Source organism: Crinia signifera, chromosome 2 (assembly GCF_055691185.1).
Source record: "Crinia signifera chromosome 2, ASM5569118v1, whole genome shotgun sequence".
NCBI lineage: Eukaryota > Metazoa > Chordata > Amphibia > Anura > Myobatrachidae > Crinia > Crinia signifera.
In genome coordinates this window covers 331622578-331766756 of record NC_139218.1, presented here as the reverse complement: position 1 = coordinate 331766756, position 144179 = coordinate 331622578, and the positions used below count along the sequence as shown (strand labels likewise).

At 47.3% G+C, this 144179-nt stretch overlaps 2 long non-coding RNA genes across 2 annotated transcripts; both read left to right on the top strand.

Annotated features, from left to right (window-relative positions):
- The first annotated feature begins 26862 nt into the window (after window positions 1-26862).
- On the top strand, window positions 26863-58065 carry LOC146059121 (uncharacterized). Its single transcript, XR_014470159.1, has 2 exons — window positions 26863-27067; window positions 57882-58065. It is a non-coding gene; the product is annotated as an uncharacterized LOC146059121 (long non-coding RNA).
- Window positions 58066-66057: 7992 nt separating this feature from the next.
- LOC146059120 (uncharacterized) lies at window positions 66058-123941 on the top strand. The gene is made up of 4 exons (XR_014470158.1): window positions 66058-66259; window positions 69322-69434; window positions 82626-82896; window positions 123758-123941. It is a non-coding gene; the product is annotated as an uncharacterized LOC146059120 (long non-coding RNA).
- The last annotated feature ends 20238 nt before the right edge of the window (window positions 123942-144179 follow it).

Here is a 144179-nt window from a genome sequence, read left to right as displayed (position 1 = left end):
ATTATACCCCACGGCGTAATGCTCATTACACATTATGCAACACACCAAGAGTCTAGTTTGATCCACAGCACCAGCAACGCATCAGCTGCTAGATGATGAGGGGGGGGGACGCACAGCACCAGCCTGACTATTAGGGGTGGGGAGATTAATACTGCATCTGGGTGCCTAATTGGGTATGGGGAGGGTACCTGAGCGGGTATGGGAAGGGGGGGACACAGTCGCCGGGTCAGGGTGCCAGATGGGAGGGGGGGGTGCGGAGCGCAGCGCAGATAACTTGCCTTTTGCGAGCCTGAGCAGATGCCGGGTGCCTGAGCGGATCATGCCTCGAAGGTAGGAGAGCTGGGGAGAAGGAGGCCTGCTGCTGGGTGCCTAAGCAGGGGGCTAGTTTCCATCATCTTCCGGATGGTGGGAGCTAGCTGCTACCACCCGGCCGGTGCCTGACTGCAGGGCACAGCGGCCAGGTGCCTCAGCGTGGAAGGGGAGGACTAATACAGCCGCCGGGTCCGGGTGTCTGTAGGACAGGCTGGGGTGTGCGGAGAGAACTTGCCTGCTGTGTGGCTGAGCAGGGAAGCCGCAGGGGGAGAGCACATCAGCAGCACTCCTCTCCAGCGTCCGGTCTCACACGCTGCACTCGGTAGGGAGAAGGTACATGCTGCACTTTGGAGGGAAAGAGGCGCACGGCTGATGTGCCAGCCTGGATTTATGCTACTCCTGCTGGACGGTGCAGCAAGCATCCCGGGTCTAGCGCTCCCCATAGAATCTGCCAGCACTGGCTCCTCCACTCCTCCTCCTGTTATGCCACTGTGCCGACACCCGGCGCCCACTCAGCCCCCGCTCCCCCTAGCAGCAGCGGGGGCTGCCTTACACTATCTACACCACTGGACTTGGCCCTGCACACCCATCCCGTCGTCTCCCGCACGACTGACGTGTGCGTCCGCTCCCCGTCCAGCCTGCTCCCCTCCATTCTCACTAGTCTCACCCGCTGGTCTGTCCCAGCAGCGCTCCTCTCCGTCCACACAAAAAGAAGGCTGCGGCTAGCAAGAAGGAGGGCACCTGCAGCGAGGAGAGCTCCAGCGGGTAATCACAGCGAGGAGAGAGCAGGCAGTGAGGAGCCGGCGGGCAGGAGTTGAACTAGCGCCCGCCGCCCGGCAGCATGGAGCAGAATCAGCATATCTCCATCTGTAGAAACGGCACCTGTAGAAGTGCCTCAGTGACGTGCTTTCCGCCTATATGAAAGCACACCCCTGTTACTGAGGCAGATGTGATTGCCCAATCACATCTGCCTCAGTGACAGGGGTGTGCTTTCATATAGGCAGAAAGCACATCCCTGTCACTGAGGCACTTCTACAGGTGCCGTTTCTACAGCTTTCTTGAATGGGCTTTTAAAGCCTGGTGCTTTGCCCCAACCACTGCCCGCCCCCATTTTCTGGCTCTTAACATGGTCAGCGGGAGGCACCGCTCTTGGTGCCTCCTAAACCAATAAAAACGGGGTAAAAATGATAATAATAATAATATAAAGCATATATTTATGACACATAAGTATTTGCTTTGTATTATTTTATTATGTTGCTCAATAATGACAGGGGAGGCACTGCCTCCCCTGCCTCCCCTGACTGCACGTCCCTGATAGAATGTCACCCATAGAATTTGGCGGCAGATAAGAACCACTTGGCCCATCTAGTCTGCCCCTTTTTTTAAACATGTTACCTCAAACCATATTTGATCCTTATTTTTTTGTAAGGATATAAATATGCTTATCCCAAGCATGTTTAAATTGTACTACTGTATTTGCGTCTACCACCTCTGATGGTAGGCTATTCCACTTATCTACTACTCTTTCTGTGAAAAAATTCTTCCTCACATTTCCCCTGAATCTTCCCCCCTCTAGTTTCAGTGCATGTCCTCGTGTTCTGTTGCTCCTCTTCCTGTGAAGAATGTCTCCCACCTGTACCTTGTTAAAACCCTTGATATATTTGAAAGTTTCCATCATGTCTAGAGATGAGCGGGTCCGGATCCCCGAGATCCGACAGATCCGAATATCGGGGATCCGGGCCAGATCCGAGCCGGCTCGGGTGTTCCCGCCTGAATCCCGGACCAATAACGAGGCCGAACGTCATCATCGCGCTGTCGGATTCTCGCGGGAGCGGGATCTTATAAAAGACGCACGCGCGCCCGCCATCTTCACTCCAATCTTGGAGAGGGAAGAGGGTGGTTGGGAAGCTCCGTGTGCTCCGTGCTGTGCTCTGTGCCATGTGCTCCGTGACCTGACCTGTGCCCTCACTGCCCTGTGCTGTGCTCCGTGCCATGTGCTCCGTGCTGTGCTGTGCTCCGTGACCTGCCCTCACTGCCCTGTGCTGTGCTCTGTGCCATGTGCTCCGTGCTGTGCTGTGCTCCGTGACCTGCCCTCACTGCCCTGTGTTGTAGACTTGTGGCCTGAGCCCTGTAGTGTGACTTAACTAACTAGGTGCTGCAGTGCTCACACGCAGGGGCTGCAGTGTCCACTGTCCAGGGGCTGTCCTGTGGCCCGTGCCCTGATGTGATTTATTTAGCCCTAAGCCCTGTGTTGTGATTTATTTTATTTAGCCCTGAACCCTGTGTTTTTTTTGTGATTTAACTAACTAACTCAGTGCTGCAGTGCTCACACACAGGGGCTGCAGTGCTGCAGAGTAGTACACTGTGTACAGGGGCAGCATTAATACAAGAAGCTGTGTCCAGTGTGACGGCCTATATCTTATCCATTGTCCAGTGTCACAAGTCACTCACGACATATATCTTGTGTCCTGTCCTGTGTGACGACTGACGACATATCCTGTGTCCAGTGTGACGACATATATCCTGTGTCCAGTGTGACGACATATATCCTGTGTCCAGCGTGACATATATCCATTGTCCAGTGTGACGACATATATCCTGTGTCCAGTGTGACGACATATATCCAGTGTCCAGTGTGACGACATATATCCTGTGTCCAGTGTGACGACATATATCCTATGTCCAGTGTGACAACATATATCCTGTGTCCAGTGTGACGACATATATCCAGTGGCCAGTGTGACGACAATATATCCTGTGTCCAGTGTCACAAGTTACAACATATATCCTGTGTCCAGTGTGACATGTAATGTGTGCCGGCATATATCCTGTGTCCAGCGTGACCTATATCCATTGTCCAGTGTGACGACATATATCCTGTGTCCACTGTGACGACATATATCCTGTGTCCAGTGTGACGACATATATCCTGTGTCCAGTGTGACGACATATATCCTGTGTCCAGCGTGACATATATCCATTGTCCAGTGTGACGACATATATCCTGTGTCCAGTGTGACGACATATATCCAGTGTCCAGTGTGACAACATATATCCTGTGTCCAGTGTGACGACATATATCCTGTGTCCATTGTGACGACATATATCCTGTGTCCAGTGTGACGACATATATCCAGTGGCCAGTGTGACGAAATTATATCCTGTGTCCAGTGTCACAAGTTACAACATATATCCTGTGTCCAGTGTGACATGTAATGTGTGCCGGCATATATCCTGTGTCCAGCGTGACCTATATCCTGTGTCCACTGTGACGACATATATCCTGTGTCCACTGTGACGACATATATCCTGTGTCCAGTGTGATGACATATATCCTGTGTCCAGTGTGACGACATATATCCTGTGTCCAGCGTGACATATATCCATTGTCCAGTGTGACGACATATATCCTGTGTCCAGTGTGACGACATATATCCAGTGGCCAGTGTGACGACAATATATCCTGTGTCCAGTGTCACAACTCACAACATATATCCTGTGTCCAGTGTGACGACATATATCCATTGTCCAGTGTGACGACATATATCCTGTGTCCAGTGTGACGACATATATCCAGTGGCCAGTGTGACAACAATATATCCTGTGTCCAGTGTCACAAGTCACAACATATATCCTGTGTCCAGTGTGACATGTAATGTGTGCTGGCATATATCCTGTGTCCAGCGTGACATATATCCATTGTCCAGTGTGACGACATATATCCTGTGTCCACTGTGACGACATATATCCTGTGTCCAGTGTGACGACATATATCCTGTGTCCAGTGTGACATATATCCTGTGTCCAGTGTGACATATATCCATTGTCCAGTGTGACGACATATATCCAGTGTGACGACATATATCCTGTGTCCAGTGTGACGACATATATCCTGTGTCCACTGTGACGACATATATCCTGTGTCCAGTGTGACGACATATATCCTGTGTCCAGTGTGACGACATATATCCTGTGTCCAGTGTGACATATATCCATTGTCCAGTGTGACGACATATATCCAGTGTCCAGTGTGATGACATATATCCAGTGGCCAGTGTGACGACAATATATCCTGTGTCCAGCGTCACAAGTCACAACATATATCCTGTGTCCAGTGTGACATGTAATGTGTGCTGGCATATATCCTGTGTCCAGCGTGACATATATCCATTGTCCAGTGTGACGACATATATCCTGTGTCCACTGTGACGACATATATCCTGTGTCCAGTGTGACGACATATATCCTGTGTCCACTGTGACGACATATATCCTGTGTCCAGTGTGACGACATATATCCTTTGTCCAGTGTGACGACATATATCCAGTGTAACGGGCTGTGTCCAGGGGCAGTGTCCAGTGACCAGGGGCAGTGTCCAGTGTCACAGGCTGTGTCCAGTGTAAAAAATCAGAAAAATAAATAAAAGTATTAAAAAATTTTTTGGGGGGGAGGATGATGGAGGAGGAAATAGTGGGAGATCAGCAACCTGATAGAACTTCTGAAGCTGCTACCACCACTCAGATTCATGATGGCAAGGCCGATGGTCAAAGGCCTAGAGGCCATGTAAAAGCAAAGCAGAAATCAAATTTTACAATGGTCCATAAAAATAAAATTAAGTCACGTGTGGAGAAAAATAAAATTGGCAATATGCCGTTCACCACACGCAGTGGGAAGGAAAGGCTACGGCCTTGGCCTTTGTTTCTGACTGATGGTACAGCGTCTCAGAAGAATTATGGTAGCCCTTCTGCTACTACAAAAAAAAGAATGAAAGTTTTTAAGACAAAGGCGAGTTCACAAATGTCACAAATCCCAGAGGAGAGTCTAAGTGTGTCCGTGGATGCCATATGTGAGCCGGACCTTTCAAATACTGTTTGTGAAGAGGAGGTTCATTCCACCATTTGCATGCCCTCTGCAAGTGTGTGCAAGAGCATCCCCAGTCAAGATTTTGACCTGGTTATTGAGGATGCTTCTGAGGAATTGGATGTGGATTCTGTTGGTGAAGCTGGCACACAGAGGGATGCGGATGATGACGATGTTGGGGATGATGTTGTTTGTTTTAAGGCACCGACGGAGACAGTTGTTGTCCGGGGTGTGGAAAAGCCCATTGTCATGCCAGGGCAAAAGACCAAAAAATCCACCTCGTATGTATGGAATTATTTCTACCCAAATCCGGACAACAACTGTCAAGCCGTGTGTAGCGTTTGCAAAGCTATTGTAAGTAGAGGTAAGGACGTGCAACACCTTGGGACCTCCTCACTGTTACGTCATTTGCAGCGCATCCATCAGAAGTTTTTGTCAAAAGAAACTGTGAACAAACATGTAGCAGCCCGCCCAGCGTCACCGTCCTGCTCCCCTTTCTCTGTTAAATCCAAGGTCCTGCAATCTCCTCAAACAACTGCATCATCCCCATCCTCAGAGATTATGGGATTGGGAAGTAGTCCTGCACCCAATGTCATGATCCTGACTGAATCCTCTCCTATCCTGGATTCCTCAGAAGCATCCTTATCAGGTACACCTGTTGCTTCTGCTGCTGCTGCTGGTGCTGCTGCTGCTGCTTCAAGGAAAGGGACCAGGAATGCTAGTCCTGATCACTTAGCCAAGCAACTGACTGTAAGTCAATCCTTTGAAAGGGGGATGAAGTATGCCAGCAGTCACCCCGTTGCACAGCGTATTACTGACGCCATAACAACTATGTTGGTAATAGACGTGTGTCCAGTCTCAATTAATTCTGTGGGTTTTACCCAGTTGCTAGAGATCCTGTGTCCCCGTTACCAAATTCCATCTAGGTTCCACTTCTCCAGGAAGGCAATACCCAGGCTGTATACGGACATTAAAAAAAGCGTTGTTACTGTCCTTAAAAATGCCTCTGTACCACGGATATGTGGACAAGCGGAACATGGCAAACAAAAGACTACATGTCTGTGACTGCTCACTGGGTGGATGTATTGCCTTCCGCAGCAGCACCAACAGCAGCAGCAGCAGCAACAGCAACATCATCTCCCATTGCTATTCAGAGGCAGGCTACACTGTGTATCACCGGTTTCAGTAAAAGGCACACAGCGGAAAACCTCCTAGAAAAACTACGGGAAGTCATTGGGCGGTATTCAATGTGAATACCTGCGAGGTGCAGCGAATCCTTTTTTGGATTCGCTGCACATTCGCCACGTTCCGGAGCCGGCGGGCTCCGGTATTCAACGAGTCAGGGGCAGCGAGCCCCTGACTGGCGAATATGAGCTCCTGCGGCGATTTCCGCAGGGAGCCTCAGGACGGTGCCAGGCAGAGAGATGGTAGTCTCTCTGCCTAGCCCAGACCTTTGTGGGGGGTTAGGTGTGCTCCCCGGGTGCCAGGCAGCACAGGCTGCCCCCCCGGGGGTGCCAGCAGGCGAGCGTATATTCACTACACAGGATCGTAATGATCGTGCAGTGAATATATGAATATGTAATGAGCGGCTCCGCTCTGGCGCCACCTGCTGGATGCTGTGTAAAAAAAAAATAAAAAAAAAAATATTATTTTTAAAATTAAATATATATTCATGTGCTTACAGCACATGAATAAAAATAGCATGCCCCTCCTCAGAATAAAATTCCTGATTTTTTGACACCAAATGTAAAAAACAAAACACTTTATTTTAAAAGTTCACATTCCACTTCACCATAAAAAGATAGCGATTGCTACTCGGTGAATCATGGTGAAAAAAACCTTCAAATGTATTCGCCATGTGGTCATTGAATAGGGTGATTCACCGTTTTAGTCAGAAATTCGCCAAACAGCACTAATTCGCCATAAAAACCTGGCGAATCAGGCTCATTGAATACCGCCCATTGTGTGGCACCCCGCTCCACCCCTTTTATTCCTGTGCCCCCAGGGAGTTAACATTGCAGCCAATGCTGCCAGAACAGGTCCTTTCCCCTGTCAGCAGGGCTGTGAGGGGTTAACAGCTAGTGTTCCAGCTCCCCTGCACATGTGACAGGAAGCTGGGAGGTCAGAGGTGATCCCAGCAGCAGTGTGTGTCGTGAGAGAGGACATGTGGAGAGAGGAAAAAAGCTTTGTGAAGAAGAGCTGCAACAACTCCAGTGTCAGAGAGAAAAGGAGAGTGCTGCCTAAAGACAGAGGGAATAAGTGCACTGAGGCATGTGAAAGGAAGATAAAGGAGGTTGCTGTCCGAAGTATGAGCAGAAGGAAGAGAGAGAGAGAGCACACTGCAGCACCCAGCAGAGGGGCCAGACAGCATGCAGCAGTATAGCCAGAGATTCATGTGGCAGAAGCCAGCAACACCCAAGGTACTGATTCAGTCCCCCTGAGACAGCATCTGCACCCTTTTAAGGGGATATCAGGAAATAGAGCCACCTCATAGACCTACTACAAAGGCTAGTACCCTACTGAGCCCTTCAGACAGGACAAGGTCTGCCTAACCCCAGTAAAAGGATATAGAAGCAGGGCAGATAAGTGCCTGCTAGATTCACCCTGTCCAGGACAGCTCTATATCTTACAGTTACAAACAGGAGGTTACCCCTAGCCGGGAATCTGCCTGCCCCTCAGTGAGGATTGTTTTTGTCATTCACCCTTCCCTAGGAATCATAAATAAGTGTGCACACTATCATAGGGACATACACTTATATGTTTGAGGACCTGTCAACGAGGGACCATTGGTTTGAGCCAGAGACTGGTATTCTGTGGCAGTGTATGTTAAATGATTTGTTGTTAGAGTATATTGAGATTTTTGAATCATTTAAATTGATTGCTGAACTAGAAAGTGATTATTGTTCGATTTTATGCTTTACTATAATGCCTGTTTATTGAGTATTTGTTACATCATTTGCAACTTATTGAAATATTGCAGCGGCCAGTCAGTGTAGTGGTAAATAAAATTACTATCGCTGCTAATTGTGGTACTGTTGCTTTTGTGGGTCCTCCTTGGGTTGTGCCATTCCCTGCCACAGGTTCATCCAAGAAGAGGCCGTGAAGATCTGAAGCCGGCAAGTCCAGATTCCAGGTACTCATCACACCACACCGTGTCAGTGAGTCTGTCCCACTTGGCGTCATATCGAACAGGATCGGACATGGAAGTACATAAAGGCAACCCCACCACATATGACCAATCCATCAGTGAAATGTCTGTCGCACTGGATGGAATCATCAAGATGATGACGGAGATGAGGAAAACCCTAGCTGACCAGAGAATAAAACAGGAGGAATATGAGCATAGGAGATGGCGACGCGAATGCGACAGAAGGCGCAGACAGCAGTGGAATTCCCCATTGAGGTCAGAACGACTACCCTCTGACCGAGTCATCGTATGCCCACAGACTGCGAGAAGACACGTGAGAGGAGGTCCACCGGCAGTGTTTCAGAACACAGCAAGAACATCCGGTGTGATACAGTCAAGGGATAGACCGCGAACCGGCCCAAGAAGAATGTCAGGTCGTGTCCTGTGGTTCAACGTACCACGCGGGTATGGCTTCATTCAACGCACAGATACTGGGCGAAGCGTGTATGTGCATTACACCGCCATTCAGCATGCCGACCCTGAACACAACTTCCGGAGCCTGAAAAATGGCGAAGCCGAAGAGTTTGAACTGGTGAACGGGAGGAGAGGCACCAAGGCCGCCAACGTGACCGGCCCGAATGGAATCCAGGTGCACAGCAACAGACACGCTCCAGAGCAACATTGGCGCTACCCGCACCATAAAGAGCCTCCTCAGTACCATCAGCAAGGCTACCAGCACAACAGGACAACAAATGGCAAGAGTGACAGATTTACCGCCAACCCTCCTCAACCGGAACAGATGCCCCGCCCACCGGAACCTGACATCACGAGGCAACGTGAACCGCTGAGAGAAAGCGAGAAACCGTTTGTGCTGAGTGAGGCAGTCCACCAGAACTGGCAAGAAGTGACCAGGCCTCACCTTCCCCCTGAGCAGACGCGGGAGTACGTACCCAGAATGGACAATGCCGACTACCGGGTGGCAAACCTAAGGCAGACAATTGCCAGGGTGATCAACCTGCAGAGAAGCCCTGAGATGGTGGTCCACATGGCTGTGACACAGACAGTGGAGTCATCAGAAGAAGAACGAGCAGAACCAGCTATGCCACCACCCGAACCCAAGGCTGAGATAGAAACACAGAAGAGAGATGAGAAGGCCGAGACCTGTTCCATCAATGGGAAGCCTGTAACGAACAGAGAATATACAACCATATCAGGAGAAGAATTCGCCTTCAGGGTCCAGCAGGCGATACTGAGATCTAAGAAGCAAGACCGAGAGGCGAGATGTGCTTAGAGCCGATCGCACACCGTGAGAGTGGGCACCATCCATGGACAACAGTGAAGCACCTGGACCGCAGAGGGATGGGAGTCCTGTGGCGGAGGGATGGTTGACCCAGGGAGCCCACTTTAGATAACCAGGTGACAGCAGAAAGGTAGTAATGCATACTTGTTATTGAATGTATAATTGTACCTGTTTTATTTGACCGTTCAAATATTTTGTCATGGACATTGAAAGACTGTACTCAGGATTGAATGCCCCTGGTTGGTTGCCTGGGGACAGGCACATTTCTAGCATGGAGGTATGTGGCACCCGCTCCACCCCTTTTATTCCTGTGCCCCCAGGGAGTTAAAATTGCAGCCAATGCTGCCAGAACAGGTCCTTTCCCCTGTCAGCAGGGCTGTGAGGGGTTAACAGCTAGTGTTCCAGCTCCCCTGCACATGTGACAGGAAGCTGGGAGGTCAGAGGTGATCCCAGCAGCAGTGTGTGAGAGAGGACATGTGGAGAGAGGAAAAAAGCTTTGTGAAGAAGAGCTGCAACAACTCCAGTGTCAGAGAGAAAAGGAGAGTGCTGCCTAAAGACAGAGGGAATAAGTGCACTGAGGCATGTGAAAGGAAGATAAAGGAGGTTGCTGTCCGAAGTATGAGCAGAAGGAAGAGAGAGAGAGAGCACACTGCAGCACCCAGCAGAGGGGCCAGACAGCATGCAGCAGTATAGCCAGAGATTCAGTACCCAAGGTACTGATTCAGTCCCCCTGAGACAGCATCTGCACCCTTGTAAGGGGATATCAGGAAATAGAGCCACCTCATAGACCCACTACAAAGGCTAGTATCCTACTGAGCCCTTCAGACAGTACGAGGTCTGCCTAACCCCAGTAAAAGGATATAGAAGCAGGGCAGATAAGTGCCTGCTAGATTCACCCTGTCCAGGACAGCTCTATATCTTACAGTTACAAACAGGAGGTTACCCCTAGCCGGGAATCTGCCTGCCCCTCAGTGAGGATTGTTTTTGTCATTCACCCTTCCCTAGGAATCATAAATAAGTGTGCACACTATCATAGGGACATACACTTATATGTTTGAGGACCTGTCGACGAGGGACCATTGGTTTGAGCCAGAGACTGGTATTCTGTGGCAGTGTATGTTAAATGATTTGTTGTTAGAGTATATTGAGATTTTTGAATCATTTAAATTGATTGCTGAACTAGAAAGTGATTATTGTTCGATTTTATGCTTTACTATAATGCCTGTTTATTGAGTATTTGTTACATCATTTGCAACTTATTGAAATATTGCAGCGGCCAGTCAGTGTAGTGGTAAATAAAATTACTATCGCTGCTAATTGTGGTACTGTTGCTTTTGTGGGTCCTCCTTGGGTTGTGCCATTCCCTGCCACAGGTTCATCCAAGAAGAGGCCGTGAAGATCTGAAGCCGGCAAGTCCAGATTCCAGGTACTCATCACACCACACCGTGTCAGTGAGTCTGTCACAATTGCGCAATGGCTTACCCCACTTGGACTCTCCTCGGGATTTGTGGTATCCGACAATGCCACCAATATTGTGAGTGCATTACATGTGCGCGAATTCCAACATGTCCCATGTTTTGCTCACACAGTAAATTTGGTGGTGCACCATTTCTTGAAAAAGAACAGGGGTGTTCAAGAGATGTTGTCCGTTGTTCGGAAAATTTGTGGACATTTTCGCCATTCTGCAAGTGCGTGCAGGAGATTGCAAGACTTGCAAGAAAAGCTAAATTTGCCCTGCCATCAGCTGAAGCAAGAGGTGGTCACGAGGTGGAATTCCACCCTCTATATGCTTCAGCGGATGGAGGAGCAGCAAAAGGCCATCCAAAGCTACACCTCGACCTATGACATAGGGAGAGGAACGGGAATGCACCTGAGCCAAGCTCAGTGGAGAATAATTTCCGTGGTGTGCAAGATCCTGCAGCCCTTTGAGGCTGCTACACGCGAAGTTAGTTCTGACACTGCCAGCTTGAGCCAGGTCATTCCCTTGATAGGTCTTTTGCAGAAGCAGTTGGAGAAATTGAAGGAGGAGTTGAAGCACACTGATTCTGCTAGATATGTTGGGCTAGTGGATCACGCCATTAGTTCCCTTTGCAACAATCCAAGGGTCGCGGATGTCTTACAATCAGATCTTTACATTTTGGGGACAATGCTGGATCCTAGGTTTAAGTCTTACATCGTGTCTTTGTTACCAATGGGAACAAATCTGCAGAGGTGCAAAGACCTCTTGGTCCAAAAATTGTCAGCTGAAGCGGAACGTGGCAGGCGCACAACTTCTCCTTCAATTTCTACCACAGGGGTTGCGAGGAAAAAGCTAAATTTTCCTAAAAGACCGACTTCTATTCAGTCCGGAAATCTATTTGACATCTGGTCCGGACTGAAGGAGCTTCCTAGCATCATGGACACGTCGACTGCCACAGACTATGATGCTATCACCATTGAAAGAATGGTGGATGACTTTGCTGATAGCATCAATATAGGTATGTCAGACTGTCCATTCCATTACTGGCAGGAAAAAAAGGCAATGTGGCATCCTTTGCACAAACTGGCTTTGCTTTATTTAAGTTGTCCACCCTCCAGTGTCTATTCTGAGAGAGTCTTCAGCGCAGCTGGGAACCTTGTTAGCGATCGGCGTAGGAGGTTACTTCCACAAAACGTGGAGAAGATGCTCTTCATAAAAATGAATTTCAAATTCCACGAACTGGACCTCCTTCGCCAACACTTACGTCCTCCTACTGCACACAGTCCTCCTGTATTGGTTGATTCCAGCGACGACAAATTAATTGTGTGTCAAGAAGAGGATGAGGCTGAGGAATCTGACGCTGAGGATGACCTCTTGTAAAGCCAGTTTGTGCAATGCCCATTGCCTTTTATTTTTCGTGGGGGCCCAAACAAACCAATCATTTCAGCCACAGTTGACAGTCCCTCCCACTGCAGTCCCTGTTGCTGAAATGATTGGTTTGTTAAACTGTGCATGTCCTGTATTCAACATAAGGGTGGGTGGGAGGGCCCAAGGACAATGTCATCTTGCACCTCTTTCTGCGTCGTTTTGTAGGCTCTTTGGAGCATCATTAATTTTAAAATCTTTGATGGATGAATGGTGGGGAGATGGGTGATTTATCTCGCCACCTCATCTATTATAGATTCAATGATGTCATCGGGGACATCCATGAACTCACCCTAACTATTATTATCGTACTTCTTTTTGGATGGGATGTCCCGGATGGATGGCTGGGTCGGAGGGCCCCAGCAAATGTTTTTCTTCTTCTTTTTTCATCTTTTTTTTGGCTCTAGCCAGCCATACCAAACAAATTAACCTTAGCGGTAAATTGGGTGACAGATGTCGCAGACTCATTGACCTCACAAACACCACAGTCTAGGGTGGACTAGATCTCCAAACCTGGGGTCCTAGAGAGGTGGAGGAATTTGTTCATCTGCCACCAACTACCCCCCTCCCCTCCACCAATTAGGTGATAAAGGAAGAGGCGACTGGAAATGTTCCCAGAGTTCACCGATCAGTTTATTATAGCAATTGATAATAAATTAATCACTAATCAGAAAATCAGGCCAGATAGGGGTCTTATTAGATTTGTCAGAGTATTAATAAAGCAACAATCAATAAGCAACAACCCTCCTTCCCTCCACCAATTAGATCATAAATGAAGAGGCGACTGGAAATGTTCCCAGAGTTCACCGATCAGTTTATTATAGCAATTGATAATTAATTAATCACTAATCAGAAAATCAGGTCAGATAGGGGTCTTATTAGATTTTAAAGTGATACAAACAGATACTAAATATATCTTTTACATATTCTCGCCTTTTATTTTTTTTACTTTCCTTTTGTGGTGAGTCTTTCGTAGGACTCTTGTACAGAATTTTTTGCAGGACTCTTTTTTACAGGACTTTGTTCGATACGTTGGAAAGCAGTTGGTGATTTTGCACTTAATCGACGTTTCACCCTTGTTTCCTCACTTTTCTTTCCGGAAGACTTTTCTGAAGACTTCATCACCTTTTGCTTTTTGGGCGTGGAGTAAGTTGTACTCTCTGCAGAGGTTCCATTGCAGATCCTTTTCCTGGGAGACTGATCATTTGGTAGATTTTTCTGTTGCATTTCTGTACTATGGCTTGGTCATTTTTCTTTCTGTTTTGTACAATCGGACATGTAAATGTCAGGCTGAGTGGTAGGGCCCTACCTCGTCTTTTGGTGCCTTTTGGCTCTTTGGAGCAGAGACATCCGTGGTCTTCGCCATTCCTCTAATTATCATATATATTTATTGGATGGGATGTCCCGGATGTCGGGCTGGGTGGGAGGGCCCCAGCCAATCTTTTTCTACCTCGTCTTTTGGTGTCTTTTGGCTCTTCGGAGCAAGAGTAAATATTTGGCCATCTGATGGATGAATGATAGGGAGATGGGTGATTCACTCTCCATCATCATCCATTATGGATGACAATATGTCCTCAGAGACATCCGTGGTCTTCGCCATTCCTCTAATTATTATATATATATTTATTGGGTGGGGGGGCCACAGCCAATCTTTTTCTTCCTCGTCTTTTTGCGTCTTTTTTGGCTCTTCGGAGCAAGAAAGACTTTTTGGGCATCTGATGGATGAATGGTGGGGAGATGGGTGATTTGCTCTCCATCATCATCCATTATGAATGACAATATGTCCTCAGTGACATCCGTGGTCTTCGCCATTCCTCTAATTATTATATATATATTTATTGGGTGGGGGGGCCACAACCAATCATTTCCTTCCTCGTCTTTTTGCGTCTTTTTTGGCTCTTCGGAGCAAGAAAGACTTTTTGGGCATCTGATGGATGAATGGTGGGGAGATCCACCTCATCCATAATGGATGAAAAAATGTCCTCAGGCACATCCATGGTCTTATCCATTCGTAGAGCCTGGCTTTGGGAGGAACACACATGAATTGGTCATATCATTGGGATATGATGGATGGATTGATGGATGGTTGGGAAGAAGAAGGCCCAACAGCTGCTGATGGTCAGCGTACTAGACCAAGCGCGTGGCTTCGGGAGGAACACACGTCAAGTGGTGAAGTGGTGGAATGCACGCCTATCCAGTCTGTTCAAGCTTGATAAGCAGGCAACTGTTCCCAGCATCCAGAAACCACTTGACCTCACACCAGATAGTGGTCTTATTAGATATTAAACTGATACAAACAGATACTAACTTGCAGACACAGTCAATGCTGCACCAAATGCCCACTGTTCCTTGGCTGCACATGCCAAACTGCAAAATCAATCCACATTGGGCTCTTGGTACTTGTGTGGAGGTTCTTCTAACAGAGGAGCGCAGCTACAAGGACAATTTCAACTGCCACCCTATCTGCCCCTGCAGTGCTGCTCTGCTTCTAACATGTGCCAGGTTGGAAGTGTAAGGTCCACCTGTATGTGATGCCCACTGCTGTCGCCTAGCCTAGACATCCAGCTACCTCAGGATAACCTTTTGGCCCTACTACAGTAAATGAAAACGATTTTGTGAGCTGTGAGGTGATCAAAATTGACTAGAAATGAGTGGAAACTAATGTTATTGAGCTTAATAACACTTTAGGGGCAAAAACAGGCCTGAAAACTATTATTTTAGCAATTTTTAGCATTTTTCCAAATAAATCCAGATCCAAAACCAAAACCCGCAAGGGTGGTTTTGCCAAAACCAATCCAGATCCAAAACACGAAGGGAGATCCAGATCCAATACCAAAACCCGAAAAAGTGCCCGCTGCACATCTCTAATAATGTCCCCCCTTTCCCTTCTCTGCTCTAAAGTATACATATTAAGATCTTTTAGTCTTTCCTGGTACGTTTTGTGATGTAGGCCATGCACCATTTTAGTTGCTCTTCTTTGTACAGTCTCTAATGTATTTATATCCTTCTGGAGATATGGCCTACAGAACACAATACTCTAGGTGAGGTCGTACCAATGACCTATACAGTGGCATTATTACTTCTTTCTTTCTACTGCTGATACCTCTCCCTATGCAACCAAGCATCTGACTTGCCTTCTTCTATGCTTTGTTACATTGCCTACCTGCTTTTAAGTCCCCTGAAATAGTGACACCTAGATCCCTCTCTTCCTCAGTAGTTTCCATTATAGTGCCATTTATACTATATTGAGTCTTTGGATTTCTGAGACCCAAGTGCATGATTTTGCATTTTTTGGCATTAAACTGTAGTTGCCATTCTCTTGACCATTTCTCTAATCTACCTAGATCCTCAATCATTTGTTTTACCCCTCCTGGTGTGTCTACCCTGTTGCATACCTTTGTGTCATCTGCAAAAAGGCACATTTTACCCTCAATTCCATTTGCAATATCACCAATAAAGATATTAAAAAGCACCAGTCCAAGTACAGATCCCTGGGGTACTCCACTTGTAACCTTTCCCTCCTTTGACTGTACGTTTACTACAACTCTCTGTTTTCTGTCCTGCAACCACGCTCTTATCCATTCAACTATCTTAGAATAAAATCCCAAGCTTTCAAGTTTATTTAACAGTCTGCGAGGTGGGACAGTGTCAAAAGCTTTACTAAAGTCTAGATAAGCTACATCTACAGCCCCACCTTGATCTATTACTTTAGTCACCCAGTCAAAAAAGTCAATAAGATTTGTTTGAGATGATCTTCCCCCCAGTAAACCCATGCTGTTTTGGATCCTGTAAATTGCTGGTTTTGAGATATTCTACAACTCTTTGTTTTAAGAGTGTTTCCATCAATTTCCCTACTACTGATGTAAGGCTCACTGGTCGATAGTTGCTTACCTCTTCCTTGCTTCCACTTTTGTGCAGTGGGACTACATTTGCTGTTTTTCAGTCCTCCGGGATTACTCCAGGAGCTAGTGACTGGTTGAATAATTCTGTTATTGGTTTTACCAGCTCCCCTTTAAGCTCTTTTAGTATCCTTGGATGTATCCCATCTGGCCCCATTGTTTTATCCACTTTCAGTTTTGAGAGTTCTGTGAGGACTTTCTCCTCTGTAAATGTACTTGTCTCTCCCTCAGGTTTCTGACTATTCTTGCAACTTAACTGTGGCCCCTTCCCCTCTCTTTCAGCAGTGAATACTGAGCAGAAATAATTATTAATATTATCTGCTACTACATTGTCCCCCTCAAGAAAACTTCCACTTTCTGTCTTCAGTCTAATTATTCCACTTTTTGTTTTTCTCCTTTCACTTATATACCAAAAAAAAGTTTTCCCCCCTTTACCCACTGACTGGGCGATTTTCTCTTCAGCCTGTCCTCATTCTTCTGCGTCTGCTTAAATTTCTTAAAGGCCAACTTTTTTGCTTTCACAATACTTGCTACTTCTTTTGCAAACCACAATGGCTTTCTTTTTCTTGTGTTTTTCCTAACTCTTAGGACACAAAGTTCTGTTGCTTTTAGAATTGCACTTTTTAATTTTTCCCACTTATCCTGCACTCCTTCCAAGTTCTTCCACTCTGCCAAAGAATCCCTTACAGAGTTTCCCATCTCTACAAAATCAGCCTTCCTAAAATCTAACACCTTTGTTTTTGTGTGCGATGAGTCAGTCTCTGTCTTTATTTTGAACCATACTGCTTGATGGTCACTGGATCCCAGATTTTCACCCACATTTATGTCAGATATTCTGTCACCATTTATAAGTATTAAGTCTAATATTGCGTCCTTACGAGTGGGCTCCCTCACCAATTGCTGGAGGGATGCTCCTTGCAAGGAATTCAGCATGTCCCTACTTCTGGTGGAACTTGCAACAGGCAGCTCTTAGTTTACATCAGGTAGATTAAAGTCTCCCATGATTATCACCTCTCCTTTTAATGCCATTTTATTAATGTCCAGGTCATTATGAAGAATACAAATGTTTGCTTGGCAATTTTACATCTATTTTGACAAATTCACTTGGCACTCACATGGTTAACATGAGTAAGGGTTAGACTAATACGAGTAAGGGTCAGACTAATACGAGTAAGGGTCAGACTAACACGAGTAAGGGTCAGACGAATACAGTAAGGGTCAGACTAACACGAGTAAGGGTCAGACTAACATGAGTAAGGGTCAGACTAATACAGTAGTACAATGGGAAACATTCACAATAGTAAGTGGAGAATAACACAGCAGACACTGATTGATTTGTCTTACGTTTTATTGGTGAAACCACAGATAGATACAGTTATACATTCATCTGTATGTGAGTGTATTACACATAATAGGCCGCTCAACGGACCAAATGACTCCTCAGAAAGGGAAAGCAAAATGATATGTATCAAACTTGCTGGATATGGAGAGAGGGAGTTGTGAAGACAGAGATTGGGGGTAGGGGGTTACCCGTCAACGGGACAGGTTTCGGTAGGGGGATTAGCTGTCAACAGGACAAGCTTTAAACATTCATTATAACAGTTGCATAAACTTCAATGATTCGAGTTTTATGCTCATAACAATCAATATCAATTTAGAATTTGACTCAGTGAGTCCGATGTCCAGGGTCTGGTCTTATATATCCACCCTGGGCATCCCATCCTCCTCGTCCTGGCACAGGAAGCCCACAGAGACAGGCTTGTAGTAGATGTCCTTCCTATAAATAAAAACCTTGATCAGTGACTGTTATTGTGAAGACACAAACGTTTCCCATGTACAAGTCATGTCATTATTCCCTGGCCTGCTGCTATCCAGCACCTGCAGCATGTTACTGGCCCTTACTGACTACATTTATCTGTACCTACCAGGGGGAGGAGTCTCTGCTCGCACAAGAGCCGGTGCTGTTATCTGATGGGGTTTCCACCTGGTCCATTAGCTCTGAACAGCTGCCGCTGCTGCTACCAGAGGAATCCATAGATGTCGTATCATCTGAAAATGACAGCCAGAATTCAATTGGTTGCTATGGGCAACATCACCTCTTTTCATTGTAGTAAATGTGCCTGTACTGTCTATGGGATCTATGTAATAGGTTGTGAGTTCTGTGCAAAGGCACAATTTCCACTGTGCAAATTTAAAGCAGTATAATGTATAAGGGAGAATCAGGCTGTGAGATTAACAAACTCCTGTCCCTTCACATAACTCCAAACTTATTACATATATACTAGTTACCTGCCTGTCACAGAACCCCCAGCTTATTACATATATACTAGTTACCTGCCTGTCACAGAACTCCGAGCTTATTACATATATACTAGTTACCTGCCTGTCACAGAACTCCCAGCTTATTGCATATATACTAGTTACCTGCCTGTCACAGAACTCCCAGCTTACTACATACAGATGGGGCAGGCCTCTTCTTTGCTGGTGAATCGCCAGAACGTCACCGCTTGCAATCCGCCAGCAGCCTGGCTCACCATCTGACTGAGACGCGCGTGCGTCTCACGCGCATGCGCGTCTCACGCGCGTCTCAATCTCCGTCGGCGGGGCGACGGGAACCCTGTCCGTCTCCGCTTCAGAGAGACAGACAGGGTTAGGGGGGGGGGGGGGGGTGCGGGCAGGCGGCGGGGACCCCGGGTGACCGCCGACGAGCCAGCGGTGACCCGGGGGAAGCGCAGTCGGAAGCCTCTCGTGCGAGCGCATCCCCTTCTCGCTATACAGATGGCGCTGGCGGGGGATGGCGGCTGGCGTCGCCATCGCCATCCCCTGCAAAGATGGGACCTGCCCCATCTGTATATTCTAGTTACCTGCCTGTCACAGAACTGCCAGTCTTTTACATATACTGTATACAAGTAACCAGCCTGTCACAGAACTCCCAGCCTATTACATACTGTATATAATAGTTACCTGCCCGTCACAGAACTCCCAGTCTGTTACATATATACTAGTTACCTGCCTGTAACAGAATTCCCAGCTTATTAAATATATACTAGTTACCTGCCTGTCACAGAAATCCTAGCTTAGTACATGTATACTAGTTACCAGCCTGTCACACTGACGGAACATAACAGTGATGTCAGCACCACCTGAGCATGTGCCCGAACAAAGCAACACTATAATTAGACAAGTGATCAGAAACAAGCAGCCCATGCATAACACATGGGGAACCTTTCATCCAGCCCGTTCATAACACCTGGGGAACCTTACATCCAGCCCGTACATGACACCTGAGGAATCTTACATCCAGCCCATACATAACACCTGGGGAATCTTACATCCGGCTCGTACATAACACCTGGGGAAGCTTACATCCGGCCTGTACATAACACCTGGGGAAGCTTACAACCAGCCCTTACATAACACCTGAGGAAGCTTACCTGCACCGAACAGGAAAAACGCTACTCTCTCCGATATAATAGCATTCACCGCTGCTTCCACTGCAGCATCTGGTGGTGGAGGTGATGATGCTGAGAGGTGCCCTATGGTGTTGCTGCTGCTGGTTTCAGAATCAACACTGCTGGTTTCAGATTCACAGCTGTTACTGTCCGAGGAATCGGTACACATTTCTAGAAAGTGATAGACAGAATCAGATTGCTTGTTATGGGCAACATCCTGGGGAGTCTCACATCCAGTCCATACTTAACACCTGGGGAGGTTTACATCCAGCCCGTACATAACACTTGAGGAAGCTTAAATCCAGCCCCTAAATAACACCTGAGGAAGCTTACAACCAGCCCATCCATATAACCTGGGGAAGCTTTCATCCAGCCTGTACATACTGTATAACCTGGAAAAGCTTACATCCAGAGTGTACATAACACTTGGGGAAGCTTACATCCAGCCCGTACTTAACACCTGCGGAAGTTTACATCCAGCCCAACCATATAATCTGGGGAAGCTTTCATCCAGCCCGTACATATAACCTGGTAAAGCTTACATCCAGAGTGTACATAACACCTGGGGAAGCTTACATCCAGCCCGTTCTTAACACCTGGGGAAGTTTACATACAGCCCATACATAAAACCTGGGGAAACTTACATCCAGCCCATACATAACACCTGGGGAAGCTTACATCCAGCCCATACATAACACCTGGGGAAGCTTACATCCAGCCCATACATAACACCTGGGGAAGCTTACATCCAGCCCATACATGACACCTGGGGAAGCTTACATCCAGCCCGTACTTAACACCTGGGGAAGTTTACATACAGCCCGTACATAACACCTGGGGAAGCTTACATCCAGCCCGTACATAACACCTGGGGAAGCTTACATCCAGCCCGTACATATAACCTAGGAAAGCTTACATCCAGCCCGTATATATAGCACATGGGAAAACTGGCATCCAGCCCATACATAACACCAGGGGAAGCTTACATCCAGCCCGTACATAACACCCAGGGAAGCTTACATCCAGCCCATACATAACACCTGGGAAAACTTACATCCAGCCTGCACATAACACCTGGGGAAACTTACATCCAGCCCGTACATAACACCTGGGGAATCTAACATCCAGCCCGTACACAACACCTTGGGACGCTTACATCCAACCTGTACATACCACATGGGGAATCTTACATCCAGCCCGTACTTAACATCCTGGGGAATCTCACATCCAGCCCTTAACACCTGGTGAAGCTTACATCCAGCCCGTGCATAACACATGGGGAAGCTTACATCCAGCCCGTACATAACACCTGGGGAAGCTTACATCCAGCCCAAACATAACACCTGGGGAAGCTTACATCCAGCCCGTACATAACACCTGGGGACGCTTACCTCCAGCCCATACATAACACCTGGGGAAGCTTACATCCAGCCCGTACATAACACCTAGGAAAGCTTACATCCAGCCCGTACATAACACCTGGGGAAGCTTACATCCAGCCCGTATATAACACCTGGGGAAGCTTACATCCAGCCCATACTTAACACCTGGGGAAGCTTACATCCAGCCCATACATAACACCTGGGGAAACTTACATCCAGCCCGTACATAACACCTGGGGAAGCTTACATCCAGCCCGTACATAACACATGATGAAGATTACATCCAGCCCGTATATAACACCTGGGGAAGATTACATCCAGCCCGTATATAACACCTGGGGAAGCTTACATCCAGCCCGTACATAACACCTGGGGAAGCTTACATCCAGCCCGTACATAACACCTGGGGAAGCTTACCCTCGCTGGGCAGGTAGATGTCGTCCTGCGCCAGAGGTGTGCCCACCTTCACAGTAATGGGCTGGACCATGTCCTCCTGCGTCAGATGTTTGGCCACCACAAGTAGAGGAGTGGTGCAACTGGTAGTGGGGGGCTTCACAGCACTCATGGGCTGGACCATGATCCTCCTCACTTTAACAGACTTGCCTGTCTATAAGGAGCAGAGGAAGAGACACCATGAGCTGTGACTACATAACGCTACATAACAGTGCAGTCACTTTCTACCATAGAAGCTATAGAACAGATCAGGGCAGTGGAATCAGCTGGGGATGCGGGACCATTTGTCTACAACAAGAAGATAGACAGCCATTAGGTCGACACCATTAGTTCGACAACTCAATAGGTCGACATGCTTTTAGGTCGACATACCATTAGGTCGACATACCATTAGGTCAACATGTCATTAGGTCGACATGCCATTAGGTCGACACTGCCATTAGGCCGACAGTGTCTAGGTCGACAGTCAAAAGGTCGACATGTTTTTTTTCACTGTTTTTTTTACCCAAATGTCGACACAGTCAACATGGACACGGTTTGAAGTGAACTGCAGCCCCTCGCATTGCTCGCTTCGCTCGCAATGCTTCGGGCACGGTGCCTCGCTGCACTCGGCACACTATTATAATCTAACTCCACGCCCTAGTGGATGGTAGGGCATGAAATACCGCCTGTCGGCACATGTCGGCTCAAAAAACAGTGAAAAAAACCATGTCGACCTTTTGACTGTCGACCCAGACACTGTCGACCTAATGGCAGTGTTGACCTAATGGCATGTCAACCTAATGACATGTCGACCTAATGGTATGTCGACCTAATGGTATGTCGACCTAAAATCATGTTGACCTATTGAGTTGTCGAACTATTGGTGTCGACCTAATGACTGTCTATCTTCTTGTTGTAGACAAATAGTCCGGATACCATCAGCTGGAGCATCACCATTGTGGCTTATAATTTTTTGTTATAACTGTTAGTACCAATGTCAGCAGTTATAATTAGATTATAGCAATGTATATTGATGGAGATTAGATCCGCTCAGCTTTTTTTTAACTGTATTTTCACTAAATTTCATATAGTGTAACTAACATATAACCATTGTTAGTTTAACAGTCGCTGGAGAGTACAAAGTGACTACCAGGGGTTTGCACTATCACACAAAAGGGGGGTACCCAGCAACTTCAAACCTGCCCCCCCCCCCCCCCCCCCAGTTTTTCTTCTAAACATCTGCACTCGGACCGGCATAGCCCCAACCCTCACAGCATAATTTCATGAGTAGCGGGTCTATGGTGAGGGGAAGGGTATAATATGACATCATTCAAAAGAATTCCATCATTTTTTCCCCACCCCTTCACACAGACCTGGGAATTGTGGCATTATGCAAGGAATGGGTGGAGTCTAACAATGAAAACTGTCTCGGCCTGACCTCATCCTCACCTGATCTACAGTAACAGTGAGTGTGTTAGTGACTATGGGGCAGATGTATTAAGCCTTAACAAGAGATAAATGCAAGGGTGATACAGAGAGATAAACAGCCAGCCAATCAGCTCCTTACTGACTTTTTTCAAACACAGCCTGTAACATGGACTTTAGCAGCTGATTGGCTGGATGGTTATCTCTTTTTATCACCCTTGCATTTATCTCATGTTAAGGCTTAATACTTCTGCCCCATTATCTCCTATATATTTAACCAGATCTGTCAATCACTGTGTGTATAATGCTGGGAGGAGTTACACCCTCCGCCCCCCTCCCAGCGTTATACACACACCGGTCCCGTTCTAATAGCCTATTAGTGCAGATCGCCCCTCCCCAATTTCTCCTCAGGAACATAAACCTGAGCAGCCATTGTGGATGCTCGCATTGCTCCTGCTCATCTGCCTTATCGTCGCCCACCTGACAGTCTCCCTCCTCCCTGAATCTCCGTGATCTCCCGCCAGCATGTCCCCCTGCACCCCCTCCCAGCTCCTGGGAGCATCTATGGCTGCACTCCCCCCGCAAATCTCCCGGCAACATCTCCGCACCCCCAGCACAGCTCAGTGCGCAGGGGAATAATGCAGCCGCTCTTGTCCCACTGGGAGCTAGCTCTTCTGGGCTCCCAGTGGCCGGCTCTGCTCCCTCTGCATTGCCGCAGCCCAGGCAGGGGTCTATGCTGCGTACAGCTTTCTCCTCTTCCCCCTGCCCCGATGGCCAGAGCTTATGCGGCGCCGCCAAGGCTACACTTCTGCTGTCTCGCTGCAGCCACCGACAACAGTCCGGGGCTGCAGCGTACAGAAGCCCAGGTTGGTGCCCCCCTTCTCCAGCGCACAGGGGGGGTTGCACCTTGCTACAGGCACTTCATGTGATCCGAAGCCGCCTGTGTAATCTCCCCCTGGGCGCCGCACAATTGTCGGGGGGTGGCAGACTCCAAATGGCAGCACACAGCCAGTTTCCTAGGGATGGCCATTGCTGCCTTTGCCATCGATGGTTGATATCGATGGCAGAAGTGCAACTGGCCATCGATAGTGTAGAAATGTTAATTTGATGACCATCAATGTTTTACATATCGATGGTCATCTATTTTCTTTGATTGGTCTGTGGGCGTGGGGCTTTGCTCCGTGTCCCGGCACCTTGGGGAAAAAGCAAAAACGAAACTATTAATTTAAGCTGGACATCAATGGTGGGAAACCATCTGGTTCTCCCCAATCGATGGCAAAACTATTAGACATTGGCCATTAACAATCAATGATTTCTAACCAGTGGCTTCTGTAGCGCCCAGAGCTTTGCACACCAGGACGATATCCCACCTGCAGCGGCTCCAAGCTCACCGCTAGGCCACGCCACATTCCCCTTTACTCTCACAGGACCGGGGGTTACACCTGAGGGGTGCCATGGTCACAGAAGGGGGGGGGGGGGGGCGCAGCGCCTATGCACATTACAAAATAAACAGTTATTTCAGCTTAAACACTCGACGCCCAGCGACACCTAAGACACTTTTGAATTTGGCCACCAAGCGCCCTTTGTCCCATAAACCCTTTCAGCGCCGTGGCTTCCATTAGCGATGGCCATCGTTGCCATTGCCATCGATGGTTTCCATCGATGGCAATAGTTCAACTGGCCATCAATAGTGCTAAACTCTTCAATGGATGACGATCAAGGTTTTTACCTATCGATGGTCATCCATTGTTTTTACTGCTTGGCCTGTGGGCCAATCCAAACATGGGGATGGGGCTATGCTCTGTGTCCTGACACTTTAAAATTAAAATTAAAAAGCAAAGCATCGGTTTGCCTGTGCTATTGATGGAGTGAAACCATCTGTTACTCCCCCATCCATGGCAAAAATATTCAACATTGGCCATAAACCATCGATGATTTTCAATCATCTATGGCCATCCCTCATTATCCCTGTGGCCAGGGTTAATCCGCCAACACTGACCCTTCACCATAATGCAGTCTCAAGTACCCCAACTATGCAACACGCCTCTTGGTCCATGACTTGGGATAAAGAGGGTCTTCGTTAAGACCCCTTTTACACCAAAAATCCCGTATCCAACCCAGAATTTGGACGAAGGATCCAAGCAGGGTAGGATCTGGGATTTACCACATTTACACTGCGGTGCCTACTCGCAGTGTAGACGGAGGGGGCGCTTGGAGATGACATCATCTCCAAGCGCCTAGCACCAAGGTAAGCTGCTGGGCTGCCCCCATGCACCCCCCCTCATCCGTCATCCGTGAGGTGAATGGATGCTGCACACAGGCATCCATTCACCTCCTCCGCTGCTGCCGCCGCTGATGTCTGCAGAGTACAGCAGACAGCAGCGGAGGCTGTGTGTGCCCCCTCCAACCTGTAGATCCGCGGGTTGGACACCCCCATTGATGTAAATGGGAGTCGGGTTGGATGACACGGTGTACCAGTTTACACTGCCCTCTACACAGGTCCTAGCCATGTTCTACCCAGGTCAGGACCTGGGTAGAAATCCTGTGTAAAGGGACATGGGGTGATCCACCGGGTTTTTGCGGTGGTGTACAAGGGGTATTAATTTCACATGCTTTAAAAATAGTAGCCACAACATACTGTCCTTCCAACAACTACATAATAAATACCCCACATTCTCTATACCCTTATTCCCCCACCCACACCACCCCCATGCACCTTCCCCCACCCATGGCACCCTTGCACCCAACCCTCACCCACACAATAAAGGCGTTCACATGGTAAGGGGGTGGAGCCCCCTACACCAGTGTAAAGAGCGCCCGTAAGGCACGATGAATCACCTAGTGTATATATAAATATATATATATATATATATATATATATATATATATATATATATAGAAGAAGAAGAAGATATATATATATATATATATATATATATATATTGCAATCAATGGGGGGAGATTAAGATCGATGGTGCAACATAACACCTGCAATGCGTTGTCCCTGGAACTGATTGGCATATGAGCTAGTGTGTCTGTTTAACATTAACTGGTGTCTGCCTTATCGACTAGAGTACCAGCTCGCAGCACCGAAACATCCACATATATATATATTACATACCTTACAACTTGACTTACTCCAGAATGGACAAAATGCTCTTTTCTAGTTTTGTTGGACTTCTCTCTTAATTAGGGATGACCATCAGTGTGGTTGCCATCGATGATGATATTGCATGTAGTCATCAACGGTAGCCATCTACAGTATGTAATTGTGGTTTAACCAACCGATGGTCATCCCTTTTATGTGACAGACTGGCTCATATGCCAATCAGTTCCAGGGGCAGGGCATCACAGGTGTTATGTTGCACCATCGATGAAGGCAAACATCGGATTCTCCCCCATTGATGGCAAAAATGTTTTATTCAACATCAGCCAGAAACCATCAATGACTATGAATCATCGATGGTTGTCGGCCATGCCTACTTATTTCAAAATTGCTATCACCTTTCTTAACAAGTAACTAGGTGACGGCAATTATAATATCAGAGGGAAGAGCAGGAGCAGAGCATTGTGTCCCTCCTGGAATGGATCATGTTGGGAGAAACCCCCTCTTACATCCTGCGTTTCCCCTGGTATGAGAATCACCAGCAGGGGTGCCAGATCATCCCTTTAATAAGCGCACATATGAATTACACAGGTCCCAGGGGTTAGAGTTCATACCAACTGTCATTACATCCAATGAGCAGTCAAGATCTTTTTAACACAGGTTCTGGGTCTAAACTTGACTACTCATTGGACATAATGACAGTTGGCATGATCTCTGACACCTGGGACCTGTGTAATTATATATGCTCTTATTAAAATGATGATCTGGCAACACTGGTCACCAAGTGGCATGCGCCGTTAGTGGCAGTTAGAGTCAGGCAGGAGGAAAATGGGCAGGAGGCAGCTACCGGCAGGAGAAAGGCGCACACTGCAGGGAGCCAAATAGGTGAGAGGGGGTCTCCAGGGGTAACCTACATGTACGACAGCAGTAGAAGTGCTGCAGAACCACAAAGTCCAGCAAGGGGAGGGGGGGGGGGGGGGAGATGGACACTTCAGTACTGATAATGTGAGAGCATGTGAGGCTAATGGTGAAATGTGAGTGTTACTACACAACATGCCCACATTATAAGACACTGCTGCCTGGGAATAGTGCAGGGGAGGGTATAGGAGATGTACATAATGGTGTAAGTATTACATCTCAGGCCCTGTGCTGGGGAGGACCAGGGGGAGCGTAATAAATCCCCATTGTTCAGGTAAATGAGTCTGTGCCCATGTTACTGAGACACCCGTATGCACTGTACCCCCATACCACTATGTGTCCCTATATGATTGTATGACAATACAATATACCTATCCCCCCGTATTTAGGCTACAGAACTGGACAAATCACCACCATATCTGCCCAGAAACTCCCAATATCGGCTGAGCTCCCCCTATGGCTGCCTATGATAATCTCTGTATGTACAAAGTACAACCCATAAATATAACGGCGCACTTACCTTCCTGCTGGGTGCAGGGATGCACAGTTTACTGCACAAGCAGCCCATATTATCAGCTGTATTATATAGGTAACGGCCAAAAAATTAGAGCAGAAGCACAAGAGAAAATATCTGCTTCCTCTCCTGATGCCGTTAGAAAGTCCTCTGTCAGAGCATTTGTGATGTCATAATGATGTCATGGGACAAGATGGCCGCTATGCAGTAGTTAGTTAGTGTTAGTGGGTATTACTGTATATATCTCAGTGACTTCTAACTATAACATAACACCGTCATCCAGCTGCCTCTTTATAATGATAAAACATTGGGATATGTGTAGCAGTTTTACAATTGGCAAAAGCAGCACAAAAATAGGTACAATACATTTACTATGAGGGCGTAGACCCAAGACTACCCCATGAGCCGTGAACCCGCCCCTATGAGCTGTGACCCCACCCCCTTTTTTGTGCGCAATTATATGCTGCTAAGGAAACAACAAACATTATTATTTATACCATTTGGGCAATATTATTTAATAAATATATTGGCTGGAGGAAAAATAAATATATAATCAAAGGTAGCAATACTTTATTAGATAATGGGGCACTTTTTATTGATTACTAATGTGGGCAATCATTATTATATTACCAATATATAAATGGCGGTCACATAATAAAATATTAATTGTTGCTCCCATCATAAAGACTTTTATTGCCCCATTAGTAAAAAAGATAACATTGTTCCTTAATTATTATTTAATAAATAATATTATTCTCGGTACTTAAATGTTAGTTGAACACCCACTAAGCAAATAGCTTAGTGGGCTATTCTGCGTAGGCAAATCGCATCGCATCCGATGTTTTGCATGCGATGCGATTTTTCCATAGGGTTCTATGTTAGTGAATTTGCTATACAATATTGGGTGCCATCGCATCCGATAATCGCATCGCATCCGATGTTTCAGGTGCGATGCAAATTTTCCATAGGGTTCTATATTAGTGACTTTACTATACAATATCGGGTGCCATGGCATCCAATAATCGCATACGATGTTTTGCATGCGAAACATCGGATGTGATGCGATTTTTCCATATGGTTGTATGTAACTGATTTTACTATACAATATCGGGTTCCATGGCATCCGATAATTGCATCGCACCGATGTTTTGCATCCGATGTTTTGCATGCAAAACATCGGATACGATGCGATTTTTCCATAGGGTTGTATGTTAGTGAATTTACTGTACAATATCGGGTGCCATGGCATCTGATAATCGCATCCGATGTTTTGCATCCGATGTTTTGCATGCGAAACATCGGATGCAATGCGATTTTTGCATAGGGTTGTATGTTAGTGAATTTACTGTACAATATCGGGTGCCATGGCATCCGATAAAATATTGGATCCGTTTGTATAGGGTTTTATGCCATATAATGTACTATCCATGTATTATGACATATAATGTGATGGACGCCCCCCCCCCCCACTATCCATGCCACCCCCACTACCACGTCGACGTGGAGTCAATTTCATATAGTGTGGCGAGCGCAGCGATCCACCGAGCCCGAAGCGTGGCGAGCGCAGTGTGCCCCGCGAGGGGCTGCGAAATACTTGTAACGTAATACGCGTCCCCACGCTGCGCTTGCCACACTATATAATATCAACTCCACGCTGACGTGGTAGTGGTGGTAAGAAAAGGTCAGGCGGATGCATGCAAAACATCGGATGCGATTTTTCCATAGGGTTGTATGTTAGTGAATTTATTGTACAATATTGGGTGCCATGGCATCCGATAAAATATTGGATCCAATTGTAAAGGGTTTTATGCCATATAATGTACCATCCATGTATTATGATATATAGGGGGAAATTTACCAAAATGGATTCGTAGAAAAAAGGTGTATTCGTAGGCAGAAATACACCTTTTTTTTTTTTACGAATTTGTATTTTCGGGATTTACAATCCCAAAAATACAACAATTCGTAGTCCTAAAGATGGAACATTCGTATTTGTATTTACAAATACGAATGTCCTACACCATCGATAGGATACGACTGAAATCACCATTCAAAAGAATGGTGATTCCTGATTTACTAAGCTGCCGTACTGACAATACGGCTGCTAAGTGGTGTGAAACACCCACGCAAATACGACAGGAAAATAGAACACCATTTTCCTGTTCTATTTGCGTTTTAGCCTGCACGGATCAGTCAGATCCGTGCAGGCTGCAGTGTAAAAAAATAGAAAAATAAATAAATAAATAAAAAAAACGGCGTGGGGTCCCCACCACAGCCATAACCAGCACCAGGCTGAAGGAGCCGGGGCCGGTAATTAAAAATCAGGGAACCCGACAAATAGGGGCTCCCCGATTTTTAACAACCAGCCCCAGGCTCCAGGTCCGGGGCTGGTTCCCAAAATACGGGGGACAAAATGACTAGGGGTCCCCCGTATTTCAAGAACCAGTCCCAGGCACAACCAGCCAGCAGGGTAATGCCACAGCCGGGGGGAGACTTTTTATGCAAGTCCCCCCGGTCAAAGCATTCATCCCTGTGACCGGTCAGCCTGGCCAGGGGCCCTGGGGGAGTGGGGACCCCCCCAATGAAGGGGTCCCCCCCCCTCCAGGACTTACCTGACCAGGCTGAAGCCTGGTACTGTCCCCGATGCCCCTGGGCGGTGGGCATCGGGCTGATAAATGGTGTAAAAATAAGGATAAACTATTGTTTTTTACTGTGGCACTACAAGTGCCAGCAAGCTGGGACTTGGAGAACCACAAGTCCCAGCCTGCTGGGCATTAAAGGGCCCGCTGGCACTTGTAGTTCCACAGTTAAAAAAATAGTGCACAAAACGCACTGACACACTTTTAAAATAAAACTTTAATACATACAAAGCCCACACATACTAATACTTACCTATCTTCTTTCCATAGGTATCCCTGGTCCTGTGTCGTCGTCTTCTGGTCCTGTGTCATCTTCTGCCTCCATGTCGACCGTCGCTGTCGCCGTCCGGATCTGACGAAATCCATTTGGGAAGCTGTGGAAGGAAACCATACTCACCTGTCCCAGCGCGACGTAGTCCAGGTAAGTGTCTTGGCAAAAAAACAAACCGAACACCCGAATCCAGCCGGACAGAGGGAGCCGCACGGTGTTTGTTTACATCGTGCGGCTCCGCCTCCCGAATGCCGCTATTGGCCGCCTTGCGGCCTAGCGGCCAATCAGGAGCCGCTAGGCCGCAAGGCGGCCAATAGCGGCATTCGGGAGGCAGAGCCGCACGATGTACACACAGTACCGTGCGTCTCCGTGTCCGGCTGGTTTCGGGGTGTTCGGTTTGTTTTTTTGCCAAGACACTTACCTGGACTACGTCGCGCTGGGACAGGTGAGTATGGTTTCCTTCCACAGCTTCCCAAATGGATTTCGTCGGATCCGGACGGCGACAGCGACGGTCGACATGGAGGCAGAAGACGACACAGGACCAGAAGACGACGACACAGGACCAGGGATACCTACGGAAAGAAGATAGGTAAGTATTAGTATGTAAGGGCTTTGTATGTATAAAAGTTTTATTTTAAAAGTGTGTCAGTGTGTTTTGTGCACTATTTTTTTAACTGTGGAACTACAAGTGCCAGCGGGCCCTTTAATGCCCAGCAGGCTGGGACTTGTGGTTCTCCAAGTCCCAGCTTGCTGGCACTTGTAGTGCCACAGTAAAAAACAATAGTTTATCCTTATTTTTAAACCATTTATCAGCCCGATGCCCACCGCCCAGGGGCATCGGGGACAGTACCAGGCTTCAGCCTGGTCAGGTAAGTCCTGGAGGGGGGGGACCCCTTCATTGGGGGGTCCCCACTACCCCAGGGCCCCTGGCCAGGCTGACCGGTCACAGGGATGAATGCTTTGGCCGGGGGGACTTGCATAAAAAGTCTCCCCCCGGCTGTGGCATTACCCTGCTGGCTGGTTGTGCCTGGGACTGGTTCTTGAAATACGGGGGACCCCTAGTCATTTTGTCCCCCGTATTTTGGGAACCAGCCCCGGACCTGGAGCCTGGGGCTGGTTGTTAAAAATCGGGGAACCCCTATTTGTCGGGTTCCCTGATTTTTAATTTCCGGCCCCGGCTCCTTCAGGCTGGTGCTGGTTAAGGCTGTGGGGGGGACCCCACGCCGTTTTTTTTTTTTTATTTATTTATTTTTCTTTTTTTTTTTTACACCTTGCAGCCTGCACGGATCTGACTGATCCGTGCAGACTGCTAGAAATAATTTGTATTAGCAGCCGTATATACGGCCGCTAATACGAATTGTTACACCATCGGAGGGTTACAAAGCAGTCGTATCTGACTGCTTTGTAACTGACCCTCCGGAACACGAGTTTGCATACGACTTAAACAGTCGTATGCAACCGTAGGGAAAATACCAATACGAAAAACTCGGTTTTTCATATTGGTAAATTTCCCCCATAATGTGATGGACGCACCCCCCAACTATCCACGCCACCCCGAAACGTGGCGATTGGCAGCGGAACGCGTCCGCCTGACCTTTTCTTACCACCACTACCACGTCAGCGTGGAGTTGATATTAAATAGTGTGGGTGTTATTCTTGTATCTGTCACTGGCAATTGCACAGTACCACTTCAGGATAAAATGCTCCAATGATCACTACCAGGCCAGAGTAACAATGGGGCGGGTGGAGTACACAGCATTACAGAAGTGGTACTGTGCAGCTTCCAGTGGCACTTACTGAGAATTACACCATTTATACAGGAATACAGAAGTGGTACTGTGTAATGTATAGGAGTATATAGTAGAGTGCTGCTGGTGGTGGTTCCAGCACCCAGCTCAGCTTCTGCAGATATCAACAACAATGTAACTATGGGAGAAAGCTGCAATATCTATATCTATCTATCTATCTATATATATATATATATATATATATATATATATATATATATATATCCAACTCGGGTTTGGCACTCACTATAACCAAATGCAGCAGCGCCGGTGCCAGCACATAGAAAAATATAGTAGATTTGCGGTGGGGCACTCGTGGCTATACTCCATAAACTAGACAAGCCAGCTAGTATGCAGCAACGTTTCAATTTATTTATCAAATTTTAATATTTGATAAAATTTGATAAATAAATTGAAACGTTGCTGCATACTAGCTGGCTTGTCTAGTTTATGGAGAATAGCCACGAGTGCCCCACCGCAAATCTACTATATATATATATATATATATATATATATATATATATATATATATAGTCCAAAGTTCTAGCGTGTCTCCCAGGGGTCCCGGATAGAACAGAGAGCGGCACTCAAACGGATTTTGAGAAATCAAGGTTTAATTTTCAAGGTGGTAAAGGTGGCATCACATGGGCATCATCACCGATGTTTCAAGGCGGTGAGCCTTTTCATCAGGATGCGCTCAAAGTGCATATAGTGCTGTAGTGTGTGATTCATGTGAGCGCATCCTGATGAAAAGGCTCACCGCCTTGAAACGTCGATGATGATGCCCATGTGATGCCACCTTTACCACCTTGAAAATTAAACCTTGATTTCTCAAAATCCGTTTGAGTGCCGCTCTCTGTTCTATCCGGGACCCCTGGGAGACACACTAGAACTTTGGACTATATTATCTGATTGAGGGCACCACGGTAGCTGGCTTTATCGTCCGGAGTGCCGAGCAACACCAGGAAACTATATATAGAACTGTGATCGTCTAACTTTTGTTTCCACCTTTTCCATTGCTTCTGGAAAGATTAAAGATATTTTTTTGAGGCACTGGCACATCTTGCAGCTAGATGATACCATGGGACAATTTTGTAAAGAAAAAACGCTATTTTGTTACAAAAAAAGCCGTAGTATTAAGGACATTGTTGCTAAGTCCGATATCCAGCCACCAAAAAAGGTCACATGGCTCTCTGCAAAAAGTGGCAGCTACAAGTGCGCCAAGTGTGTGAACTGTCAATTTATGATCACCGGCTCTAAGTTCATGGACCCTGTCACAGGAAGGGAATACGCTATTAACCATTACTTAGATTGTGACAGCAGATATGTGGTCTATGCGATTGTTTGCTCTTGTCCAATGGTGTACATTGGAAAAACTATACGGACTTTAAAAGAAAGAATCAATTTACACCGTTCTTCCATCAAAAAAGCATTTAATGTTGTGGACTCTAATACACCACCTGTTGCAAGGCATTTTGTATCCAGTAATCATACATTTAACCCCTTCCTGACACAGCCAGTTTTTGCGTTCCCGACAGAGCCATTTTTTTTCAAATCTGACATGTTTCACTTAAGTGGGGATAACTTTTTTTTGCTTTTACTTATCCCAGTGATTTTGAGATTGTTTTCTCGTGACACATTGTACTTCAAGTTAGTGGTAAATTTGGGTCGGTACAGTCTGTGTTTTTTTGTGAAAAATACCAAAATGTCGTGAAAAAATGGAAAATTTTGCAATTTGCAAAATGTCACATTTTCTGCTTGTGAGACAAATAAACATACCACTCAAAATAGTTAATAACTAACAAAGACCATATGTCTACTTTATGTTGCAACCATTATTTCAACCTCCTTTTCATTTTTTTGGACACTAGGAGGCTTCAAATATGAATAGCAAATTCTCAAATTTTCAAGAAAATTTCAAACACTGATTTTTTTAGGGACCAGTTCAGTTCTGATGTGACTTTGAGGGACTTGTTGAGTTTCAATTTTAATAAATTTTTCTAACGAATACAGTAGATTTTACTAGAGAAATGTGACTAAAAATTGATTCCCCCAATTCTTTTGTTTTCATAAATATCCTATATGTGGCCCTAGTGTGCACGTTGACCAAACCACAGGCTTCATAATAGAAGGAGCACCTACTTGATTTTGGAGCCTCCTTTTTATGAGATTTTTTTTTAGGCACCATGTAGGTTTCTAGGCACCATAAGTGCTAAAAGTTAGGAACCTCCCCCACAAGTCACCCCATTTTGCAAACTACACCCTTCAGGGAATTCATTTAGGGGTATAGTGTACATTTCAAACCCCCAGGGGTTTCACCAATTTTGATTCAACTGGGCTGTGAAAATGAAAAAATTTAATTTTTCATTTTCACAGCTCAGTTGTATCAAAATTGGTGAAACCCCTGGGGGTTTGAAATGTACACTATACCCCCTGATGAATTCCCTGAAGGGTGTAGTTTGCAAAATGGGGTCACTTGTGGGGGGGTTCCACTGTATGGGTGCTTCAGGGGTCATTCAACCAGAATCTGTGCTGCAAAATCCAAAAATCACTCCTTCCCTTCTGAGTCCTGCCATGCACCCAACTGGTATTTTTTGGTCACATGTGAGGCATTGCCATACTCGGGAGAAATTGGGGCACAGATTTTGGGGTGCTTTGTCTCCTTTATTCCTTGTGAAAATTAAAAATTTTGAGCCAGATCTGCATTTTTGTGTAAAAAAATGTAATTTTTTACACAAAAATGCAGTTCTGGCTCAAAATTTTTCATTTTCGCAAGGAATGAAGGAGACAAAGCACCCCAAAATATGTGCCCCAATTTCTCCCGAGTACGGCAATGCCTCATATGTGACCCAAAAATACCATTTGGGTGCATGGCAGGACTCAGAAGGGAAGGAGTGATTTTTGGTGGTGGAATGAATGGTGGGTGCTATGTCGCATTAGCAAGACCCCCGAAGCACCAATACAGTGGAACCCCCCCACATGTGACCCCATTTTGCTCACCAGCTTTGTGTGTATATATATATATATATATATACACATATATATATATATATATATATATATATATATAGTTCATAAAAAGTTCATATACTGTAGTTCAAATAAATGCTGCTGCTGGCGGGGGGGTGGGAGGGGGGCTGGCGCTGCGGCTGCTGCTGGGGCTGCTGGCTGGGTGGGAGCTGGGTGGGAGGGAGGCTGCCGGGTGGGAGGGCGGGCTGCCGGGTGGGTGGAAGGGCGGGCTGCCGCTCGGTGGTGATCGGTGCTGTACTTAACAGCACCGATCACCACCGATCTCTGTGTTACCGAGCGGCTTAGCCGCCGGTAACACAGAAAACGCTGCAATTGGCTGTTCACTTTTGAACAGCCAATCGCAGCGATCGCTGACCGGGGGGGGCACCCCTGCCCCCCCTGGGCGGCGAGGGGGGATGTCTGCTGTCAGGGACAGCAGACATCTCCAAACTGTCACCGCGTCTATAGACGCAGTGACAGTTTAAATCCATGACGTACATTTATGCCATGTGTCGGGAAGTACTTCCCGACCATGACGTAAATGTACGTCAAATGTCGGGAAGGGGTTAAAGACTTTCATTTTTTGCCTTTAGACCATATAGCACCGCTAAGAAGAGGAGGAGATCGTGGCAAGTTGCTACTCCAGAAGGAATGTTATTGGATCCATCAGCTGGGATGCATGGCACCACAGGGACTGAATGAAGAACTATCTTTGCACTGCTTCATATAATATGTGTTTTCTTTTTTTATGTTTTTTCTTCATGATCTTTTTTCTATATACTTATTGTATATTTGTTGAGCATATTTTTTGTCTATATATGTGATTATCATATCAATGTCATTACTCAGACATTATGCTTTTATATTGACACTCGCGCATATTGTATATGTGACCTATCAGCCTGTCTCCATTGTAGCTCTCCCTTTCATATTTTGTAATTTATTTTTCTCCCACCGTAGAGCTGATGTGCGGCAGGACTCCAGGTTATCCCTGGTCTCTAGTCGACATGTCGCTCTAATGTTAGCTGACCTAGAGCCCTGGCGTGATCAGCGGAGCGATCTGGCTTCTGCCGGGTTGTCTGTGCTGGCTCGCGCGGTGTTTCTTTGTGTCAGCCGTTGCCTTAGTGACAGACGCGGTGGGCGGGTCATCCTGCTTCCCCGCGTCGTGTACCTCTTGGCAACGCTGTCTTGGTTGCCGTGGAGACCGACGCTACTGACCGGCTTATACCGGAAGTGGCGCCGTGTCACTTCCGGCAGCCCGGACGCTGTGGGAGATTAGATGTAATGTCTGACTGCTGGTTCAGCACAGGTGAGCATGCTTCAATTTCATTAGGCTGTTTAGTGACACTATATATATGCGCTGTTTGTCTCAGTCAAGCAGGGCCGGCAACAAAAATCTTGGGGCCCTGTACACTGATATTTCTGGGGCCCCCCAATGTAATCCCAAACCCACACAATCCTCTTCTGCATTTACCAATAAATGTATTGCCAAATATAAACACTGGAATACTAGAAAAGAGCCGGGGATGTCAGGGATTCCCGTGATCTGTTCCTGAGTGGCGGCTGGGCTCCCTAGCAGTCATGGCGCTAAGCTTGAGGCCATAGGCCTGCACAGCACATTTTATTAGGGGGTGCACCATCAAAGGGTTGTGTCCAGCACCACCTATTGGGCATGTCTAACACTGTCCAATGGGTGTAGCTAACACCGCCAATCAGGCGTGTCTACCATCATCTATTGGCACTCGCTAAAAAAGACAAGGGTTTGGGATAAATCAACTTTCAGCGCCACAGAGGAGGGAAGGTAATATTAAAGGAAATATGCGCCCCTTATAAATAAATAACGTTCCTCTTTTCCGTATATGTCACTCGAGGATTCAACCGAAATGACAAGCAGTATTCAAATATCCTCTAGGATGTCTTCCCGTTCTCAGGACGTACTCGCTACAATATAAAACATCTCTCACCCACACCATAATCTCCGGCCTATTTCAGTTTTCGAGCTAGATGCACTAAGCTTCAAAAGTGATAAAATAGAGAGTGATAAACAGCCAGCCAATCATCTCCTGCCAGACATTTTTCAAACACAGTCTGTGACAGGGCAGGCAGGAGCTGATTGGCTGGCTGTTTATCACTCTCTATTTTATCACTTTTGAAGCTTAGTGCATCTGGCCCTCAATCTTCTAATTACTCTGTGTAACAGTACATGCAAAGTCACAACCACATATGGATGACGCAGGTGTGTAGTGATATGGGTGACGCAGGTGTGTAGTGATATGGGTGACGCAGGTGTGTAGTGATATGGGTGACGCAGGTGTGTAGTGATATGGATGACGCAGGTGTGTAGTGATATGGATGACGCAGGTGTGTAGTGATATGGATGACGCAGGTATGTAGTGATATGGGTGACGCAGGTGTGTAGTGATATGGGTGACACAGATGTGTAGTGATATGAATGACGCAGGTGTGTAGTGATATGAATGACGCAGGTGTGTAGTGATATGAATGACGCCGGTGTGTAGTGATATGAATGACGCCGGTGTGTAGTGATATGAATGACGCCGGTGTGTAGTGATATGGGTGACGCAGGTGTGTAGTGATATGGGTGACGCAGGTGTGTAGTGATATGGGTGACGCAGGTGTGTAGTGATATGGGTGACGCAGGTGTGTAGTGATATGGGTGACGCAGGTGTGTAGTGATATGGATGACGCAGGTGTGTAGTGATATGGATGACGCAGGTGTGTAGTGATATGGATGACGCAGGTATGTAGTGATATGGGTGACGCAGGAGTGTAGTGATATGGGTGACGCAGGTGTGTAGTGATATGAATGACGCAGGTGTGTAGTGATATGGATGACGCAGGTGTGTAGTGATATGGATGACGCAGGTATGTAGTGATATGGGTGACGCAGGTGTGTAGTGATATGGATGACGCAGGTGTGTAGTGATATGGATGACGCAGGTGTGTAGTGATATGGATGACGCAGGTGTGTAGTGATATGGATGACGCAGGTGTGTAGTGATATGGATGACGCAGGTATGTAGTGATATGGGTGACGCAGGTGTGTAGTGATATGGGTGACACAGATGTGTAGTGATATGAATGACGCAGGTGTGTAGTGATATGAATGACGCAGGTGTGTAGTGATATGGATGATGCAGGTGTGTAGTGATATGAATGACGCAGGTATGTAGTGATATGGATGACGCAGGTGTGTAGTGATATGGATGATGCAGGTGTGTAGTGATATGACAATGGTCTAGTACAATTAACAATGCAAAACACACATACTGTAATTGCTTGATGGGCGTATGGAAAACATTAAGTGCACCACTATCACTCTTATTAAGTGAGACCCATTGCGGTAGTGGTCTGCTATGTGTTGGCTAGGGAATGACATGACAGTCCAAGGATGAAGGCTGCTAATTAAGCCATTCTAGATATACAGCATTTAGTGAGTACATCAAACTCCACACAGAGTTTTGCCAAAAATAAACCATAAGCACACAGCAATGCATCAATGGCCACCTCCTTACTCCCCTAACAATTCCTTGACAACATTGTAACAACAAAGCACATGGCAGTGTATCAAAATTCTCCTTAAAGTTTTTAACCACCAACTACATATTACTTTGTTGACGGTAATGATTCGCTGGAGTCTTCAGTGATGTAGCTAATGAATATAACACATGGCAAAGTATGGGGTAAAAAGCAAGCATGCAACACAAGATTGAAAAGTGCAAAATGGGTACACAAAGTGGCAATGCATGCAACAAGATTAATATATAAAAAATATAAATATATATATATAAAAATTAACAGTAAATGTTTATGGAGGTAATTTGTGTTGCATACCAAGTAGTAGGGTAAAGGTGGACAAAGACGGTGTAATAGCACCGTTCGATGCGATGCCCGCTCCCGCGGGCATCGCATAGTAAAAAAGGAGGCTTGGGGGCAGACGCGGCTGTTGTCGAGCTCTGCAGCGTGGCTTCAGGCGTCAGACTGCACACAGCTGGGGGCTGCTGCCACTCAACTTGGGAGACACGGACAGGAACTTCACTAAGGGCCTGCTGACGCTCTTCTGCTGCCACTAGACTGGCAGGGTATGAGCAGCGCAGCAGCCCCATTGAAGTCCCCATGGGAGTCACAGGCCACATGCAACAAGCTATGAGTGCGGGCCCTGCCCTGCACAACTTTCAGGCAGCCCCACTGTACATGCCATGGGTAGCCCACTCCACCACTCGCAGGCCACGGATTTAACCTATGACCTGGACTGGGCAGTGGGTCCCTAGGATTGTAGGGCCCTTGGGACACTGCCCATCAAGCCTATGTGTAAAGTTGGCCCTGCCTGGCTCTCTCTGCAGAGATGAGCTCTCCTTCCCTCCTTGACCTCCTCACCTTAGTCACTTTCGAGGTCCGGATCCAGGAGGGCCCTTTATGACTTTAGTTGGGGACTTTTCCGACTGTCCCGTCGTGCTCTGCCTCCTGCTGTGACAAGAAGGGAAAGGTCAGGAGACAGCCACAGCATTAGTCAAAGTGCAGAGCAGGTTTCACAATGGGGCCGCGCATGCGCAGTAAGGTTCTCACGCGCAGTACAGACAGGAGAGAGCCGACTCATGCTCCAAGTGCTGAGCGGCTGCTGCTGCCTGCTGCACTGTACGCGCGGACGGTCAGAGAGACGCTATTCTCCTCTCCAGTCCAGACCTGAGACCACACACACACTACTGACACAGCAGCCGGAGAGACCCGGCGGCTGCACACACGGTAGGGGCGGGACGGGGCGGCACAGCACGGTCAGACTGCACTGCACAGTAGACGGGGTCCCACAGCTTACAGATGGGCCCCGGCTGTGGCCAGACTCTGGGGCCCTTCAGACCGCTGGGGCCCGTCACACATGTCCCCTTTGACCCCCTCTGTCGCCGGCCCTGCAGTCAAGTATGCTCCTGACGATGGCAACACCCCCACGCCGAAACAGCTGTTGAGCATGGCTGACACAGTGGATTCGATATCTTTGATGTCCTTTTTGGATGCTTTTGTGATGGCTGATAAGTATTACCTGTATTTCTTGAAAAACTCCACTGCAAGTTAATGGATACCCTTGTTTTCACTACATAAACTATTTTTCTATTTTTGCAATGGTGTCCCAGCCTCTAATTACTCAATATATATATATATATATATATAGATATATATATATATCTATATATATATATATATACATATCCTGACTCTTGTGCTGTGAGGACATCTATGCTGACTTGCCTTGATAAAGGCCACCTGGTGGCCGAAACGTAGACCTACAACTGTCTGACAGGTAATGCACCTGAAATAAATTCTTCATAATTTTGGTGAGTGCCCTTATTGGATTATCCTACCTTGCTATATATATAACAAGGTATGGGGGTCCCCTCTCTGCGCTCAGAGTTTTTGGAAGCAGCACCTCCGAGGGATCCTTTGTTAGATAGGATCCATGAAATAGAAATGAGAAAGAATGGGGGGTTTCAGAGGGCGCTTGAATAACACAGCAATTTAGATAAAATAATTGTATTTAATACAAAAGGATTAAGAATGAAATTTCACATGAATCATGCTATATCAGGTGTAACAAATAAACAGAAACACAAGTGTTACAACAATATGCCACTTCTGGTGGGTAGATGAATTGCTCAAAAGATGTTCACAAATGTGTGCACAACTCTGGTGGGTTGATGGTGGAAACCACAACGCGTTTCGTCATTCTCATGACTTCATCAGGGGCAACTTCATCAGCAGCAACAGAGCGACCGATACAGCTATGTCATTCCAAATCAAAAATATATATCCAGATAGAGTTTCTCATAGATAACCAGATAGGCAAACTCCAACAGAAGCAAAAGAGCTTGATTTTCTCCAGAAAAAAAAGGTGATAGGCTCAGTGGTATGAGACCCACACAATAATGAAGTCCAGAGGGAGTGTGCACAGCTAGAGTCCACCTCAGTGAAAGAGTGCCCCTATATACACAGTCACTATATACAGAGCACAGCCATACCACAGTGCAGTACAGTACAGCACACAGCAGCATGCCCCTATATACACTGTCACGATATACAAAGCACAGCCATACCACAGTACAGTAGAGCACACAGCAGCATGCCCCTATATACACAGAGCACAGCCATACCACAGTAAAGTACAGCACACAGCAGCATGCCCCTATGAACACAGACACTATATACAGAGCACAGCCAATACCATAAAGTACAGTACAGCACACAGCAGCATACCCCTATATACACAGTCACTATATACAGAGCACAGCCATACCACAGTACAGCACACAGCAGTGTGCCCCTATACACAGTCACTATATACACAGCCAGCACAGCCATACCACAGTACAGTACAGCACACAGCAGCATGCCCCTATGAACACAGACACTATATACAGAGCACAGCCAATACCACAGTACAGCACACAGCAGTGTGCCCCTATACACAGTCACTATATACAGAGCACAGCCATACCACAGTACAGCACAGCACACAGCAGAGTGCCCCTATATACACAGTCACTATATACACAGTACAGCCCTACCACAGTACAGTACAGGACACAGCAGTGTGCCCCTATATACACAGTCACTATATACAGAGCACAGCCTTACCACAGTACAGCACAGCACAAAGCAGCGTGCCCCTATATACACAGTCACTATATACAGAGCACAGCCAATACCACAGTAAAGCACAGCACGCATCAGCGTGCCCCTATATACAGACACTATATACAGAACACAGCCAATACCACAGTACAGTACAGCACACAGCAGCGTGCCCCTATATACACAGTCACTATATACAGAGCACAGCCTTACCACAGTACAGCACAGCACAAAGCAGCGTGCCTCTATATACACAGTCACTATATATAGAGCACAGCCTTACCACAGTACAGCACAGCACAAATCAGCGTGCCCCTATATACACAGTCACTATATACAGAGCACAGCCAATACCACAGTACAGCACAGCACGCATCAGCGTGCCCCTATATACAGTCACTACATATAGAGCACAGCCATACCACAGTACAGCACACAGCAGCGTACCCCTATATACACAGTCACTATATACAGAGCACAGCCATACCACAGTACAGCACAGCACACAGCAGTGTGCCCCTATATACACAGTCACTATATACAGAGCACAGCCTTACCACAGTATAGCACAGCACAAAGCAGCGTTCCCCTATATACACAGTCACTATATACAGAGCATAGCCAATACCACAGTACAGCAAAGCACGCATCAGCGTGCCCCTATATACAGACACTATATACAGAGCACAGCCAATACCACAGTACAGTACAGCACACAGCAGCGGGCCCATATATACAGTCACTACATATAGAACACAGCCATACCACAGTACATCACACAGCAGCGTGTCCCTATATACACAGTCACTACATACAGACCACAGCTATACCATAGTACAGCACACAGCAGTGTGCCCTATATACGCAGTCACTATATATACAGTGCACAGCCAATACCAACATACAACACAGCACACAGCAGCGTGCCCCTATATACAGTCACTATATACAGAGCACAGCCATACCACAGTACAGCACAGCAGACAACAGCGTGCCCTATAGACACAGTCACTATATACAGAGCACAGCCAATGCCACAGTACAGTACAGCACACAGCAACGTGCTCCTATATACACAGTCACTATATACAGAGCACAGCCAATACCACAGTATAACAAAGCACACAGCAGTGTGCCCCTATACACACAGTCACTATATACTGAGCACAGCCAATACCACAGTACAGCACAGTACACAGCAGCATGCCCCTATATACACAGTCACTATATACAGAGCACAGCCAAAACCACAGTACAGCACACATCAGCGTGTCCCTATATACACAGTCTCTATATACCGAGCAGAGCGATACCACAGAGTACAGCACACAGCAAAATGTCTCTATATACACAATCACTATATACAGCACAGCCAATACCACAGTACAGTACAGCACACAGCAACATGCCCCTATATACACAGTCACTAAATACAGAGCACAGCCATACCACAGTATAGCATAGCACACAGCATCGTGCCCCTATATACACAGTCACTATATATGCAGTGCACAGCCAATACCAAAGTACAGCACAGCACACAGCAGCGTGCCCCTATATACAGTCAATATATACAGAGCACAGCCATACCGCAATACAGTACAGCTTACAGCAGCTTGCCTCTATATGCACAGTCACTATATACAGAGCACAGCCAATACCACAGTACAGCACAGCACACAGTAGCCTGCCCCTATACACATTCACTATATACAGAGCACAGCCAATACCACAGCACACAGCAGCGTCCCCTATATAAACTGTCACTACATACAGAGCACAGCTATACCACAGTATAACATAGCACACATTGCATTACCGGTACCTTACACATTGCATTACCGGTACCTTACACATTGCATTACCAGTACCTTACACATTGCATTACCAGTACCTTACACATTGCATTACCGGTACCTTTCACATTGCATTACCGGTACCTTACACATTGCATTACCATTACCTTACACATTGCATTACCGGTACCTTACACATTGCATTACCGGTACCTTACACATTGCATTACCGGTACCTTACACATTGCATTACCGGTACCTTACACTTTGCATTATTAGTACCTTACACATTCTATTACCGGTACCTTACACATTGCATTACCAGTACCTTACACATTGCATTACCAGTACCTTACACATTGCATTACCAGTACCTTCCATACTGCACTACCAATACAGTATCTGACACATTGCAGTGCATTTAATTATGCACATAGTATCTGCTCGCTGCCCATTCATCAATCAAGAGCACTCACATGATATAATCAGCCACCAAATGACTGATGATAGAACACATATGGGGGCTGAAACAGTCTACAAATAAGCTCAATGTTTGAGTATTTTACAGTACAGAGAAGACATAACCCATCACAGCTATATATTCCCAAAGGGTATTGAAAAATATCCAGTCACCCCAACCACTAGCGACACTAGAGGGTTAGGGCAGGGATAAGAAAAAAGAAAAATATATCATTTATCATTCTGTTAAAACTGAAGAAAGATAATGATCACTATGTATATTACCACTTCCCTAATAATAATATTATTATATTACATATTTTACCACTATGCGCAAGATGAGTCCTGCCTAATTAGTGAGAGTAGTATGTTCCTTTGGCTATCTAATAAACGGATCAGTCTTAAGGCCCCCTCACATGGGGCAACTTCAGGGCTATTTCTAAGCAATCTAACTAGATCACTTAGAAATTAAGCACACATCGCCCTGTGTGTATACCCACCAACCCCCCCCCCACCCCACCCCGCCGGAACCTGCAGAGAAGCGCAGTGCTATAATACAGGTTACACGTCACCAGCAAAGACCCACTGTACTTTAAATCTGCATTACAAACATGTCTAAGCCTACTAGACTGTGGGTAGATTAACGCTGTACAGACAGATGGGGTTTTCTTGTGGTATGGGGTCATAGGGTCGACATGCAATAGGTCGACAAATGAAAAGGGTGCTAGGATTGGCCGTTGTGCTGCAGGAGTGACCAAACACACTATGGGACTAATTCATGTTTGGCCGATTAACACGCAAAGAGCGACTATCAACAGACTGCGCATGTGCTGCAATCACAATGCGCATGCCCAAAGGGGCCGCGGCGATCTCACTCACAATGAGGAATTCATGGAAAAATGATTGACACAAGTGATCGTTTGAAGGAGTTTATGGGCAGTGGTTGGGAAAAAGCAGGAGTGTCATGGCCGCTTTCTGGCTGTGCATCTCCTAACAGCTGCAAACCCATAGTGGCTACTGCTGTGTCCAGTCTGCTTAGCAATAGACTATCTCTGATGTTCCCCATTTTGCGTATAGTCTGTTAATGTGTACACAACTGTGAATGAGCGGTGATGGCTCTGGTGGGCTTCTTGTTTCATTCCTGTGCCAACATTAACAGTTCCATAGCCTAGAGAATTGCAATTGTGGTCTTTGCCAGACACTTAGGATGCCGCCTGTGTCTGAGGGGTAAAGCAGGCAGCACAGAGGGAAACAGACTGTCCTGCAAGTAATCTACCCATGCATCTGGCAGATAAATAATTGCTGATCATAAAGGCTAAACCTACTGTCCCACCCCCCCACTATTAGATAAGGATTACTGGAGATCGGCTATAGATCAGGATTACTAGAGATCGGCTATAGATCAGGATTACTGGAGATCGGCTATAGATCAGGATTACTGGAGATCGGCTATAGATCAGGATTACTGGAGATCGGCTATAGATCAGGATTACTGGAGATCGGCTATAGATCAGGATTACTGGAGATCGGAGATTATTACCAAGCATCAATACTCAACTTTTATATGCAGATAACAGCCGTAATCATACACAGAATATAGGCATGCTGCATATCATTTTAACCACTTGAGTGGTAGGCCCGGAAATTTTCCAGGCTCAGCTGTGCTACCACAGCGGGCTGTCCCAGAATATTTCCGGGCATACCACTAATATCAAGGTGCGTGCCAGTGGTGTCTGCAGCTGTGCACCACTGGTGCATCACCTGTATGGTCACCCCCCCCCATCGCTGCCCCTCACCTCTCTGCTCCCGCGATCCTACGCCGGAGCTTCCCTGCCGGTGCCCCCACCACCATTATTTGCAGGGAGCAGACGGCAGGCTCGGGATGTTCGAGGGGACTCTGGAGCGCTCAGGAGTTCAGGCGCCTGACTCCTCCTGAGCCACCGAGCCTGCCGCATGTGGTCACTGCTGTGACTGACGGCTGGGGCAACGGCAGAGGAGGTCCAGTATGGAGAGTTCCCGGACAGGAAGGTGGGAGGGAGGCTATGCTCTGTGGTGGACTTTGCTGGGGCAGGACAAACCGGTAGGATTGCCCTGCCCCAGCAAAACCCACCACTCAAGGGGTTAATCAGTGTCTGCTTGTGCATCATATTCACAATTTATGAATAATACACACAGTAATGGAAAAAGTTGCAAGCAAAGATGCTAGGCACCATAAAGTCACTGCATGGCATGGTGTAACTAGAAGGGCCTTTTACCACGCAGGGAGGCTAGATCTATGTGGACACATCTATACGTGTATTATTTCAGTGTAGGCTTTGATTTGCATGTGACGATGTGCTCGGCACTCCATCAGATCGCATGGTGTGTACGCTTCCACAAACTGGTCGCAAGTGGGTGGGAATAATCACAATCGCAATGCATTTGTGTATATCATTACAGGGTGAGGGGTTATCTGTAAAATATAAATCAGTCTGGGCACCTGTGTATGGCCCTCTGTCCCTCTGTCACCTCGTGTGTACAGATAGAGCCCCACTCATCTCTCTTCCTTAGGTGCTCTCAGCAGAAATACAATACATAGAACAATACAGTAGGGGATTAGCAGATAATCCTATTACTCACTTAATCCTATTAAAGGGCTAAATGAGGAGGGCTCCATCTGTATGTCACCTCATGGATGTCACCTTCTATCAACCCGTGTGTATGCCACCCTCTGTAATCCTGTGTATGTCACCCTGAATATTTACGCCTCTGAGTATTTCCACCTGACACCCCGTGTACATTTGCATCTTTGGTGTGCAAAAATATACCTGCTACCGCTAACCTCCCTGTTCCCTTATCATGGTGCAATCCCCCCCCGCAGCCTTGCGAGTCCACCAAACCCCGCACGGCAAATGAACGCCCACCCGCCGCCCCCTCAAAGTGCGGCTTCGGCCGCACACGCTGCAAATGGATGTTTTGCATAAACATCCATTCGCATGCCATGGGTAACCGCCCACATCTTTCGATGGTCGCCGACCATCGAATGATGTGGTGCGTGTACGCATATATAAGTGACTTTTAAGTTACTTACATATGCGTGCGCGTTGGCACGGATATGGGCGGGCACCCGGCGAATGCACCCTACATCTGCACATGCGCATAAATGCGCCTGCACATGCGCAGACGCGCACCATCAGTCCTCCGTGCGAATGCACAGAGGACCGAATGGATATGAATAACCCCCTGAGTGTAGAGTTTCACAATATTAATATCTTCTCCCCTTTTCTATTACAGGTTGAGTATCCCTTATCCCAAATGCTCAGGACAAGAAGCATTTTGGATAACGGATTATTCTGTATTGGAATATTTTTATAGTTAAAAGAGGTATCTTGCTTGTATGTTGTAAAAGCAAATCAAACACATGAAATACACACAAATATATTTTACTTGTGTATGAAACTAAGTTTGTGTACTATCGCAGGCACTGAATTTGGGTTGCCGACCCTCCTGGAATTCCCGGGAGTCTCCCGAAAATGCAAATGCCGCAATCCGCGGGTCTCAGAGGAGGGGGCAGAGCTAAATTGACACAATCGCGTCATTTTAGCCCCGCCCCCTCCATGGATATCAGTCATTTCTACTATTTCCCGTGGTGGGGGCGGGGCTTAATGACGTCACCGTCAAGCCCCGCCCCCGGTCGGGTAAGGAAAGTCTCCTCTCCGGGCTTCTCCCGGAGAGGAGCATTAAAAAGTCGGCAACCCTGACATACAGTGAGTTAGAGTAACGGTGCACGCTGGAAGGAGGAAGGGACAGTGGCTCATGTGCCTCTCTCCAGCTCCTCCTGTGGCGCTTGCTGTGTGACAACGGTCACGCTGCGTCGTGACTACGAGCCTGACAGGACTGCCGAGTGACTTGTGTTATGCAGTGCAGTATTCCCGCTGGGCAGTACAGTAGGCTGCGCAGTCCGGCCATAAGCCCTGACTCGAACCATCACCCAGTTCGATTTACTGGGTGCAGTAGTCCCAGCTACTACTAATACAGGGCCAGGCCCCACTGGAGGGGAGGACTGGTCTGGACTGGGCCTGACCTGGCTCCTGAGACCCTTGCTCCGACCAGCTGTCTTCTGCCAACTGCCCTCTTGGACCTGTCCTGGACAGGCTGCTTGATAATAAAGAGAGTGAGTCCTGCCTGAGCCATACCTTACGAGCATATAATTCCTCATGGCATCAAGTATGAAGGCCCTGGCATCGAACAAGAAACCCAGGGCTATTAACATGTAGGCAATCGGCACTTATATGGCATAACATGTTGTAGCCATTACGGTGTGTGGTATATTACGTAAACAACATCACGGTGTGTTGCATAATGTGTAATGGGCATTAAGGTGTGTGCCACAATTTGTAATGTAGGAGCTGGACTGGAGGCAAAGCCTGGGGGTAGGCTCCCCTGACAGGGTTTGTAGGGAGCTGACTAGCTGGACAGTCATAGAAGGGGTGTCTAAGGAGAGGGTCATAAGGGGGAGGGGCTTAACGGGGTGTTGTAAGGGTATATAAGCAGGGTGCAGACAGGAAATAGGGGTCACTGGGAGATTTTTCTTAACAGCTAAGCAGCACTGCATCTCCCATGGCTTCCCCAAACGCTGATGCTGAGGTATCTGCGGTGCTGGCTGCCCTCAGGGAGGCAGCAGGCACCAGAGGGGCTGAGTGGCTGCAGCAGCAGATGTCAGGTCTGCTGGGGGGACTGGGAGCAGCAACGCAGGAGGCTGCTCCAGCGGGCGCACGGCCTCGGAGGTCCAGGCCTCCGGAGCGCTTCAGCCCATCTGTGTCCCCCAGGGTTCAGCGCCGTTCAAGGAGCCCCGTCAGGGACCCTCCAGGCCAGGCTGCGGGCCGGGCACCTTCCGCCCGCAGGACCAGGTCTGGGAGGAATCCAACCAGCAGGCGGAACCCTCCGCGCGGTGGGGACCCCCCCCCACGTGCAAGAAGATCCGGCGGTGCTGGACCTGGAGCGGCGGGGCATGCGGGGCATGCTGCTGCCCAGCGCGGGGTGAGTCGTGCCAGGGTGGCAGAAGTACAGGCTGAGGACCGCAGGCCTGGTACACGGAGCGAGAGACGCACAGCTGGCTCCGCCTCCAACGAGGTCACGCCGGCTGGTGCTATACCTGAGGGTCGGGATGACAGGAGAAGAGAGATGGCAGCGTCTGCAGATGATGGAGAAATACCTGGTCCCTCTTCATTGGCTGGGTCTCGTCAGGACACTGCATCTGCGGCTGCTGGGTTCACAGCCCCCAGGCAGCCTGGTGAGTCTGTCTCTATGTCTGTTAATGCTTTAGCACAGAGTCAGGGGGGGGGAGGGTTAGCCCTCCAAGGGGAAATGAGTAGGGGCTTTACTGAATTATTGAGTGGTTTTGCAGATTGGTTGGTGGGTTTGCGGCAGGGGGCGGGGCCGTCCCCGGCGGCAGCATGGGTGCCGCAGAATTCGGGCACACCAGCTACCATTAGTGTGCCAGTCAGTAATAGTGTGCCGGTTAGCAGTGGGGTGCCGGTTAGCAGTGGGGTGCCGGTTAGCAGTGGGGTGCCGGTTAGCATTGGGGTGCCGGGGAGCAGCGGGGTGCCGGTATCCGGCGGTGAGCAAAGTAACAGTAGTGCGGGGGCTGATGGGGGCAGTGTGGGGACGCAGGAGGAGAGTGGGAGGCTTAGTGACACCGCAAAAGGGGAGGTGTACGTATGTTTTGAGCGGCCATTGGGGGCCCACCTGAAGCAGGAGGTGAGGGAGAAGATTTGGAAAGGGGAATACGTGGATATATTTTCATTGCTCCCTTTAGAGCGTTTTAATCTGGATAGGCCCCGTAAGGAAGAGAAGAAGGAGGAGGAGGAACGGCGGCGGTATCGGCTGATACCGCGGTCGTTCACGAACTGGTTGCAAGCATTTGCTATTTTAGCTAGTGTGATTGGGGAGAAGGCACCTGACAATTGTTCGGGCTTATTTTGTTACATGGATGCGATAGGAGAGGCATACCGGGTGTATGGGGGTTTGGCTTGGCTCCGGTACGACGAGCAATTTAGACAGAGGAAGGCGGTGCGCCCCAACATTCGTTGGGACCATAAAGATATTGCTTTATGGTTAAAGGTGACGGCCCCCATAAAAAGTGGGCAGCCCTTTCGTGGGGACGGGGGGGGGGGGCCGAGGGATGCCACAAGCGGGACGGCCATGCAGAAGGGACTCTGCTTTGCCTTTAATGACGGGTCATGCCGGTTTGGGGCAAAATGCAAATTCAAGCATGAATGTTCCTCATGTGGAGGGAACCACGGTGCAAATAAATGCTTCAGAGGGAAGTCACGAGACGGTAGTTCAAAAGGGGGTGACACCAGTTCGGCTGGAAAGGATGCTGGGCTATCTGCGTAGGTATCCTGATCAGCAGACAGCCGCCTTGCTAGAGGAGGGGTTTAAGGAAGGTTTTAAGATACCTTCTGACGTGCAGGTGTCAGGGAGTTTTAGGAGGAATTTGAAGTCTGCTAGAGAGCATCCAGAAGTGGTGCAGGAAAAACTGGTTAAGGAGGTGCAACTGGGTCGTATGGCTGGACCTTTTAGGGTGGCACCATGGCCAGATTTGATAGTCTCTCCTTTGGGGGTGGTGCCAAAAAAGGAGGCGAACAAGTTTCGGCTTATACACCATTTGTCCTTTCCAAAAGGGGCGTCGGTCAATGATGGCATTGACCCCGACATCTGCTCGGTGGTTTATACATCGTTCGACGCGGCTGTTCAGTGGGTAAAGCGGTTTGGGAATGGGGCCATGTTGGCAAAGACTGATATTGAATCGGCATTTCGATTGCTGCCAGTTCACCCAACCAGTTTGCGTTTGTTGGGTTGTTGTTGGGATGGGGAGTTTTTTGTTGATCGATGTTTACCGATGGGTTGCTCCTTGTCGTGTGCTTATTTTGAGGCCTTTTGTTCTTTTTTGGAGTGGGTGGTTAAGGATGTCTCTGGGTGCAATTCAGTTATTCATTACCTAGATGACTTCTTATGTATCGGTCCTGGGGGGACCGGTGTATGTGACTTATTGTTCAGGACTGTTGAAAGGGTGTCGGCAGATTTTGGAGTCCCGCTTGCTCCAGGTAAGACGGAGGGCCCTGCGACTGTGATCAGTTTTTTGGGTATTGTCATTGATACTGTGAATATGGAGTGCCGTTTGCCCGAGGAAAAATTGCTGGGTTTGAAGGCCGAGGTGGGGAGGGCGTTGCAGTTGAAAAAAATTAGATTGCGGGAATTACAGTCTTTGCTGGGTAAGTTGAATTTTGCGTGTCGCATTATGCTAATGGGCCGCATTTTCAGCAGGAGACTGGCAGCAGCGACAGCAGGGGTGGTTCTTCCTCATCATTTTGTCAGATTAGGTAGTGAGTTGAAAGGGGACTTGCGGGTGTGGGCAACTTTTCTGGAAACTTTCAACGGCAGGGCGTTGTGGATGTCAGACACGTGCGTGGCTACAGAGCTAGACCTTTTCACAGACGCGGCTGGGAGTGGCGGTTTTATGGCTTATTGCCAGGGACATTGGTGTGTGGGCAGGTGGCCGGAGTCTTGGGTGCAGAGAGGCTTGGTAAAAAACTTAGCATTGTTGGAATTATTTCCTATTTTGGTTGCAGTGGTTGTTTGGGGTGAGCTATTCCGCGACAGGAAGATTTGTTTTCACTGCGATAATCTGGGGGTTGTCATGGCTATTAACCAATTGTCGGCATCTTCACCGCCAGTGGTCATCATTTTGCAGCAGTTGGTATTGGAATGTCTGGCTTTGAATTTGTGGGTTGTGGCTAGGCACGTCCCCGGTGTCTCTAACGGCATTGCGGATTCTTTATCTCGTTCACAGTGGGAACGTTTCCGGGAGTTGGCACCAGAGGCGGACAGGGAGGGGACCGGGTTCCCGAGTCGGCTCTGGGCTCTGCTGGACGGGTAGTCGATCAGCTCATCAGGGAATCCTTGGCCCCGAATACATGGTCGGCATACAATCAGGAATGGCGGAGCTGGCTAGAATGGCGTGAGGTAGTAGGTTTGAAGGAGGATGATGACGAGTTGGCTGTCTTGCTATATATAGGCCATTGTAAGGAGATTGGTTGGTCGGTGGCAAAAATCACGCGCTGCATGGCGGGCTTGGCTTTTGGGTTTCGTGCAGGTGGGAGGCCTGACGTCACCAAGAATTTCCTGATTGCGCAAGCTTTGAAAGGTTGGAAGAGAGGACATGTAGTACAGGATCAGAGAAGGCCAGTGTCCTTCCAGCTGTTGCAGAATATGGGTAGAAAGTTAGGGGAGGTCTGTAGTTCCAATTTCGAGGAGAAGTTGTTCGGGGTAGCTTTTTCGCTTGCCTTCTTCGGGGCACTGCGGATTGGCGAGCTTGTAAGTCCAAGCGTCTCCAGGCCGGGAGGTTTGTTAGGAGAGGATGTGGATTTATACTCAGATAGGGTGGAGCTAGTGGTGAGGAGGTCGAAGACGGATCAATTAGGGAGGGGGAAGTTCTCTTCTCCGTACCAGGCTCGGATATGTGCCCGGTAGCACGGCTAAGGATATTTAAGGAGGTCAGAGTGGGCAGGGAAAGGGATCCGTTGCTGATGCATGCGAATGGATCCTTTTTATCACGGTTCCAGTTCACAAGTGTGTTTAGAGCAGTCCTGCGGACGTTGGGCCTCAAGGGGGAGGAATACGCGGGTCATTCTTTCCGCATTGGGGCCGCAACTGAGGCTGCTAGGATGGGATTTGGAGATGAGTTAATTAAGCGTATTGGGCGGTGGGAATCGTCTCGTTTTCGCTCATATGTCGTTTAGGGGAGTTTTGAGGCTGACTGTGTTCTTTCTATTTTAGGGCAGTCCCCGTGCCTGATTTGGATTTTAGGACATTCATATGTCTTTTGGGGAGCTTTGCGGGCTGATGTCAGACCGAACGGCCGCCAGCTAGGTTTGGATAGAGAAGAGGCATTGGTTCGCTGGCTGGGGAAGCGCGGTATGGTATGGAGTGGAGTGTTACAGGAATTTCACCGTTTTGTTCGGCTCGATAGAGCTCCCGACATATTAGTGTTGCATGTGGGAGGGAATGACCTCGGGAGCAGACCATTTAGGGAGTTGATACGGGATATCAAGTTTGATCTCCTACGTTTATGGGCAATGTTTCCGGAGGTAATCACGGTTTGGTCGGATATTGTGCCGCGCCGTTATTGGAGGGATGCCAGGTCGGCTGACAAGATCAATAAGGCAAGGATAAAAGTTAACAGGGCAATTGGGCGTTTTATGGCTAGAAACGGCGCGGTAGTGGTGAGGCACAGGGAACTCGAGTCTGGTGCCGGTGCTTTTTGGAGAGGTGACGGTGTGCACTTGAACGCTGTAGGGATAGATGTGTGGTCTTTGGGACTACAAGAGGGGATAGAAACAGCGTTCCGGATGTGGGGGGGTCGCTCGGGGTCAAGGATTTAACCCCGTGCTTGGTGGCGGAGGGGGGTCCTCGAGGTTAGTGGCATTGAGGCTTAATTATGCGGCGGGGAGGGCCCCATGAGGGGGCTGGACTCCCCTGGGTGAGGTTTAATTAATGAGCACTGGGTGTTGACAATTGGTGCCCTCGAGCCAATCGCTATCGGCTGGGGGTAACAACTCCTGGAAGTGCTTAGAGGTGTGGATAGATTTATTGAGGGCCTCGGGGACCACCTTCCGTGGGAAATGTTTTTGATTATTGTTAAACTTGTATTGTTTTAATAAAGATGGCTGCTGTGGCCAATTTTATCCAACAAGAGAGTTATGTCATTTTTGGGGGGATTAATTGGGCACATCGATTAGACAATACCCTGTCATGTAGGAGCTGGACTGGAGGCAAAGCCTGGGGGTAGGCTCCCCTGACAGGGTTTGTAGGGAGCTGACTAGCTGGACAGTCATAGAAGGGGTGTCTAAGGAGAGGGTCATAAGGGGGAGGGGCTTAACGGGGTGTTGTAAGGGTATATAAGCAGGGTGCAGACAGGAAATAGGGGTCACTGGGAGATTTTTCTTAACAGCTCCCACCCACCCTCCCTAATTTTATAGTTTTTAGGTAGACTTATTTGTTAGGTTGTCTTTTGTCACAGTGGCCTGTGCGGAGGGGGGTCCTCGAGGTTAGTGGCATTGAGGCTTAATTATGCGGCGGGGAGGGCCCCATGAGGGGGCTGGACTCCCCTGGGTGAGGTTTAATTAATGAGCACTGGGTGTTGACAATTGGTGCCCTCGAGCCAATCGCTATCGGCTGGGGGTAACAACTCCTGGAAGTGCTTAGAGGTGTGGATAGATTTATTGAGGGCCTCGGGGACCACCTTCCGTGGGAAATGTTTTTGATTATTGTTAAACTTGTATTGTTTTAATAAAGATGGCTGCTGTGGCCAATTTTATCCAACAAGAGAGTTATGTCATTTTTGGGGGGATTAATTGGGCACAGCGATTAGACAATACCCTGTCATGGGAATTACGGTGTGTTCCATAATGTGTAATGCCTCCTTTTTGTGATGCCATGCCTCCTCCACATGAGGCCATGCCCGCTTTTTGCCGCACAGCTTCGCCGCGCAAGTGTCCCATCTGCAACAGCACTACTGGGAAAATCTTTAATTATCACTACTGGGACATCTGTAACTAGCACTACTGGGACATCTGTGTCTAGCACTACTGGGGACATCTGTAACTAGCACTACTAGGGACATCTGTAACTAGCACTACTGGGGACATCTGTAACTGGCACTACTGGGGACATAATATGTAACTGGCACTACTGGGCAGGGCCGGACTGAGACCAGAAAACGGACCCTGGCATTGTGAGCACACATGCTCACAATGCCAGGGTCCGTTTTCTGGTCTCAGGAGGGAGCAACAGCGCCAGAAGCCTGACACTGCTAAATATCCCGATGCTGGAATCCCAAATACATCATTATGTCTTGGGGTTTTACAGTAAGGGGAGGTTGGCAAATGAGCAAAGTTTGTCATTTATTCAGCTGAAAATATGAATGGCAAATAGACCACCGTTCATGTTTGCACAAGTCTGAACGGATCAGTCAGATCCATGGGATGCATCTGTATGTAAAAGTGTAAAGGTTATAAAAATGTAATGCCACAGCCCGGGGACAATTTTGTATGTAGGTCCCACAACCGTGTCATTAACAACCCCAACCGTGTCATTAACAACCCCAACTGGTCAGCCCTGGCCTGCCCCCAAATAAGTGTCTTTCTCTCCACCCACCCCCCCCCCCCCCCCCCCAGGGCACCCACCACCCTGGTTCAGAGCCGAATTTCCCATTAGGCACGTGAGGCACCGGCCTAGGGGCGGCACATGTTTGGGGCGGCACTTGGATGCCTGTGATAGTACTGTCAGCCCAAAATGTACCAATAACTGCAAAATATCCACTGTACTGTTCTATATTCCATCTTAAATAGAGTTTAAATGGATAGGACATGCAGATACTGCCCCTATAAACTGTCCTACTTAGTAAACATTATTGTTGTGCCTAGGGGCGCCCTCCTCCCTAAATCCGCCCCTGCCCTGGTTGATAGCGTTAGTATAAAAATGACTTAATATATTGGGTTTGGGTGTGGAATTAAAAGTTCCTCCGCAGTATGCTGATACTTATGCTTATATGTTAGTTGGGCGCCCATTACGTAGTTTGCGTAGTGGTGTATTGAGAATACCAAAACACCACTATGCTGGCTACGTAAACTACGTAACTTACGCAAATGACGTAAGTTACGCAAATTACGTAACTGGAGCCCTGCTAACACATAAAGGGTCATATGGCCACTATCCACATCCTAACCCCAGTGCCCACGTGGGCGTGGAGCTAACTTTAGAAAGTGGGGTGAGCACAGCGAGCCACCGAGCCCGAAGCATGGCGAGGGGCCGCGTATCTGTGTCCCCTTGCGGGGCTCGCTGCGCACGCCACGCTTCAGGCTCGGTGGCTCGCTGCGCTCGCCACACTGTCTTAAATTAACTCCACGCCCACGTGGACACTAGGGTTAGGACGTGGATAGTGGCCATATGATTGTGTAAGTGCATGTTGTGTGTGTGTGCATGTGTAATGTGTGTGTGTGTAATGTATGTATGTGTGTGTGTGTGGTGCATCATACTTACCATCCACGATGTCCCCTATGTGGCTCCGGCACTTGGCTCCCTGCAGTCCCGGTTGCCATTACACTCCGGCATGGATGCTATTAGCGTAGTGCCGCTGGGGGAGCTGGGAAACCATGTGATGCTCCCCCAGCGGTGACTACGCTAGATCCCCGCCATTGCTTCCCGCCGCCTAGACGTTCGCCGCACGCCCAGCAGTCACAGAATCGACGCCGCCTGCCCCGCCTCCCACCAACGAGGTAAGTTCACCCCCTGTCTCCCCCCGTCTGCCCTGCCGCCCCCGCCCGCCGCACAATCCCCCCTGGACAGCCGAGATTAGCCGGCCGGCAATGGCTACGTTGATTACATAGCCAAAGCCATGTTGTCAGCATAGCGTAGTTGGGCGCCCGGCTAACATATAAGTACCGCTGATACTTCGATACTTGGATAGAAACAATTACAGTACCAGCATGCACGACATTAAAAAGCCTGCTTGCACTTGTAGTTCTACAGCCAAAGTAATACTAAAATAAAAGCACTGAGGCACACCATGAAAGTATAAGATTAATTGCACATATCCTTAACTATGTTGATACGTGAGATTGGTCCACTTGTCCTGTAGAATCCATAGGTACCTGTGTATAAAATGCAATATCCGGCACCATACGGACTGAAGAGCAGCATGTGTTTACACATGATACTCCTCTACGTAAATGATGGGTATTTCACTGACTTTTGTCAATGGGAATCCCCTCAGCCAATCACCTATGAGTTCTACATGGTATTTAATTCGACAGTCGAAAAAGCAGCTTTTCGACTGTCAAATTCCCCATAGAACTCAATGTTCTGACAATACTATTGAGTCCTATAATGGGAACTGGTAAATCAGCCTGACTGCCAAGTTCATTAAAGATAACCACATAGGTTAATAGGGGTCACACTGGTGGAGTCTGGTGCTAGGGCCCCTGTGTCTTTTGTCCCCTGTATTTTTGTAACCAGCATTGGTCCAAGAGCCTGGTGCAGATTTTGAAAATACAGGGAACCTCTATGCATTTCTTTCTACCAATTTTTGGAACCAGCAGCGGCATAAAGAGCCCAGGGCTGGTCATGTTTAGGAGGGGGGACGCCACGTCATTTTTTTTTTCCTTTTTATGACTTTTACACACAGAAGCATCACATGGATCAGCCGTGTTTGTCTGGAGGTAAACTTGGTAGCCAAATATAAATGATTTCACCATCTAAAAGTACGATTACTGAGAATTCGGCAGTGTTTTAAATAACCCACATTCTCAGACAGAAAACACCCACGATCCTGATCATAACCAGCTGAATTGGCCGAGATCTTTTTGAATTTAATGCATAGCTTTTCTTTCTGGATGTTTTTAATATTGTTCAGCTTTCCAGTCTTTGAATAATTCACAGCTGAATGTAATTCACATTTGTGAATTGAATGACAATGGGCAGCTTTTCTAGGGATCCGGACTCGTGATCGACAGACACAAAAAAAACATGAAAAACTCAAGTCATTCTTTTGACTGTGGACCTAGACATTATAGATGTGAAATACCATAACTGATTTTCTAACCAGATCTTATGGTATAAAGTTTGTTTTAGATTCCTGCTTTCCTTATGGAGTACCCAGCAAAGGCTGTGCTAGTGAAACTGGCTGGATTCAAGCCTCCTAAAGCAGATATTTTACTGGAAAGAGTTCCTTACTGCCAAGAATGGAGTTTCCAAGCCCTGACTGAGATGATCGGCTTGGTTCAAATAAAATCTCTATTTGCTGCCTGTGTTGTAAGAATCTTTCTTACCTCAATGTAAAAGATTATTTTCTTAAATATGCATTTCATTTTGGTTTGCCCCTAAATCCAACAATCCAATTTATTTGATTTTTCAATTAATTAAAATTCTAAGAAAAACCCTTGAAGTTTCATCTTGGTTTAACGTGAAAAAGAATATTGGGTACTCTTTACCTAGAAGGGCGCCCATCGCGGGCATCGCATGCACTAAAAAAACTGGTGCGATTTTCCATAGGGAACAATGTTAAATGTCTCAATTGACCCGATTTTCCTGTTCAATGCCTCAATTGACCCGATTTTTCCATAGGAAACAATGTTAAATGGGCCACAGAGGCCAAGTAGGCACCCTGAAGTGTGAAATGGCCCCCACAATTGTTAACGCCACCCCACGATCAATGTGAACCCGAAGCGTGGCGAGCGCAGCGAGCCCGCGAGGGGCGGCGGTACGCGTCCTACAACCTTTTCATACCCCCACTATCCACGTTGGCGTGGAGTTGAGAATAGAAAGTGTGGCGAGCGCAGTGAGCCACCGAGCCCGCAGCGAGCCCCGCGAGGGTACGCGGACACCTTCATAGGTATAAGCGTCCCCTCGCGGGCTTCACAGCTGTCCGCGTCCCCTCGCAGGGCTCGCTGCGCTCGCCACGCTTCGGGCTTGGTGGCTCGCTGCGCTCGCCACACTTTCTATTCTCAACTCCACGCCGACGTGGATAGTGGGGGTATGAAAAGGTCGTAGGACGCGTACCGCCGGCGCTCGCCACGCTTTGGGTTCACATTGATCGTGGGGTGGCGTTAACAATTGTGGGGGCCATTTCACACTTCTGGGTGCCTATTTGGCCTCTGTGGGCCATTTAACATTGTTTCCTATGGAAAAATCGGGACAATTGAGGCATTGAACAGGAAAAACGGGTCAATTGAGACATTTAACATTGTTCCCTATGGGAAATCGCGGGCATCGCGTCGGTCGCATCGCACCCAATTTTATAGTGCATGCGATGCCCGCGATGGCCGCGATTTTTTTACCTGTGATGACCACGATCAAAATCATGGGCGCCCTGCTAGGTAAAGAGTACCGAATATTGAATATTGAAAGGGTACAGAGAATATTGGGGATTAAAAATTTGCTCAATGATGAGCTAATTAATTTAATGGGGCCGTTCCTATTAGCCGCAGATGATTCGCGAATATAGTCACGGCACTTGATGTACTTTACAGCGTACGGAATTTGCCTAAAAGAGCTTGCAGCTTCAAAGGATTGTGAGCAATTTTAAGCAAATTCAGGCCAGAGAAGGGTGTTAAATCAGGTGCTCTTGCCGGCATTTAAACACATTGGAAATGCACCCGAACAGCATTTAGCACCCTTTGCAAATAATAGAATTGACCCCAATGTGTTACGTACATGCCGCTTAGGTTCTGAATTGTCAGGCACGGTGCCTACTAAGCCACATGAATATTGCCGCACTGCCTCTGTTTGGGGACCTGGGTAGCAACAGACAACGTTCTCTAAAGAGGTGTCATGTCGGCCCAGGCCAGTGTCTGCGTCTTCTGATGCAACCTCACTGCCCCCCAACTATGTGAAATGTGAATATGCCTGAGGGTTACTTAGGTGACCAATGTTCACTCAGAGTGATCCGGTGCTGCAGTGGGTCAGAGAAGCCAGCAGGGGGCATGTACTTACAAAAGATGCGTACTGCTGCATTAGCATATTATCTCTCAGCAGCTGCATCCAAAGATGAGCGATCTGCGTCCATCTCTGCATTAGGTCCTGAGTCCTAAAACCTGTGAGCACACATGAGTGGTATAATTTCTCGTTGGGTGTATATTACTTAGCAGATTAGTAAATTAATGAAAAGTGTTTATACTTGAGGTGCAGAAAAAGTCTCCACCACTTTACTTGGTAACAATATAGTGACTGTACTGCATATCCCCAGTAGATAGATCATGTCAGACTCTTTTAATTAGCTTCTATGAGGAAGTCAGTAGGGAGTTGGACTTAGGGAAATCTTTTGATGTAATACTGCTTGATTTCTCTAAAGCTTTTGACACGGTGCCTCATAAAATGTTATTAATGAAACTAGGTAATTTAGGGTTGGGGATAAAATTTGTAATTGGATTAAAAACTGGTTGCACAATCGGGGATAGAGAGTGGTGGTAAATATTCCAGTTGGGGTAAGGTCCAAAGTGGAGTCCCGCAAAGGTTCAATATTGGGACCCATCTTGTTTAATATATTTATTCATGATATTGAAAGTAACATAGGCCCTTATTCTGATCGGTGCGGAAATTCCCGCATGCGGACGGACCGCCGATGTTGATCGTCTGCGCATGTGCAGAGGTCACTCTGCGCATGTGCAGGCGATTTCGCCGCACAGATTCTTTATACGCCGCACAGGGGGCGTAGAGGGGCGTGAGGGGCTACTTAGCCTCATTACCCTATGCATACGCCCCGCGTTTCATGGGCGTTCCCATGCAAACGCGGGGCGTATGCATGGTAATGAGGCCGTGACGCGTGGGTACGGGGCGGGCATCTGACATCGCCGGATGTCAGCTGCCCGCCCCCATACATGATTTCACACGGACAAGTGTCCGTGTGGTCTTGTGTTGCGGGACCTGGTGGAGCGTGCGGCCCTGCATTCGATGTTCGGCGACCATCGAATGCAGGGGCTGCTCCCAAGACGGAGGAGGCGTATCCCCGTCCAATTTCATGCGGATCGCCACATATCCGCGTACGGACGGCAGGTGGCGATCCGTATGGAAGGCGGGGATTCGCCTGCACGGTTGCGGCCGCATATTCTGATCGGGCCGCACCGATCAGAATAAGGGCCATAGTGTGTTAAATTGCAATATTTGCAGATGACACAAAATTGAGTAAGGAAATTAACTCAGGAGAGGATGTGGAAACACTACAAAGTGACTTAAATAAACTGGAACGGTGGGCGGAAAGGTGGAAAATGCAGTTTAAAGTTGAAAAATGTAACGTAATTATGGGAACAAAAATGAACAAGCTACCTATAGGCTAAATTGAGTTATTATAGGGAATTCTGCTGTATGACTTGGGGGTCATCATAGATGAAACATTGGGTAATAGTTCACACTGCTCAAGTGCAGCAGTAAAAGCAAACCGGACACTGGCATGCATTAAAAGTATGGATTCAAGGGATGCCAAGGTGATAGTGCCTCTTTACAAGACATTGGTGAGACCACACTTGGAATATTGTGTTCAGTTCTGGGGACCGCACCTTAAAGAGGACATAAATGAATTGGAATAGGTACAGAGAAGGGCAACTGAGTTAGTAAAATGTCTTGAATCACTAGAATACAAAGATAGGTTAACCAGGCTGAATATATTTTCACTGGAGAAATGGGGGTTGAGAGGTGATATGATTAGTATGTTCAAGTACAGGATTGGGAATCATATTGAACTGGGAGATGAATTGTTCACTAACAGGCCTATACTTAGGACACGCGGGCATGTACTGAGGCTCGAGGAAAATAAATTCCGTACTGAATTAAGAAGAGGATTCTTCACTATTAGAGCAGTAAAATTCTGGAACTCATTGCCGGTGGGAGTGATTACAGCAACTACTGTTATGCTGCTTTCAGACCGCATCTCTGGCTTTGACCCTGTATTTGGAAACGTTTCCAAAAACGAGTCTGCCAGATAAAACCCCTTTCACACCGCAGCACTTAAACGGTATATTACCGCCGATTTTTTGACACTGGCAGACCCGTTTTTGGAAACTTTCCAAATACAGGGTCAAAGCCAGTGCAGCCTTCAGCCCTCCCCTCCGTGCAGCTCCCCCCCCCCCGCGCGTGTCCACCGAGAGCGTGACGACGCCCCCGCGCATGTCGACGCCCCCGCGCATGTCGACGCCCCCCGCGCGTGTCGACGCCCCCACCCCCCCGCGTGTCGGCGCCCCCCCCCCCCCCCCCCCGTGTCGACTTACCCCGTGCCGGTACCTCCGTTGTGGATCCCGGCACTGCAGCTCAGTATGCTCGGAAAGCACTTATGAAAAAAGTGTCTTCCAGAAAGTGGCTGCCCCATAGGAAACCCTGTTTAAAAAAACTGTCTTTCGTATGGGGGCAGCCATTTTCTGAAAGACACTTTTTTCATAAGTACTTTCCGAGCATACTGAGCTGCATTGCCGGGAACCACAACGGAGATACCGGCACGGGGTAAGTCGACACGGGGGGGGGGGGGGCGGGGGGCGTCGACACGCGCGGGGGCGTCGACACACGCGCGGGGGGTGTCGACACGCGCGCGGGGGGGCTCCAGTGCTGTGAATACTTAATGAGCGCTCATTAAGTATTCACTGTGCTGAATTTAGGACCCAGCTCATTGGCTGGGTCCTAAATACCGTTTCAGAACCGATTTTGAACTTAAAATACCGGTTCTGAAACGGGTAGGACCCTGCATTTTAACCGGTTAGAAAAAACGTTTTTTTCTAACCGGTTAAGTGGTCCTGCACCTTTCAGACCGCACACATTACCGTTTTAAAAAGGTAAAAAAAGGCAATATACCGTTTTTAAAGTGCGGTCTGAAAGGGGCATGAATGAATTAAAATAAAAACTGGATGCATTTCTGGCCACTAAGGGAATCCCATAGATATGACTTACTGTAATTCAGTAGTTACAAGTTAGATAGTTGAACTTGATGGACTAACGTCTTTTTTCAGCCTTAATCACTATGGGCGAGATTCAACAAACTGAAAATGCGGTAAAAACCCTGTTTTCTGGGTTTTTACCGCATTTTCATATGCAGCAAAGCCCCACCGCCGGGGCTTCACTGCGGGGGGTTACGCCAGTTCTAGATGGCGTAACTCCTATGGGCTTCCCTTCGCGTCCCCCGCACTCCCCTCACCTGTGTCCGGGCAGCCTTCTGCTGTGCTGCCCGGACCAGTAACCTCCTCCTCCCTGCACCTCTTCCGAGTGCAGGGAGGAGGAAAGGAGCACCCACACAGTGGGTAAGGGTGCAGGGAGGGAGGGGGGAACCCGCTGCACATCGCCGGCCTTCGCTTTGGCGTTAATAATCATGATTATTAACAATGCGAATGCCGGCGATGTACAGCGGTGTTATTAGTGAATCCCGCCCTATGTCTGGAACAGGGGTACACATGAAATAGAATACAAGGGTTCTGAGACCTGAATATAGAACACAATAAAAACTGTAAAGACTGATGTCATTCTCTCCAGAGCAGTGGCGTAACTATAAATTTAGCTCCCCCTGACAAAAAAAAATTTGCGCCCCCCACCACCCTTCTTTAGTAAAACATGACAATGATGCAGACTGGTTACCTGGGCCACTGTGCGCCACCATGTGTACTGCTGCAGCTCCCCAGAACTGACGTGCGCCCATAGGGCGGCATACGGAGGACATCCCATCCACTGACATACAGTACTGTAGCCTTCTGCCACCGGACTTCACTTCCAAGGACCGACCAGGAATACTAGTTGAAGTGTGTGCGGGTAATGACACTGGCCGCCCCCTGGCGCAGAGGAGGCGAGGGGACTGGGGAGGGGGGTTGGGCTGTCACCTATAGTATGCAGCTACAGTACACAGCCACCACCACCAACTACTACTGAGTGATACTAAACTGTGTATTCATATAGGACAGCAGGTATTATTCAGTGCGCCCTGAGACCACTGGTTCCCCCAAGCCACAGCTGGGGCTGCCACACCATAGTTACGCCACTGCTCCAGAGCAATAAGATGCCAACTTTGCAAAAGGTAGACTATACAAGATACCTGATCACTATTATCTGATAAGTTGCAGCCGTCATCCTTTCCACGTATCCAAATCACTGAGCTTCTTATTCTTGTGTGTGCGTGTTTTTAAAGGTTTGAGAATGTGACCTTGAAATGCTGACTTCTTTATTCTTCAGTGGTAGATTCAGTTAAAGAATGTTATGTCCTTTAAATATATATATATATATATATATATATATATATATATATATATATTTTATTTAATTTTGTAATAATAGTTTCTAATAAAGCTTTAAGATACACACACAAAAATATCAGGGGGGGGGGGGAAATTAAATGGGGTTAGGGTAAAGATGTAACATAGAAATAACATATAAACAATAAGTAAAAAGCATTATAATTGAAAGTAGATGATATTAAACACCACATGATGCACAGGAGATGTACATGTTAATGTTCCAGTAGGCCAACCACAATGTATGCAAATATCAAACAGTATGGCCAGAATTTGGAGAGTGTAACATGAAGAGATCTTATTACAAATTGTCAGCCAAGGGCTGATGCTGTTTCTCCCTATACTGACCCCATTTAAGCCACCTCATACACATTGATATAGGTGCTGTAGAGTACATGCAATCCGCAATTTCAAACAGATAATGCTTGTGTATTTTATTCTCGATGGTTTGTGTAGTTGTGACGGCAGAGGATTTCCACAACTGAGCAATGGCGAGCCTTCGTAGCGATTAAAATGTGTCCTAATAGATAGAAGTCCCCAGCAGACAGTCCCCCAGGGCAGAAAGGAATATATATTTTTTCACATATTTACCTGGTCCACTGGTGGTGCCTCGATGGTCCCCCTGGCATCCACTGTGTCCCCCGGCATCCACGGTGGCCTTCAGGATACTCTTTATCGGTCCCAGGGGTGCATTGCGTAAGTTTTCAGGTGTTGTGATGTCACCCGTGTACTCGCACAATGCACCCCTGGGACCGGAGATGCCACTGAAGAGGGCTCTGAAGCCTGCCATGGACACCATGGTTTTTGGTGGGTACGCCGCAGCCCGGCCTGTAATGGCGGCCGCGGCCGCCAGACAGGTCGCTGGAGGGGAGGAGAGTGCATTGAGCATCTCTCCTACCCCTCAGTGTGCTTCCCTGTGACTGGCCGCCCGTCCGCCAATCAATCAGAGCTTGCGGGCCGGCAGCCAATCAGGAGCCGGCCCGCGAACTTTGATTGACGGGCAGCCCAGTCACACTGAAGGGAAGGAGAGATACGCAGTGTGCTGTACTCTCCTTCCCTGAGAGAAGCACTGCAGCGCGGCAGCTGGACTGTCCTCTCCCCAGCAGCAGCGTCAATGGTAAGTGTGCTGCTGCTGGGAAATATTGTGGGGCATTGCTGGCACTGTGGGGCATTGTTGGCACTGTGGGGCATTGTTGGCACTGTGGGGCATTGCTGGCACTGTGGGGTATACTTGTTGCTGGCACTGTGGGGCATTGTTGGCACTGTGGGGCATACTTGTTATTGGCACTGTGGGGCATTGCTGGCACTGTGGGGCATTGTTGGCACTGTGGGGCATACTTGTTACTGGCACTGTGGGGCATTGCTGGCACTGTGGGGCATTGTTGGCACTGTGGGGCATACTTGTTACTGGCACTGTGGGGCATTGCTGGCACTGTGGGGCATACTTGTTACTGGCACTGTGGGGCATTGCTGGCACTGTGGGGCATACTTGTTACTGGCACTGTGGGGCATTGCTGGCACTGTGGGGCAATGCTGGCACTGTGGGGCATACTTGTTGCTGGCACTGTGGGGCATTGCTGGCACTGTGGGGCATACTTGTTACTGGCACTGTGGGGCATACTTGTTACTGGCACTGTGGGGCATTGCTGGCACTGTGGGCATACTTGTTACTGGCACTGTGGGGCATTGCTGGCACTGTGGGGCAATGCTGGCACTGTGGGGCGTACTTGTTGCTGGCCCTGTGGGGCATTGCTGGCACTGTGGGGCATACTTGTTGCTGGCACTGTGGGGCAGGGGCGGATTGGCCCACCGGGAAACCGGGCCGTTTCCCGGTGGGCCGGCACATTTTAAAGTTTTAGCGGCCGCCCACCCTCCCTGGCTGGGCCGCGGCCCGCCGAACCGCCATCTCCGCGGTTACCGGCCGCGGCCGCAGCAAAGTACTCTAAACAAAGATGGCCACGGCCGGCCTCAGCTGTGACCAATTTAAAAATGGCCGCGGGAGGGCTGGTGCGCATGTGCGGTCGCACGCAGCACCTCTCGCGGTGCTTTCAGCCCGATTCACAGAGCTGACAGCTTCGGGCGGCTTCCTCCTCCTAGTGAGTTTTTTTTTTACTGCTGTGCTGCTGGCTGACAGCAGGGGGAGCTAGCTGTGGATTCAGCGTGCAGCTCAGCTCCTCTCAGGCTGTACTCCATGTGGCCGGGGGATGCAGGAAGTTTCTTTAGAACCTGAAGCAAGCAGGGAAGGGGTGAGTGTTAAATGCCTTTGTTATTGGCTTTGTTACTATGCTGGCATTTGCTCTCCTGATATTGAGAGGGGAGTGTGTGTGTCTGTATGCTATATGTGTCAGTGTGTGCATTATGTGTGTGTCTGTGTACATGCTGTATATGTGTGCTATGTTATGCTTTGTGTGTGTCAGTGTGTATATGCTGTGTCTATGCATGCCATGTGTATATGCTGTATGTATGTATGTATGTATGTATATGATATATGTAAGTAATGTGTGTATATGCTATGTGTGTTGATGATTGTATGTACTGTATGCTATGTATGCTTGGATGTATATGTTGTGTCATGTTTTTTATGCTAATGTGTGTGTGTGTGTGAAGTGTGTATATATGTGCTGTCTATGTCTGTAGTATGTGTGATGTTTTTGTAAGTATGCCATGTACATGTATGTATGTATGTACAGCATGTATGTACAGTATGTATGTGTAAAAAGTGTGTGTGTAACGATGTACAGTACATACAATACATGCACAGAACCCCCCCCCCCCCCCCCCCCTTCCCCCACCCAACAAAATTCTGCATTTGCCCCAGTTCGGAGGTGGCATTGAATAGACAGGCTCCGGCAGGGGCGGATTGGCCCAATGGAAAACTGGGCCATTTCCCACAACTCATTTGAAGGGGCACTTTGCCCAAATAAAAAATGGCCGCGGGAGGGCTGCTGCGCATGCGCGCGCTGCACCTCCCAGCGCCCATTCCTCCTCCACCCGGCAGCTGAAGACTCGAGCAACAGCAGGTGAGCCGACTGTCAGCAGCAGTGTTAGAAGCAGGCAGACAGCAGCAGGTCTGAGGGCGGCCAAAGGAGGCAGGTATATGGCAGTGGCACTGCCAGAAATAATAATTTTTGGTCTCAGGGAAGTATATATATATGTATATATATATATATATATATTTGTGTGTGTGTGTATGTGTATACCAGGAACTTTCTTCGAGCACTGATTTACTTATTTTTCTTTGCTCCCCTGTCTACTCAGCGCCGCGGCTCAGTGGAGCTGTCTGTTTCCGTCCATGGGAACTCCGTCGCTCCCGTCATCCCCCTTCCGGCTGACAGATGGGGGGGGCAGTGTACTGCCGGGCGGACTGGGAGGGAAGTTATTGCGGTAGGAAGAGGCGGTGGGGCTTATTGCAGCACTGCTGCTGCTGGGTCTCCGGAAGACAGCCGAGGTCGGACCCGGATACATCGGCGGACCCGGAGCTTCCTGACCGTGCCAGGAATCTGCCTCTCGTGCACGCCGTCTCCTGTGGGTGCAGGAGGAAGCACCACTTCCTACATGTGTGCATAGTATGTATGTATTTATGTATGAATGAGGATGACAGTGTGTGTAGGATGTATGAATGAGGGTGGCAGTGTGTAGTATGTATGTATGTATGACGGCGTCAGTGTGTGGAGTTTGTATAAATGTCGGCGGCAGTGTGTGTGTGTAGTATGAATGAGGGCGACAGTGTGTGTGAATGAGGGCGGCAGTGTGTGGAGTATGTATAAATGATGGCGGCAGTGTGTGTAGTATGTATGAATGAGAGCATCAGTGTGTGTAGTATGTATGAATGAGAGCGGCAGTGTGTGTAGTATTTATGAATGAGAGCGTCAGTGTGTGTAGAATGTATGAATGAGAGCGGCAGTGTGTGTAGTATTTATGAATGAGAGCAGCAGTGTATTTAATATGTATGAATGAGAGCGTCAGTGTGTGTAGTATGTATGAATGAGAGCAGCAGTGTGTGTAGTATTTATGAATGAGAGTGGCAGTCGGTGTAGTATGTATGAATGAGAGCGTCAGTGTGTGTAGTATGTATGAATGAGAGCGGCAGTGGGTGTAGTATTTATGAATGATAACGGCAGTGGGTGTAGTATGTATGAATGAGGGCGGCAGTGTGTGTAGGATGTATGTATGACGGTGTCAGTGTGTGTAGTTTGTATAAATGATGGCGGCAGTGTGTGTGTGTAGTATGTATGTATGAATGAGGGCGGCAGTGTGTAGTATGTATGTATGTATGACGGCATCAGTGTGTGTAGTTTGTATAAATGACGGCGGCAGTGTGTGTGTGTAGTATGTATGAATGAGAGCGGCAGTGTGTGTAGTATGTATGTATGAGAGCGGCAGTGGGTGTAGTATTTATGAATGATAGCGGCAGTGGGTGTAGTATGTATGTATGTATGTATGAATGAGGGCGGCAGTGTGTGTAGTATGTATGTATGAGAGCGGCAGTGGGTGTAGTATTTATGAATGATAATGGCAGTGGGTGTAGTATGTATGAATGAGGGCGGCAGTGTGTGTAGGATGTATGTATGACGGTGTCAGTGTGTGTAGTTTGTATAAATGATGGCGGCAGTGTGTGTGTGTAGTATGTATGTATGTATGAATGAGGGTGGCAGTGTGTAGTATGTATGTACAACGGTGTCTTTGTGTGTAGTTTGTATAAATGACGGCGGCAGTGTGTGTGTGTGTGTAGTATGTATAAATGATGGTGGCAGTGTGTGTAGAATGTATGAATGAGGCCGGCAGTGTGTGTAGTATGTATGAATGACGGCGGCAGTGTGTGTGTGTGTGTAGTATGTATAAATGATGGTGGCAGTGTGTGTAGAATGTATGAATGAGGCCGGCAGTGTGTGTAGTATGTATGAATGACGGCGGCAGTGTGTGTGTGTAGTATGTATGAATGAGGGTGACAGTGTGTGTAGAATGTATGAATGAGGGTGACAGTGTGTGTAGAATGTATGAATGAGGCCGGCAGTGTGTGTAGAATGTATGAATGAGAGCGGTAGTGTGTGTAGTATGTATGAATGAGAGCGGCAGTGGGTGTAGTATGTATGAATGTAGAAGATGCTGGTACCTGGTAGAATATGCTGCTATCTGGGTCCTGGGGGAGAGGGAATGTAAAATGAAGGTAGATTCTACCTCCATTTTACATTTTAATTTAATTTGATTGCTCTGCATCGGATTAACATTCCAAAGTGCTCTAGTGGAGGGGGGCCTTTACACTTGAAAAGAAACCCCATCCAACCTCATAACATTTTGCATCATTCAGTGAGGAGCATACAGCGAGGAGCCCTAGAAGACAGAAGGAGAAGAAAAGAGAAGAAAGACAGAAGGAGAAGAAAAGAGAAAGACAGAAGGAGAAGAAAGAAGACCAAGAACATGGTAAGTAAAAGAAAGATCATTATCTTGGCAGACAGTGGTTGTTTTAGGGGAGGGCAGTGCACCAACACATGCCCCCTGTCATTAAACACTAGTGAAAAACATAATAATGTGTATGAAGGAGGCAGAAGCAGCCTGATCTGTGTCCCACACAGGGACGTAACTATCTGTGTGCCAGTTGTGCCTTGCCCACAGTGCATTTGCACTGTGGGCACACCATCTGGCAGCACCGTTTACCCACCACTGGCTGCTAGCAGCTGAACTACTGATGATGAGCTGAGAGACAGGGACAGGAGGAGAGCGTAGCGCTGAACGCACTCATGCTCCCCTCTCAGCTGACATTTCAATTATGTATAATGGGCATCACGGTGTGTGACCTATGTATAAAGGACTCATTATACATAGGCCACACACCGTGATGCCCATTATACATTTGCCACACACAGTGATGCTCAATATACAGTACATATGTGGCTCTCTCTGTGTCCTCGCTGTCACTCTCTGTCTGCTGTCACTCTCTCTGTCCTTGCCGGGGACATAGCCAGCAGCTCAGAGCCACTAGCCATGCCCCACAGCGTCAAAAATGGGGCGTGGCCTCATTGAAATATGCCACACCCCCATATTGCTAGGCCACGCCCCAAAAAATTGGGCACACCTGCGGCGCGCAACATCCTCCCTCCCCTCCGCCCGGGGCTGCCTCAAGATATTTCCCGGGCTGGTTTTAATTCCCAATCCGCCCCTGCTGTGGGGCATTTCTGGCACTGTGGGGCATACTTGTTGCTGGCACTATGGGGGTATACTTGTTGCTGGCACTGTAGGGGCATTGTTGGCACTGTGGGCACATACCCAGTACCATGGGGTCATACCTGCCACTGTGGTGGCATTCCCGTTTCTGGCACTGTGCGGGCATACCTGGCACCATTGGAGCATATGTGTATCTGGCACGTTTGGGGGCATATGTGTATCTGGCACTATTGGAAGGCTAACGTGATCCGTTGGAATGTCTGTTGCTTCAGTAATAGAGATTTGACAGTGTTCTGTTATTTTATATGCTGTCCGCAGAATGGGCTGAGCTTATATTGTGGCCAAGTGGTTGCACTTTTTTTTGTTTCTCGTCATTGCCAGTATGACTTGCCCCTGTTAAGCCACACCCCTTTTTAGGCCACGCCCCCTTAAAATTTCACGAGGGGGTACTCCATAAATGAAAAGCCTAATCAAGGGGTACGGGAGACAAAAAAGGTTGGGAACCACTGATTTACATTCTTGTTATTTTTTTATACCAACCTACTGTATAAAGCCGTGTTCTGCTTTTGTTTGCTTCCACCTTTAAGGTTCTGCTTTAGCTCTCACTTGTGCACTGTAATGTTCATACATAGCGGTAACAAAACAGGCCATGTGGCAGAAGTCTTCCCAATCATTTTACTTAGCCCGGATGTAGCATGGCTCTACAATACTGGACTATGAGATTGCAGGTTGGGGTTGGAACTGGCACTTTAATTAAACTGTTGCTTTAAAAAGTAAGCCCCTCCTGCACCCCCATAATGCCAAAGATAGTGCACATTTTAGTGGGCTGCCTTGAACCCTTGCTGTAAGTCCCTTTCTTACACGGGACTTTAGCCCCGTACTGAGTGTAGTTTAGCACAGATCGCTCAGCACACATAAGGCACCAATACACGCTTCGATCCCGGCGTGCGTTCTGTGCTTAACTAGCACACATCGCATCGCATTGTATGCCTTGTGTATGCAATACGATGCGATGCGATAAGCTAGTACAAAAACTATGTGCAGCACATACTTTTTGTGCTGTGCGATGAGGTGCCGCGGGAGCGCGCACCTCTTAGCACACATCGCATCAACGGGATCGGTGTGTGTATGGGCACCATTACTATGCACCAGTGATGGAGAGAACACTGGCGATCTGACCAGATCTTGACTACATGTAGCCAAGATCTAGTCAGGTGATGGAGAGGCGTGGTGTTGCGCATCGCCAATGCTTGGGGGCATACATACAGAGCGATCCATGCATAATATCTAAGGTATCTAAACAGATCGCTTAGAAATAGGGCTAAAATTACCCCCTAGTGTATGCCCCTAACAAATTTCTCTTGGTTACTGCTACTCCTCAACGGACTCTCTTAAAAAAGTACTGGTAGGGGAAGGAGATAATGGGCCCCATACATCAGCAATCACAATTTATGGATTTCCAGATACAGGGATTTTTTGGCCAGATAAATGGATTTTACAATCTATCTGACTTTGCCCACACATTACAGATTTATTTCAGTGATCGGCAGATTTTTCCATCTAAAGATTGCATCTTCATATCTGGAAATTGACCAATCGATTGTCATTTCAGCTGTTCATAATGTAAATAGATGAGGAAGAAGAATTGGGAATGCCCACACATATAAAAAAGATCTGCAGATAATACCAGATATTAAACATGTTTAAAAATCTGATTAAGCAATCGATTGGCGATTTTGATTGGGATTGCCAAAAGGGGGAGCCCACACATCTAAAATTAATTGTGGCAATCTTCTCCATATCTGAAAATTGTCACAATTAATTGCTGATGTATGGGACCCTTTACTTTTTAAAGCCACAGTTTAATTTATATGCCAGCTCCAGACCCAACCTGCAATCCCATGCTCCACTGCTGCCCAACCTGCTTAAGTGAAAAGGATTCAACAATAAGGGACCAAACTTCCTATTTTAATAATATTAGGGTTAGGCTGTATTTAGGGATAGTTCCATTGCAGAGGTAGATATAGGGGGAGATTCTCTAAACTAAAAATGTGGTAAAAACCCTGTTTATCAGGGTTTTTATCGCATTTTGGGATGCTGTAAGCATCCCCCGCTGGGTTACCACGACGGGAGCATCGCTATAAAAATCAGTACGTATGTAATATCTGGGCGCCCGATTTTTTCATTGCATCGCATGCAATATAGTGGCATACAATTCATGCAATGCGATTTTTCATTGTAAAGACCCAATTTTTAATTGTATAGTCACCCATGGGTGATTTCATACCCCCACTATCCAACTATGCATGGAGTTGATTTTATATAGTGTGGCGAGCGCAGAGAGCCACCGAGCCTGAAGCGTGGCGAGCGTAGCGAGCCCCGTGAGGGGAAGCAGAATACATGTAAAGTAATCCACGTTCCCTTTGCCACACTTCGGGCTCGTTGCGCTCGCCACACTATGTAAAATCAACTCCATGCATAGTTGGATAGTGGGGGTATGAAATCACCCATGGTTGACTATACAATTAAAAATCGGGTCTTTACAATGAAAAATCGCATCGCATCGCATGCCTTAAGTAGTGGCATGCAATGAAAAAATCGGGCGCCCAGATAATACATAAGTACAGTAAAATCTGGTGATGCCCAATAGAAGCCTATGGGCTTCTAACGCGATCCCCCGCTGCCCCGCAAAGAACCCCCGCCGCCCCGCACCGCCCCCCCCCCCCCCTCACCTGTGTCTGGGCAGCACAGAGCTGTGCTGCCTGGACCTGTGACCTCGTCCTCCTTGCACTATGATCCTCTTATGGGTGCAGGGAGGAGGAGAGCCAGCCCTCCGCCGGAGCAGCAGTAAGGGTGGGAGGGGGGAGCCGCCGAGTCCCGATTAATGTGTGGCACCCCACTACAGTGGTGCCCCTAAGCTGCCCATACGCCATAGCAGGGCTCAATAATTGTGGCTAATGCTGCTGAAGGGATGCCATTCTCATTGCCCAGTACTGAGGGGGTTAATCTGGCCAGCAAGCGCCCCAGCTCCCTTTCACATGCAAGGAGCATGTCTGGCTCCTGATTGGCTGGCTAAGAGAGCGCGGAAAAGAGGAGGTCAGAGTTGAAGGAGTTCTGCAGAGCTGAGCAGCGTGAAGGAGGAAGCGTGCTGAGAAGGGAGAAGCGGAGCGCGACTAACCTCTGTTGTTGCAGAGCGGTGCACAGCAGGCGTTTGAAGAGGAGCAGCGTGCAGCCGGAGACAACAGGGAGAGGAGCGGCCGCCATTGCGAAGTCCAGGCTGGTGATTGACAGCGGGCGGAGAGAGAGACGGGCCGCGCCGCTGAGCAGAAGCCGGGATCAGAAGGAGATGCTGACCACGCATTGATCCAGGAGGCAGTCACAGGCGGTGGAGCTGAAGGCCAGGATCTGGGCAGAGGAGAAATGCCATGGCGGGAGTCAGGAACCGCGTGAGAGTCAGGAGAATCGTTACTGGCCGGAGCCGGCATCTGTAGCAGACGCAGCAGATACACTGGGCCCCAACCCCTTTAAGTAGCCTCAAGGCCTTCCCACATACCCATTCAAGCCGCTGTGAAAATGATTAAGTGACCTCATGTAGGTCACTTAAGTAGTGGCATGCAATGAAAAAATCGGGCGCCCAGATAATACATAAGTACAGTAAAATCTGGTGATGCCCAATAGAAGCCTATGGGCTTCTAACGCGATCCCCCGCTGCCCCGCAAAGAACCCCCGCCGCCCCGCACCCCCCCCCCCTCACCTGTGTCTGGGCAGCACAGAGCTGTGCTGCCTGGACCTGTGACCTCGTCCTCCTTGCACTATGATCCTCTTATGGGTGCAGGGAGGAGGAGAGCCAGCCCTCCGCCGGAGCAGCAGTAAGGGTGGGAGGGGGGAGCCGCCGAGTCCCGATTAATGTGTGGCACCCCACTACAGTGGTGCCCCTAAGCTGCCCAAACGCCATAGCAGGGCTCAATAATTGTGGCTAATGCTGCTGAAGGGATGCCATTCTCATTGCCCAGTACTGAGGGGGTTAATCTGGCCAGCAAGCGCCCCAGCTCCCTTTCACATGCAAGGAGCATGTCTGGCTCCTGATTGGCTGGCTAAGAGAGCGTGGAAAAGAGGAGGTCAGAGTTGAAGGAGTTCTGCAGAGCTGAGCAGCGTGAAGGAGGAAGCGTGCTGAGAAGGGAGAAGCGGAGCGTGACTAACCTCTGTTGTTGCAGAGCGGTGCACAGCAGGCATTTGAAGAGGAGCAGCGTGCAGCCGGAGACAACAGGGAGAGGAGCGGCCGCCATTGCGAAGTCCAGGCTGGTGATTGACAGTGGGCGGAGAGAGAGACGGGCCGCGCCGCTGAGCAGAAGCCGGGATCAGAAGGAGATGCTGACCACGCATTGATCCAGGAGGCAGTCACAGGCGGTGGAGCTGAAGGTCAGGATCTGGGCAGAGGAGAAATGCCACGGCGGGAGTCAGGAACCGCGTGAGAGTCAGGAGAATCGTTACTGGCCGGAGTCGGCATCTGTAGCAGACGCAGCAGATACACTGGGCCCCAACCCCTTTAAGTAGCCTCAAGGCCTTCCCACATACCCATTCAAGCCGCTGTGAAAATGATTAAGTGACCTCATGTAGGCAGGCCAAATTACCTGTAGATCTGCCAATGGTGGTGAGAACGGGAGCGGTCTCCTCTCCCCACCCTCTCATCTTCTCATACCTCCCAACAGTCCCGATTTTATCGGGACAGTCCCGATTGTCAGGGCCTGTCCCGATGTCCCACCCACGGGCGGCAGTGTCCCGCGGTGTGGGGGGGCTGTTGGGAGTCCCCCCTGTCAGCTGCTAAGCAGCGGGGAATAAACGCTGTGCGCATGCGCACAGCGTCTATTCCCGCAGCCAGGGGGCTGGGGGCATGGCTAGAGGATCACAGAGCCTCTGGGTCATGCCCCCATAGCGGCAAAATGGGGGCATGGCCTCACGGAAGAGCCGCAAGTATAGACCACGCCCCCAAATTAGGCCACGCCCCCGAACATTTCGACGCGCCTCCGGCGTGCAGGAGCATCGCCCCGATTGCAGAATTTCTAAAGTTGGGAGGTATGTCTTCTCCCTGTCCCCTCCCTGTTGCCTCACCTCCTACTGCCCCCTCTCAGCTCTTCCCCTCTCACCTCAGGTTAGCTCAGAAGCATAATATGTGTTGAGAACAAGAAGTAGTGGAGTAGGACCCCAACTTTATACAGTTAGGGGTCCCTGGGTCCCACATATTTTTTCACTGAGCGAGATCACTGTACCTGGATATAAAGATGATACTGGTTCATGGGTAGGAATTGTACTGTGGTATTAACAAACTTTTTCATAGTGGTTTTATTGTGCTTTTATAATGCAATTAAACTGATAGCGTTAATGTTTTTTGTTGCAGGTACCTGCTAGCTGAAGTTTATACTCAGAAGAGAAGTTTATTTCCTCAGAGGTTTTGTTTGTTTGTTTTTTGTTAATTTTTTTCCAGTAATTGGCATGGCGATTTGTCGTGGAAAATGTTAACTAAAAGCTTTTGATGTTTATTTGAAAATACGCACATTTGGACATGTTTTTGGGGGATTCAGTATGAAATCCCGGCGGTCGGGATCCCGGCATTCAAAATCCCGACGCCAGAATTCCGACCGCCGAAATCCCGACAAGGGGGGGACGTGGATCGCCCCCCCTTGCGGGCTCGCTGTGCTCGCCACGCAGCGGGCCCGGTGCCTCGCTACGCTCGGCACGCTAATTTATTCTCCCTCCAGGGGTGTCGTGGACACCCACGGAGGGAGAAATTGTCGGGATTTCAGCGGTCTGGATTCCAGCGTCGGGATCCTGAACGCCGGGATCCCGACCGCCGGGATTTTAACTGCATCCCGTTTTTGGGATATATACTGTATGTAATGAATAAAATTACATATTTTTGCAAATTAAAAAGATAAAAAATTTAATGATAATGAAATGCATGGTCATGTGTTTCTGATTAATCACAATCTTTTAATAGCCTGTGAATTAAGGCCCCCATACACTTACGCGATTCCGGCAAATCAGGTGAAATCGGCCCAAATCGCATGTGTTTGTCTTTGGCTTTACAAGTGTCTCTCTTATCCACAAGAAAAACAGCTTGAAGTGGTTTTCTGGGAGTAGAATTTAAGCCCTAAAATTTCAAATATTATACCTCTAGTTAAGTATCTAACTAAACTATTGTTTTAACCCCTTTGCTGTGGACAACGAGTTGGCTCTGCAGATACGGCCACAACTGATCTTACTTACCCAGGAACAGCTGGATCGTTATTGTGACAAACTTTGGCCTGTTTCTAGAAGTGTATGCACCAAGCAATCCTATGGATTGCGGGTACTTGCGCGCTGTACCCACACAACAACACAGTATTTGTACCGAATCCAAATGGCAAATGGAAAGCTAAAGGCTGGCAGATCTGCACAGCTAGAACATACAGTATGGCCCAGAACGGGGATCGTTTTGTGTTCCATAAATGGGGGAAGGGCCCATATTGGCCCTTCCTCCATTTATGTTTGATATTTCAGAACTGATCAATCTGGTGTATCGGGAAGTTACCCCAACTGACCAATCAGTAGGCAGATACTGACCAGCAGTGTCTTCCTATTATGCCCAGTGTCAGTAGTAGAATGAGAGGATCATGCTGCTTGTCAATGACGCTCCTCTCTACACTGCCACTCACAATCATTCCCCACCCACAGATCGCAGCTTCCACCTTCAACCCCTCAACTCCCAGCATCAGTGATCCGATCACCACCCACCCACAAATCATATCTTTATTTATTTATTTATTGACAGTTTCTTATATAGCGCAGCAGAAAGATCTAGAAAAATAAGTAGTGAGTAATGGCCTTTAGACTTAGCAGTTACCAGATCATTCACCACTTTAGTCAGTGCTGTCTCAGTGGAGTGTTGAGAGCGAAAGCCAGACTGAAGTGGGTCTAATAGGGTGTTGGAGTTAAGAAAGTTTGTGAGGCGAGAGAAGACAAGTCTCTCCAGTATCTTTCACCCCAATCCCCCCACATCTCCCACTCCTGGCACCCACAATCACCCCCCATCCGCAGACCACAGCTTCAACAACCACCCCAGTGCTCAGGATGTCAACAGTCAAAAACTGACCTCAGCATCCCATTACAGAGAATCCCGTGAGGCTGCACAGAGGAGAAGGTTAAACATGACTGCAGCACAAAGAGGTTCTGCATCAGCACCTATCAGGAAAAAAGGGGGTTGAACAAAAAGGTTCTCTGCAGCGCTAATGGATTACTATCCAGTCGGTATTTGTTATGAAAATATCGATTTGATAAATAAATTGGATGATCTTTACAAAAAAGAAAGATTTAATATACAGTTTTTATTAAAATGAATGACATATATATAATATATAAATACACAGGTAATCCAGCACTCAGGTCTGCTCAATGGGAGCTTAATAATGCAGAGAGGACAACTGCTGCAGTGCCTTCCTAGGTAGGTCCTGGATGGGGGCCTCCAAACACAAGTACAAGAAACAAGGCGGCACTCAGCAGGCTGTAAATATGAAGTCCTTTACTCCAACAGTTTCGGGGCACTTCCAAGTGTTACTAGCACTCATACCAGCCTACCTTATCCCAGTGACACTGGTTCCATGATATATATTTTTTACCTATATCATCCCACTTAACTTGTGTCGCTACACACTACTTATTGACAATATCTTACGATATATTCCTATCGATTTTTTTGTAAGATTACAGTATTGTAATCACAACTTAAGAGTGCCCCAGACAAAGAGAGAGTCTTTTCCCTTCCTTTCTTGCATATACATTTACTCTCTAGGGTGCACCTCCACGCTACTCACTTGGTGAGATCCCTTTCAATAGGCCTCTCATACTATTTTTGAATTGTGGATTTTTGATACATACCTATACCTATCGAATTTACTACAAATTACCTGTGCTCTGATCCATCTCCCATCTCCCCCTCGACGTACATTTCAACCCCTTCGTCAGGGACAGACAGCATACAATACAATTTCATAATGCACAAACAGCAGTATAAATACCATCACAACCCCCCCCAGTGATTACTCACAAAATCCTGTACACCTGCCGGGCCGAGGAATGCTCCATGGTGCTGGATGGAACAGGAAGGTCCATCCGCTGAAGTCTTCCCCCACACCCGATAGCTGGACAACAGCAGGTCCCTCTGCCTGCACAGTGGTATTGAGCCGCCAGCCGGAATCGTCTGTTTGGACGGAGCGCAGTAGTAAACCACTAGACTTCCGCCAACCAGCACATTCACAGCCAGCCAACCAGACCCGGAAGTGCGGCGGTGACCTGTGTACACAGACGGGATTCTGTGCCTGTGACAATTGGACTGTGTATTGTATCATTGGACTATCATCCCGCCGCAAGGCAGGTTGGAGTACCTATCAAGGCACCAGGCAAGTAACCAACATCTGCAGTATTACCCATACAGATACCCCATTATCCCTTGTGAAACACCTAAGGGATCCCACTAGTGTATAGGCACTTGTTCCATAATGACTACAGCAAGTCAAGAAATGGATCAGGCACTGGAGTTCATTCAGATGGCTGCAAAAGAGTTCCTAACATTCTCTGACTCAGATGCAGATGGTATTTTATCGAAACTGAGTCTAGCAGATGATGTTGCTACTCCATCGCCAGAAGTCCTATACAAGCAATTGCTACGACTGAAACAGAAGGAATGCGATTTTAAATATCATAGCATTAGCCTCTCTGATTATTACAGGAGCAGATTGATTCCCCGCGGGTTCCGCGTGAAGAACACGCCGACCATCGGACGGCAGAATGCCACCTTTTGCTGCCAATGGTTGGCAATTCTCAACAAGTGTTCTATGGACCTGATCCTGTTGGTGGTGGAATAATCCACCCGGGAGCAAACTTGTTATCAGCAAAAAATCGAGCAATTTGAAAAAGCACATAATCCTGTGCTCATGTCGGATCCTGACAATAAATGGATCGAAAAATTACAACAACAGATGGCCAATCTCCTGGCCTTCAAACGGGAGAAGTTAAGAAAAGTCCAATTGGATTATGACCAAAAGCGTGTCTATGAATGGGTAAACCCGAACCGCCCTCAGGGCCGGCCGAGGCCATATAGAAAACGCAATCCTCGTGCAGGTGGAGGGAATCCTGAAGAATCAAGCACCTCCCTCGGCGAAGCAGATTCAGGTCCCTCTTCCACCGGCAGTGACAAGCGCCCTTTAGGCACAAAGACCCGGGCAATGCTTCTCAAAGAACCCGCGGCAGCAGCAGAAGGAGGACGAGGAGCTCAGGCCAAAATATCAGGCAAAAGAGGCACCAAAGCCACCAGGAGCAAAAGGATCTAGTATTTAATCTATCAGGGGCATCCTTATCAGAAGAGGAAGTTCAGGTCTTGGCCAAAGGCCTGTCCTTTATTCCATCTACACATATGGATTTGTTCCAATGGAGGGTGGATATCTTCCATTTTAATTGGACATTACGCCTAAAAGATCATTTTGGGAAAACTCGCACTCAAGCCCAGCCTATACCTGAGACTTCAGATATTCCTCTAAAATTAAAGAAGACAGCGCCTAGGTCCAAGTTCGACCCTATTTCAACCAACCCTGCGGTCAAGACTTTCACTCGCCTGATGGAGCAGCAAGGCGAGAACGTACAACAAATTATTTCTGGGACTCCTACAAATCATAACCTTACTCCAGCAGAAAAGGTCGCCCTACAATCTTTGTCAGCCCGCAAAGATATCATCATCTGCGGGGCTGACAAAGGCGGAGCTGTGGTAGTCCTTGGTATTGATGAGTACTGTCGAGAATGTGACCGCTTGCTCAGTGATGAAGTCACTTATGGTAAATTAGATAATGACCCCACTTGGGGCTACAAAGTTGAACTGGACTCTATCCTTTATCAAGCGCTCCGAGAGGGACACATTTCAACAGAATTGAAAAAGGTCCTTACGGTGGAATACCCATGGGTCCCACTTTTTTATACAATTCCCAAGATACACAAGGGTCTTGAGAGCCCCCCTGGTCGTCCCATCATTTCGGCCAGGGGGTCTCTATATCACCCAATTTAAGTGTATCTTGATAGTTTATTGAACCCCTGTGTCCAAGCATTGCCCTCGTACCTGAAGGACACAACATCACTGTTGGTCATTTTGAGGGACTTACATCTGTCTCATGACCTTGCTACCATTACCTGTTTATGCACGGCAGATGTCACCAGCCTCTACACCTGCATCCCGCATGATGCAGGTGTAGAGGCAGTCAAATTGTTACTAACCGATAACCCTTTGTACCTTGGTCCACCCATAGAGCTGTTTGTGAAGTTGCTACATTTGGTGTTAACCAGAAACTATTTTTTGCACAATGGCAATTTCTTCATTCAGCAGTCGGGCGTGGCTATGGGGTCCGCGGTGGCCCCGGCCTATGCTAACACATACATGTATGGTGTAGAACAGCAGCTATTTTTCCAGGGTACTTATCTTGTTGATGGGGTAGTTTTATACTACCGCTATATTGACGATTTACTAGTCTTTTGGTCTAAAAATCCACTACTATTGGACCAACTATTAACAGAACATAACAACACTGGCAGTTTTATCCAGTTTACCTCACACATAGATGCGCATCATGTTCAATTTCTTGATGTCGACATTACCTTCCAGACAGGGCAGTTAACTACAGCCCTGTTTACCAAAAATACTGACAGGAACACCCTGTTGCGCCATAACATCTCCCATCCGTTACCATTGCACAGAGGTCTGCCTTACTCGCAGTTACTGCGAGTGAGGTGCATTACATCAGAAGAAACTGCAGTGCCTGGTGCACTGGATTCTATGGTGGACAAATTTGTCCAGAGGGGTTACCCTCGCTCTTCATTGCTGCCTATACGGGGATAAGGTTGCCCAAATCAGTAGAGATCAGACCCTGCTGCCTAAATTAAAATCAGACACCTTGGAAACTGGCTCCAAGATTCCATGGGTTAACTAATTTTCCATGGATAGCAAAATCACTACATCCCAGGTAAAGAAATGGTGGCCCATAGTCTCTACTGACAAAGATCTTCCTCTGCTGCATAACAGGCATTTAATGCCCAGCTATTCCAGGCAGGCCAATTTGAAGGACCGCCTGGTAAGGCTGGACATTTCAGGCTGGGATAAAGTAGCACCCTCTCATTTCCTTACCAGGAAAAATGGGTGTTTTAGGTGCCTGGGGTGTGCTACCTGTAGGACCATGCAGATAGGCGCATGTTTTAAACACCCACACTCGCAAAGAACCTTTTTTATTAAACATGCATTGACGTGCAGTTCTATGTACGTCATTTATCTACTTACCTGTCCCTGTGGGCTGTCCTATGTGGGGAAAACCCAGCGCAAATTCAAGGAGCGCATAGCCCTACATAGGACAGCCATTAATCAGGCCATTCAATCTGGCCACAGTGACCAGCCCTTTGCGAGACACTGTCTGTCCAAACAACATTCAGTTAATAACATCAGGTCTATCTTAATTGATCATATGTCAAAATCCCCTAGGGGTGGTATCAGGAACAAGGCATTATTACAGAGAGAAAGTAAGTGGATCTACACGCTGGGGACCTTGGCTCCTGGTGGTCTAAATGAGACCCTGGGGCTGCAATGTTTCCTTTAGTATGTTGATCCCTTAAGAACACTCTCATGCTCTTTTGTCTTCTTTGAACTTGACAGTTATATGTGTAGAATTGGTACTGGATCATTGCCTGTTGATTTATCTATTTTTTTATGTTTTTACTCCAACTATTGTGCTTATGGATTTTGGCCATACTCTAACCTGACACAGGAGTTTGACAGTGTCTGGAGGGGTTTGGCCATCATCAGCATTTCTATGCTAGTTGAATGGGCATATATATATATATATATATATATAAGTTTATCTACAACAGCTTTATGTACTTACCTAATATGTCATTTAGGGCCTTATTTTGGTTCATTCTTTCTGACAAAGTCCTTCTTAGATGGGCAAAACCATGTGCACTGCAGGTGGGGCAGATGTAACATGTGCAGAGAGAATTAGATTTGGGTGGGGTTTTACTTCAAAGTGAGATCTATATTGCAGTGTAAAAATAAAGCAGCCAGTATTTTCCCTGCACAGAAACAAAATTACTCACCCAAATCTAATTCTCTCTGCACATGTTACATCTGCCCCCCCTGCAGTGCACATGGTTTTGTCCATCTAAGAAGGATTTTGTCAGAAAGAATGAACCAAAATAAGGCCCTTAGTTTGTTCCTTTTGGCTTTGTGTATGTTTTAATATTTTTCCCAAATATTCACTATTTAGCTATTTATATGTGATGTTTAATATCTAATATGGGTTAAATATGCTTTATTCTTTTTTCCTATTCAGTGTGTTGCATGTCTCATATTAGTTTTTTATTGTTGTGTTTCTTCTTTTATTGTCACAGGCACAGAATCCCGTCTGTGTACACAGGTCACCGCCGCACTTCCGGGTCTGGTTGGCTGGCCGTGAATGTGCTGGTTGGCGGAAGTCTAGTGGTTTACTACTGCGCTCCATCAATACAGACGCTTCCGGCTGGCGGCTCAATACCGCTGTGCAGGCAGAGGGACCTGCTGTTGTCCAGCTATCAGGTGTGGGGGAAGACTTCAGCGGATGGACCTTCCTGTTCCATCCAGCACCATGGAGCATTCCTCGGCCCGGCAGGTGTACGGGATTTTGTGAGTAATCACTGGGGGGGGGGGGGGGGTGGGGGGGGGGGGGGGGAATAATACCTTGTATATTGCTGCACAAATTGGTATACTACATTATATGCATGTAATAAATGGTGGATCTGTTCCTAAAATGCCCTGAAGAATAAACCCACAAGATGCTGGAATTGATGGTCCAGGAGATTGTAGGGGTGGTTCAGATATTTGATCCTTTATCCTTGATAAACCTGCATTTGGGAGAGCAGCGAAACACATTGGTTACCCACAACTGCACCCCCTCTACCATTTGTTGGTGGATCTGAACCAGCCCTACAATTTCCTGTACAATCAATTCCAGCATCTTGTGCATGGTTCCACTGGAAATTCGATTTACATCAATTCACTGTGGGAAAGCACTGCCAGGAATTACCTCCAGTGACTGTGGGACATTTCCAGCAAAACTCTGGTCACCTAACTAGTGAGGATTCGGCATGTACTGGACACCCACACCCCTAATGGCATAATGGGATTTACAAATAATACCCTTCAATCAGACCCAATTCAAACAGGAGCGACTCCTAAATTGGAGTGGACTAAACACCATATCCCAGGAGTGGTAAATATACCAGCACCTTGTACTAGCAAGACGGGACTGTTTATTCTCAAGGGCATTTTAGACAGAGCCACCATTTATTATATGCATATAGTATACCAATTTGTGCAGTACTATACAAGGTATTATTCCTTTTAACACTAAATGCTTATCAATGTATTGTCATTGGCCAATAATATATTCTTATATATATTTTTTTAATTCATTTTATATAATAAAATCAACCCGACACTGCAGCAGCTGTTAAGAAGCAACAACTGTCAAGCGCCCCCAGATAGATATCCCTAGGAGTGTCCATTTATCCCCCCCTTTCAGCACCTATCAGTGCTATAGTCACCTGCAAGGCAAATAGCTATTTTTGTCCCATTTAGCCATTGCCCCTGATTGTACCCTGCTGTATGTGTGTGTGTGTGTGTGTGTGTGTGTGTGTGGCACTATGGCATCTATCTCCTAAGTTGATATTCAATGTAACCCAGGGGGGAGACAAAGGGGCCCATTTATCATATAATATGTGTGTCTAATTCCCCGTTTTGGAGGGTTAGCTGCAAATATAAAATACCTCCAAAATGTAAGATGGAAGGACCACAGCGGGAATCGATGATAATCCCTCCTGCCCCAGCAGCAGTTGCATTTCCCATAGGTCTCTATGGGGAGATGCGATGCTCCCCGATGTATCAATATCAGGCAGCATCACATCAGGTCACATGGTTACAACCATTCTAAGATGGTGGTCAGGGCTGCTGCCACGATTTTTGGGCCCGGGACTGATTTGCCCCCACCCCCCATCCCTACCTTAAGGCCGGGGTAGCTGGCGGCTCCTCTCTTCTCACAGGTGCGTGCAGTTGAGAAGTTCCCAGTTCCCCAGCTCACAGTACAGTTTAGAAAATCCCGGACCAACTGCCAAGTCCAAAGAAGTGCAGCTTGCAGCAAGGCCTGTTTCGTTTGTCACGCATAGCCTGACGTCATCACATCACACTGCGCGGTGGGTGCTTCCTATGCCGCAATTCACAGTCACAATGTCCTGCTGTGGCCCGCAATGAAGTCGGAGCCGGGCAGGCTCACTGCCGTGCCCGGCTGCTTAGTAAACGACCACTGGATGGCGGAAGAATGAGGCGGCGGGCGGTGTACAAGGAAACTGTAGGGACGGGCGTACTGCTGGGGATAGAGCTGCCCGGGGCTCTACCAGAGCGGCGGGGCCCGGGACTCAAGTACCCCCAAACCCCCCTGTCGGCTGTCCTTGGTGGTAGCCCATTATAGCCTAAAGGCTACTTACCACATCGCTGGCGGGGCAGTGCAGTTAGCACTAATGACGCAAGCGTGGACTCCCTGGCACCCGGCTGAGCAGTTTGCAGGGGTGGCTACTTTTTGGAGCATTTGTCCATGCCTCTGCTAGTTACTGTGTACCACTGATAGATCCCATATTGCTGGATGGTAAGATCCCACCCAGACAATATTGTATATACTTAGTAAATGGACCCCTATGCATTAAAGCAGGCATGTCCAACGTTGGCCCTCCAGATGTTGTGAAACTACACATCCCAGCATGCTTTGCCACAGTTTTGCTATTAGAGAATGCTAAAACTATTACAAAGCATGCTGGGATGTGTAGTTTCAAAACATCTGGAGGGCCAACGTTGGACATGCCTGCATTAAAGCATCAGTCTCAGTCACCTCTGGGGCTCAGTGTAGCTCAAACTTGCCTACCATCCTGGGATGGCCAGGCAATCCCCTGCAATGCCATCAGTCTCCCTCACCCCCACCCCCCCTCCATGGCTCCATGTGATGTAAATGCATCATCATAGCCCCCCCCCCCCCCCCCACCGCTGTGCAATGCCTATTATACTGGCATTGCATGGAAAGGAGCATGGCCACGCCCCCCCATGCAGAACATTACCATGAGCCCCACCCCAATCACAACACCTTTACATTTAGATGGTGAAACAACACCCCACCTCTTTTTTTTAAAAAATAGACAAGCATGTTATCCAGGGGTGGGGGAACTTATTTCTCTATGTCACCTACAGTGGTGCAAGTAGTATTTTTTTCTTGGTGGTACTGATAGCCTCCACCAAAAATGGGCGTGACCATGTGTCATGAGGGGTCGTGGTCACACAAAGCTAGAGGAGTGACTAAATGACAATAGTGGTGTGGCATCAGGAGACAGGGAATGAGAAACAGGGAAGCTGCCCGGCTCTCCCCCAAGCTCTTGCTTGGGAGAGAGCCGGGCAGCTTGTACTTACAATTACGGAGCCTGCTCTTCATGCTTTCGGCACCGCTGATACCTGTCAGTGTGACAGGCTAAATCAGCAGTAGCCGGTAGCTGCATACAGCACCAATCATAATGCAGATGCATTATATTTAGACAAAATAAAAATAGAATTGACAGTGGGTCAGGGTGTAAGTGGTACTGCGTACCTGCAACATATTTCTTACAGGTACTCCGTACCACGCCGTACCCCCTTACTTGCAACACTGGTCACCTAATTACCCCCCTCCCCCCATTAGGCAGAGACAGGGCCAGTGGTTATTGGCATCCCCCTACAATGCTTTTCTGTGAGAATTACTGTGCAGGGCCAATGTGGAGGTTTATTTTTTTATTTATTTATTAACAGTTTCTTATATAGCGCAGCATATTCCGTTGCGCTTTACAATAGCAGACAGTGATACAACAAAACAGGGTATTTACAGACAGTCAAAATGTAGGAGGGCCCTGCTCGCAAGCTTACAATCTATAGGGAAATAGGCATTGATACATAAGGATAGATACTGTATTCTTTATTGCATCAATTCCACCAGAACGCAAGGTTCTATGACTGGTTCTGGAATTTGATAAGCTTGCCTGAAGAGATGAGTTTTAAGGGAACGCTTATAGGTTTGGAGACTCTAGGAGAGTCTTATTGTGCTTGGGAGGGCATTCCACAGAGTGGGCGCAGCCCGAAGAAGAGAGATGAGAGACGCAGATCTTGGGAGGAGGTTACAATGTTCCACCTCACCATTAGAGGTCGTGGAACTCTGAGGGGTTTATTCTAGTACATTCTTTCTGACTAAATCCTTCTTAGATGGACAAAACCATGTGCACTGCAGGGGGGGCAGATGTAACATGTGCAGATAGAATTAGATTTGGGTGAGTTATTTTGTTTCTGTGCAGGGAAAATACTGACTGCTTTATTTTACACTGCAATATAGATCTCACTTTGAAGAAAAACCCCACCCAAATCTAATTCTCTCTGCACAAGTTACATCTGCCCCACCTGCAGTGCACATGGTTTTGTCCATCTAAGAAGGATTTTGTCAGAAAGAATGAACTAGAATATCCCCCAGTTCCACCCCGTTCCACCTCCCTTTAACCCCTGCTTATAGCCCACAGTACTGTACAAACCTACCATATTCTTGTTATTGCAAATTACAATATCACAACTATTTAACCCTTTGAGTGCCAAAATCTCTGCAAAATATTGGCTAAAATTTATGCCAGCGTCACTCACACTTCAAAGAAAAAATGTTGAGTAAAAAAGATAGGGGGTGACATTCTATGGGATGTGTGTTTTTTGGCGAAATTTTCGCAAAAACGGGCGAAATCCCGTTTTCGCATATTTAATGAGATGCGAAAAACGGCAAAAGTCGCAGATTTTAACTCGCGCCGGAACTCGCATCCAGATGTTTTCCCATTGAAAAGTATACAAATCTCATATTTAATGAGATGCGAATTTGGGAAATGTGTCTTAAATTCGCCAAAAAATCTGACCAGGTTCTGATATGTGAGTTGGCCAGAACCCTGCACAGATTGCTTTATAGAGGAGAACTACAAGTACCAGCAGACCTCCCCGCAGGCTGGGACTTGGAGAACCACAAGTCCCAGCATGCGGGGCATTAATGGGCCCGCTGGGACTTGTAGTACACCTGTAAAAAAGAATGTTAAAAGAAAACACACACAAACAGAGAAGTAAAACTTTATTACATACACATCCACACACCTCACTTTTACACCCACATACTCACCGATCCAGGATCCAGTGCTGGTCTCCCTTCTGCAGAGCCGGCTACCCCCGCACTGACAGTGAGGTGTGTGGATGTGTATGTAATAAAGTTTTACTTCTCTGTGTGTGTGTTTTCTTTTAACATTATTTTTACAGGTGGACTACAAGTCCCAGCGGGCCCATTAATGCCCCGCATGCTGGGACTTGTGGTTCTCCAAGTCCCAGCCTGCGGGGGAGGTCTGCTGGTACTTCTCCTGTATAAAGCAATGTTAGGATTGAAAGATTTAACCCCATCAGGCCAGCGTCCACTGGCCAGGGACGCCGGTGACAGCCCCGAGCTTCAGCCCTGGACGGGTGAAGCCTGGGGGGGGGGGGGGCTTTATTGGGGGGGTCCCCACTCCTCCAGGTACCCCGTCCAAGGCTGACCAGCCACGGTGCTCATGGTACGGCCGGGGGACCTTATGTAAAAAGTGTCCCTTGGCTGTGGCATGACACTGCGGGCTGTTGGAGCCCGGTGCTGGTTTCAAAATACGAGGGACCCCCAGATTTTTTGTCCCCCCGTATTTTTGGAACCAGGACCGGTCCAAGAGTCCGGGGCTGGTTTCAGAAATACGGTGGACCCCTACGCTTTTTGTCCCTCGTATTTTTGGAACCAGGTCCGGCTCAATGAGCCCGGGGCTGGTTATGTTCAGGAGGGGGACCCCACGCAATTTTTTTTTTTTTATACAAACCCAAAATCGCACATAAGCTCAAATTCGCACATTTTCATGCCTAAAATCGCACATTTTCATGCCTAAAAATCGCCCATTATCGCACTCAATCGCACTTTTCTTGCCGGAACACGCACCTTATTAAATATGCGAATCCAAGGCAAAAATGCGATGTAAAAAAAGTGCGATAATGGGCGAAAAACTGACGTGCGAAAAACTCTCATCCCATAGAATGTCACCCTATATGTCCTATAAACATTAACATAGAAACATAGAATTTGGCGGCAGATAAGAACCACTTGGCCCATCTAGTCTGCCCCTTTTTTTAAACATGTTACCTCAAACCATATTTGATCCTTATTTTTTTGTAAGGATTTCAATATGCTTATCCCAAGCATGTTTAAATTGTACTTCTGTATTTGCGTCTACCACCTCTGATGGTAGGCTATTCCACTTATCTACTACTCTTTCTGTGAAAAAATTCTTCCTCACATTTCCCCTGAATCTTCCCCCCTCTAGTTTCAGTGCATGTCCTCGTGTTCTGTTGCTCCTCTTCCTGTGAAGAATGTCTCCCACCTGTACCTTGTTAAAACCCTTGATATATTTGAAAGTTTCTATCATGTCCCCCCTTTCCCTTCTCTGCTCTAAAGTATACATATTAAGATCTTTTAGTCTTTCCTGGTACGTTTTGTGATGTAGGCCATGCACCATTTTAGTTGCTCTTCTTTGTACAGTCTCTAATGTATTTATATCCTTCTGTAGATATGGCCTCCAGAACTGAACACAATACTCTAGGTGAGGTCGTAACAATGACCTATACAGTGGCATTATTACTTCTTTCTTTCTACTGCTGATACCTCTCCCTATGCAACCAAGCATCTGACTTGCCTTCTTCAATGCTTTGTTACATTGCCTACCTGCTTTTAAGTCCCCTGAAATAGTGACACCTAGATCCCTCTCTTCCTCAGTAGTTTCCATTATAGTGCCATTTATACTATATTGAGTCTTTGGAATTCTGAGACCCAAGTGCATGATTTTGCATTTTTGGGCATTAAACTGTAGTTGCCATTCTCTTGACCATTTCTCTAATCTACCTAGATCCTCAATCATTTGTTTTACCCCTCCTGGTGTGTCTACCCTGTTGCATACCTTTGTGTCATCTGCAAAAAGGCACATTTTACCCTCAATTCCATTTGCAATATCACCAATAAAGATATTAAAAAGCACCAGTCCAAGTACAGATCCCTGGGGTACTCCACTTGTAACCTTTCCCTCCTTTGACTGTACGTTTACTACAACTCTCTGTTTTCTGTCCTGCAACCACGCTCTTATCCATTCAACTATCTTAGAATCCAATCCCAAGCTTTCAAGTTTATTTAACAGTCTGCGATGTGGGACAGTGTCAAAAGCTTTACTAAAGTCTAGATAAGCTACATCTACAGCCCCACCTTGATCTATTACTTTAGTCACCCAGTCAAAAAAGTCAATAAGATTTGTTTGAGATGATCTTCCCCCCAGTAAACCCATGCTGTTTTGGATCCTGTAAATTGCTGGTTTTGAGATATTCTACAACTCTTTGTTTTAAGAGTGTTTCCATCAATTTCCCTACTACTGATGTAAGGCTCACTGGTCAATAGTTGCTTACCTCTTCCTTGCTTCCACTTTTGTGCAGTGGGACTACATTCGCTGTTTTCCAGTCCTCTGGGATTACTCCAGTAGCTAGTGACTGGTTGAATAATTCTGTTATTGGTTTTACCAGCTCCCCTTTAAGCTCTTTTAGTATCCTTGGATGTATCCCATCTGGCCCCATTGTTTTAGCCACTTTCAGTTTTGAGAGTTCTGTGAGGACTTTCTCCTCTGTAAATGTACTTGTCTCTCCCTCAGGTTTCTGACTATTCTTGCAACTTAACTGTGGCCCCTTTTCCTCTCTTTCAGCAGTGAATACTGAGCAGAAATAATTATTAATATTATCTGCTATTACATTGTCCCCCTCAAGAAAACTTCCACTTTCTGTCTTCAGTCTAATTATTCCACTTTTTGTTTTTCTCCTTTCACTTATATACCTAAAAAAAGTTTTCCCCCCTTTACCCACTGACTGGGCCATTTTCTCTTCAGCCTGTGCTTTTGCACATCTGATTACCTTCTTAGCCTCCTTCTGTCTAACAAGATACACCTCTTTGTCCTCATTCTTCTGCGTCTGCCTAAATTTCTTAAAGGCCAACTTTTTTGCTTTCACAATACTTGCTACTTCTTTTGCAAACCACAATGGCTTTCTTTTTCTTGTGTTTTTCCTAACTCTTTTGACACAAAGTTCTGTTGCTTTTAGAATTGCACTTTTTAATTGTTCCCACTTATCCTGCACTCCTTCCAAGTTCTTCCACTCTGCCAAAGAATCCCTTACAGAGTTTCCCATCTCTACAAAATCAGCCTTCCTAAAATCTAACACCTTTGTTTTTGTGTGCGATGAGTCAGTCTCTGTCTTTATTTTGAACCATACTGCTTGATGGTCACTGGATCCCAGATTTTCACCCACATTTATGTCAGATATTCTGTCACCATTTGTAAGTATTAAGTCTAATATTGCGTCCTTACGAGTGGGCTCCCTCACCAATTGCTGGAGGGATGCTTCTTGCAAGGAATTCAGCATGTCCCTACTTCTGGTGGAACTTGCAACAGGCAGCTCCCAGTTTACATCAGGTAGATTAAAGTCTCATGATTATCACCTCTCCTTTTAATGCCATTTTATTGATGTCCAGGTCATTATAATGAATACAAATGTTTGCTTGGCAATTTTACATCTATTTTGACAAATTCACTTGGCACTCACATGGTTAACATGAGTAAGGGTCAGACTAATACGAGTAAGGGTCAGACTAATACGAGTAAGGGTCAGACTAACACGAGTAAGGGTCAGACGAATACAGTAAGGGTCAGACTAACACGAGTAAGGGTCAGACTAACATGAGTAAGGGTCAGACTAATACAGTAGTACAATGGGAAACATTCACAATAGTAAGTGGAAAATAACACAGCAGACACTGATTGATTTGTCTTACTTTTTATTGGTGAAACCACAGATAGATACATATATACATTCATCTGTATGTGAGTGTATTACAAATAATAGGCCGCTCAACGGACCAAATGACTCCTCAGAAAGGGAAAGCAAAATGATATGTATCAAACTTGCTGGATATGGAGAGAGGGAGTTGTGAAGACAGAGATTGGGGGTAGGGGATTACCCGTCAACGGGACAGGTTTCGGTAGGGGGATTTGCTGTCAACAGGACAACAGGACATGTCAACAGGACATGCTTTAAACATTCATTATAAAAGTTGCATAAACTTCAACGATTCGAGTTTTATGCTCATAACAATCAATATCAATTTAGAATTTGACTCAGTGAGTCCGATGTCCAGGGTCTGGTCTTATATATCCACCCTGGGCATCCCATCCTCCTCGTCCTGGCACAGGAAGCCCACAGAGACAGGCTTGTAGTAGATGTCCGTCCTATAAATAAAAACCTTGATCAGTGACTGTTATTGTGAAGACACAAACGTTTCCCATGTACAAGTCATGTCATTATTCCCTGGCCTGCTGCTATCCAGCACCTGCACCATGTTACTGGGCCTTACTGACTACATTTATCTGTACCTACCAGGGGGAGGAGTCTCTGCTCGCACAAGAGCCGGTGCTGTTATCTGATGGGGTTTCCACCAGTTCCATTAGCTCTGAACAGCTGCCGCTGCTGCTACCAGAGGAATCCATAGATGTCGTATCATCTGAAAATGACAGCCAGAATTCAATTGGTTGCTATGGGCAACATCACCTCTTTTCATTGTAGTAAATGTACCTGTACTGTCTATGGGATCTATGTAATAGGTTGTGAGTTCTGTGCAAAGGCACAATTTCCACTGTGTAAATTTAAAGCAGTATAATGTATAAGGGAGAATCAGGCTGTGAGATTAACAAACTCCTGTCCCTTCACATAACTCCAAACTTATTACATATATACTAGTTACCTGCCTGTCACAGAACTCCCAGCTTATTACATATATACTAGTTACCTGCCTGTCACAGAACACCCAGTTTATTACATATATACTAGTTACCTGCCTGTCACAGAACCCCCAGCTTATTGCATATATACTAGTTACCTGCCTGTCACAGAACTCCCTGCTTATTACATACAGATGGGGCAGGCCTCTTCTTTGCTGGCGAATCGCCAGAACGTCACCGCTTGCAATCCGCCAGCAGCCTAGCTCACCATCTGACTGAGACGCGCGTGCGTCTCACGAGCATGCGCGTCTCACGTGCGTCTCAATCTCCGTCGGCGGGGCGACGGGAACCCTGTCCGTCTCCGCTTCAGAGAGATGGACAGGGTTAGGGGGGGGGGTGCGGGCAGGCGGCGGGGACCCCGGTTGACCGCCGACGAGCCAGCGGTGACCCGGGGGAAGCGCAGTCGGAAGCCTCTCATGCGCGCGCATCCCCTTCTCGCTATACAGATGGCGCTGGCGGGGGATGGCGGCTGGCGTCGCCATCGCCATCCCCTGCAAAGATGGGACCTGCCCCATCTGTATATTCTAGTTACCTGCCTGTCACAGAACTCCCAGTCTTTTACATATACTGTATACAAGTAACCAGCCTGTCACAGAACTCCCAGCCTATTACGTACTGTATATAATAGTTACCTGCCTGTCACAGAACTCCCAGTCTGTTACATATATACTAGTTACCTGCCTGTAACAGAATTCCCAGCTTAATAAATATATACTAGTTACCTGCCTGTCACAGAAATCCTAGCTTAGTACATGTATACTAGTTACCAGCCTGTCACACTGACGGAACATAACAGTGATGTCAGCACCACCTGAGCATGTGCCCGAACAAAGCAACACTATAATTAGACAAGTGATCAGAAACAAGCAGCCCATGCATAACACATGGGGAACCTTACATCCAGCCCGTTCATAACACCTGGGGAACCTTACATCCAGCCCGTACATAACACCTGGGGAAGATTACATCCAGCCCGTACATGACACCTGAGGAATCTTACATCCAGCCCATACATAACACCTGGGGAATCTTACATCCGGCCCGTACATAACACCTGGGGAAGCTTACAACCAGCCCTTACATAACACCTGAGGAAGCTTACATCCGGCCCGTACATAACACCTGGGGAAGCTTACATCCAGCCCATACATAACACCTGGGGAAGCTTACATTACATAACACCTGGGGAAGCTTACAACCAGCCCTTACATAACACCTGGGGAAGCTTACATCCGGCCTGTACATAACACCTGGGGAAGCTTACAGCCAGCCCTTACATAACACCTGGGGAAGCTTACATCCAGCCCGTACATAACACCTGGGGAATCTCACATCCGGCCCGTACATAACACCTGGGGAAGCTTACAACCAGACCTTACATAACACCTGGGGAAGCTTACAACCAGCCCTTACATAACACCTGGGGAAGCTTACATCCGGCCTGTACATAACACCTTGGGAAGCTTACATCCAGCCCGTACATAACCCCTGGGGAAGCTTACCTGCACCGAACAGGAAAAACGCTACTCTCTCCGATATAATAGCATTCACCGCTGCTACGACTGCAGCATCTGGTGGTGGAGGTGATGATGCTGAGAGGGGCCCTATGGTGTTGCTGCTGCTGGTTTCAGAATCAACACTGCTGGTTTCAGATTCACAGCTGTTACTGTCCGAAGAATCGGTACACATTTCTAGAAAGTGATAGACAGAATCAGATTGCTTGTTATGGGCAACATCCTGGGGAATCTCACATCCAGTCCATACTTAACACCTGGGGAGGTTTACATCCAGCCCGTACATAACACTTGGGGAAGCTTAAATCCAGCCCCTAAATAACACCTGAGGAAGCTTACATCCAGCCCATCCATATAACCTGGGGAAGCTTTCATCCAGCCCGTACATACAGTATAACCTGGAAAAGCTTACATCCAGAGTGTACATAACACCTGGGGAAGCTTACATCCAGCCCGTACTTAACACCTGGGGAAGTTTACATCCAGCCCATCCATATAACCTGGGGAAACTTACATCCAGCCCATACATAACACCTGGGGAAGCTTACATCCAGCCCATACATAACACCTGGGGAAGCTTACATCCAGCCCGTACTTAACACCTGGGGAAGTTTACATACTGTACAGCCCGTACATAACACCTGGGGAAGCTTACATCCAGCCCGTACATAACACCTGGGGAAGCTTACATCCAGCCCGTACATATAACCTAGGAAAGCTTACATCCAGCCCGTATATAGCACATGGGAAAACTGGCATCCAGCCCATACATAACACCAGGGGAAGCTAACATCCAGCCCGTACATAACACCCAGGGAAGCTTACATCCAGCCCATACATAACACCTGGGAAAACTTACATCCAGCCTGCACATAACATCTGGGGAAGCTTACATCTGGCCCGTACATAACACCTGGGGAAGGTTACATCCAGCCCATACATAACACCTGGGGAAGCTTACATCTGGCCCGTACATAACACTTGAGGAAGTTTACATCCAGCCCGTACATAACACCTGGGAAAACTTACATCCAGCCTGTACAAAACACCTGGGAAAGCTTACATCCAGCCCATAAATAACACCTGGGGAAGCTTACATCCAGCCCATACATAACACCTGGGGAAGCTTACATCCAGCCCGTACATATATCCTGGGGAAGCTTACATCCAGCCTGTACATAACACCTGGGGAAGCTTACATCCAGCCCGTACATAACACCTGGGGAATCTAACATCCAGCCCGTACACAACACCTTGGGACGCTTACATCCAGCCTGTACATACCACATGGGGAATCTTACATCCAGCCCGTACTTAACATCCTGGGGAATCTCACATCCAGCCCTTAACACCTGGTGAAGCTTACATCCAGCCCGTGCATAACACATGGGGAAGCTTACATCCAGCCCGTACATAACACCTGGGGAAGCTTACATCCAGCCCAAACATAACACCTGGGGAAGCTTACATCCAGCCCGTACATAACACCTGGGGACGCTTACCTCCAGCCCATACATAACACCTGGGGAAGCTTACATCCAGCCCTTATATAACACCTGGGGAAGCTTACATCCAGCCCGTACATAACACCTAGGAAAGCTTACATCCAGCCCGTACATAACACCTGGGGAAGCTTACATCCAGCCCGTATATAACACCTGGGGAAGCTTACATCCAGCCCATACATAACACCTGGGGAAGCTTACATCCAGCCCATACATAACACCTGGGGAAACTTACATCCAGCCCATACATAACACCTGGGGAAGCTTACATCCAGCCCGTACATAACACCTGGGGAAGCTTACATCCAGCCCGTACATAACACATGATGAAGATTACATCCAGCTCGTATATAACACCTGGGGAAGATTACATCAAGCCCATATATAACACCTGGGGAAGCTTACATCCAGCCCGTACATAACACCTGGGGAAGCTTACATCCAGCCCGTACATAACACCTGGGGAAGCTTACCCTCGCTGGGCAGGTAGATGTCGTCCTGCGCCAGAGGTGTGCCCACCTTCACAGTAATGGGCTGGACCATGTCCTCCTGCGTCAGAGGTTTGGCCACCACAAGTAGAGGAGTGGTGCCACTGGTAGTGGGGGGCTTCACAGCACTCATGGGCTGGACCATGATCCTCCTCACTTTAACAGACTTGCCTGTCTATAAGGAGCAGAGGAAGAGACACCATGAGCTGTGACTACATAACGCTACATAACAGTGCAGTCACTTTCTACCATAGAAGCTATAGAACAGATCAGGGCAGTGGAATCAGCTGGGGATACGGGACCATTTGTCTACAACAAGAAGATAGACAGCCATTAGGTCGACACCATTAGTTCGACAACTCAATAGGTCGACATGCTTTTAGGTCGACATACCATTAGGTCGACATATCATTAGGTCAACATGTCATTAGGTCGACATGCCATTAGGTCGACACTGCCATTAGGCCGACAGTGTCTAGGTCGACAGTCAAAAGGTCGACATGTTTTTTTTCACTGTTTTTTTTACCCAAATGTCGACACAGTCAACATGGACATAGTTTGAAGTGAACCGCAGCCCCTCGCATTGCTCGCTTCGCTCGCAATGCTTCGGGCACGGTGCCTCGCTACACTCGGCACACTATTATAATCTAACTCCACACCCTAGTGAATGGTAGGGCATGAAATACCGCCTGTCGGCACATGTCGGCTCAAAAAACAGTGAAAAAAACCGTCGACCTTTTGACTGTCGACCCAGACACTGTCGACCTAATGGCAGTGTTGACCTAATGGCATGTCAACCTAATGACATGTCGACCTAATGGTATGTCGACCTAATGGTATGTCGACCTAAAATCATGTCGACCTATTGAGTTGTCGAACTATTGGTGTCGACCTAATGACTGTCTATCTTCTTGTTGTAGACAAATAGTCCGGATACCATCAGCTGGAGCATCACCATTGTGGCTTATAATTTTTTGTTATAACTGTTAGTACCAATGTCAGCAGTTATAATTAGATTATAGCAATGTATAATGATGGAGATTAGATCCGCTCAGCTTTTTTTTAACTGTATTTTCACTAAATTTCATATAGTGTAACTAACATATAACCATTGTTAGTGTAACAGTCACTGGAGAGTACAAAGTGACTACCAGGGGTTTGCACTATCACACAAAAGGGGGGTACCCAGCAACTTCAAACCTGCCCCCCCCCCCCCCCCCCCCAGTTTTTCTTCTAAACATCTGCACTCGGACCGGCATAGCCCCAACCCTCACAGCATAATTTCATGAGTAGCGGGTCTATGGTGAGGGGAAGGGTATAATATGACATCATTCAAAAGAATTCCATCATTTTTTCCCCACCCCTTCACACAGACCTGGGAATTGTGGCATTATGCAAGGAATGGGTGGAGTCTAACAATGAAAACTGTCTCGGCCTGACCTCATCCTCACCTGAGCTACAGTAACAGTGAGTGTGTTAGTGACTATGGGGCAGATGTATTAAGCCTTAACAAGAGATAAATGCAAGGGTGATACAGAGAGATAAACAGCCAGCCAATCAGCTCCTTACTGACTTTTTTCAAACACAGCCTGTAATATGGACTTTAGCAGCTGATGTGGCTGGATGTTTATCTCTTTTTATCACCCTTGCATTTATCTCATGTTAAGGCTTAATACTTCTGCCCCATTATCTCCTATATATTTAACCAGATCTGTCAATCACTGTGTGTATAATGCTGGGAGGAGTTACACCCTCCGCCCCCCTCCCAGCGTTATACACACACCGGTCCCGGGCTAATAGCCTATTAGTGCAGATCGCCCCTCCCCAATTTCTCCTCAGGAACATAAACCTGAGCAGCCATTGTGGATGCTTGCATTGCTCCTGCTCATCTGCCTTATCGTCGCCCACCTGACAGTCTCCCTCCTCCCTGAATCTCCGTAATCTCCCACCAGCATGTCCCCCTGCACCCCCTCCCAGCTCCTGGGAGCATCTATGGCTGCACTCCCCCCGCAGATCTCCCGGCAACACCTCCACACCCCCAGCACAGCTCAGTGCGCAGGGGGATAATGCAGCCGCTCTTGTCCCACTGGGAGCTAGCTCTTCTGGGCTCCCAGTGGCCGGCTCTGCTCCCTCTGCCTTGCCGCAGCCCAGGCAGGGGTCTATGCTGCGTACAGCTTTCTCCTCTTCCCCCCTCCCCGATGGCCAGAGCTTATGCGGCGCCGCCTAGGCTACACTTCTGCTGCCTCGCTGCAGCCACCGACAACAGTCCGGGGCTGCAGCGTACAGAAGCCCAGGTTGGTGCCCCCCTTCTCCAGCGCACAGGGGGGGTTGCACCTTGCTACAGGCACTTCATGTGATCCGAAGCCGTCTGTGTAATCTCCCCCTGGGCGCCGCACAATTGTCGGGGTGGCAGACTCCAAATGGCAGCACATAGCCAGTTTCCTAGGGATGGCCATCGCTGCCTTTGCCATCGATGGTTGCCATCGATGGCAGAAGTGCAACTGGCCATCGATAGTGTAGAAATGTTCATTTGATGACCATCAATGTTTTACATATCGATGGTCATCTATTTTCTTTGATTCGTCTGTGGGCCAATCAAAATGTGGGGGTGGGGCTTTGCTCTGTGGGGGTGGGGCTTTGATCCGAAGCCGCCTGTGTAATCTCCCCCTGGGCGCCGCACAATTGTCGGGGTGGCAGACTCCAAATGGCAGCACACAGCCAGTTTCCTAGGGATGGCCATTGCTGCCTTTGCCATCGATGGTTGCCATCGATGGCAGAAGTGCAAATGGCCATCGATAGTGTAGAAATGTTCATTTGATGACCATCAATGTTTTACATATCGATGGTCATCTATTTTCTTTGATTGGTCTGTGGGCCAATCAAAATGTGGGGGTGGGGCTTTGCTCCGTGTCCCGGCACCTTGGGGAAAAAGCAAAAACGAAACTATTCATTTAAGCTGGACATCAATGGTGGGAAACCATCTGGTTCTCCCACATCGATGGCAAAACTATTAGACATTGGCCATTAACAATCAATGATTTCTAACCAGTGGTTCTGTAGCGCCCAGAGCTTTGCACACCAGGACGTTATCCCACCTGCAGCGGCTCCAAGCTCACCGCTAGGCCACGCCACATTCCCCTCTACTCTCACAGGACCGGGGGTTACACCTGAGGGGTGCCATGGTCACAGAAGGGGGGGGGGGGGGGCGCAGCGCCTATGCACATTACAAAATAAACAGTTATTTCAGCTTAAACACTCGACGCCCAGCGACACCTAAGACACTTTTGAATTTGGCCGCCAAGCGCCCTTTGTCCCATAAACCCTTTCAGCGCCGTGGCTTCCATTAGCGATGGCCATCGTTGCCATTGCCATCGATGGTTTCCATCGATGGCAATAGTTCAACTGGCCATCAATAGTGCTAAACTCTTCAATGGATGACGATTAAGGTTTTTACCTATCGATGGTCATCCATTGTTTTTACTGCTTGGCCTGTGGGCCAATCCAAACATGGGGATGGGGCTATGCTCTGTGTCCTGACACTTTAAAATTAAAATTAAAAAGCAAAGCATCGGTTTGCCTGTGCTATTGATGGAGTGAAACCATCTGTTACTCCCCCATCCATGGAAAAAATATTCAACATTGGCCATAAACCATCGATGATTTTCAATCATCTATGGCCATCCCTACCATTATCCCTGTGGCCAGGGTTAATCCGCCAACACTGACCCTTCACCATAATGCAGTCACAAGTACCCCAACTATGCAACACGCCTCTTGGTCCATGACTTGGGATAAAGAGGGTCTTCGTTAAGACCCCTTTTACACCAAAAATCCTGTATCCAACCCAGAATTTGGACGAAGGATCCAAGCAGGGTCGGATCTGGGATTTACCCCATTTACACTGCGGTGCCTACTCGCAGTGTAGACGGAGGGGGCGCTTGGAGATGACATCATCTCCAAGCGCCTAGCACCAAGGTAAGCTGCTGGGCTGCCCCCATGCACCCCCCCTCATCCGTCATCCGTGAGGTGAATGGATGCTGCACACAGGCATCCATTCACCTCCTCCGCTGCTGCCGCCGCTGATGTCTGCAGAGTACAGCAGATAGCAGCGGAGGCTGTGTGTGCCCCCCCCCCTCTCCAACCTGTAGATCCGCAGGTTGGAAATCCCCCATTGATGTAAATGGGAGTCGGGTAGGATGACCCGGTGTACCAGTTTACACTGCCCTCTACACAGGTCCTAGCCATGTTCTACCCAGGTCAGGACCTGGGTAGAAATCCTGTGTAAAGGGACATGGGGTGATCCACCGGGTTTTTGCGGTGGTGTACAAGGGGTATTAATTTCACATGCTTTAAAAATAGTAGCCACAACATACTGTCCTTCCAACAACTACATAATAAATACCCCACATTCTCTATACCCTTATTCCCCCACCCACACCACCCCCATGCACCTTCCCCCACCCATGGCACCCTTGCACCCAACCCTCACCCACACAATAAAGGCGTTCACATGGTAAGGGGGTGGAGCCCCCTACACCGGTGTAAAGAGCGCCCGTAAGGCACGATGAATCACCTAGTGTATATATAAATATATATATATATATATATATATATATATATATATACATAGAAGAAGATATATATATATATATATATATATATATATATATATTGCAATCAATGGGGGGAGATTAAGATGTTTGCCTTCATCGATGGTGCAACATAACACCTGCAATGCGTTGTCCCTGGAACTGATTGGCATATGAGCTAGTGTGTCTGTTTAACATTAACTGGTGTCTGCCTTATCGACTAGAGTGCCAGCTCGCAGCACCGAAACATCCACATATATATATATTACATACCTTACAACTTGACTTACTCCAGAATGGACAAAATGCTCTTTTCTAGTTTTGTTGGACTTCTCTCTTAATTAGGGATGACCATCAGTGTGGTTGCCATCGATGATGATATTGCATGTAGTCATCAACGGTAGCCATCTACAGTATGTAATTGTGGTTTCACCAACCGATGGTCATCCCTTTTATGTGACAGACTGGCTCATATGCCAATCAGTTCCAGGGGCAGGGCATCACAGGTGTTATGTTGCACCATCGATGAAGGCAAACATCGGATTCTCCCCCATTGATGGCAAAAATGTTTTATTCAACATCAGCCAGAAACCATCAATGACTATGAATCATCGATGGTTGTCGGCCATGCCTACTTATTTCAAAATTGCTATCACCTTTCTTAACAAGTAACTAGTTCAACACAGGTGACGGCAATTATAATATCAGAGGGAAGAGCAGGAGCAGAGCATTGTGTCCCTCCTGGAATGGGTCATGTTGGGAGAAACCCCCTCTTACATCCTGTGTTTCCCCTGGTATGAGAATCACCAGCAGGGGTGCCAGATCATCCCTTTAATAAGCGCACATATGAATTACACAGGTCCCAGGGGTTAGAGTTCATACCAACTGTCATTACATCCAATGAGCAGTCAAGATCTTTTTAACACAGGTTCTGGGGCTAAACTTGACTACTCATTGGACATAATGACAGTTGGCATGATCTCTGACACCTGGGACCTGTGTAATTATATATGCTCTTATTAAAATGATGATCTGGCAACACTGGTCACCAAGTGGCATGCGCCGTTAGTGGCAGTTAGAGTCAGGCAGGAGGAAAATGGGCAGGAGGCAGCTACCGGCAGGAGAAAGGCGCACACTGCAGGGAGCCAAATAGGTGAGAGGGGGTCTCCAGGGGGAACCTACATGTACGACAGCAGTAGAAGTGCTGCAGAACCACAAAGTCCAGCAAGGGGAGGGGGGGGGAGAGATGGACACTTCAGTACTGATAATGTGAGAGCCTGTGAGGCTAATGGTGAAATGTGAGTGTTACTATATAACATGCCCACATTATAAGACACTGCTGCCTGGGAATAGTGCAGGGGAGGGTATAGGAGATGTACATAATGGTGTAAGTATTACATCTCAGGCCCTGTGCTGGGGAGGACCAGGGGGAGCGTAATAAATCCCCATTGTTCAGGTAAATGAGTCTGTGCCCATGTTACTGAGACACCCGTATGCACTGTACCTCCATACCACTATGTGTCCCTATATGATTGTATAACAATACAATATACCTATCCCCCCGTATTTAGGCTACAGAACTGGACAAATCACCACCATATCTGCCCAGAAACTCCCAATATCGGCTGAGCTCCCCCTATGGCGGCCTATGATAATCTCTGTATGTACAAAGTACAACCCATAAATATAACGGCGCACTTACCTTCCTGCTGGGTGCAGGGATGCACAGTTTACTGCACAAGCAGCCCATATTATCAGCTGTATTATAACAGGTAACGGCCAAAAAATTAGAGCAGAAGCACAAGAGAAAATATCAGCTTCCTCTCCTGATGCCGTTAGAAAGTCCTCTGTCAGAGCATTTGTGATGTCATAATGATGTCATGGGACAAGATGGCCGCTATGCAGTTAGTTAGTTAGTGTTAGTGGGTATTACTGTATATATCTCAGTGACTTCTAACTATAACATAACACCGTCATCCAGCTGCCTCTTTATAATGATAAAACATTGGGATATGTGTAGCAGTTTTACAATTGGCAAAAGCAGCACACAAATAGGTACAATACATTTACTATGAGGGCGTAGACCCATGACTACCCCATGAGCCGTGAACTGCCCTTATGAGCTGTGACCCCACCCCCTTTTTTGTGCGCAATTATATGCTGCTAATATTATTATTTATACCATGGGGGCAATATTATTTAATAAATATATTGGCTGGAGGAAAAATAAATATATAATCAAAGGTAGCAATACTTTACTAGATTATTGGGGCACTTTTTATTGATTACTAATGTGGGCAATCATTATTATATTACCAATATATAAATGGCGGTCACATAATAAAATATTAATTGTTGCTCCCATCATAAAGACTTTTATTGCCCCATTAGTAAAAAAGATAACATTGTCCCTTAATCATTATTTAATAAATAATATTATTCTCGGTACTTAAATGTTAGTTGGGCGCCCACTTAGCAAATAGCTTAGTGGGCTATTCTGCGTAGGCAAATCGCATCACATCCGATGTTTTGCATGCGATGCGATTTTTCCATAGGGTTCTATGTTAGTGAATTTGCTATACAATATTGGGTGCCATGGCATCCGATAATCGCATCGCATCCGATGTTTCAGATGCGATGCAATTTTTCCATAGGGTTCTATATTAGTGACTTTACTATACAATATCGGGTGCCATGGCATACGATAATCGCATCCGATGTTTTGCATGCGAAACATCGGATGTGATGCGATTTTTCCATACGGTTGTATGTAATTGATTTTACTATACAATATAGGGTTCCATGGCATCCGATAATTGCATTGCACCGATGTTTTGCATCCGATGTTTTGCATGCAAAACATCGGATACGATGCGATTTTTCCATAGGGTTGTATGTTAGTGAATTTACTGTACAATATCGGGTGCCATGGCATCCGATAATCGCATCACATCCGATGTTTTGCATCCGATGTTTTGCATGCGAAACACCGGATGCAATGCGATTTTTGCATAGGGTTGTATGATAGTGAATTTACTGCACAATATCGGGTGCCATGGCATCCGATAATCGCATCGCATTCAATGTTTTGCATGCAAAACATCGGATGCGATTTTTCCATAGGGTTGTATGTTAGTGAATTTACTGTACAATATCGGGTGCCATGGCATCCGATAAAATATTGGATCCAATTCTAAAGGGTTTTATGCCATATAATGTACTATCAATGTATTATGACATATAATGTGATGGACGCACCCCTCCACTATCCACGCCACCCCGAAACGTGGCGAGCGGCAGCGGAACGCGTCCGCCTGACCTTTTCTTACCACCACTACCACGTCAGCGTGGAGTTGATATTATATAGTGTGGCAAGCGCAGCGTGGGGACGCGTATTACGTTACATGTATTTCGCAGCCGCTCGCCACGCTTCGGGCTCGGTGGCTCGCTGCGCTCGCCACACTATATGAGCTCGACTCCACGCCGACGTGGTAGTGGGGGTGGCGTGGATAGTGTGTGTGGGGGGGGGGGGGGCGTCCATCACATTATATGTCATAATACATGGATAGTACATTATATGGCATAAAACCCTATACAATCGGATCCAATATTTTATCGGATACCATGGCACCCGATATTGAATAGTAAAATCAGTTACATACAACCCTATGGAGAAATCGCATTGCATCCAATGTATCGCATGCAAAACATCGGATGCAAAACATCGGATGCGATGCGATTATCGGATACCATGGCACCCAATATTGTATAGCAAAGTCTTTAACATAGAACCCTATCGAAGAATCGCATTGCATCGCATGCAAAACATAGGATGCGATGCGATTTCCTAACGGTAACGTACGTTTGCTAATTGGGCGCCAAACTAACACATAAGTATCTTATTCTCTTACTATAATTATACAACTGGGGGAAAGTTAAGTACATTTTACAATAAAGGTCCTGCCATCAGTATCTGTCATTGCCAATTACACAGTACCATTTCTTTAATAATGTGCAATGGGTGTAATTCTCAGCATATGTCGCTTACAATTGCACAGTACTACTTCTGTAATCATGTGCAATGGGTGTAATTCTCAGCATATGTTACATACAATTATATAGTACTACTTCTGTAATCATGTGCAATGGGTGTAATTCTCAGCATATGTTAAGTACAATTATATAGTACTACTTCTGAATCATGTGCAATGGGTGTAATTCTCAGTATCTGTCTCTCACAGTTGCACAGTACCACTTTTGTATTCATGTGCAATGGATGTAATTCTCAGTATATGTCACTGATAATTGCACAGTACCACTTGTATAATCATTTGCAATGGATGTAATTCTCAGAATATGTCACTGGCAATTGCACAGTACCACTTCTGTAATCATGTGCAATAGATATAATTCTCAGTATCTGTCACTGACAATTGCACAGTACCACTTCCTGTATTCATGTGCAATGGGTGTTATTCTTGTATCTGTCACTGGCAATTGCACAGTACCACTTCAGGATAAAATGCTCCAATGATCACTACCAGGCCAGAGTAACAACGGGGCGGGTGGAGTACACAGCATTACAGAAGTGGTACTGTGCAGCTTCCAGTGGCACTTACTGAGAATTACACCATTTATACAGGAATACAGAAGTGGTACTGTGTAATGTATAGGAGTATATAGTAGAGTGCTGCTGGTGGTGGTTTCAGCACCCAGCTCAGCTTCTGCAGATATCAACAACAATGTAACTATGGGAGAAAGCTGCAATATCTATCTATCTATCTATCTATCTATCTATCTATATATATATATATATACATATCCTGACTCTTGTGCTGTGAGGACATCTATGCTGACCTGTCTTGATAAAGGCCACCTGGTGGCCGAAACGTAGACCTACAACTTTCTGACAGGTAATGCACCTGAAATTTTTTTATTTATTATTTATTTACAGTTTCTTATATAGCGTAGCAGATTCCGTTGCGCTTTACAATAGTAGACAGTGATAAGACAAACTGGGTAACAACAGACAGACTCGGAGGTAGGAGGGCCCTGCTACAAGCTTACAATGAAATAAATTCTTCATAATTTTGGTGAGTGCCCTTATTGGATTATCCTACCTTGCTATATATATAACAAGGTATGGGGGTCCCCTCTCTGCGCTCAGAGTTTTTGGAAGCAGCACCTCCGAGGGATCCTCTGTTAGATAGGATCCATGGGGGGTTTCAGAGGGCGCTAGAATAACACAGCAATTTAGATAAAATAATTGTATTTAATACAAAAGGATTAAGAATGAAATTTCACATGAATCACCCTATATCGGGTGTAACAAATAAACAGAAACACAAGTGTTACAACAATATGTTACAACAATATGCCACTTCTGGTGGGTAGATGAATTGCTCAAAAGATATTCACAAATGTATGCACAACTCTGGTGGGTTGATGGTGGAAAGCCCAACGCGTTTCGTCATTCTCATGACTTCATTAGGGGCAACTTCATCAGGAGCAACAGAGCGACCGATACAGCTATGTCATTCCAAATCAAAAATATATATCCAGATAGAATTTCTCATAGATAACCAGATAGGCAAACTCCAACAGAAGCAAAAAAGCTTGATTTTCTCCAGAAACAAAAGGTGATAGGCTCAGTGGTATGAGACCCACACAATAATGAAGTCCAGAAGGAGTGTGCACAGCTAGAGTCCACCTCAGTTAATGAGTGCCCCTATGTACACAGTCACTATATACAGAGCACAGCCACACCACAGTGCAGTACAGTACAGCACACAGCAGCATGCCCCTATATACACTGTCACTATATACAAGGCACAGCCATACCACAGTACAGTACAGCACACAGCAGCATGCCCCTATATACACAGAGCACAGCCATACCACAGTAAAGTACAGCACACAGCCCCTATGTACACAGACACTATATACAGAGCACAGCCAATAACATAAAGTACAGTACAGCGCACAGCAGCATACCCCTATATACACAGTCACTATATACAGAGCACAGCCATACCACAGTACAGCACACAGCAGTGTGCCCCTTTACACAGTCACTATATACACAGCCAGCACAGCCATACCACAGTACAGTACAGCACACGGCAGCATGCCCCTATGTACACAGACACTATATACAGAGCACAGCCATTACCATAGAGTACAGTACAGCACACAGCAGCGTACCCCTATATACACAGTCACTATATACAGAGCACAGCCATACCACAGTACAGCACACAGCAGTGTGCCCCTATACACAGTCACTATATACCGAGCACAGCCATACCACATTACTGCACAGCACACAGCAGAGTGCCCCTATATACACAGTCACTATATACACAGTACAGCCATACCACAGTACAGTACAGGACACAGCAGTGTGCCCCTATATACACAGTCACTATATACATAGCACAGCCAATACCACAGTACAGCACAGCACGCATCAGCGTGCCCCTATATACAGACACTATATACAGAACACAGCCAATACCACAGTACAGTACAGCACACAGCAGTGTGCCCTAAATACGCAGTCACTATATATACAGTGCACAGCCACTACCACAGTACAGCACCGCACACAGCAGCGTGCCCCTATATACAGTCACTATATACAGAGCACAGCCTTACCACAGTACAGCACAGCAGACAGCAGTGTGCCCCTATAGACACAGTCACTATGGCCCTTATTCTGATCGGTGCGGCCAGATCCGATTATGCGGCCAGGACCGTGCGTGCGAAACCCCGCCTTCCATACGGATCGCCAACTCCGTCCGTATGCGGTAAGAAGCTGGCCGAACGGACCGCACATGTCTTTTTCACAAAATACGCCTCCTCCATCTAAGGGAACCTCCCCCATCATTCGATGGTCGCAGACTATCGAATGGAGGATCGAGTGCTCCACCAGCTCCCGCAACCTCAGACCACACGGACATTTTTCCGTGCAAAAGCAGGGATCTGGGCGGGCAGCTGACATCCGGCGATGTCTTATGTCCGCCCCCTACACGTGTGTCACGGCTGTATTACCATACGTACGCCCAGCGTTTGCATGGGAACCATAGGCGTGCGCAGCCCATTTTGTTAGGGGGTGCACCATTGGAGGGGCGTATCCTGCACCGCCTACTGGGCGTGTCCATCAATGCCTATTGGTCATCAATGCAAACCAAATAGAAGGTGACTTATTTATATATACACACACACTTCAGAATGAACCATTCTCCCCCCACACACACACACATCAGAAATAGGGACAGTGCGTGCCGTATAATGCCACATACTGCAATGCCCATTACACATAATGCCACACACATAATGCATGTCCATTACATATTATGCCAGGGCTTGACAAATTTTTGTAAAACATGGAGAACAGGGACAGTGCATGCCGAAGGCGCACGCCAAAATGCCTATTACACGTCACACACCAATAACATAGTATACCACATGCCATAATGCTCAATACATTTTATGCCATACACTATAATGCCCATTATACCATACACCGTAATGCACATTACGCATTGCACCTCAAACCGTAATGCGCATTACGCCTCACACCGTCACAGCCATTCCTTCACCCCGTGCCAGCCCTGTCCCCATCCCCCCCGTGCCAGCCATGTCCCCATCCCCCCCGTGCCAGCCATGTCCCCATCCCCCCCGTGCCAGCCATGTCCCCTTCCCCCCCGTGCCAGCCATGTCCCCTTCCCCCCCGTGCCAGCCATGTCCCCTTCCCCCCCGTGCCAGCCATGTCCCCTTCCCCCCCGTGTCAGCCATGTCCCCTTCCCCCCCGTGTCAGCCATGTCCCCTTCCCCCCCGTGTCAGCCATGTCCCCTTCCCCCCCGTGTCAGCCATGTCCCCTTCCCCCCCGTGTCAGCCATGTCCCCTTCCCCCCCGTGTCAGCCATGTCCCCTTCCCCCCGTGTCAGCCATGTCCCCTTCCCCCCCGTGTCAGCCATGTCCCCTTCCCCCCTGTGTCAGCCATGTCCTCTTCCCCCCTGTGTCAGCCATGTCCCCCTCCAATTGTCAAAACTGAAGGGGATCTAGACACTGCTGAGAAGAGCGCAGAGCTGATGTAGGTCACAGAGGGGAGTGCCGAGCTGATCGCTCCTCCACCTCTGCTTGGGGAAAGCTTAGTCGGGGGACATTGATGCGGACACAGCGGCAATGAGGCACAGTGGTGGGTGGAGGAGATGGGACCGGTGGTGCGCCCGCTCTCCTCCTCAGCTCCTGGAGGAGTAAGGCACCCACCCGACATAGACCTCGACCATTCAGCCGCTCGTCGACCAACTCTGAGTGGCAGTCCTGCGCCAGCGTGATTTGGGTGGCGGCAGCGTCGCGGGACTGTCACTCAGAGTCAGAGTTTGGCGGCGGACGGTCATTAGGAGGTGCCTGTGCACCCCCGGCACCCCCCATGCGCACGCCTATGATGGGAACGCCCATGAAACGCGGGGCGTATGCATATGTTAATGAGCCCAAATAGCCCTTCACGCCCCTCTCCACCCCCTGTTCGGAGTGTTCACATATCATGCGGGATTTGGCCGTACGCCCCGGTCGCACATGCGCAGAGACGCCTCTGCACATGCGCAGACACAAAACATCGGCGGGCCGAACGCACGCGGATATATCCGCACCGACCAGAATAAGGGCCTATATACAGAGCACAGCCAATGCCACAGTACAGTACACAGCAGCCTGCCCCTATATACACTGTCACTATATACAAAGCACAGCCATACCACAGTACAGTACAGCACACAGCAGTACAGTACAGCACACAGCAGCATGCCCCTATATACACTGTCACTATATACAAAGCACAGCCATACCACAGTGCAGTACAGCACACAACAGCATGCTCCTTTATACACAGAGCACAGCCATACCACAGTAAAGTACAGCACACAGCAGCATGCCCCTATATACACAGACACTATATACAGAGCACAACCAATACCATAGAGTACAGTACAGCACATAGCAGCGTACCCCTATATACACAGTCACTATATACAGAGCACAGCCATACCACAGTACAGCACAGCACACAGCAGTGTGCCTTTATATACACAGTCACTATATACAGAGCACAGCCTTACCACAGTACAGCACAGCACAAAGCAGCGTGCCCCTATATACACAGTCACTATATACAGAGCACAGCCAATACCACAGTACAGCACAGCACGCATCAGCGTGCCCCTATATACAGACACTATATACAGAGCACAGCCAATACCACAGTACAGTACAGCACACAGCAGCGGGCCCATATATACAGTCACTACATATAGACCACAGCCATACCACAGTACATCACACAGCAGCGTGTCCCTATATACACAATCACTACATACAGAGCACAGCTATACCATAGTACAGCACACAGCAGTGTGCCCTATATACGCAGTCACTATATATACAGTGCACAGCCAATACCAACATACAGCACAGCACACAGCAGCGTGCCCCTATATACAGTCACTATATACAGAGCACAGCCATACCACAGTACAGCACAGCAGACAACAGCGTGCCCTATAGACACAGTCACTATATACAGAGCACAGCCAATGCCACAGTACAGTACAGCACACAGCAGCGTGCTCCTATATACACAGTCACTATATACAGAGCACAGCCAATACCACAGTGTAACAAAGCACACAGCAGTGTGCCCCTATATACACAGTCACTATATACAGAGCACAGCCAATACCACAGTACAGCACAGTACACAGCAGCATGCCCCTATATACACAGTCACTATATACATAGGCGTGCACACATTGAGAGTTAGGGGTGCACAGGCACCCCCTAATGCTGTGCCCACCCTTATGAACACCTCCCTGCCGCTAGCAACCACCAATACCTTTTACTAAAGAGTTCTGCTTTTTAGAACTGTATTCTATTAAAAGAAGCACCCATCAATCAATTATGTATGTTTTACATTATTACTTGTACTAGACCATTGTCATATCACTACATACCGGCATCATCCATATATATTTTTTACTTTATTTGCATGTACTATTACACAGAGTAATTAGAAGATTAAAACAGAAATAGGTAGGAGATTACGGTGTGGCTGAGAGACGTTTTATATTGTAGTGAGTGCCAGTAGATGATGGGAGACACGCTTGATTGGTGCTAGACACACCCAATGGCGGTGTTAGACATGCTCAATAGGTGGTGCACCCCCTAATAAAATGTGCTGCGCACGCCTATGACTATATACAGAGCACAGCCAAAACCACAGTACAGCACATATCAGCGTGTCCGTATATACACAGTCTCTATATACCGAGCACAGCGATACCACAGAGTACAGCACACAGCAAAATGTCTCTATATACACAATCACTATATACAGCACAGCCAATACCACAGTACAGTACAGCACACAGCAACATGCCCCTATATACACAGTCACTAAATACAGAGCACAGCCATACCACAGTATAGCACAGCACACAGCATTGTGCCCCTATATACTGTACACAGTCACTATATATGCAGTGCACAGCCAATACCAAAGTACAGCACAGCACACAGCAGCGTGCCCCTATATACAGTCAATATATACAGAGCACAGCCATACCACAATATAGTACAGCATACAGCAGCTTGCCTCTATATGCACAGTCACTATATACAGAGCACAGCCAATACCACAGTACAGCACAGCACACAGTAGCCTGCCCCTATACACATTCACTATATACAGAGCACAGCCAATACCACAGCACACAGCAGCGTGCCCCTATATAAACTGTCACTACATACAGAGCACAGCTATACCACAGTATAACACAGCACACAGCAGTGTGCCCCTATATACACAGTCACTACATACAGAGCACTTACACATTGCATTACCGGTACGTTACACATTGCATTACCGGTACCTTACATATTGCATTACCAGTACCTTACACATTGCAATACCGGTACCTTACTCATTGCATTACCCGTACCTTACTCATTGCATTACCAGTACCTTACTCATTGCATTACCGGTACCTTACTCATTGCATTACAGGTACCTTACACATTGCATTACCAGTACCTTACACATTGCATTACCGGTACCTTACACATTGCATTACCAGTACCTTCCAAATTGCATTACCAGTACCTTACACATTGCATTACTAGTACCTTACACATTGCATTACCGGTACCTTACACATTGCATTACCAGTACCTTACACATTGCATTACCGATACCTTACACATTGCATTACCAGTACCTTACACATTGCATTACCGGTACCTTACATATTGCATTACCGGTACCTTACACATTGCATTACCGGTACCTTCCACATTGCATTACCGGTACCTTACACATTGCATTACCGGTACCTTCCACATTGCATTACCGGTACCTTACACATTGCATTACCGGTACCTTACATATTGCATTACCGGTACCTTACACATTGCATTACCGGTACCTTACACATTGCATTACCGGTACCTTCCACATTGCATTACCAGTACATTACACATTTTATTACCGGTACCTTACATATTGCATTACCGGTAACTTACACATTGCATTACTGGTACCTTATACATTGCATTACCAGCATCTTACACATTGCATTACCGGTACCTTACATAATGCATTACCGGTACCTTATACATTGCATTACCAGTACCTTACACTTTGCATTACCAGTACCTTACACATTGTATTACCGGTACCTTACACATTGCATTACCGGTACCTTACACATTGTATTACCAGTACCTTACACATAGCATTACCAGTACCTTACACATTGCATTACGGGTACCTTACACATAGCATTACCAGTACCTTACACATTGTATTACCAATACCTTACACATTGCATTACCGGTAACTTACACATTGCATTACCAGTACCTTCCAAATTGCATTACCAGTACCTTACACATTGCATTACCAGTACCTTACACATTGCATTACCGGTACCTTCCATACTGCACTACCAGTACCTTACACATTGCATTACCGGTACCTTACACATTGCATTACCGGTACCTTCCATACTGCACTACCAGTACCTTACACATTGCATTACCGGTACCTTACACATTGCATTACCAGTACCTTACACATTGCATTACCAGTACCTTCCATACTGCACTACCAGTACCTTACACATTGCATTACCGGTACCTTACACATTGCATTACCGGTACCTTCCATACTGCACTACCAGTACAGTGTCTGACACATTGCAGTGCATTTAATTATGCACATAGTATCTGCTCACTGCCCATTCATCAATCAAGTGCACACTCACATGATATAATCAGCCACCAAATGACTGACGATAGAACACATATGGGGGCTGAAACAGTCTACAAATAAGCTCAATGTTTGAGTATTTTACAGTACAGAGAAGACATCACCCATCACAACTATATATTCCTAAAGGGTATTTAAAAATATCCAGTCACCCCAACCACTAGCGACACTAGAGGGTTAGGGCAGGGATAAGAAAAAAGAAAAATATATAATTTATCATTCTGTTAAAACTGAAGAAAGATAATGAACATTATGTATATTACCACTTCCCAAATAATAATATTATTATATTACATATTTTACCACTATGCGCAAGATGACTCCTGCCTAATTAGTGAGAGCAGTATGTTCCTGTGGCTATCTAATAAACGGATCAGTCTTAAGGCCCCCTCACATGGGGCAACTTCAGGGCTATTTCTAAGCAATCTAACTAGATCACTTAGAAATTAAGCACACATCGCCCTGTGTGTATACCCACCAAACCCCCCCCCCCCCCCCCCCGCCGGAACCTGCAGAGAAGCGCAGTGCTATAATACAGGTTACACGTCACCAGCAAAGACCCACTGTACTTTAAATCTGCATTACAAACATGTCTCAGCCTACTAGACTGTGGGTAGATTAACGCTGTACAGACAGATGGGGTTTTCTTGAGGTATGGGGTCATAGGGTCGACATGCAATGGGTTGACAAATGAAAAGGGTGCTAGGATTGGCCCGTTGTGCTGCAGGAGTGACCAAACACACTATGGGACTAATTCATGTTTGGCCGATTAACACGCAAACAGCGATTATCAACAGACTGCGCATGTGCTGCAATCACAATGCGCATGCCCAAAGGGGCCGCGGCGATCTCACTCACAATGAGGAATTCATGGAAAAATGATTGACACAAGTGATCGTTTGAAGGAGTTTATGGGCAGTGGTTGGGAAAAAGCAGGAGTGTCATGGCCGCTTTCTGGCTTTGCATCTCCTGACAGCTGCAAGCCCATAGTGGCTACTGCTGTGTCCAGTCTGCTTAGGAATAGACTATCTCTGATGTTCCCCATTTTGCATATAGTCTGTTAATGTGTACACAACTGTGAATGAGCGGTGATGGCTCTGGTGGGCTTCTTGTTTCATTCCTGTGCAGCAAGAAAAAGAAAGGGTGTTGAGCTGCGCTTGATGAAAATTTATAAAAAAATGAGGTTATGAAACCTGTGGAGTGGGGTGAAAAAATGAGGGATTGGTTGATCTAGTACAAAAGGATTTATTGTCTAAAATACATATAGCCAGAATACAATTGTAATATTCTAAAATCACATAAAATTCATATCTCACCAAACCAAACTGGGGGGAATGTATGGCCCGGAGAGTCCCATGAGTCCTGTATAGGGCTGAGATGTAAATCGTCCTGTATGGAACTGCAATGGTGTGCCCAATTGGGGTAGTAGGGAGGGAGGACCAGATGTGAGGATAAGGAGCGGCTTAAGCTGACACGGGTTGCCGACTCCCTCCGCTAGATGTACTGGAGCGGGATGGGTCCCCTACCTCTACCTTACTGTAGGAATTTGTAATCCAAATGGAACCAATGGAAGGTGGTATTACCAGACTGGGATCTGTGAAGGCCCAAAGGGACCCCCAGGTCCTGGTGAGACGTGATGGGTGTCTCCGATGTAGCAGATGGTGGGGAGGATTTGAAGATGTTAATCAGGAGCGGCCCAGGATGGCACAAATAACCGACTCCCTCCGCTGGATGTGGTAAAGCGGGATACAGTCCTCGACCTCAGCCTTGCTGCTGGGACTTGGTGGTCCAATTGGACAGAAGATGGTAAGTGTGTGCACAAATAAGCACTTCCGGGTTCTTTAGGGATAACCAGTTTGGTATTCTGGATGGAGATAAAAAACCTGAGTCCTGACCGGTTTCGCTGCTCCAGGCAGCTTTGTCAGAGGATCAGCTTAACTTGCCAACGTTAACAGTTCCATAGCCTAGAGAATTGCAATTGTGGTCTTTGCCAGACACTTAGGATGCCGCCTGTGTCTGAGGGGTAAAGCAGGTAGCACAGAGGGAAACAGACTGTCCTGCAAGTAATCTACCCATGCATCTGGCAGATAAATAATTGCTGATCATAAAGGCTGAACCTACTGTCCCACCCCCCAACTATTAGATAAGGATTACTAGAGATCGGCTATAGATCAGGATTACTGGAGATCGGCTATAGATCAGGATTACTGGAGATCGGAGATTATTACCAAGCATCAATACTCTTGAACTTTTATATGCAGATAACAGCCGTAATCATACACAGAATATTTCCGGGCATACCACTAATAAAAAGGTGCGTGCCAGTGGTGTCTGCAGCTGTGCACCACTGGCGCATCACCTGTATGGTCACCCCCCCCCCCCCCCATCGCTGCCCCTCACCTCTCTGCTCCTGCGATAATATGCCGGAGCTTCCCTGCCGCTGCCCCCACCACCATTATTTGCAGGGAGCAGACGGCAGGCTCGGGATGTTCGAGGGGACTCGGGAGCGCTCAAGAGTTCAGGCGCCTGACTCCTCCTGAGCCACCGAGCCTGCCGCATGTGGTCACTGCTGTGACTGACAGCTGGGGCAACGGCAGAGGAGGTCCAGTATGGAGAGTTCCCGGACAGGAAGGTGGGAGGGAGGCTATGCTCTGTGGTGAATTTTGCTGCGGCAGGACAAACCGGTAGGATTGCCCTGCCCCAGCAAAAGCCACCACTCAAGGGGTTAATCAGTGTCTGCTTGTGCATCATATTCACAATTTATGAATAATACACACAGTAATGGAAAAAGTTGCAAGCAAAGATGCTAGGCACCATAAAGTCACTGCATGGCATGGTGTAACTAGAAGGGCCTTTTACCACGCAGGGAGGCTAGATCTATGTGGACACATCTATACGTGTATTATTTCAGTGTAGGCTCTGAGTTGCATGTGACGATGTGCTCGGCACTCCATCAGATCGCATGGTGTGTACGCTTCCACAAACTGGTCGCAAGTGGGCAGGAATAATCACAATCGCAATGCATTTGTGTATATCATTACAGGGTGAGGGGTTATCTGTAAAATATAAATCAGTCTGGGCACCTGTGTATGGCCCTCTGTCCCTCTGTCACCTCGTGTGTACAGATAGAGCCCCACTCATCTCTCTTCCTTAGGTGCTCTCAGCAGAAATACAATACATAGAACAATACAGTAGGGGATTAGCAGATAATCCTATTGCTCATTTAATCCTATTAAAGGGCTAAATGAGGAGGACTCCATCTGTATGTCACCTCATGGATGTCACCTTCTATCAACCCGTGTGTATGCCACCCTCTGTAATCCTGTGTATGTCACCCTGAATATTTACGCCTCTGAGTATTTCCACCTGACACCCCGTGTACATTTGCATCTTTGGTGTGCAAAAATATACCTGCTACCGCTAACCTCCCTGTTCCTCTATCATGGTACAACCCCCCCCGCAGCCTTGCCAGTCCACCAAACCCCGCACGGCAAATGAACGCCCACCCGCCGCCCCCTCAAAGTGCGGCTTCGGCCGCACAGGCTGCGAATGGATGTTTTGCATAAACATCCATTCGCATGCCTCGGGTAACCGCCCACATCTTTCGATGGTCGCCGACCATCGAATGATGTGGTGCGTGTACGCATATATAAGTGACTTTTAAGTTACTTATATATGCGTGCACGTTGGCACGGATATGGGCGGGTTAGCTGACATCCGGTGATGTCAGCTACCCTCCCCCCCGCACCTGCGTCACTGCCTCATTACCATGAGAACGCCCAGTGTTTTCATGGGAACGCCTATGGAAACTGGGCATTCCCAACTCCGCCCCCCGCACACCGCCATGGGTGCGTGCACCCAGCGAACGCACCCTACATCTGCACATGCGCATAAACGTGCCTGCACATGCGCAGACGCGCACCATCAGTCCTGAGTGTAGAGTTTCAAGATATTAATATCTTCTCCCATTTTCTATTACAGGTTGAGTATCCCGTATCCAAAATGCTCAGGACAAGAAGCATTTTGGATAACGGATTATTCTGTATTGGAATATTTTTGTAGTTAAATGAGGTATCTTGCTTGTATGTTGTAAAAGCAAATCAAACACATGAAATACACACAAATATATTTTACTTGTGTATGAAACTAAGTTTGTGTACTATCGCAGGCACTGAATTTGTGTGCCAAGCAATTCTTTTCTTGCACATATTTAGTGCCAGTTACATATCATGTTCCCAGTAGCCGGGCCGGACTGGCCATCTGGCGCTTCTGGCACATGCCAGAAGGGTCGATGGCCAGGTGGGCTGATTTTCGCCATTTGTTTACATTCTGAACTGACAGCCATGCCATTTTCAGCTGGTCTGAGCGGCACTGGTGTAGGGGGCAGGATGGTGGAGCAGAGCAGACTAGGAGAGAGGCGGAGGGAGCTGAGCGGCATTTGCATAGGCGCCACCTATTTCTATGACACTCAAAGTGACATACAGTGAGTTAGAGTCACGGTGCACGCTGGGAGGAGGAAGGGACAGTGGCTCACGTGCCTCTCTCCAGCTCCTCCTGTGGCGCTTGCTGTGTGACAACGGTCACGCCGCGTCGTGACTATGAGCCTGACAGGACTGCCGAGTGACTTGTGTTATGCAGTGCAATATTCCCGCTGGGCAGTACAGTAGGCTGCGCAGTCCGGCCGTAAGCCCTGACTCGAACCTGCACCCAGTTCGAGTTACTGGGTGCAGTAGTCCCAGCTACTACTAATACAGGCCCCACTGGAGGAGAGGACTGGTCTGGACTGGGCCTGACCTGGCTCCTGAGACCCTTGCTCCGACCAGCTGTCTTCTGCCAACTGCCCTCCTGGACCTGTCCTGGACAGGCTGCTTGATATATAAAGAGAGTGAGTCCTGCCTGAGCCATACTTTACAAGCATATAATTCCTCATGGCATCAAGTATGAAGGCCCTGGCATCGAACAAGAAACCCAGGGCTATTAACATGTAGGCAATCGGCACTTATATGGCATAACATGTTGTAGCCATTATGGTGTGGGTATAATACGTAAACAACATCACGGTGTGTTGCATAATGTGTAATGGGCATTAAGGTGTGTGCCACAATGTGTAATGGGAATTACGGTGTGTTCCATAATGTGTAATGCCTCCTTTTTGTGATGCCATGCCTCCTTCACATGAGGCCATGCCCCCTTTTTGCCGCACAGCTTCGCCGCGCAAGTGTCCCATCTGCAACAGTTGAGCATGTGTGCTCACAATGCCAGGGTCCGTTTTCTGGTCTCAGTCCAGCCCTGCCCAGTAGTGCCAGTTATATATTATGTCCCCAGTAGTGCCAGTTACAGATGTCCCCAGTAGTGCTAGTTACAGATGTCCCTAGTAGTGCTAGTTACAGATGTCCCCAGTAGTGCTAGACACAGATGTCCCAGTAGTGCTAGTTACAGATGGCCCAGTTGTGCTAATTAAAGATGTCCCCAGTAGTGCTAGTTACAGATGGCCCTCCCTAGTAGTGCTAGTTACATATCATGTCCACGGTAGTGCCAGTTACATATCATGTCCCCAGTACTGCCAGTTACAGATGTTCCCAGTAGTGCCAGTTACAGATGTCCCCAATAGTGTTAGTTACAGATGTCCCTCCCTAGTAGTGCTAGTTACAGATGTCCCAGTAGTGCTAGTTACAGATGTCCCCAGTAATGTTAGATACAGATGTCCCAGTAGTGCTAGTTACAGATATCCCTCCCTAGTAGTGCTAGTTACAGATGTCCCAGTAGTGCTAGTTACAGATGTCCCCAGTAGTGCTAGTTACAGATGTCCCCAGTAGTGCTAGTTACAGATGTCCCCAGTAGTTCTAGTTACAGATGTCCCCAGTAGTGCTAGTTACAGATGTCCCCAGTAGTGCTAGTTACCGATGTACCAGTAGTGCTAGTTAAAGACGTCTCTCCCTAGTAGTGCTAGTTACAGATGTCCCAGTAGTGGTAGTTACAGATGTCCCAGTAGTGCTAGTAACAGATGTCTCTCCCTAGTAGTGCTAGTTACAGATGTCCCAGTATTGCTAGTTACAGATGTCCCAGTAGGGCTAGTTACAGATGTCCCAGTAGTGCTCGTTACAGATGTCCCCAGTTGTGCTAGACACAGATGTCCCAGTAGTGCTAGTTACAGATGTCCCAGTAGTGCTAGTTATAGATGTCCCCAGTAGTGCTAGTTACAGATGTCCCTCCCTAGTAGTGCTAGTCCCCAGTAGTGCTCGTTACAGATGTCCCCAGTTGTGCTAGACAGATGTCCCAGTAGTGCTAGTTACAGATGTCCCAGTAGTGCTAGTTATAGATGTCCCCAGTAGTGCTAGTTACCAATGTCCCACCCTAGTAGTGCTAGTTACATATCATGTCCACGGTAGTGCCAGTTACATATCATGTCCCCAGTAGTGCCAGTTACAGATGTTCCCAGTAGTGCCAGTTACAGATGTCCCCAATAGTGTTAGTTACAGATGTCCCTTCCTATTAGTGCTAGTTACAGACGTCCCAGTAGTGCTAGTTACAGATGTCCCCAGTAATGTTAGTTACAGATGTCCCAGGAGTGCTAGTTACAGATGTCCCTCCCTAGTAGTGCTAGTTACAGATGTCCCAGTTGTGCTAGTTACAGATGTCCCCAGTGGTGCTAGTTACAGATGTCCCCAGTAGTGCTAGTTACAGATGTACCCAGTAGTTCTAGTTACAGATGTCCCCAGAAGTTCTAGTTACAGATGTCCCCAGTAGTGCTAGTTACCGATGTCCCGGTAGTGCTAGTTAAAGATGTCTCTCCCTAATTGTGCTAGTTACAGATGTCCCAGTAGTGCTAGTTACAGATGTCCCAGTAGTGCTAGTTACAGATGTTTCTCCCTAGTAGTGCTAGTTACAGATGTCCCTAGTAGTGCTAGTTACAGATGTCCCCAGTAGTGCTAGACATAGATGTCCCAGTAGTGCTAGTTACAGATGTCCCAGTAGTGCTAATTAAAGATGTCCCCAGTAGTGCTAGTTACAGATGTCCCCAGTAGTGCTAGTTACCGATGTACCAGTAGTGCTAGTTAAAGACGTGTCTCCCTAGTAGTGCTAGTTACAGATGTCCTAGTAGTGGTAGTTACAGATGTCCCAGTAGTGCTAGTTACAGATGTCTCTCCCCAGTAGTGCTAGTTACAGATGTCCCAGTATTGCTAGTTACAGATGTCCCAGTAGGGCTAGTTACAGATGTCCCAGTAGTGCTCGTTACAGATGGCCCCAAGTTGTGCTAGACACAGATGTCCCAGTAGTGCTAGTTACAGATGTCCCAGTAGTGCTAATTAAAGATGTCCCCAGTAGTGCTAGTTACAGATGTCCCTCCCTAGTAGTGCTAGTCCCCAGTAGTGCTAGTTACAGATGTCCCTCCATAGTAGTGCTAGTTACATATCATGTCCACGGTAGTGCCAGTTACATATCATGTCCCCAGTAGTGCCAGTTGCATATCATGTCCCCAGTAGTGCCAGTTACAGATGTCCCCAATAGTGTTAGTTACAGATGTCCCTCCCTAGTAGTGCTAGTTACAGATGTCCCAGTAGTGCTAGTTACAGATGTCCCCAGTAATGTTAGTTACAGATGTCCCAGTAGTGTTAGTTTCAGATGTCCCTCCCTAGTAGTGCTAGTTACAGATGTCCCAGTTGTGCTAGTTACAGATGTCCCCAGTGGTGCTAGTTACAGATGTCCCCAGTAGTGCTAGTTACAGATGTCCCCAGTAGTTCTAGTTACAGATGTCCCCAGAAGTTTCAGTTACAGATGTCCCCAGTAGTGCTAGTTACCGATGTCCCAGTAGTGCTAGTTAAAGACGTCTCTCCCTAGTAGTGCTAGTTACGGATGTCCCAGTAGTGCTAGTTACAGATGTCCCAGTAGTGCTAGTTACAGATGTTTCTCCCTAGTAGTGCTAGTTACAGATGTCCCAGTAGTGCTAGTTACAGATGTCCCAGTAGGGCTAGTTACAGATGTCCCTGTAGTGCTAGTTACAGATGTCACCAGTAGTTTTTTTTTAGCAAACATAAAAAAGTATGGAGACTATACTCTCATTTATTTGTAGAGATGACCTTTTTTGCCATAGAATTGCATGTATGATTTTGGTACTTGTGTATTATCACGGCGCCCCTGATACTAAGTCGTACGACTTTTAATCGCATCGCATGCCATACACCCAATGCACACCGATGCAATTTAAAATTGTATAAGCCCCCTATACGATTTTAAATTGTATAAGCACTCTAATGGGTGCTTACAATGTTAAATGCACCCCCACACCACCCACAGTATGAACGCCAACCCGAGGCGTGGCGAGCACAGCGAGCGCAGCGAGCCCGCGAGGGGCGGCGGTACGCATCCTCTGACATTTTACCCCCAGTATCCACGTCGGCGTGGAGTTGATTTTATATAGTGTGGCGAGCGCAGTGAGCCACCTAGCCCGAAGTGTGGCGAGCGCAGCGAGCCCCGCGAGGGGACGCGTATTACTTTACGTGTATTCCACGTCCCCTTGCAGGGCTCGCTGCGCTCGCCACGCTTCGGGCCCGGTGGCTCACTGCGCTCGCCACACTATATAAGATCAACTCCACGCCGACAATTAGGATGCTTATACAATTTAAAATCTCATCGTATTGTATGGCATTGTATGCCATATACAATGGTATACAATTTTTAATTGTATACCATCGGGTGCCAATCGCGTCGCATTGCATCGCATACCATCGCATGCCTTATGGTTTGCGATGCGATGGGCGCCGTGATAATACACAAGTACCATGATTTTTTTTTTAACATATACGTGTATCTAGTTCATATTGCTAGAGGAGGGAGCAACAGCGCCAGAAGCCTGACACTGCTAAATATCCCGATGCTGGAATCCCAAATACATCATTATGTCTTGGGGTTTTACAGTAAGGGGAGGTTGGCAAAAGAGCAAAGTTTGTCATTTATTCAGCTGAAAATATGAATGGCAAATAGACCACCGTTCGTGTTTGCACAAGTCTGAACGGATCAGTCAGATCCATGGGATGCATCTGTATGTAAAAGAGTAAAGGTTATAAAAATGTAATGCCACAGCCCGGGGACAATTTTGTATGTAGGTCCCACAACCGTGTCATTAACAACCCCAACTGGTCAGCCCTGGCCGGGTCTCTGGGGGAGCATGGATGCCCCCAAATAAGTGTCTTTCTCTCCCCCCCCCCCCAGGGCACCCACCACCCTGGTGGATAGCGTTAGTATAAAAATGACTTAATATATTGGGTTTGGGTGTGGAATTAAAAGTTCCATCAAGCCTCCGCAGTATGCTGATACGGTACTTATATGTTAGTTGGGCGCCCATTACGTAGTTTGCGTAGTGGTGTATTGAGAATACCAATACACCACTATGCTGGCTACGTAAACTACGTAACTTACGGAAATGACGTAAGTTATGCAAACTGGAGCCCTGCTAACACATAAAGGGTCATATGGCCACTATCCACATCCTAACCCCAGTGCCCACGTGGGCGTGGAGCTAATTTTAGAAAGTGGGGTGAGCACAGCGAGCCACCGAGCCCGAAGCATGGCAGGCGCAGCGAGCCCCGCGAGGGGCCGTGTATCTGCCTCCCCTTGCGGGGCTCGCTGTGCACACCACGCTTCGGGCTCGGTGGCTCGCTGCGCTCGCCACACTCTCTCAAATTACCTCCACGCCCACGTGGACACTGGGGTTAGGACGTGGATAGTGGCCATATGATTGTGTAAGTGCATGTTGTGTGTGTGTGCATGTGTAACGTGTGTGTGTGTAATGTGTGTATGTGTGTGTGTGTAGTGCATCATACTTACCATCCACGATGTCCCCTGTGTGGCTCCGGCACTTGGCTCTCTGCAGTCCCGGTTGCCATTACACTTTGGCATGGATGCTATTAGCGTAGTGCCGCTGGGGGAGCTGGGAAACCATGTGATGCTCCCCCAGCGGTGACTACGCTAGATCCCCGCCATTGCTTCCCGCCGCCTAGACGTTCGCCGCACGCCCAGCAGCCGCAGAATCGCCGCCGCCCGCCCCGCCTCCCACCAACGCGGTAAGTTCACCCCCTGTCTCCCCCGTCTGCCCTGCCGCCCCCGCCCGCCGCACAATCCCCCCTGGACTACCGAGATTAGCCGGCCGTCCGGCAATGGCTACATTGATTACATAGCCAAAGCTACGTTGTCAGCATAGCGTAGCCGGGCGCCCGGCTAACATACTTCGATACTTCGATAGAAACAATTACAGTACCAGCATGCACGACATTAGGGCGCCGAAAAAAGTGCGGCAGGGGGGGGGGGCGCAAATTATATAGTTACGCCACTGATAGAACTCAATGTTCTGACAATACTATTGAGTCCTATAATGGGAACTGGTAAATCAGCCTGACCGCCAAGTTCATTGAAGATAACCACATAGGTTAATAGGGGTCACACTGGTGGAGTCTGGTGCTAGGGGCCCCTGTGTCTTTTGTCCCCTGTATTTTTGTAACCAGCATTGGTCCAAGAGCCTGGTTCAGATTTTGAAAATACAGGGAACCTCTATGCAACGGCTTAAAGAGCCCAGGGCTGGTCATGTTTAGGAGGGGGGACGCCACGTCATTTGTTTTGTTTTTTTCTTTTTATGACTTTTACACACAGAAGCATCACATGGATCTGACTGATTTGTGGGAGGCTTCAGGATCAGCCGTGTTTGTCTGGAGGTAAACTCGGTAGCCAAATATAAATGATTTCACCATCCAAAAGTACGATTACTGAGAATTCGGCAGCGTTGTAAATAACCCACATTCTCAGACAGAAAACACCAACGATCCTGATCATAAACAGCTGAATTGGCCGAGATCTTTTTGAATTTAATGCATAGCTTTTCTTTCTGGATGTTTTTTAATATTGTTCAGCTTTCCAGTCTTTGAATAATTCACAGCTGAATGTAATACACATTTGTGAATTGAATGACACTGGGCAGCTTTTCTAGGGATCCGGACTCGTGATCGACAGACACAAAAAAAACATGAAAAACTCATGTCATTCTTTTGACTGTGGACCTAGACATTGTAGATGTGAAATACCATAACCGATTTTCTAACCAGATCTTATGGTATAAAGTTTGTTTCAGATTCCTGCTTTCCTTATGGAGTACCTAGCAAAGGCTTTGCTAGTGAAACTGGCTGGATTCAAGCCTCCTAAAGCAGATCTTTTACTGGAAAGAGTTCCTTACTGCCAAGAATGGAGTTTCCAAGCCCTGACTGAGATGATCGGCTTGGTTCAAATAAAATCTCTATTTGCTGCCTGTGTTGTAAGAATCTTTCTTATCTCAATGTAACAGATTATTTTCTTAAATATACATTTCATTTTGGTTTGGCCCTAAATCCAACAATCCAATTTATTTGATTTTTCAATTAATTAAAATTCTAAGAAAAACCCTTGAAGTTTCATCTTGGTTTAACGTGAAAAAGAATATTGAATATTGAAAGGGTACAGAGAATATTGGGGTTTAAAAATTTGCTCAATGATGAGCTAATTAATTTAATGGGGCCGTTCCTATTAGCCGCAGATGATTCGCAAATATAATCACGGCACTTGATGTACTTTACACCGTACGGAATTTGCCTAAAAGAGCTTGCAGCTTCAAAGGGTTGTGAGCAATTTTAAGCAAATTCAGGCCAGAGAAGGGTGTTAAATCAGGTGCTCTTGCCGGCATTTAAACACATTGGAAATGCACCCGAACAGCATTTAGCACCCTTTGCAAATAATAGAATTGACCCCAATGTGTTACGTACATGCAGCTTAGGTTCTGAATTGTCAGACGCAGTGCCTACTAAGCCACATGAATATTTCCGCACTGCCTCTGTTTGGGGACCTGGGTAGCAACAGACAACGTTCTCAAAAGAGGTGTCATGTCGGCCCAGGCCAGTGTCTGCGTCTTCCGATGCAACCTCACTGCCCCCCAACTATGTGAATATGTCTGAGGGTTACTCAGGTGACCAATGTTCACTCAGAGTGATCCGGTGCTGCAGTGGGTCAGAGAAGCCAGCAGGGGGCATGTACTTACAAAAGATGCCTACTGCTGCATTAGCATATTATCTCTCAGCAGCTGCATCCAAAGATGAGCGATCTGCGTCCATCTCTGCATAAGGTCCTGAGTCCTAAAACCTGTGAGCACACATGAGTGGTATAAATTCTCGTTGGGTGTATATTACTTAGCAGATTAGTAAAAAAATGAAAAGTGTTTATACTTGAGGTGCAGAAAAAATATCCACCACTTTACTTGGTAACAATATAGGGGTTTATTCAAGTTCATTCTTTCTGACAAAATCCTTCTCAGATGGACAAAACCATGTGCACTGCAGGGGGGCAGATGTAACATGTGCAGAGAGAATTAGATTTGGGTGAGTTATTTTGTTTCTGTGCAGGGAAAATACTGACTGCATGATTTTACACTTCAATATAGATCTCACTTTGAAGAAAAACCCCACCCAAATCTAATTCTCTCTGCACAAGTTACATCTGCCCCACCCGCAGTGCACATGGTTTTGTCCATCTAAGAAGGATTTTGTCAGAAAGAATGAACTAGAATAACCCCCGTAGTGACTGTACTGTATATCCCCAGTAGATAGATCATGTCAGACTCTTTTAATTAGCTTCTATGAAGAAGTCAGTAGGGGGCTGGACTTAGGGAAATCTTTTGATGTAATACTGCTTGATTTCTCTAAAGCTTTTGACACGGTGCCTCATAAAATGTTATTAATGAAACTAGGTAATTTAGGGTTGGGGATAAAATTTGTAATTGGATTAAAAACTGGTTGCACAATCAGGGATAGAGAGTGGTGGTAAATATTCCAGTTGGGGTAAGGTCCAAAGTGGACTCCCGCAAAGGTTCAATATTGGGACCCATCTTGTTTAATATATTTATTAATGATATTGAAAGTAACATAGTGTGTAAAATTGCAATATTTGCAGATGACACAAAATTGAGTAAGGAAATTAACTCAGGAGAGGATGTGGAAACACTACAAAGTGACTTAAATAAACTGGAACGGTGGGCGGAAAGGTGGAAAATGCAGTTTAAAGTTGAAAAATGTAACGTAATTATGGGAACAAAAATGAACAAGCTACCTATAGGCTAAATTGAGTTATTATAGGGAATTCTGCTATAGAGAAGGACTTGGGGGTCATCATAGATGAAACATTGGGTAATAGTTCACACTGCTCAAGTGCAGCAGTAATAGCAAACCGGACTCTGGCATGCATTAAAAGTATGGATTCAAGGGATGCCAAGGTGATAGTGCCTCTTTACAAGACATTGGTGAGACCACACTTGGAATATTGTGTTCAGTTCTGGGGACCGCACCTTAAAAAGGACATAAATGAATTGGAATAGGTACAGAGAAGGGCAACTAAGTTAGTAAAAGGTCTTGAATCACTAGAATACAAAGATAGGTTAACCAGGCTGAATATATTTTCACTGGAGAAATGGAGGTTGAGAGGTGATATGATTAGTATGTTCAAATACAGGATTGGGAATCATATTGAACTGGGAGATGAATTGTTCACTAACAGGCCTATACTTAGAACACACTGGCATGTACTGAGGCTTGAGGAAAAGAAATTCCGTACTGAATTAAGAAGAGGATTCTTCACTATTAGAGCAGTAAAATTCTGGAACTCATTGCCGGTGGGAGTGATTACAGCAACTACTGTTAATGAATTAAAATAAAAACTGGATGCATTTCTGGCCACTAAGGGAATCCCATAGATATGACTTACTTTAATTCAGTAGTTACAAGTTAGATAGTTGAACGTGATGGACTAACGTCTTTTTTCAGCCTTAATCACTATGGGCGAGATTCACCAAACTGAAAATGCGGTAAAAACCCTGTTTTCTGGGTTTTTACCGCATTTTCATATGCAGCAAAGCCCCACCGCCGGGGCTTCACTGCGGGGGGTTACGCCAGTTCTAGATGGCTTAACCCCATGGAAGCCTATGGGCTTCCCTTCGCGTCCCACGCCCCCTGCCGATCAGCGCCACACCCCCCTCACCTGTGTCCGGGCAGCCTTCTGCTGTGCTGCCCGGACCAGTAACCTCCTCCTCCCTGCACCTCTTCCGAGTGCAGGGAGGAGGAAAGGAGCACCCACACAGCGGGTAAGGGTGCAGGAAGGGAGGAGGGAACCCGCTGCACATCGCCGGCCTTCGCTTTGGCGTTAATAATCGCATATGCTAATGCATATGCGATTATTAACAATGCGAATGCCGGCGATGTACAGCGGGTGTTATTAGTGAATCCCGCCCTATGTCTGGAACAGGGGTACACATGAAATAGAATACAAGGGTTCTGAGACCTGAATATAGAACACAATAAAAACTGTAAAGACTGATGTCATTCTCTCCAGAGCAGTGGCATAACTATAAAATTAGCTCCCCCTGCCAAAATAAATTTGGCGCCCCCCACCCCCCCTTCTTTAGTAAAACATGACAATGATGCAGACTGGTTACCTGGGCCACTGCGCGCCACCATGTGTACTGCTGCAGCTCCCCAGGACTGACGTGCGCCCATACGGCGGCATACGGAGGACATCCCATCCACTGAGATACAGTACTGTAGCCTTCTGCCACCGGACTTCACTTCCAAGGACCGACCAGGGATACTAGCGGAAGTGTGTGCGGGTAATGACACTGGCCGCCCCAAGGCGCAGAGGAGGCGAGGGGACTGGGGAGGGGGGTTGGGCTGTCACCTATAGTATGCAGCTACAGTACACAGCCACCACCACCCACTACTACTGAGTGATACTAAACTGTGTATTCATATAGGACAGCAGGTATTATTCAGTGCGCCCTGAGACCACTGGCTCCCCCAAGCCACAGGTGGGGCTGCCACACCATAGTTACGCCACTGCTCCAGAGCAATAAGATGCCAACTTTGCAAAAGGTAGACTATACAAGATACCTGATCACTATTATCTGATAAGTTGCAGCCGTCATCCTTTCCACGTATCCAAATCACTGAGCTGCTTATTTTTGTGTGTGCATGTTTTTAAAGGTTTGAGAATGTGACCTTGAAATGCTGACTTCTTTATTCTTCAGTGGTAGATTCAGTTAAAGAATGTTATGTCCTTTAAAAAAAAAAATATATATATATATATATATATATATATATAAATATTACAGGTTGAGTACATACAAGCATTTTAGATAAGGTTTTTTTCCAGCTTTTGGAATATTTTATTTAATTTTGTAATAATAGTTTCTATTAAAGCTTTAAGATACACACACAAAAATATCAAGGGGGGGGGGGGGGATAAAAATGAAATGGGGTTAGGGTAAAGATGTAACATAGAAATAACATATAAACAATAAGTAAAAAGCATTATAATTGAAAGTAGATGATATTAAACACCACCTGATGCACAGGAAATGTACATGTTAATGTTCCAGTAGGCCAACCACAATGTATGCAAATATCAAACAGTATGGCTAGAATTTGGAGAGTGTAACATGAAGAGATCTTATTACGAATTGTCAGCCAAGGGCTGATGCTGTTTCTCCCTATACTGACCCCATTTAAGGCACCTCATACACATATATATTTTTTCACATATTTACCTGGTCCACTGGTGGTGCCTCGATGGTCCCCCTGGCATCCACTGTGTCCCCCGGCATCCACGGTGGCCTTCAGGATACTCTTTATCGGTCCCAGGGGTGCATTGCGTAAGTTTTCAGGTGTTGTGATGTCACCCGTGTACTCGTGCAATGCACCCCTGGGACCGGAGATGCCACTGAAGAGGGCTCTGAAGCCTGCAGTGGACACCATGGTTTTTGGAATATTTTGGTTTTTGGATATACGGGGACTGGATACTCAACCTGTATTTGATTTCATATTGCCCTCCTGGGCTGAGAAAATTACATTTTTGAATGCTCTTGTGTGTCAAAATGTCTAGATGTTTTACATTTTAAAACCATTTTATGCCACAAACTGAGATTTTAAAATATATACAAGTATTTAATTTAGATACTTATTGTAGTAACTGTGTGCAGAAAATATGAGTAAAATGAATGGTTAAGCAATTTGCATTGCATCACTTGACTTGGAATTGTTCCTTTTCTAAATTGAAAGTTTTTTTATTTACATTCTTGTTATTTTCTTATACCAACCTACTGTATAAAGCCGTGTTCTGCTCTTGTTTGCTTCCACCTTTAAGGTTCTGCTTTAGCTCTCACTTGTGCACTGTAATGTTCATACATAGCGGTAACAAAACAGGCCATGTGGCAGAAGTCTTCCCAATCATTTTACTTAGCCCGGATGTAGCATGGCTCTACAATACTGGACTATGGGATTGCAGGTTGGGGTTGGAACTGGCACTTTAATTAAACTGTTGCTTTAAAAAGTAAGCCCCTCCTGCACCCCCATAATGCCAAAGATAGTGCACATTTTAGTGGGCTGCCTTGAACCCTTGCTGTAAGTCCCTTTCTTACATGGGACTTTAGCCCCGTACTGAGTGTAGTTTAGCACAGAACGCTCAGCACACATAAGGCACCAATACACGCTTCGATCCCGGCGTACGTTCTGTGCTTAACTAGCACACATCGCATCGTATGCCTTGTGCATGCGTTGTGCATGCAATACGATGCGATGCGATAAAAAGCTAGTACAAAAAGTATGTGCAGCACATACTTTTTGTACTGTGCGTTGAGGTGCCGCGGGAACGCGCACCTCTTAGCACACACCATTACTATGCACCAGTGATGGAGAGAACACTGGCGATCTGACCAGATCTTGACTACATGTAGCCAAGATCTAGAGGTGTGGTGTTGCGCATCGCCAATGCTTGGGGCATACATACAGAGCGATCCATGCGTAATATCTAAGGGATCTAAACAGATCGCTTAGAAATAGGTCTAAAATTACCCCTTAGTGTAAAGGAAGGAACTTACATCAAAGACAAAAGAACAAAAAACTTGCACAAGGATCAGTAAAGCAAAGTTTTTGTTCTTATTAGTTTTTTCCCTAGTGGTTGGTTTTATTCTAACAAATTTCGGAACTCTTTACCTAGAACGGCGCCCGCGATTGGAATCGCGGGCGTCGGGGGTAAAAAATCGCGGGCATCGCGGGTAAATCGCGGGTACATAAAAATCGGGTGCCCGCGATGACCTCGATTTTCCCATAGGGAACAATGTTAAAAAGGCTGATTGACCGCGATTTTAATGTAAAATGCCTCAATGCCCGCGATTTGGACATAGGAATCAATGTTAAATGGGCAAATAGGCACAATTAACCCTTAAATGTCCCCCCAAATTTTGAACGCCACCCCACGATCCACGCCAACCCGAAGCGTGGCGAGCGCAGCGAGCCCGCGAGGGGCGGCGGTACGCGTCCTCCGACTTTTTCATGCCCTACTATCCACGTCGGCGTGGAGTTGAGAATAGAATAGTGTGGCGAGCGCAGCGAGCCACCGTGGCCCGAAGCATGGCGAGCGCAGCGAGCCCCGCGAGGGGACGCGGATACCTTCACAGGTAAACGCGTCCCTTCGTGGACTTCACAGGTGTCCGCGTCGCCATGGACACCTGTGAAGCCCGCGAGGGGACGCGTATAACTGTGAAGGTATCCGCGTCCCCTCGCGGGGCTCGCTGCGCTCACCACGCTTCGGGCCTCGGTGGCTCGCTGCGCTCGCCACACTATTCTATTCTCAACTCCACGCCGATGTGGATAGTAGGGCATGAAAAGGTCGGAGGACGCGTACCGCCGCCCCTCGCGGGCACGCTGCGCTCGCCACGCTTCGGGTTGGCGTGGATCGTGGGGTGGCGTTAAAAATTTGGGGGGACATTTTAAGGGTTAATTGTGCCTATTTGGGCTCTGTAGCCCATTTAACATTGATTCCTATGGCCAAATCGCGGCCATTGAAGCATTGAATGGAAAATCGTGGTCAGCACTAAATTTAACATTGAACCCTATGGGAAATCGCGGTGATCGCGGGTGCCGTTAATGTACTACCCGCGATGCCCGCGATCACCGCGATGGGCGCCCTTCTAGGTAAAGAGTACCCAAATTTCTCTTGTTTACTGCTACTCCTTAGCGGACTCTCTTAAAAAAAAGTACTGGTAGGGGAAGGAGCTTACTTTTTAAAGCCACAGTTTAATTTATATGCCAGCTCCAGACCCAACCTGCAATCCCATGGTCCACTGCTGCCCAACCTGCTTAAGTGAAAAGGATTCAACAATAAGGGACCAAACTTCCTATTTTAATAATTTTAGGGTTAGGCTGTATTTAGGGATAGTTCCATTGCAGAGGTAGATATAGATTTAGAGATTCTCTAAACTAAAAATGTGGTAAAAACCCTGTTTATCAGGGTTTTTATCACATTTTGGGGTGCTCTAAGCATCCCCCGCTGGGTTACCACGACGGGGGCATCTCTATAAAAATCGGTACGTATGTAATATCTGGGAGCCCGATTTTTTCATTGCATCGCATGCAATATAGTGGCATACAATTCATGCGATGCGATTTTTCATTGTAAAGACACGATTTTTAATTGTATAGTCCCCCACTATCCAACTATGCATGGAGTTGATTTTATATAGTGTGGCGAGCGCAGAGAGCCACCGAGCCTGAAGCGTGGCGAGCGTAGCGAGCCCCGTGAGGGGGGAGCAGAATACATGTAAACTAATCCACGTCCCCTCGCCACACTTCGGGCTCGGTGGCTCGTTGCGCTCGCCACACTATGTAAAATCAACTCCATGCATAGTTGGATAGTGGAGGTATGAAATCAACCATGGTTGACTATACAATTATAAATCGGGTCTTTACAATGCAAAATCGCATCGCATCGCATGCCTTAAGTAGTGGCATGCAATGAAAAAATCGGGCGCCCAGATAATACATAAGTACAGTAAAATCTGGTGATGCCCAATAGAAGCCTATGGGCTTTTAACGCGATCCCCCGCTGCCCTGCAAAGAATCCCTGCCGCCCCGCACCGCCCCCCCTCTCACCTGTGTCTGGGCAGCACAGAGCTGTACTGCCTGGACCTGTGACCTCGTCCTCCTTGCACTATGATCCTCTTATGGGTGCCCCTAAGCTGCCCATACGCCATAGCAGGGCTCAATAATTGTGGCTAATGAAGCTGAAGGGATGCCATTCTCATTGCCCAGTACTGAGGGGGTTAATCTGGCCAGCAAGCGCCCCAGCTCCCTTTCACATGCAAGGAGCATGTCTGGCTCCTGATTGGCTGGCTAAGAGAGCGCGGAAAAGAGGAGGTCAGAGTTGAAGGAGTTCTGCAGAGCTGAGCAGCGTGAAGGAGGAAGCGTGCTGAGAAGGGAGAAGCGGAGCGCGACTAACCTGTGTTGTTGCAGAGTGGTGCACAGCAGGCGTTTGAAGAGGAGCAGCGTGCAGCCGGAGACAATACGGAGAGGAGCGGCCGTCATCGCGAAGTCCAGGCTGGTGATTGACAGCGGGCGGAGAGAGAGACGGGCCGCACCGCTGAGCAGAAGCCAGGAGGAGAAGGAGATGCTGACCGCGCATTGATCCAGGAGGCAGTCACAGGCGGTGGAGCTGAAGGCCAGGATCTGGGCAGAGGAGAAATGCCACGGCGGGAGTCAGGAACCGCGTGAGAGTCAGGAGAATCGTTAATGGCCGGAGTCGGCATCTGTAGCAGACGCAGCAGATACACTGGGCGTCAACCCCTTTAAGTAGCCTCAAGGCCTTCCCACATACCCATTCAAGCCGCTGATGCCCTTGTCCCCTGCATACAGCCTTAAAAGCGGGACAGTGTGTTATACCCAGGGAAACAGGCCCCGGAGAAGGCCGCTACGCTTCCCCTTTATTAGGCAGAGACTGTCCTATAGCTGCCTCCGCATCAGCCATTTATTGAGGCGGGCCTTGCACCTTCAGTCGCAGATCCACATACCCGGGGAAGCAAGAAGGGGTTTCACACATCTGGCCAACGAGAGGCCAGTGAGGAGCCACGGAATGGTTTGTGAGTATCAGCAGGATACATGACCCCATCGCAAGGTTTATTATAGCGCAGGACTTCTTTATTAACATTCTAGCACATCCATTAAAAGGAGCTGCCCCAGGTAACGGGAGCTCGCTTGTCCCTCATCAAGAGGTTGTTGTTTACTTCAAGTCTTTTAGAAGGCCATTGCATCACCCGCAGGGAGTCACCCTAGGTAACGGGGACTTGCCTGTACCCCTTAAAACAGGGGACTGTTAACTCATTCTGGCCAGATTCATAGTAGTGTGCACACGCAGACAGGGACCACCCTTTCCCTGAGGATTGATCTTCGTGGGACCTTTCTTTCAACTCAGTGACTGTGTATTGTAGCTGGGACTACAGTGTTAAAATACACTTGTGTAAGGTATAGCGCCATCTGGTGAATATTCAGAGGTATTGCAATTGATTTACAGTAGCGTGGCTGAATGCTAGTCCTTTTTTTCCCTGACGTCATTTTTCTTAGAGTGTCTTCTTCAATCACATTCTTTGGTCTTTTCTTATTAAGGTCCTCATGGTATGTCATTATACATACAGACGTGTGAAGGTTATTGTCTTTTTGGATGAGGAATCATAAATGAACAGTATTGATCTGCCCTTGTCTTTTGTAGTGTTCATTGGCTGCTAAACTCAGACAGCAATGGTTAAATGTCTTTTTCATTCATGTGTTGTTTGCATAAAGTCTTTGAAGGAATTGCAGAAATTGCATAACATCTTTCTTTAATAAATACTCATTGCTGCTAACCGTGGTTGCCATCTTTCCTTGTGGGATTCCCCGGTGTGTCCCATCTCTTGCCTCCAGTGTCTACCATCTACTAACAAGGGCCGTGAAGAGAGCTGCATTCCCTCAGGTACGTGGTGGTACCGACCGCACTCACAGGGGCCACTTGTCACAACTGCAAGAGCTGTCCTTTGCTATAATTATAGCATATGTTACAGCATATGCGATAATTATGTATGCGAAGGGCGTCGATGTATGGCGGAGCTGGGCTGCGCATGTAAGAACATCCCGCCCTAAAGCTGTAAGTATTTGTTATTAACTTTTTTCTTGTACTTTAAAGCCAATATCCACACTTTGAAGGGAAATGGTGCGTGTTTTGTTTCTGTTTAACAGTCAACAAAGGATGTCAGTTCTCACATACAAACTGACTAACATTAAATTGTTACAGATAAAAATGAATGATACAATATTGTATTGCTTCAGGCAGTTGATTGGGAGCTTAAAGTGTGAAAATGATTAAGTGACCTCATGTAGGCAGGCCAAATTACCTGTAGATCTGCCGATGGTGGTGAGAACGGGAGCGGTCTCCTCTCCCCACCCTCTCATCTTCTCCCTGTCCCCTCCCTGTTGCCTCACCTCCTACTGCCCCCTCTCAGCTCTTCCCCTCTCACCTCAGGTTAGCTCAGAAGCATAATATGTGTTGAGAACCAGAAGTAGTGGAGTAGGACCCCAACTTTATACAGTTAGGGGTCCCTGGGTCCCACATATTTTTTCACTGAGCGAGATCACTGTACCTGGATATAAAGATGATACTGGTTCATGGGTAGGAATTGTACTCAGGGCCGTCTTTTCGTATGGGCTTAATGGGCACTTGCCCAGGGGCCCCAGGTGTATAAGGGCCCTATGCTGATAGCTGAGGATCCCCTTTTTCCAGGGATACCAGAATTTTGAAAATCGGCCCTGAGGAACTGGAGTTATCCAACTTCAAAGCAGCAGTCCTCATCCGACCTGTTATTTGCAATTTCCAGTCATATTTCTCAGGTTCTCTCTGACTTACAGTTTCAGACATCTGTTTTTCTTTTGCCCTCTCTCTGACTTAGAGTTTTTCTGAGAGTATTTTCCAAAAGCTGGGACTCTTTCTGTCAACACTAGCGGCAACACCTGCTCCAGCTCCAAACGTCTGGTGTACAGTTTTATATTTTTGATCCCCAAGTCCCCAGCACCTCTTGAAAGTTGGGACTCTAGGTTTTGTACTATTGAAGGCTAAGAAATCTATTTCCAGATAATGGCGATATCTGCAGTCAAGCAAGCTGCCCTTCCACCGGAAAATGACGAATATTAAGCCCACTCCATTATCCAACATAAAACACCCCCTACCTCCCTGGAAGTCATTTACAAGGGACCCTTCATTCAGCTCAGTGCCCCTTCCACACGTTAGTGTTCACCCTCCCACCACCTGTGAAGTAAAGGAGTAATTAGCAGAAGTTACTGCTCCAGGTCCTACATGTTGAGTGGACGATAGAGCACCCACTGCCACCCGTGGGACATCAATACTGCTACTGATAGCACCCCCCACCCCTAATAGGGGAGGATGAGTCAGGGCCCCAGGGCATTGCTTTGCCCAGGGGCCCACACTGCTGTTAAGACGGCCCTGATTGTACTGTGGTATTAACAAACTTTTTCATAGTGGTTTTATTGTGCTTTTATAATGCAATTAAACTGATAGTGTTAATGTTTTTTAGTTGCAGGTACCTGCTAGCTGAAGTTTATACTCAGAAGAGAAGTTTCTTTGCTCAGAGGTTTTGTTTGTTTGTTTTTTGTTAATTTTTTTCCAGTAATTGGCATGGCGATTTGTCGTGAAAAATGTTAACTAAAAGCTTTTGATGTTTATTTGAAAATACGCACATTTGGACATGTTTTTGGGGGATTCAGTATGAAATCCCGGCGGTCGGGATCCCGGCATTCAAAATCCCGACGCCAGAATCCCGACCGCCGAAATCCCGACAAGGGGGGGACGTGGATCGCCCCCCCTTGCGGGCTCGCTGTGCTCGCCACGCAGCGGGCCCGGTGCCTTGCTACGCTCGGCACGCTAATTTATTCTCCCTCCAGGGGTGTCGTGGACACCCACGGAGGGAGAAATTGTCGGGATTTCGGTGGTCGGGATTCCGGCGTCGGGATCCTGAACGCCGGGATCCCGACCGCCGGGATTTTAACTGCATCCCGTTTTTGGGATATATACTGTATGTAATGAATAAAATTACATATTTTTGCAAATTAAAAAGATCAAAAATGTAATGATAATGAAATGCATGGTCATGTGTTTCTGATTAATCACAATCTTGTAATAGCCTGTGAGTTAAGGCCCCCATACACTTACGCGATTCCGGCAAATCAGGTGAAATCGGCCCAAATCGCATGGGTTTGTCTTTGGCTTTACAAGTGTCTCTCTTATCCACAAGAAAAACAGCTTGAAGTGGTTTTCTGGGAGTAGAATTTAAGCCCTAAAATTTCAAATATTATACCTCTAGTTAAGTATCTAACTAAACTATTGTTTTAACCCCTTTGCTGTGGACAACGAGTTGGCTCTGCAGATACGGCCACAACTGATCTTACTTACCCAGGAACAGCTGGATCGTTATTGTGACAAACTTTGGCCTGTTTATAGAAGTGTATGCACCAAGCAATCCTATGGATTGCGGGTACTTGCGCGCTGTGCCCACACAACAACACAGTATTTGTGCCAAAGTACCGAATCCAAATGGCAAATGGAAAGCTAAAGGCTGGCAGATCTGCACAGCTAGAACATACAGTATGGCCCAGAACGGGGGTCGTTGGGTGTTCCATAAATGGGGGAAGGGCCCATATTGGCCCTTCCTCCATTTTTGTTTGATATTTCAGAACTGATCAATCTGGTGTATCGGGAAGTTACCCCAACTGACCAATCAGTAGGCAGATACTGACCAGCAGTGTCTGCCTATTATGCCCAGTGTCAGTAGTAGAATGAGAGGATCATGCTGCTTGTCAATGACGCTCCTCTCTACACTGCCACTCACAATCATTCCCCACCCACAGATCGCAGCTTCCACCTCCAACCCCCTCAACTCCCAGCATCAGTGATCCGATCACCACCCACCCACAAAATCATATCTTTATTTATTTATTTATTTATTTATTTATTGACAGTTTCTTATATAGCGCAGCAGAAAGATCTAGAAAAATAAGTAGTGAGTAATGGCCTTTAGACTTAGCAGTTACCAGATCATTCACCACTTTAGTCAGTGCTGTCTCAGTGGAGTGTTGAGAGCGAAAGCCAGACTGAAGTGGGTCTAATAGGGTGTTGGAGTTAAGAAAGTTTGTGAGGCGAGAGAAGACAAGTCTCTCCAGTATCTTTCACCCCAATCCCCCCACATCTCCCACTCCTGGCACCCACAATCACCCCCCATCCGCAGACCACAGCTTCAACAACCACCCCAGTGCTCAGGATGTCAACAGTCAAAAACTGACCTCAGCATCCCATTACAGAGAATCCCGTGAGGCTGCACAGAGGAGAAGGTTAAACATGACTGCAGCACAAAGAGGTTCTGCATCAGCACCTATCAGGAAAAAAGGGGGTTGAACAAAAAGGTTCTCTGCAGCGCTAATGGATTACTATCCAGTCGGTATTTTTTATAAAAATATCGATTTGATAAATAAATTGGATGATCTTTACAAAAAAGAAAGATTTAATATACAGTTTTTATTAAAATGACATATATATAATATATAAATACACAGGTAATCCAGCACTCAGGTCTGCTCAATGGGAGCTTAATAATGCAGAGAGGACAAGTGCTGCAGTGCCTTCCTAGGTAGGTCCTGGATGGGGGCCTCCAAACACAAGTACAAGAAACGAGGCGGCACTCAGCAGGCTGTAAATATGAAGTCCTTTACTCCAACAGTTTCGGGGCAGGTACCCCTTCGTCAGGGACAGACAGCATACAATACAATTTCATAATGCACAAACAGCAGTATAAATACCATCACAACCCCCCCCCCCCAGTGATTACTCACAAAATCCTGTACACCTGCCGGGCCGAGGAATGCTCCATGGTGCTGGATGGAACAGGAAGGTCCATCTGCTGAAGTCTTCCCCCACACCCGATAGCTGGACAACAGCAGGTCCCTCTGCCTGCACAGTGGTATTGAGCCGCCAGCCGGAATCATCTGTTTGGACGGAGCGCAGTAGTAAACCACTAGACTTCCGCCAACCAGCACATTCACAGCCAGCCAACCAGACCCGGAAGTGCGGCGGTGACCTGTGTACACAGACGGGATTCTGTGCCTGTGACAATTGGACTGTGTATTGTATCATTGGACTATCATCCCGCCGCAAGGCAGTTTGGAGTACCTATCAAGGCACCAGGCAAGTAACCAACATCTGCAGTATTACCCATACAGATACCCCATTATCCCTTGTGAAACACCTAAGGGATCCCACTAGTGTATAGGCACTTGTTCCATAATGACTACAGCAAGTCAAGAAATGGATCAGGCAGTGGAGTTCATTCAGATGGATGCAAGAGAGTTCCTAACATTCTCTGACTCAGATGCAGATGGTATTTTATCGAAACTGAGTCTAGCAGATGATGTTGCTACTCCATCGCCAGAAGTCCTATACAAGCAATTGCTACGACTGAAACAGAAGGAATGCGATTTTAAATATCCTAGCATTAGCCTCTCTGAATTTTACAGGAGCAGATTGATTCCCCGCGGGATCCACGTGAAGAACACGCCGACCATCGGACGGCAGAATGCCACCTTTTGCCGCCGATGGTTGGCAATTCTCAACAAGTGTTCTATGAACCTGATCCTGTTGGTGGTGGAATAATCCACCCGGGAGCAAACTTGTTATCAGCAAAAAATCGAGCAATTTGAAAAAGCACATAATCCTGTGCTCATGTCAGATCCCAACAATAAATGGATCGAAAAATTACAACAACAGATGGACACTTACAAAGCCAATCTCCTGGCCTTCAAACAGGAGAAGTTAAGAAAAGTCCAATTAGATTATGACCAAAAGCGTGTCTATGAATGGGTAAACCCGAACCGCCCTCAGGGCCGGCCGAGGCCATATAGAAAACGCAATCCTCGTGCAGGTGGAGGGAATCCTGAAGAATCAAGCACCTCCCTCAGCGAAGCAGATTCAGGTCCCTCTTCCACCGGCAGTGACAAGCGCCCTTTAGGCACAAAGACCCGGGCAATGCTTCTCAAAGAACCCGCGGCAGCAGCAGAAGGAGGACGAGGAGCTCAGGCCAAAATATCAGGCAAAAGAGGCACCAAAGCCACCAGGAGCAAAAAGATCTAGTATTTAATCTATCAGGGGCATCCTTATCAGAAGAGGAAGTTCAGGTCTTGGCCAAAGGCCTGTCCTTTATTCCATCTACACATATGGATTAGTTCCAATGGAGGGTGGATATCTTCCGTTTTAATCGGACATTACGCCTAAAAGATCATTTTGGGAAAACTCGCACTCAAGCCCAGCCTATACCTGAGACTTCAGATAATCCACTAAAATTAAAGAAGACAGCGCCTAGGTCCAAGTTCGACCCTATTTCAACCAACCCTGCGGTCAAGACTTTCACTCGCCTGATGGAGCAGCAAGGCGAGAACGTACAACAAATTATTTCTGGGACTCCCACAAATCATAACCTTACTCCAGCAGAAAAGGTCGCCCTACAATCTTTGTCAGCCCGCAAAGATATCATCATCCGCGGGGCTGACAAAGGCGGAGCTGTGGTAGTCCTTGGTATTGATGAGTACTGTCGAGAATGTAACCGCTTGCTCAGTGATGAAGTCACTTATGGTAAATTAGATAATGACCCCACTTGGGGCTACAAAGTTGAACTGGACTCTATCCTTCATCAAGAGGGACACATTTCAACAGAATTGAAAAAGGCCCTTACGGTGGAATACCCATGGGTCCCACTTTTTTATACAATTCCCAAGATACACAAGGGTCTTGAGAGCCCCCCTGGTCGTCCCATCATTTCGGCCAGGGGGTCTCTATATGACCCAATTTCAGTGTATCTTGATAGTTTATTGAACCCCTGTGTCCAAGCATTGCCCTCGTACCTGAACCAAGCATTGCCCTCGTACCTGAAGGACACAACGTCACTGTTGGTCATTTTGAGGGACTTACATCTGTCATATGACCTTGCTACCATTACCTGTTTATGCACGGTAGATGTCACCAGCCTCTACACCTGCATCCCGCATGATGCAGGTGTAGAGGCAGTCAAATTGTTACTAACCAATAACCCTTTGTACCTTGGTCCACCCATAGAGCAGTTTGTGAAGTTGCTACATTTGGTGTTAACCAGAATCTATTTTTTGCACAATGGCAATTTCTTCATTCAGCAGTCGGGCGTGGCTATGGGGTCCGCAGTGGCCCCGGCCTATGCCAACACATACATGTATGGTGTAGAACAGCAGCTATTTTTCCAGGGTACTAATCTGGTTGATGGGGTAGTTTTGGTCTAAAAATCCACTACTATTGGACCAACTATTAACAGAACATAACAACACTGGCAGTTTTATCCAGTTTACCTCACACATAGATGCGCATCATGTTCAATTTCTTGATGTCGACATTACCTTCCAGGCAGGGCAGTTAACTACAGCCCTCTTTACCAAAAATACTGACAGGAATTCCCTGTTGCGCCATAACAGCTCCCATCCGTTACCATTGCGCAGAGGTCTGCCTTACTCGCAGTTACTGTGAGTGAGGCGCATTACATCAGAAGAAACTGCAGTGCCTGGTGCACTGGATTCTATGGTGGACAAATTTGTCCAGAGGGGTTACCCTCGCTCTTCATTGCTGCCTATACGGGGATAAGGTTGCCCAAATCAGTAGGGATCAGACCCTGCTGCCTAAATTAAAATCAGACACCTTGGAAACTGGCTCCAAGATTCCATGGGTTAACCAATTTTCCATGGATAGCAAAATCACCTCATCCCAGGTGAAAAAAAGGTGGCCCATAGTCTCTACTGACAAAGATCTTCCTCTGCTGCATAACAGGCATTTAATGCCCAGCTATTCCAGGCAGGCCAATTTGAAGGACCGCCTGGTAAGGCTGGACATTTCAGGCTGGGATAAAGTAGCACCCTCTCATTTCCTTACCAGGAAAAATGGGTGTTTTAGGTTCCTGGGGTATGCTACCTGTAGGACCATGCAGATAGGCGCATGTTTTAAACACCCACACTCGCAAAGAACCTTTTCTATTAAACATGCATTGACGTGCAGTTCTATGTACGTCATTTATCTACTTACCTGTCCCTGTGGGCTGTCCTATGTGGGGAAAACCCAGCGCAAATTCAAGGAGCGCATGGCCCTACATAGGACAGCCATTAATCAGGCCATTCAATCTGGCCACAGTGACCAGCCCTTTGCGAGACACTGTCTGTCCAAACAACATTCAGTTAATAACATCAGGTCTATCTTAATTGATCATATGTCAAAATCCCCTAGGGGTGGTAACAGGAACAAGGCATTATTACAGAGAGAAAGTAAGTGGATCTACACGCTGGGGACCTTGGCTCCTGGTGGTCTAAATGAGACCCTGGGGCTGCAATGTTTCCTTTAGTATGTTGATCCCTTAAGAACACTCTCATGCTCTTTTGTCTTCTTTGAACTTGACAGTTATATGTGTAGAATTGGTACTGGATCATTGCCTGTTGATTTATCTATTTTTTTTATGTTTTTACTCCAACTATTGTGCTTATGGATTTTGGCCATACTCTAACCTGACACGGGAGTTTGACGGTGTCTGGAGGGGTTTGGCCATCATCAGCATTTCTATGCTAGTTGAATGGGCATATATATATAAGTTTATCTACAACAGCTTTATATACATACCTAATATGTTATTTAGTTTGTTCCTTTTGGCTTTGTGTATGTTTTAATATTTTTCCCAAATATTCACTATTTAGCTATTTATATGTGATGTTTAATATCTAATATGGGTTAAATATGCTTTATTCTTTATTCTTTTTTCCTATTCAGTGTGTTGCATGTCTCATTATTAGTTTTTTATTGTTGTGTTTCTTCTTTTATTGTCACAGGCACAGAATCCCGTCTGTGTACACAGGTCACCGCCGCACTTCCGGGTCTGGTTGGCTGGCCGTGAATGTGCTGGTTGGCGGAAGTCTAGTGGTTTACTACTGCGCTCCATCCATACAGACGCTTCCGGCTGGCGGCTCAATACCGCTGTGCAGGCAGAGGGACCTGCTGTTGTCCAGCTATCGGGTGTGGGGGAAGACTCTCACGCTCTCAGCCTGTGTCGCGCTGGGACAGCGCAACCTGAAGCTGTTCACTCTATCGGAGAAAGCCGGTTGTCCCCGCTGTCAGTGCGGGGGTAGCCGGTTCTACAGAAGGGAGACCAGCGCTGGATCCTGGATCGGTGAGTATGTGGGTGTAAAAGTGAGGTGTGTGGATGTGTATGTAATAAAGTTTTACTTCTCTGTGTGTGTGTGTGTTTTCTTTTAACATAATTTTTACAGGTGGACTACACGTCCCAGCGGGCCCATTAATGCCCCGCATGCTGGGACTTGTGGTTCTCCAAGTCACAGCCTGCGGGGGAGGTCTGCTGGTACTTCTCCTGTATAAAGCAATGTTAGGATTGAAAGATTTAACCCCATCAGGCCAGCGTCCACTGGCCAGGGACACCGGTGACAGCCCCGGGCTTCAGCCCTGGATGGGTGAAGTCTGGGGGGGCGCCCTTTATTGGGGGGGTCCCCACTCCTCCAGGTACCCCGTCCAAGGCAGACCAGCCACGGTGCTCATGGTACGGCCGGGGAACCTTATATAAAAAGTGTCCCTTGGCTGTGGCATGACATTGCGGGCTGTTGGAGCCCGGTGCTGGTTTCAAAATACGAGGGACCCCCAGATTTTTTGTCCCCCCGTATTTTTGGAACCAGGACCGGTCCAAGAGTCCGGGGCTGGTTTCAGAAATGCGGGGGACCCCTACGCTATTTGTCCCCTGTATTTTTGGAACCAGGTCCGGCTCAATGAGCCCGGGGCTGGTTATGTTCAGGAGGGGGGACCCTACGCAATTTTTTATTTATACAAACCCAAAAATGCATATAAGCTCAAATTCGCACATTTTCAAGCCTAAAATCGCACATTTTCATGCCTAAAAATCGCCCATTATCGCACTCAATCGCACTTTTCTTGCCGGAACACGCACCTCATTAAATATGCGAATCCAAGGCAAAAATGTGATTTAAAAAAAGTGCGATAATGGGTGAAAAACTGACATGCGAAAAACTCTCATCCCATAGAATGTCACCCTATATGTCCTATAAACATTAACATAGAAACATAGGGTGACATTCTATGGTTTGAGATAAATGTGCGAATAGGTGCGAGTTGGTGCGATGTCTTTAGTCCTGAAAATGTGCGATTTTCATGTCTGAAAATCGCACGTTTGCAGGAATTCGCAAATTAAAAAAAAAAACCAGCGCGGGGTCCCCCGCCAGAGCATAACCAGCCCCGGGCTCATTGAGCCGGTGCTTGTGACATAAAATCAGGGTCCCCGACAAATAGGGGTCCCCTTGATTTAATGAAACCAGCACCAGGCTCAAGGTTCGGCGCTGGTTCCCGAAATACGGGGGACAAAATGACTAGGGGTCCCCCGTATTTTAAGAACCAGCACCGGACCCAACCAGCCAGCAGGGTAATGCCACAGCCGGGGGACACTTATTATATAAGGTCCCGCGGCCAAAGCATTATCCCCCTGGCTGGTCAACATGGACAGGGGTCCTGGGGAAGTGGGGACCGTCCCAATGAAGGGGTCCCCCCCCTACAAGACTTACCAGCCCATGCTGAAAGTCCGGGGCTGTCCCCGATGCCCCTGGGCGGTGGGCATCGGGCTGATGGATAGTGTAAAAAATAGAAGTAAAACTATTGTTTTCTACTGTAGAACTATGAGTCCCAGCAAGCCTACCCCGCATGCTGGGACTTGGAGAACCACAAGTCCCAGCATGCGGGGCATTAAAGGGCCCGCTGGCACTTGTAGTTCTACAGTACAAAAAATAGTTAAATAAAATACACTGACACCCTGAAAAATAAAAGTTTAATACACACATAACACACACACTGATACTTACCTACCTTGAGCCCGTAGGTCGGTCCCTGGCTCCTGGGTCCGGGCTCCGGGGCTCCAGGGCAGAAGAGTCCGGTTCCGGGCCTTGGTCCTGGTTCCGGGGCTGGTCCGGGGTCCTGGGTTTCAGGGCTGATGTCTCCGGGGTCCAGGATCCGAAGAAGTCCAAAAAAGGGTCCCTGAGGAAGGAAATCCTACTCACCTGGTCCCCGGCGACGACATCGGCATCCTCTCCGGCAGACGCGCTGCTCCCGGCTGGTACCCGCTCTCGGACTGAAGAGACGCAGAGATTTTCATCTTCCGCGCCATTCCTCCTGATGATTCTATTGGCCGCCTAGCGGCCAATCAGGAGCCGACTTTCTCGGCTTCTGATTGGCCGCCTAGCGGCCAATGGAATCATTCAGAGGAAAGGCGCGGAAGATGAAACATCTCTGCGCCTCTTCAGTCCGAGAGCGGGTACCAGCCGGGAGCAGCGCGTCTGCCGGAGAGGATGCCGATGTCATCGCCGGGGACCAGGTGAGTAGGATTTCCTTCCTCAGGTACCCCTTTTGGACTTCTTCGGATCCTGGATTCCGGAGACATCAGCCCTGGAGCCCCGGAACCCCAGGACCAGCCCCGGAACCAGGAACTAGGCCCCGGAACCGGACTATTCTGCCCTGGAGCCCCGGAGCCAGGATCCAGGGACCG